We start from the raw sequence: 111,601 nt of genomic DNA on the forward strand, positions 1-111,601 counted from the left end.
ATTGCATGGAACTCTGTTTACTGGTATGAATAAACTAAATCCTTACACATTAGTAGTTGTTATTCAAACATTTCTCTCTCTCTCTCTCTCTCTCTCTCTCTCTCTCTCTCTCTCTCTCTCTCTCTCTCAATAAATTTCGAGATACTTTTATAACAACGCGATTATCCAATAAATATCATCAAATAGAAGACATGATAGATCCTCAATCTCCTGGCGACTTCATACACCAGTGTGTCGGTCATTGTACATGGCTGTCGTTGGTCCCTCTGATCAGATCGTCCAAATGTTTGTTTGTAAACGTGAAACAAATGATAACAGCGTGTCCCCTCCCAGGCTTACTCTGGGTCATCATGTTGCTTGTATATTGGAAACAGACACTGAATTCCAAACTAGATCAGAAAAACGTCTACACGAATAAGAAAATATAGCCTGGTGTTTATTTTTCTCCGAGTGTCCAACCCACAATGACAGGCATTTTGAGCCTCTGACGTAGCGACAGGCAGCTGTCATTGTCAGCCCCGTGGGTCCAGGTGAGAGTGGTGTCCATCAGGCTGAGATTCTAGAGGTATGTGACAAATAGTTCATATAGCAGATGTAACATTTTGATCTATTTTTTATATACTATTGTGTTTTCAATATGGAGTTTTTTAGAATTTTTTTTTTGTTTTTTTTTTTTGTTTTTTTTTTTTGTTTTTTTGTTTTTTTTTTTAGCAACAATACAGTTTAAGCACGTTCAATAATAATTCTATGTTTACGAGAAATTGGTTTGAAAATCTTGAAAATGACCGACATGGTGTTAATAATTAATTAACCTTGTTAAGAAAACGTAAGTCACGTGTTACATAACACGTGCTAGTGACATAAAAATAAGGTCTACTTTAATTAATGTTGATATCCCCGAACCATATATGCTTTAGAAGGCCTCCCGTTTCTGAAGATAAACACACAATTTCGTTTCAACTTCCACATTAGCAGGAAGGCTATGTCCGAGAAAAACGAGGCGATATAACTCCGTTCTAAATACGGTTGCTAAGCATTATTGAAATGTGATTATATTCGACCTCGCTATTGATTGAAATAAGATTTTAGGAATAACTTCACCAGTTAAGTGAGTAAATTATCTGAATGTCAACACCCGCCATTGTTACAGAGCACGTGGAATTATTGTAATCTAGTTTATGAACCTATAAACAAAACTCGGAGTTCAAAACAACTTTAAAGGCATTTGAGGCTATCTAGCGGCAAGTCAGTTCTTATAAAGGACACTGATATTTTGAAATTTCTCTGACTTAAATATACTATCGAATTCAGTCGATCCGATGGCACAGCAAAGAATGAAATTCATGTTACAGTATTCCGTTATTTAGGCATGCCTAGCCTATACCGGTTTTTCACTATCACAGACCATGAGGTTTTGTATCTTACATCGTGTTTAATTTCCTTAGAATAAACATTCGATTTGGTTTTACAGTATATTCAATACTAATAACTGATGTAAGCTTTAATTAGGACCTCGCTATAGATTGAAATAAGATTTTAGGTTCATAAAGCAGACTTATGTTTAATGTTTGAATTATGTAATTTCTAACATTATCGTTTCGGTCCTTCAGCACAAATTCTCACACCATTCCCACCCACCGTTGTGCCATGACTGTCTGCGGAGTTCCCCTGTGACATATCTTCTGTGACATTTTGTCGATACACAGATCTTCACACCCATGTACGACACTGATATTGACCAGACTGGAATGTGGACAGGGTATATATTGGTAGGATGAGACCACTGGCCAAATATTTGTACAGGATTATTTGTGGGTCCGGTTTATCAAATGCACGGTTTACCTATCGGACAAAATACCGCCTGTATCAAACCATGTCTCTCTGACACGTGGAGGTAACCGTTTATAATCATCGAAACTTGTATTTGTCCCGAAACACAAAATGGCCAAGAAAATATATCAATTATTTAACAGTGATAGAAAGTTCCCTGTAACTTGAGCTCAGATATTTATCAGTATTCATGAAATAAATGCAGATTTAGACGTATTGTCTTGTTATGATATTCACCTTAATCGAATTTGGATTACATTTATTGATTTTCTAGATTATTTTAGAAATTACGCGAAATTTTACTAGTTACTGTTTGTACCAGCCCTCTTAAAAGCTTCACTTTTTTTAAACAGGGAATTGCATAGATTTGATGAGATATATTTTAAGGTTATATATATACATGTATATATATATTTTTTTTGTATCGTGTTTGAACCTAGGTTTCCATCTCATTATACGTAACTTTCAAAAATAAACAGCGAATACTGACATATACAGGAAACCGCGATTCTTGCTCAAAATCGATATAACGAGGTCAGAATATTACCAAAATATAGATTTTCAACTAAAAAATTCAAGTAATGTTAGACCAGGTGTTTCAGGTGATGAGCGTTTTCTGCTACATCGACGACGCCTGACATATCCAAATCTCGGTTAAGTCATTCTCTCAACACGAGAACCAAGATATGATAGATGAATGTCCTGGCATATTAACATGATTCGAACGCACCCGAGGAAACAGAATATTTTCAATTAAGTCATTATGTCGACCATAATAATGGTTTCCTAAGGTTTTCATCAACCGCCATCTTTGTGTTGTAATTCCATTCCGTCATTAGTCGGCGTCTTTCATAGAAATCATGGCAATGGGATACAAGTCCTTGAATATCGAATTTAAACGGGGCATGTAACCCGGTGGTATGGGAAGCAGGGATGTTGCTATCTAGAAATGGAAAATTAACAATTTCGAAAATGAAATCCCAACGCTTATCATATAGCCTACTTATAAGCTGTTCCTCATGGTTACGTTGTGTGTTGAAGTTGTTTAGAGATATATCCGACTGGCATTACATCATTATATGAGCACAAAATGAAAACAAAAACAAGCCGGCCAAAAGATGGCCATAGATTTTCCGAAGAGTTTGTCGCCAAAATAACTCAACAAAGATGTGTTGGTAACCTACCCGGACCCACTTAGGTCTTACAGTCCTATGGTAATACTGACATGTCTTAACCATGTCAATTCCAGGAAACAGCCAGCTTCTTGATTTAGTTTCATTGAAACATTCGTTTGAGGGACCACTTGACAGATATTATTAGTTATGTGTCTAGTTTTTTTTCTTTATAATCATTATATCTTGTATCTTGTCTGGCTATTGGAACTATTCGGCCCATGGAAACACGTGGTCATCGTATGATAACTTTCTGTTAAAACATTAGATCTTTAATGTTAAAAACTGGTTTTATTTTTGTTTTGTTGTATTCTATTTTTTTTTTCTTTATTTGTTTGTTTGTTTCCTTTTGGGTTTTTTTTTTTTGGGGGGGGGGGGGGGGGGGGTTGTGTTTTGTTGTTATTTTTTTTCCCTCGCCAAGTGGGAAACGGTAATTTTCTTTTGTAACACCATGACTTCATGAATGTAAGTGGTTAGAAGATTATTAGCATGTAAAAACTAAATGACGGGGAAATATATTTTAAGATAAAAAGAGGCTAGGTCATTGTTTTAGAAATATTTAATTAAAGGTCTTATCAAAGCAAACAGCTGTTCTATTTTCCACGTATTGAGACGGTTTGATGTTCGGAATTTGAGTTACAAATCTTGCCGTGACAATCACTTCCCGTGAGCAGTGAGTAAGTTACGTTATAATATCACAGGAAGTCTTCCATTGCATGATATAAAACTCCAGTTCCGAATAGTGTGGAAAAAATATATAAAACATATGTATGAAGCAATCCAAAATTTTAACTCGATCGAAACAGATGCCAATGGCATAACAATACCAGCTGAAATATTTAACTAGAATCGGAAGGAGGTCTGGCAATCCGGAAGGATGAGCGTCTTATGTTTTATCGGCTACATCTACCATACACATTTAGGTCAAATAAACGTCATGTCAAGTTTTACCTGTGTAGTGATGGAGTAGAAGAGCCGACATTCCAGGCTTCAGAATCGTCTCAATAATATCAAACAAAAACATATCTCAAAACAAGATGGCGACCCCCATTGTGGTCTTGATTGTTAGTGGTCGACATCTATCGTGAAAATTGTGATTTTAGGAAAATTATCCTAAATAAGATGGGTTTTTTTCGTTGAAACTACATACTTTAGTTGTTCATCTAGTCATCTAGATTTCCGCGAATTCTCATTTACGCTGATTATTGACGGGATGTGTCTTTTGTTTTTGTTTTTGTTTTTTTGTTGTTGTTTTTTTTTTAAAGAAATCTAATCATGTAGTTTAAAATTTCTTATTCTTAAAATCATATTCTTCACAGTGCAACTGTATATATAACTAAATGGTGTCAGAAGTATTTTGTACGGAATGAATGTAAGATTTTTGGGTAGGTTTAAGAATATGTTTTATTTATTATACATGATCAACTTACTCCTCAACAAAAAACAGTAAAATTTTATCTTTCTCTCCTTCTCAACTCTACAAGTCTTAAATAAACATAGGCAAGTTAGTTTACAGAACCGAGCTGTTAACCGCTACGGTATGGATACATCCATATCGTAAAGGCTTGAGATAGTCGAAGGTTGTTCTGCGTTATTTTACCTCCAATTAGAGGAGAGTGAAGTGTTCTTAGGAAAAGGGGTTGAATGGTGACTTCATTGAATTACTTTGTCGATTGAAGGGGAGGATATCTTGTTTAATACAAGGGCTGCAACCATTCAGAATTTAGTTTTTGAAGTTTAAATTAATTTTAGTAAAATATTTGTTCTGTTTTGTAAATATAAAATGGTTATCGCTGAGCCAGTGACCTCGTAGTTTTAAAACCAATATTAACCACTTAGCATCTCAATTTACGAATAATCTCTTGAATTCCGCTTCTCAACATGTTTACTCAGTAAAAAGTCGTCTAGGTATATTCTGGAGGGCGAGTTTAAATTGTCAGTGGCGATGCCTGTACCAAGTGCCTGAACGAAAACAGGTGCGCGATTAAATTCATTTTCATATGATGCACATATCACTTTAGCATTATAGACGGAAATCACACTCAGTGCCAACCGAAATTTATTCAATTAAAGCAAGCACCTGTTAGAAAACCAAAACAATACATCTGTTTTACGCTCAGTTCATACGATGTATTGACACAGTAGCTCGCTACAATTCTAGTGTTTTGATTAACATCAAAAGTGAAGCGGTAAAGCTTTATTGACCTCATAAGAGGGCCGACTTAATTAAAAATGAGTACCTTTGATTCTGTAAGTCTATCTTTCTATACAATGATATTGATAAGCAGATGTTCATTTGAACTGTTTGTAGTTACAACTCTATGTTCCAGGCCTACATGCCGTTTATCAGTAAAACTATCAGAGTAATTGATGTTATTTTGATATCCAGGTTAATTAAACGACATACGTATTTGATAACGCATTCAAACTGGGACAGTAAATCTCCCCTTTTTAACAATATCAGATTACCAAATACATTTCTTTTTAAAAATCTGTGCATTATTTACTTTAAAATGCAGGTAAAATATCACCTGAAAATATATCGTTTATAAATTTGTCCTCAAGTACATCTGGTGACAAAGATTTGGACAGTAAACCCCCTTTTTAACAATATCAGATTACCAAATACATTTCTTTTTACAAATCTGTGCATTATATACTTTAAAATGCAGGTAAAATATCACATGAAAATACATCGTTTATAAATTTGTCCTCAAGTACATCTGATGACAAAGTGTACAAATTGGTTGGAATGTTAGGAGACCACACATTGAGGTTTGGGAGGGAGAGAGAGTGTGTAACTTAACTTAACCGTATTGTGTCCAATCATGACAAAAAAACTAACGTCAACTTTACAAAACAAACATTCCTTCATCTTTTGATTTAACTTAGTGAATGAATGCGACAATAGTCGCCTGAATTGTTGGTAATTACTGCAGACCCTACCATTGGTAGGCCAAACGTATCTGTGATGTCACTGGAAAGACTTGTGGGACAAAGCTGGGGTAAATTATAGGTTTCGGGTCTCGATAACTACCCCTCACCGACCTGATAGCTAGTTAACACTGACGGGGGTGGGCTGGGTATTAAGCCAAGGAGAGCCACTCAGATACCTACTATTATTTACTTACCTTCGCCTGTAAGTTTATTACTCGGGATCCCTTACACAGTTTTCACAGCTGCCGTGAGGAATTCCACAGATTTCTTACCTATGCTTACCTAAGTTATGTTTAACCTGGTCGCGCCTAATTCTGATATCATTTTTATTTCAACATATTTCAATTATAAGCTGGAGATTATTATCTTTATTTATTTTTATTAATTTTTTTTTTCCTTTTTCAGTTTGAAATATGCTTGAAATGTATATCAAATAAAAATAAATCTACCGTTCGTGGATAGATTTCATTGGACCAAAAAGGCATTTTCGGAAAATTTGGGATAAGGTATTCTTCATATCAAGCATTGTCACGGAGATTGTGTCCTCACTATTGGTGATGTATTGGTCTGGATAAAAATAGATACAGGTTTAATTCTTGGTTCCAAACATTGGCATCGGTCCAGAATATACCGATGGAGTAAATGTTTCTGAAAGGTTATCAAATGTACAAGTTTAAACAGACGAAATTAAATTATTGGACATGCCCACTTCCTCCTCTATGTAAACATACTATGCCTATATCTTGGTGTCCCTTCTGTGTTGAGTTCTTCTGAATCCCGGCTTCAATGAGGAGCTACTGATGGGAACAACTTATCAGACGAAAAATAAACTCTTGACAATTTCTCCTGTGCATACAAAATTAAGCCGGAGATGAAATGTTAAGCAGTCTTTGATAGAAAGCTGCGTTCATAGATAATCCAAATTTATCTTCATTTCTCTACCCAAATGCTGGCTCAAATACCCACCATTTTTTCACAATGGAGCAACTAATTCACAATAAAACAGCAAACATATTTTTTATTAATTTTTTTCCGGAAAAAGGGGCGAATGTAATGGAAGGAATATAACCCTGTAAAATACTGGGAAATTAAGGTAAGAGGGACCGACTACAGTTCGGATTTTTATTTGGGGGGACAACTTTATTTCGTCTTTTTATTTTCATTTCAAATCTTTAGTTTTAGTTTTAAAATCTGCTTACAAAGACATACCAATAGAAAGATAAAGCAAATCAACGGTTCAGAGTATTGCTGAAATTTCCTTTAATCACGATGTTGACTCGTTGGTTAAGAATGCACCATGTTTGGGCTAGGTGCAATGACGACATCATCAAACGGTGTTGTGATTGTGCAGTTGACATTGGGTGACAAACCGACCCTTTTTACAAATTAATTATGCAAAAGGCAATCCCTTTCTTAACGTCACATTTGCTGGTAAATGGCTCATTAGGAAAGCACCCCGGGGTCAGGGAGAAATATATTAAGTCATTTAATTAGATGTTAGTCCACGTCAGGACAGCTAAGATTTCCAAGGGATCCCACGAGCTCACCCTTCTCATACTTAACAGTGATTTAGTACTAGGAAGGGAGTGATATCGGCACTATTACTGTGCTTTAACGCGAACCATTCCATTACCCTTGTATGAAGATGAGAAGATATACTAAGTGGTTACTTCGCGTATCAAAATGGTTTAAAGAATTAGTTGTTTCTGGTTGGATTTTCCCATAATTATATGATTTGCCATCTTACCAGGCCTTGCCACATCAAAGGGTTACAGAGTATTGATCCGAAAGACCCGACAAAAGAATAGGCCAAGATACGCACGAGGTACCATCTTAACGATCGCCATCTTTGATTGTATCCAAATCTCGTGTTACAACGCGATAAATCAGAATCAATCTACGGGCGGAAGGGCCTCGCTCCTCATTGGTTCGGGATAGAGCCTTTTGTCAAAGAGCACCATGGGTCGCAACAGGTCCTTCAGGGAAAGTAATTATTTTCTCAAAAAAATCTAAATTGAATATCTTATTCATGCAGTTTTGAAATACAAATCAATATCCTGATTTATTTGTTTATTTTTAAAATCATATCTATGGCTTGTAAAAATCCTACATTTAATATTTTGTAACTGTTTCGGTAAGAATTTACGTTTAAAAATTAAATTTTCGTTGTTAGAATTAAAAGGGGAAACATTGTTAGTCGTTAATATTGCTTATATATAAGTATATATACAAATATAAGATTTCAATATTTAAAATTTTTTCGAGATAATAATATTTGTTTTTCATTTGTTTTACATTCAATACGGAATATTAGCATTTGTCCATTAAGTAAAACATAATTTTCTATACAGCCTTATTTGAAATCAATTTTCTAAAAGATGTCTATGAAATAAAGAGCAAGTTGTTCCCAATCACAGCGTCAGACACGACAGACACTTAAAGGCGATACCTAGTTCAGGTGATAGTCAAACATACAGGAGACTTTGTTTATATACACACCCTCACCAGTGTCTTATGTCGGGAAGGAAGCAAGTAAGACAAAGAACACATTGTACTTCTGAAACTGATGCCAAGATAAGATAGTTCAACTGAAAGATCAGATTAAATTCATCCCGGCACCATATCTAGTCATACTTCCTCCCTACATACCGTGTACTTGGAAGTCGGAGCCTGATTCTATCAGCCGTGGTACGAAAGTTTAAACATGTAAGGTCAATTCCAGGTCAGTCGTCAGAGAGCGAACACCGACATGGAAATGTTATTGATTTTGTCTTTGTTTTAATATGATGTAAACGTATTACATCAATATTGCCTTATTAACACCAATTAAACGTATCTTTTCAAATCCTTCTTTCAGCATCCCCTTCATATCAGATATGTTGGAGTTTTTGTGTTCGTCCTGTGTTCAATGAGGTCGAGACACATCTTGTGTACTTCATTAAAGTGCTATGTTATTTTGTAACCTAGTTTCTGATTTATTTACAGAACATTCATCAAGGGAACAGTAATCTTAATGTTAGGTAGTTGATAATGAGCATTTATAATAAATTAGCAATTTTAATAGTAAGAACAATATAAGGTATATCTGTACATATTAATCGGAAATCTTTGTTTGCCTTGTAATTGTTTTATCTGAAGATTTTTGCCGTATTGTTTAATGATGTCTTTAAAACTTAACACAAAATATATCTTTTTCTTCAAATCGCCTCTTATAAGTATTTGAATTTTTAAAAAAGATAGATTTCCAGCCATTGTGTCAATACACCCTTCCGCCATAGTCCATAACTTTCTACTTAATCTGAATCTCTTTGAAAAAGTGTTTATTCCTCCGAAAGTATCTTTGTGTATTTATTTGTACGTTGAGGAGAATTAGATTTCTGATTTATATGTTTCTATGGCGGCCAAACCTGCCTATTATGACTGTCGATATATCTATGTATTAGCAGACATGTACTGTAACTATGGATGTAATTAATGCATTCCTGTTTTCGAATTATATTTTTGCTTTGTCAAATTTAGAAAGCAGCTTGTTAATTAACCTTGGTTTGTAGTGTTTCGCTGCAATATATTGTTTCACTGTAGAAGAATATTTCACTGTAATTCAATATTTTACGTGCTACAATATTTCACTTTTACACATTGTTTCACTGTTCAATAATGTTTCACTATACAACAATGTTTCACGGTACATCAATGTTTCACTGAAATACAGTGTGATACAATGTTTCAGTTTAATACGATGTTTTACTGTAATAAAATGTTTCACATAAATACAATGTTCCACTGTGCTACAATGTTTCACTGACATAAGTTTTACTGTGATAAAATGTTTCAGTTTAATATAATGTTTCAATGTGATACAGTGTTTCACTGTAGTACAATGTTTCACTGTAGTACAATGTTTCACTGTAATACAATGTTTCACTGTAGTACAATGTTTCTCTGTAGTACAATGTTTCACTGTATTACAATGTTTCAATGCAATACAGTTTTTCAATGTAATATAATGTGTCAATGAAATACAATGTGTCAATATAATACATTGTTTCAATGTGATATAATGTTCATTGCAGCATGAACCATAAGAGAATGTATCTATCACATTGTTCTTATGAACCACTGCTGGAGTCCGTGTATCTCCTTTATCTGGGACTAAGTTCACGTGTCAACTTGTCAATATGTACACAATTACCTGCTTCATTAATTAAAGTACAATTTTCCACACCTTGACATCTCCCACAATTACGGCGAGATAGTGTGATACATTCAACTTTTCTGGAATAATTTTATCAGGGTAAGTTTCCTATGACGATTAGATGAGATCTTTGTTTTTACATTTTTACGGTATTTTCACAGTATACCAGAATACCCTACTATATGAGCGATATTAATATAATCAATTCAACAAACACTTCTGGCGAAATCTCACGTCCTAGCATTAGTATACAATGATAAGTGTCTAAACATCCGGATTATATCTTGTCAATAACTAACATCAAAAGTATTGGGGTAGGCTAACCACTGGTATCGGGTGATCTGAATAAACATTACACGTGTATTATGTCATACCTATGTTTATTCGAAGTCTGTTGAACAACCTTGCACTTCAGCATTGCAATCAAATCCGTCTTTGTGTATTTTTTGTGATTGTGTAAAAACACATTGCCGCGAATTACAGCGACAAGATGATAAAGTTTTTACACGTGTCCTGTTTGAAGGGCCGCGGTTCTTAATCCTTTATTGTCAGCGTCTGGTGTAACTAGCGATTCAATGGCGTCTGCGTATTACGCCAGGATGATGGGGAAAACCTATTCTCAAGGTTGTCGGATTGGGGGTATTCCGTACAGCACGTATATAATGCTGACATTCAGCAAAGAATATCACCGTTTAGATAACTGTCTGATGGCTTAGCTTCTTTTATTTGACTGAACAAGATCCCAAAATAATATCCTTATCATAATTGAAATATAATTTATTGTACATCATTCATTGTAAACAAGATATACTAAACTAAATCACGGTAATTGTTAACTGACCTTGACTGTTTGTGATAAGAATATGAAGGTCGTCAACTGTAGCAGAGGTCAGGCTGACATATAAATGATGACTGGTCTATTGTTAATATATTCAAAAATCAGAAAACCCAGACATAATGTGGAAAACTCTGTGATAGTTTTTGTACATGCCATCACTCTTAAGTCATTTTTTATTGGCACTGGTGTTTCCTTCTGGTGAGGACGATATTATCAATCTAATTTTATAGGGTTTGATTTACTTCGGTTTAAAAGAGCATTCTCTATCATTCAGCATCATTATTAGGGGTAGGCTGTATACATATATATTATATATAATAGTATTAACAGAGATGCTGTTGTTGTTGTTGCGTAGGATGTTACGAGAAGAAAAAAAGAGAAAAAGTCATAGCTATCATACCAGTAAAATATCCTAACAGTATTCAACGCATATAAAGGATCCCGAGGCTAAATCCAGTGCTAAGTAATATATATTTACAATAGGGGATACAGAAGCCGCCTATTGATAATAAAACATGACTTTGGCATTCTATAGGTATTTTTAGAAAGATGTTCAATGTTCAAAATGTGTTATTACCTAATGGCAACACGGTGCAAAAAAACGATGTAAAATATATAAAATTAGCAATTATAATGCTGTTTCCTATTTCTGTATTTGCTGATAAAGACTTCATTTAGCAGATAATTGCGTTATTTTGACCTTACACCAATAACTCTCGATAAAATGTCATTCTGGGGACATTTTTTACACTTCATAGAAAAACATAACAAATATTTTTTTATCTATAAAGAACACACAAGAGGATTTCCATTTAAGCGTAAATAATCAAGCGTCATTATGACCTATTCATGACGAACATCTAGTACTGTAAAAGGTTTGTAAGGAATGGTAAATTGTTATGATACGCTTCCAGTGCTGTCTCTCTGGAGCTCATTAGATAGCCTACCTCTCGGTACAGAATTTACAAGATTACTCATTCACAGGGGCGGGTTAATAGGACCAAGCCACATTAATAATTTTCCATTAACCCTAATTAGGAGTAAAAATGGACGTAAATCGTCTTGTACTAATTATTATCTCCTCGCAAACCTCTATGTATTTTACATCGTCATTGGTTATGAGACTATCTTGATTCTTCTACCTACGTTGTCCAACATGTCGCATTTGATTCGACATTCAATGACTTAATCACGATCTCCTTGACAGATACCTACTAACGACAGAAGCAGTGACGACAAAAGATATTGAATGATACAAGCCAATAAAGACCATAGGAACCTTTTCTAGTTGCCATTATGGTCTCATTTGGATATATTCAAATTCCCTGTGAGATATGAAGTTATACCTGCTTAGTTATTCTTGATATTCCTACTGGTTCCTTTGTCCCCGGCCTAGTTCTTATCTTGAGAATGTTACTTTATCCGGATTTGACCTAGTTTTTATTTCGGTGCCGTCGATGAAGCATCAGGAGTTTACCCTTCCGGAACGCATGGCCTTATCATCCTTTCACGTTTTCAGGGTCTCAACACAAATATATAGTTTGTCCTCATTATGGCAAACTGCAGTGACTGTAATATTGGTTTCTTGCCTCACTCGTGTTATGTTCATGATCTACATAAATTATAGACAACCTTATTCCTCAAAAGGACCTGATTTCGCGATGGAGTTTGGTGAGGGCTAATCACGTTTTAGAAAAATTTTAAGACAACGTTCATCTTTCTAGTCCACCTGGATTAGGCCATGGTTTTCTGTAGCGCATAACAAATGTTTTCTATTCCATTCGCAATGGCGTTTTCTCTTCTCTGCGGTTTGTTTTTGTGAGAATTTATGTTAATTTTAGATTTATTTCTGTAAATGATTCTAGCATTCTTGTGGGTCCTTTTCCTGTGGATATGTCTTCTGTTTCTATAGGGGTTTAGGATCGACTTCCCCGTTATCTGTTACAATTTTTCGACACCAACATTTGATGTCCTTTTTGTGAAAGTCCAATCTGTGTGGAAAAGTAAACCAGGTCATTCATGTAGGGGTTAAAAATACGTATACATCGGGTCACAGGTACAAGACTGTAATAGCGTCACTCAAGCGTCACTCAAGCGTCAGTAAACGGTACTATGTTTATATCATAATTATTTTCAAAACAGCTAAACATGTGTTTTAGGTAAGGTAGATTTGGATGGTATACTGCAACACCTAAACCTGTTGGCAGTATTAGATGTATATTATATATCATGTATTGTGATACTCTACATCATCAACGTCAGGGAATATACATCACAGAGACATCTCCGTTGTGTTATTAAGGAAAAGCTCGTGAATTCATTAACATGATACATTTAAGTGTTTATCGTTAATCATATTTTTCTAATTAGATAATATATGAAGAGTATCTGGATGTTGTTCGATTACGAGAGAATTTATATATCTGAAATGCAGAATCGAGGAGGAGGATTTTAATTGTTGACATTAAATATGAATTGAAACAGCGACTGAATACGTCTTACTTTGACTGGGAAAATCTTAATGTGACAAACACAACTCTTACTGTGACTTAGCCATGTCTTAATGTGACTAACATAATTCTTACGTTGATTTTGATTGGGCAAATCTTAATAAGACTAACACAATTTTAACGGTGACCTGTACAAATCTTAATGAGATTAAGATCATGCTTAATGATGTTATGACAATATCTTACTGTGAATTTGGCAAATCTTAATGTGTCTAACACAAATTTTACTGTGACTTAGGTAAATCTGTATGTTACTTAGACAATTATTACTGTGACTTTGGCAAATCTTTATATTACCAAGACAATTATTACTGTGCCAAACTTTGTGATACTAGGCAAATTCTTTCTGTGACTTGGACCTGAATTACCACAGGAATACATATATGAATGTGACAATTTACAGTCATATTTATCATGAATTACTCAACGTGTTCTTGGTATGAGTTATTGACTAAGCTAGCTCTGACAGCGAGATTGATAGGAGATTGATATACTAATGTAGGTAATACTCCATGATCCATCCCGCCATCTTTACATCATTACAAGTTAGCTATCAAAGCAAAACTCCTCTTTCGCGTGATAGATAGAACATAATTCAAACCATATTATTTTAATAAATAAAAGAACTGCAATCAAGGGCAATAGCTAGGCACATCTTTACCGCTTGGTGTTAATTAGATTAGTTCGGGGGGCAGAGGAAACTGACTCACTTATCATGATTCAGATTAAACTGATGAAGATTTGGCCATATACTAGATTTATACGGAGAAATGTAAGAGACACATTGCTATTGAGATAAAGCATACTGACGTTTGGCAGTCTTTTGTATACAAAGCTATTAGGGTTGGTGGTAAAGCTATGTGTGTACGATATCAATTGTAACGGGACAAACTACTGTGATAGCGTACCTCTCCTTTGATTCTCAATTGGTTGTTTAGCTTAGATTCCGTGGTGTCGGTCGATAGGGCTTTCAATTTACGTTCACAGTCGGCTGAATGAAGGAGAAATGTATATACGATCTCGTGTCTGCTAAGTGCATGATACAGAGGTAAAACGGACTGGTAAGTCACCGCGCTAACAATGACAGACATCACACTTTTCTACGGCACTGACCACACCCCCCAAACTACCCATCCTCGAACACAAAACGTGGGTGTTACTACGCTTACTGAGCCGTCCTTGTTACAAACTATGACAAACAGATTTAAAAACCGATTTGGAGGGGCATAGCTTCACGTGCTAGTCCCGGACAAGGCCAGATATTGGTGAACTATACCAAGGAAATACTCTCAGCGATGTAGCTTGGCAAATACTTGCATTTACATTTCAAACAAATTGGATAAGATATATGGGGCTTTAATATCAAGAATAGAAGAAAAACGGAGTTTGTTGGAGCACTTACCATAGCTGATTGAACAGAGGACTGAACGCAAGTGATATATATACAGGATTAACAGAACCTAGAGACAGCGGAGTTTTTTTAAATACATTCCACTTGGAACGTACTCAGCAGAGTTTGGCTACGACGTAAGAAAATGAAATAAATCTCCTAGACACGTATTGTTTAATTTGTAAAATTTAGATTGTGTAATACACTTGTTACATGCTTCATGAAGTTCCTATTATAACGGCCAAGTATCGTGTGTGTCTGACCGTTCACACGCATAGGTAAGTAATAGTGATATATAATAAGTTGTTTGTTTACGAGAATTGGTTTCAGCGTTTTCAATGATTTACCCGCACGCCATGCTGACCGCTTGTAATATTTATCTGATTTAGTGAGTTTATATTATTTTATATAGTATTGAATTACAGTATATCGAAATGATGTAATGAATTAGGCCGGTGTGACGAATCTGACTCTACAGTTTAATGTTCGGGGTCACAAGGAAGCATGAGTGTGTAAATAAATTCAAACCTATCAATCTGACTACGTAACCACGAGGTTACGTAACCCGTATACAAACCATACTTATATAACACATTCTGTTATTGGCTTCACTTGTAAATGCCTTTACATGTTTTTTGTTTATTTTATTTCATTCGTGATATTTTATGTTTAATAAGAAATAAAAAGAAGTGTTAGATTTAATCTACTTTAATATTTATTTTTCCAGATGCGGGAGAGAATGACTTTGGCGAAAATTGATACGAATGTGGAAAGTGTTATCGATATAAAGTTATGTGACCAGTCTATACTACCGAATTATTCAGAGCAACACTTTGTATACTGTCAAATCTGAAAAGGAAGACAAAGAGTTTGTGTGACGAGTCCAGGAACCGTTGGACATAGTGTGACTGACCCAATATCATCGATGACCCCACGTGTGGTGGGTTTGTGAACACGCGGTATATATCATCTGTGATATGATGGAGGTAATAAACTCAGACACGTGTAACAGGTGTAAAACAATGCATTGTAGAACAATAGAACGGCGGACAGGTGATCTGTGTGGGGGAGTGACTCGATCTGTGTATCATTCCAGTACGGGGAGGACACTTACTCTTATCCTGCTAATATTCATACAATATTCATGGTAAGTGTCTTTATAATTCATACAATATTCATGGTAAGTGTCTTTATAATTCATACAATATTCATGGTAAGTGTCTTTATAATTCATACAATATTCATGGTAAGTGTCTTTATAATTCATACAATATTCATGGTAAGTGTCTTTATAATTCATACAATATTCCTGGTCAGTGTCTTAATAATTCATACAATATTCCTGGTGTCTTTGTAATTCATACAATATTCCTGGTGTCTTTATAATTCATACAATATTCATGGTAAGTGTCTTTATAATTCATACAATATTCATGGTAAGTGTCTTAATAATTCATACAATATTCCTGGTAAGTGTCTTAATAATTCATACAATATTCATGGTAAATGTCTTAATAATTCATACAATATTCCTGGTGTCTTTATAATTCATACAATATTCCTGGTAAGTGTCTTTATAATTCATACAATATTCCTGGTAAGTGTCTTTATAATTCATACAATATTCCTGGTGTCTTTATAATTCATACAATATTCATGGTAAATGTCTTTGTAATTCATACAATATTACTACAATATTCCTGGAAAGTGTCTTTATAATTCTTAAAATATTACGGGTAAATGTCTTCATTGTTCATTCAATATTACTACGAAGTGTCTTTATAAATCATACAATATTACTGGTAAGTGTCTTTTTAATTGACAAAATAGTCCTGGTAAGCGTCTTTATAATCCATACAATATCCCGGGAAAGTGTCTTAATAATTGATAAGATAGATATTTGAATTATGCATTTGATATTTCTGGTAAGTATGAAAGTGTATTAAATATCCACGCAGTCTTTTGTGTTCAGTGATTTTCATGATTACATTGTATATCACATTCATTAAATGTTATGGAGTATATCGAGATTAATTCATATTACCGGTGAGCATCGTAAGCATGTCTTCCATAGTCCATCACTAGTCCATCACTAGTCCATCACGTTGGCTGATATCAATGACATATATGTTGGCACATCCAACATACTAATTGGAAACTTCACAGCATCTGTGTATGGTTAAGAACGGTATATTTTGTTTTTTTTTGGGGGGGGGGGGGGGGTAAGATTACATATGACGCTTAGTGCTTAGTGAGGATTTTTGGAGGGGTCGACGTGGTGGTAGGGGGGTTGAGTGATTAACATGACAATGACATGACTACAGACGTGAAAGTGGGGGCGACATGACCAGACATGAAAGTTAGATTGGTTGGGGCGTCTTGACCAGATATGATAGTTAGGTTGGTTAGGGCGACATGACCAGACATGATATTTAGTTATTTGCGGCGACATGACTACATACATGATAGTTAGGTTGGTTGGGGCGACATGACCAGAAATGATAGTTAGGTCGTTTGGGGCGACTTGACCAGATATGATAGTTAGGTTGGTTAGGGCGACATGACCAGACATGATATTTAGTTATTTGCGGCGACATGACTACATACATGATAGTTAGGTTGGTTGGGGCGACATGACCAGAAATGATAGTTAGGTCGTTTGGGGCGACTTGACCAGATATGATAGTTAGGTTGGTTAGGGCGACATGACTACAGAAATGATAGTAAGGATGGTTGGGGCGACATGACCAGACATTATAGTTAGGTTGGTTGGGGCGACATGACCAGACATTATAGTTAGGTTGGTTGGGGCGACATGACCAGAAATGATAGTTAGGTTGGTTGGGGCGACATGACTATATAAATGATAGTTAGGTTGGTTCGGGCGACATGACGATTATTTCAGTAATGTGTTTCATTAAAAACCCAGGATACTTATTTGATAAAAGTACAGTATTTTATTAAATTGGATTTGTTAGGATGTGAAAAGGGAAGTAGTCACCTGCTCGACAACGTGGATTTTCTCTGGCTTCTCTGGGTTTTCTTCCTCGCGCCCTTCCATCCAGGTCAAAAAGAATGCTTTGTTTAAGTTGATATATAATTCATTATAAAATAACAAAAACTTCGTTTAAATCATTGTTGTTTGATACTTATTGTTACAGAAGTCCCTGAAAATTAATGTTCTATTGGCCGCATCAAAGAGAACATGGATGTTAAAGATTCCACGAATGTTCTAGAAAAAGATTAATAATTTTGGTGTATATTACGTGACATGGCTTTAGGTATATACGTAGATTTTATAAAAAAAAATTGGGCCTGTTATTGGGGAATGTCTGTGTCAGCCTCTTAGTGGTAGGTATAGTGAATTGTCTTCGGAAATATATCTTCTACAGGTTTGTATATTGTGTGTGTGAAAATGACAAATGGCCTCTTCTATACTTACTAAACGTGGGTGATGAGATTTCCACAACAGTCGCAAGAATAAAATGAAAACATTCCACAGTGATAAGTTTCACAAAGATAGACCTAGTTTGGAATAACTGCCAATTATACAAATATCGCGTAACATTTCGGAGACCATTAAGTCCCGCCCAAGACATGTATAATACTGACACGTACATTGCCTCACCAAGCCCTGGTGCCACGGGAGTATTTGTAATTTGAAATGACACCAGCACATCTCGTGGATTCTAAAATAGAAATGTAATAGTGTGTATATACCAGTAAGAACGAGATGTAACAATTAAAGAAAGCTTACAATCATCTGTAGAGCTATTATTACATCTAGACTCGAGTGAGGATGAACATGCCGTCTTGGAATGGGTTTGTTGTGTGGGGGTTACTATGTGTAAAGTTTATAAGATTAACTTACTTGGTTCCCTGTTACAATACTGATTACGCTTTATAGGTACATGCACCACATGTGGTGCAAGAGAGTCGATCAGAAATATTTGACGTGTAATGTTAATTATCCACAATTTTTTCCCTCTGTGTGTGTTGCGTTTCTTACTTCCGGTTGTTATAAGACCCACAATCCATTTTTTGTTGTTGTTTTGCTTCCCCATTATCCGTTAGTTTCGTATTCCCGTTGTGTTCGAATTTATATGTTTTTGTTAATATTTGGATATTACTCAAGATAACTAGTTCTATTTAGAGATATAAAAATGTAAAGTTTACTTTAGTTTACAATAATTGCAAAACAAGTTATATTAACTTATATCAATCACACTTGTTGGCCCTGATGAAAGCGCGCGATATACTTATATAACATTTGACTACCTATAATAAAGAAAACAAGAAAGATACCTTCTGTCACACCATGTGAATTGCTGTGTGTTTTTTCTGAAAAATCTCTGATACATGTAGGTTAAAAATAACATGTATGCATTCTCGCTCTAAATTAGACATCTTACGGCGTGTTTAAAGTCTTGTTCGGTTTTATTTCATCAGGTCTTCCTTCAGGCTGTTCATTCTCCCCTAAATCCTTGATTAGACGTACATATGTTTGATGTACAATACAGGTATGGACTATCTCGTATGACGGATTGCCCTCGCACCTGTAGCTTCCTAATTTCAGACGATTCATGTCGCATTGCTGTTTGTACATACTGCTGGATCATTTCTTTGAAATAACATTGAAGATTCGTTTTGCTTGAGGTCATGTTACGACTTTTATTCCAAGTTATCACAACTCTTAAGATAACAGATGAAGAAAGTCTGTGTTTAAAACATTCCAAATCCACTTATTTTGAACAGAGGATTGTGGAAAGACACAAATAGTACAGTACAGGCCTGACAGAATATGAAGGACGGTAAACCTTGTATTGTAGACTTAAACACTTATATTCACCAAAATAATAATGTATCTTCATTTAAATGTGGATCACGTTTTTATCAAAGGCCTAAAAAGAGTCTTTTATTAAGTTGATTACCTCAAAAATTTCTGGGGGGGGGGGGGGGGGGGGGGGGAGGGGGTTCTTCTTCTTTTTTCTGTTTGTAATATTTTTTTTTTTTTTCTATTTTTTTTTCGTCACGTAAGATCGTTACATCTTTATTATAACTTTATTCACAGAAATGAAATGAAATCAACCATTTCTAGAAACTTAGAAACGGGGATACATTGAAGTATATAGTAGATGTAGTCAATAGTATATATGATAGCCCAGAAGAAGGTGGGATCGTAACGTCCTGGACGACCTCGCCTATCCTCGGGAACAACTGTTTGTGTGAGGAGGGATATTAACACATATGCTGTGAATATAAAATGATAATAGAGATAATAGGCTACTCACCATGAACCTTATGACCAGAGTATCAACGATATATCGCAACATACCGCCCACACGCTGTCAGCACCGAAAGGTACGGGCGCTTAGATTTTCAATTATACGGAAAATATTAAAAATTGAAATTGATATTATTCATATTTTGTAATTCATCCCTTACTTTATCATAGATAAACGCCATTTAAGAGTGACCTGTCTTCCTTTATTTTTGACTTCCGGTTTTGCCGAACTTTGATCAATGAAGGGATAAATAAGATGCTGTGATGTCGTCTAAACAAGTATATATGTCTAGATAAAATTGACCTTTTTATCAATATGGCGACAGGGACATGAATAACAGTCTATGTGATGAAAATGATGTGGAGTTATATAAACGAAAACCGGAAAACCGGAGTCCTACAATAGTCTGAGTGGGTCTTCGTCACTTTAAGATACACCCAGCTGTGAAAAGAGCGATAAAATCTACAAATTTTCTCATTTTCAACAAAGCCGTCTCCGTGTGGTTTAGCTTATAATTGATAATAGAATGCTAACAAGTATGTAATTGTATTATATTATAAATTGTAAAAACAATTTAGATATCATTCATACATTAAGAGTAAATATCTCATAATAATATTATCTTTTTTGGCACAAATGCCATTTGAGGAAAAAAAACAATGTAAAACGCGACCCATTGTGGAAAATGTATCCCAATAATGTCAAATTCAAGGTACAGCATGTGTAAGACCGAATATTGTAAACCTGCCTCTAAATATTAAGGTAATGTTCCACCTTATGTTACTGTAAACTTTCCCATAGGAATATCTTGACATCCTTATGTTGGAGCAATGATATACCTCTAATAGATATATTGACTATTTGGTATATTGAACTGTGGATTTTCAGAAGAATTTAAATGATAAATTAACAACATAATTGTGAGTAGGAAGCTGACATATTGGGAGACAAACGACATAATTATAAAGTTTTAGGACAACAAACATAAAATGAACTGAAATAAACTAATACCTTAACAGCAGAACCACAAAGAGCAGAAAGAACAAGTCCCAGTGTCCCGATACCTTCTATGTTTTGATTTTGTTTTATTGCTTGTTTTTGTTTGTTTTGTTGTTTGTTTGTTTGTTGTTGTTGTTTTTTTTTTTGTTTTTTTTTTTTTTTGGGGGGGGGGGGGGTGTTTTTTTTTGGGGTGTGGGTGTGGGGGGGGGGGGGGGTGGAATTTTTAGTACTCAAGTAAGAATTTTAAAATAGACTTAATGTAGATGTAGTGGTGCCGACCGACAATTGTGAATACCTACTTTTCTTTGGGGTTTAGTAGGGTAAATGTAATACAACAAATGTAGAGATCTGTCCCTTAGAATACACTAGTCTGGTTGTGTGGATGGCAATGGGTAAGTGATTATCAAAACACCCCGGTTTTAATCTAATCAAGGTAAGTAATATCAATCGAATTGGAGGGAGCCCGGCCATTACAGTGATGGGATTAGTGTTACTGGGCTATTAAACACCCCATTTACTCCTCGCCTGGCCTCTAGATAGGACAAGAGGGTGGCCAGAGTGGGTGGCCTTTGATGAAAAATCATTTCGATGACTCCCTCAGGTGTGACTAACGGACACATGTGACAATAGGTTCATAAACAGAGAGACAGATCCCCCCAAACAACAAGTAAACACTCGTAAACAAGGGCGACGATCAAAACCGGCGATCATCATATCCCGATCTCATCTTGTCTATCTAACAAATTACACTATCAAGCTATAGAAATCGGCAAAACTTAATTATCTCCTATTTGTAAAATCTACGATTTAGGTATCGTGTCACCTGCACAGGTGAGTGTGGGTGTTATATGGGGTTCTTAACACTATATCGGCCAGCCATACAATGCCTGATACTCGGTACAAACCAGTATTCCCTACTGTCCGTCAATGATGATACAGGTCACGGATCACTGACTAAGGGTACCCGAATCTTTACCAGATAGATATGTGCTTCGTACCCTTCAGCTTGACAAAGCATGACATCAACATAACGATTTTTTTATTTAGATTAATTTCAGATCCGGCCTATATTCAGCATAATTTATGACGAGTATTATACATCAATTGACATGTAGATTAGTTTTTAGTTTTCTACTTTTATAATTTGTACTATAAGTTGTTTATATTTACTTTTTGTTAAACTAATTAAGCTTAATGTCTATAACCGTTGTAGACAGCCTATCGTTATCTAAATCATAGCTACAATGATTACTTAGATTCTTGGTTGTATTACTCATAGTAGATCTTAGGTTCCTACGTAAGTTTATAACTCTCAGGAATAAACCTTGGATTGGATATCACCATGATTCTATTATCAAATTTTCAAATATTTCAAACGCGAACATCCTAGAAAGATGCATTTTGTGTAATAAGCCAAGAACAATGGTGTAAATTGTCGCTAGTGGAAATGTAGTAACAGGTTGCGAAAAGTGATATAAAAATTTTGGTTACCTATTGGTAATTAATGACTGGTTTAGTCATGCGGTTAATGCATATCTATTTTAATATATTTACTTTCCTCACTTTTCTTGATTTCCATACTCTTTTTGTTCCTTGCATCAATGACGAAACAGATGTATGATGAATTTAAACTTGTCTACATTTCCCCCAATCCTTATATGAAGGTGTTTTCGTTGACGTGTGTCTCTTTGTGTAACAACCTTATATATCTAATGTGGTTAGATTATGACGAAAACAGCAATCAAATTAGAAGCAATGCCATTTTTTATACAACATATTTCGCATTGAGCATCTTTTCCTTGCACAATTCCAATCTTAGAATATCTTTAATGAACATTCAGTTTTTTTCATGTATTTCAAATTAATCTTTTTAAGTACTTGTTTCGTCAACGAAATCTCAGTTAATTAAATGACGTCATCAGTGACGCAAACAAAATTTATGTTTAGATAAAACCAAATTTTTATGTGGTATTCGATTCTTCGGCCTTGGTACTGTTTGTAGTATCGCTGACCACCAAAACCACGTGACTGACCATACTTGACCAACAGGAAATGAGTAACAGAGTTTATTGTCATGGTACAATATCATGTTAAACATTAGTATTGGTACATTAAAACCGGTAAACCCACGTATTTCGTTCCAACAAAGGTTCTTTTAAGCATATGTATCATTCAAATCAATATAAAGCCAGAAATATAGCTTCCATTTAACAAGTAGTTGGTGTTTAAATTGTGGGTAAATTTGTCAGGGACAGAATAGTTACACGATATCATTTTACCTGTGATAAATATCTTATCTATAGGAACGGTTAATAGGTGGTACATGTACACTCTATCCAACGTAAGTAAGGTATAGACTGGTCATATCACACGTAAGTAAGTAAGTAAGTAAAGGTAAGTTAGGTATGATATAAGTACATCAGACTCTTACACAATATCACGTGGAAAATGGATAAAATAAATCGTAATGTCGAAATGTTTCCCCAACTCCAATCCCCAAATAAGTAGAGGATATATTCTGTTTGTATTTTGACTATAAATAACATCATTCATCATAATACTTATGAATGGATACCCTACAACCGGACTTGGTCGTGTCGTGCTGACTCGGGTTTTCTAGACAAATCTTTCATCTACAATTGAAGACATGAATTTAACCGCAAATTACTGGATTCACAAGTTCGCCCAGTATCGGATTCCACAGCAAACGCATCTTAAGGGGTTGGGCAAACACATCCTTTAGGAAATGATTTTTTCCTTAACAGAAAATCGGTTGTTCAAACAAAACAGCAGAATCTTTATATTTAATTTACATTTAATTGATTTGAAATAGAATTGTACATATTTTGAAGGGTTCTTTTAGATACCGCCTAATTAAACATTACATTGACTTTAAAGCCGTTCTGTTTACTTTGGATTTAAGGAGTCAAATCCAGCATTTTAGAGCATCTCATTCAGTGTCCTAAATCAGAGTCCTCGCGAGTGTTCAGTCTGAACTGAGCACATCAATAGGCTTGTTTAAATATCAGATGTTTGTACGGAGAAAACGGAAATCCCACTCAAGCTGGTTACGATTGGTTAGACCAGTCCCTGTTCCCTTATTGGAAATCTCAATCAGTTGTGACACAATCGCGAAATACAGTTGTGCCATTTCGTGTGGTCAAGGTCTGTTTCAACATTGTGAGGTTAAGATCTGTCACCACTTCGCGTGGTTAAGATATGTCGCCACTTTGGGTGGTTAAGGTCCCCACTTTGGGTGGTTAAGGTCTGTCTCCACTTTGGGTGGTTAAGGTCTGTCACCACTTTGGGTGGTTAAGGTCTGTCTCCACTTTGGGTGGTTAAGGTCCGTCACCACTTTGGGTGGTTAAGGTCTGTCACCACTTTGGGTGGTTAAGGTCCGTCACCACTTTGGGTGGTTAAGGTCTGTCCCCACTTTGGGTGGTTAAGGTCCCCACTTTGGGTGGTTAAGGTCCGTCACCACTTTGGGTGGTTAAGGTCCCCACTTTGGGTGGTTAAGATCTGTCACCACTTTGGGTGGTTAAGATCTGTCACCACTTTGGGTGGTTAAGGTCCGTCACCACTTTGGGTGGTTAAAGTCTGTCACCACTTTGGGTAGTTAAGATCTGTCACCACTTTGGGTAGTTAAGATCTGTCACCACTTTGGGTGGTTAAGGTCTGTCACCACTTTGGGTGGTTAAGGTCCGTCACCACTTTGGATGGTTAAGGTCTGTCACTACTTTGGGTGGTTAAGGTCCGTCACCACTTTGGGTTGTTAAGGTCCGTCACCACTTTGGGTAGTTAAGATCTGTCACCACTTTGGGTGGTTAAGGTCCGTCACCACTTTGGGTAGTTAAGGTCCGTCACCACTTTGGGTTGTTAAGGTCCGTCACCACTTTGGGTGGTTAAGGTCCGTCACCACTTTGGGTAGTTAAGGTCCGTCACCACTTTGGGTGGTTAAGGTCCGTCACCACTTTGGGTAGTTAAGGTCTGTCACCACTTTGGGTGGTTAAGGTCCGTCACCACTTTAAGTGGTTAAGGTCCGTCACCACTTTGGGTGGTTAAGGTCTGTCACCACTTTGGTGTGGTGTCGAAGAATAAGATTCAGATTGTTAATATTTGATGCAGTCCATATCGACCGTTACCTAAACTTGGAACACCGATCGTTCGTTACATAACAAGCACGTCGTTTGTTTACATATCGTCTGGTAATGTTGATAGATATTAAGTAGGTATATTATAGGTATATCAGTTGTATTTTAAATAATCAATAATTTCTTATTATGCAAGAAAACGGAGTAACGATTGAACTCTTGCTTTTTTAATAAAAACTTTTTTTCATATTTAATTCGTTAAAATATATTTGGCTCTTCTTAAAGGTACGTTATTAAATAAAAACAATGAAAGGGTTTTCAATATAGATTGAATATTTATCTACAACCGCAAATTTTGAAAAGCTAACAAGATGGGCAGCAATTTATAGTCGATGGCTTGGTTTACTGATAATACAGGTTTCGTTTTAGCCACGAAACAATTAATACTATACACAAATGCTACTGTTAAAATACATATGTATATATTACCGTGTAAGGTTAGGTATATATGTAATAATCCTCGACTCGTATACCTATTTCTCTATAGTTCCCACATCAATATGTTAACGACACACAGTATGTATCAATGTCGTATCAAGTCAAAACCATGGATTTACGTCTCTATCGCACGACTTTTGTGTAACTAATTACTGTATGGGGACCGTGTACACAGATAAAGTCTAGAGCTACTATGCTATAAGTTACCTGGCATTTCCATTATGGAAGAATAGTCAGATTATCAGGTATTTTCGTGACTGATTATTTGTCGCTAACGGCTAGTACATGGAATCCAATAGTCATGTTGGATTTAACATTGATAACTATGAATTGTCAATCTGAAGAAACTAGAAATCCTTTGTTACAAATATTTATCTTAAATATCTGGTATTATAGATATACAGTTGAGTTATGTTTAAAACTTAAAAGATTAATAAAACGTTACAGAGTCTATCTCATACTTTTCCTTTCTTAGTATTTAAACACATAGCATCTATGATATTTCCTTAATAAAACATCGTCCGCTAAATGAAAAAAGCATGAACATTTCTTTTGTCTTGAATATTACGCGGGAAATTCTATCATTGTATGATGAAAATTAGTAGATAATTATTAGTTATTAAAAGTGCAATACTAATCAGCTGGCAGAAAACAATCGTCATTACCTTCTTAATTATGAATGTGATAGTGCAAACAAAATAACGTAAGAATTTTTTAATTCGTTTATTGAACTTTGGAGTCGTTTCCAAGAAAACTGGACATATATTATTCACATTGATACCTGGACTCAAGGACTTAAATAGCATATTTAAGAATACATTTATCCCCTGACTGTTCGTCTTTCAGTATATATATATAACATAGTAATACAAATGACGAAGGAAGACAACTTTTTGACTCGTGCCCTGACCGGGCCTCGAACTCACGATCTACGGCACCCAATCGCCTAGCCAGAAATACCCGCAGCCGTATTGGATTTTCCCCCTTTCTTCATTTCTTCAAATAGCTCATTCTTCAATATTGATGTTTATTTATTCCTAGAATGATGTCCTATAACATCTTTCCACAGGGGGATGAGTAACGACATCCTACGGTTGAATCTTCCCCCAGAGCCTAACCTTGACCCTAACACAGTATGTAAAACCTACCCAGCCCTGACGTCACATCAGTACGAACACTGTTTTCAGCACCCGGATGTGACGGCATCAGCCATTCAGGGAATTCAGGTAGCCATTCACGAATGTCAGCACCAGCTGAAGGACCACCGCTGGAATTGCTCCACGCTGGAAAAGAAAAATAAAAATCCTCATGCGAGCCCAATTCTTGGAAAAGGTATTTTTTCTATCCATTTCTTTTGAAATTTACGTTATGTTATTTTTCATGCTTTATAATTTTCGTTTTTCCATGAATATTCTCAGTTTACGATTTGTTACAATGCTTCTACAAGTCGTGCACTAGTGAAATAGATTACATCACCATCAGTTTCGATGGAACCCTGTTGAAATACGGTTACCAACAGAACGATTTTCAGTTTAAAATGCTATTGCAACACGTATATAAACACTTCTATTCTGTTTTTGCATTTGAAAATTTTGTTAAGTTTCAATGTTAACGCTTTTTATTTATTCATTTATCAAATTTTCATCAGTCAATCTGAATTTGGACATATCTCGTTGATTCTCGTATAAGCTTTCTTTAAAGGTGACACCGAAATAAATGTTGGTATCATCAATGGGATACACGGTTCCTAACTTACCATTATCAACATTTTTCGTGGCCAGTTTCTCGTATGGCTTAAGCCAAGCTACCTAAATATTTCCTATTTTTCGAACTTTTGGTCTTTCAATCTTAATGAGCCGTAAAGAACAGGCCAAATAGGAAACATAATGGATATTACATTGTTATATCAGAATGTCAGTTCTGAAAAGCAGTAATGGCCATTTGTGAATCTGACAAATTCCTTATCCCTACGGATAATGCCTAGCGTTTTGTTTTGGTAAACGATGGTTTTTTGCATTAAGTGACTTGTGATATTGACGGCCAATTGAGTTGGCATTCAATACCACTTGTTTCTTTGACATTCTATGATAATTCTGCATCGATGTGGTGTCCTAATATTCAAATACGATACACAAATTTGAACTATATTTATAGTTGAGATTATGTCAGAAATACTAAAATAACTACACGTTTTAAAAACCAATCCTACCAGCATTTCCCTCCTGTCTCCAAGGCGGAATGTGTCGCTTTAAAGGGTACATTAAGTATTTCTTTAGCGTAGTCAACGTGTATTCTCACTTAAATAATGTAAGAAAGTATTAGGTTATTCTCTGGAAATTATGATACAGCTTATATTTGTAGACAAAAACGTTTCTTTAAGTAGGTTATTTATATATAGGTAATTTGTACAACTATTATATATATAGTATTGTACAGTATGTTATTTATCTGTGGGTAATATGTATCATTAATGATACATATAATTGGTATGGATCTAGTAGTACCGGTGACGTATTTTAATCGCTGTATAACTCGTCTTTCTATTCGTCAGTTGTAAATACTAAATACTAAATTATACGAAATAATGTAATACTCAACAATTCAGTTATTTATTGGGTAAAAACAAAACTTTAAGTCTGTATGTATAAAAAGAAATAGTTGTAAATTACACGATATTTGAAAATTCAATTATTTGTTGGGTAAAAACAAAACTTTAAGTATGTACGTATAAAAAGAAGTAGTTGTAAATTACACGATATTTGTTTAGCAGGAGGCTGTTGATATAATCTTCATTATACACTTAAGCGTTTAGCGACCGTAGTAAATAAACTCTCAATTTACGACAGTGACAACTCCATTTTGAAACTTATACCCAAGTCCGGATTGTGTAGAACAGAGAAGAAATCAACACCGAACTACCATGTAATTTCAAATGTCTAAATCGGAAAGTGCCGACCAAAAACATTCCGAGGGTATGACAAAATACTATGATTTGGTAACAACCCTCCTACTTTAACAGGGATGTATAGGGGCCACTAGGGGCCAGAAGGGGTACCTGTCTAGACTTGGGTAATTGTCCGAAAATTTACACGGACGAATGAATATTTTTGGAATTAAGATTCCGAAATATACAGCCGAATACCTATCCAATGAGTATATGGTAAAGCTATGTAGTGAGTGTAATATTACAAGCACGTGTATCAATTCTGCATATAATTTAGAATAATGTCAGAGGTATTTTATATATTCTAGTTTATGAAAACTTTAACCTGATTTAGTTCTAGCTAATGGGTCATGGATGACTGGTTTTATTTTTCTGTTTACAGTTGAAGTACAATTAGGATGTAAAGTGAAAGATTGTAAATAAAAGCAATAAACATTAGACGTTATAAAAGTGTATTTAAACGAGTGTGATACCTTTGGATATGTCAGGCCCCCTCACCTATCCTCAATGTTCCCTGAACTCTGTGGATCTAGTGTCTATTGTGTATAATTGTATTCTGAATGACGGCAACGTATCAACTCCACATTGCTAATCATTAACCTAATGTTTATCAAAATAGAAAAGCGCTGGTTGTCACACCTGTAAGAGGTTTCCTTTGATGTTACCGATCTACAGGTAATATAACGTACAGTCAATTTATTGGTAAACCACAAGTATCTAGGAGGGATAAAGCGCCCAGCATTGATCATTTAGTAAATAGAAATACCCTGTTGATATCTTCAATTGGGGGCTGAAAACTAAACACAGGGTCAAAGCGATCCAGTGCCAACATTTTTCGACAGGAACTTTATTGTATAAAAATCTCATTTGCTTAAATTGTCAATTATCTGAAGACATTGTGTACTTACGCTTTACATTAGCTAACTGAATATGTTTAAATAGTCCTTCACGGTTTGTGAGATTTGTACTGTAGTCAATTCGACATTATGATGGGCATGATTGAGGAATGTTTGAGTTCTTTAATATAATGACCATTTGATTCATTCATTTTTGTAATATATTTACATTTTCTTTGTCATTTTGTTAACATATTTACATTTTCTTTAATATCAATGCCGTGTTTTCTCATACAATTAATATAAAAACAAAATGTTTAGTGTACAGCATAGCTTAAGCTAACTTTACACTAGGTTGTCGAGCTCATGTAAAGTTAGCATAGACGTGCTAAATATATACATGGTACAGTGCAAATCACTTACGTATCAAATGAGCCTAACTTGAATAACCTAGCACAGAGTGGCCGTTGACATTGAACAAATATTGAAGGTTCGATAAGAACCCTCAAACGAGCTTGGATGTTACTGGTAGAATGAGAAAAATGTTTTTGATATTTTAACAAATTGTCATTGTACCCCCTTCTACAAACATTTGCATAGAAAAGAGAAAAGTGCGAAACGTTGAAGAAGCTATTAAACTGCCCTGATAGGCCAGGCCTTACATTCCAAACCTATTACATGGCCATTGTCTGGTAACGATTGGACATTAGGTCAAATTCTCTGTCACTCAAATCAGCTACCGACAGACATTCATTAACAAAAACCACAGTATCTATCATGTTTGGTTTATAGACGATTATATTAATCACTAATACCCATCTCCAATATGTGTAGATAGGAATGCAGATTTTTGGGTTTTGTTTGTTCTAATCAAACGGGATCTGATACCCAATAATATATATGTATCGATAGAAGGCGAGTGGTTTTCTCCATTAATCTTGATAACATTTATAAAAATAATAAAAACAAATTAATTTTGATTTAATTAATTTCATTAATTAATTAATTAGAATAAACAAATAAAGACTGCAGTCACAGGATCAGTCAAACCTGTGTTTGTTGATTCAAATTTGGTATTACTTACTGCTGTATGATGAATTTTCGAGGTTGAAGAATATGTAGAGTAACTTGGTAGAAATATTGACTGATGTGTCAAGGGATTCAGAGTACAGACCAACCTAAAATTAAAGCTATCACATTTATTATAAAAAAAATATAACGAAATGTTAGCAACAAATTTTACCTTTTAAAGGCATTTCAACATAGATTACATTAGGTCGAAAAAACAACTTTCCTGGTTTAAACAGAAATGTTTCGCTAATTGCATAGAAGGACAGTCTCTGGTTCGGGTTTTTACTAGAAATACAGATGTATACCACCATGAAATTTATTTTTCACAACATAAATATAATAAACCATATCCTCAGTAGAGCTGTATTAATTAATACAATTAACCAATCAGTTAATCAATATTTTATCATAATGTCACGCATCATTAAAGATTCATAAAATATCATACAGAGAGTTTATAAAAGATGCCCAGTCAATAACTGCTTACTGTAAACGTGATTATTTTCGCGGGGGGTTTAATTTCGCAATTTTAATATCTAAACTATACGCGTGGGAGTATTTTTTAGATCGATCCATTTTCGTTTGCAGTTCAAGATTACGCAAATTGATATCATAATAATACGCGTGGGGAAAATTTTCGCGAACAAAAGGAGTCCACGTAATTAGGGTAAATTCCCCCCTCGCATAAATTTCAACGTTTACAGTATTAGACACGTCCAGCTATTTGTAGGTACCTCATGTGTAAAAGGAAGTGAAGACTTAGAATAGATACAATTTCCTCAAAATTCGTAAAATATGAAAACTTATAGAAAAGAAATATTTCTTCATCACATTAAGTTAAATCAATATTGCAACCCATTATGATTTATAATACAAATAAACATGTGCTCAGGCCTCAGACGTAGTCTACATCGCGTGCACTCCATACGTGATACCGCAGACCACGTGGTTACCGAATCCGCCTGATGTGAGCTAGAGTTTCTCTGTTCTAAACATGTTGTAACTAAATGTGATGTTAAAAACTGTTAATTGCCGCTAAACACCTCATTCGATACCGTCTAGTGAACAATTAGAAACACTAAAACCTGCTAGTCATTATATATATACTGGCACTGTTTGATCTGGGCGTGACCGGCAAGTACACATTGAATCTAGAAAACCTAGGTTCATTTGAACCTAATTAATGGCCGAAAATCGATAGCAGATGCTATCAAAAGTGTCAAAAATATAGGCTTAAATATAAGATGTTAGCAGAAGATTAGATTTTGGGTGGCTCGAAGGCTAGGATACGGTAAACGACGATTTTACCTAAAATAGCTTCAGAGAATAATGTTATTGAAGTTTCAGGGGAAGATGGCCTTAGGTCGCATATCTTAGTTACAGTAATGGAGAGTTTTATCTTCAATGGTGGGGAAGGTATTTGGGTGTTTGACCCCCAGATTTATAGTAATGGCGAGTTTCATCTTAAAAGGTGGCGAAGTTTTTTGGGTGTTTGACCCCCAGATTTATAGTAATGGCGAGTTTCATCTTAAAAGGTGGCGAAGTGTTTTGGGTGTTTGACCCCCAGATTTATAGTAATGGCGAGTTTTATCTTCAATGGTGGGGCAGGTTTTGGGGTGCCTTGCTAGAAATCATGACATTGACGAGTTTTACCGAAAAGTTTTAAAGATTCCGATAAAACGTTTTAGTTTTTCGGTTGGTTTGAGGGTTAGTAATATTGAGACACACTGTTCACCCTGTTGTAGATAAGTAAATTTAGATAAGTTAATTATTCGGTCTGTTTATCCACTGAATATGTAACGTATGTGCAGAACATCATATTCAACTGTTTAATGTTGGATTTATACATTGCATTATATAATTCATAAACCTGATATTAACATTTTAAACTGATACATGCACTGTTACAATGTATCACACGGGCACCAGCTAAATCCAAGTGTTATCACAAAAAAGAAATATAAGGGAAGGCCTGCAATTGATCATAAACTCTTAACCTTTCACATTTTTCATTACAAAAATTTCACGCAGACATTATGTTTAAATCTATATGTTTCGATACATTCGATAAATAGGAATTGTGTTAATTTTTCTAGGTGCGACCATAAGTCAAACATAGTGAATGATAACGTTGTACTTCAGTCAGAATGCAATCGTCAAAACGCCACAGCTCGTCACACAGATCTGGGATTGTTGTACACAAAGTCCTTTACAAATCTCCTAGTATGTATCGCATAGAATTATCGGAATATTTGTTTCGCCACTTCAAATGAATACAGTTCCAAGGCCTATTGATGAAAATGTTATGAATGAAAATTTATTTAGTTTTTTTTTTTTGTAAAAAAAAAAAGACATAAAAACCGATAAGTGTTTAAAGGTAATAATGAGGCTATGAATACAATATACTAAAATAGAAAAATATCTTTTTAAATGTCTGAATTGGGGGCAAAGAACGTCTAAACAATTTCCTTTGATAAGCCTACCTTAATTCTGCTCATTTCAAATAAATTGGGATTTCTTTGAATCGGTCGAGACATTGAAGAGGTGTGCAGCGTTAAGTTATGAGCTAGAGACTCCATGATGGGTATCTCGTTGTTCTTTGACTATCTATATACACGTACAGCGGGTAGTACGTAATCACATATACATGTTACCCTAATTTTGATCCTTGACCCTTGGCGATCTCCGGGAGATTCGAGGAGATACTGTCGAGATGAAATATGATTACCGTTATAACGGGTTAACATAGAACTCGTCAGCCAATCAGTGGCCTTTGATGCAATACGGCACGGAGCTGTGATCCAAAACCGTTGATTTTATCAATATGATTATCTAGTATTAAACAGTTCTTCAATATATTAATTATCTGTTTAATAGTATTTCATTAAGCATTGCCCATTTATCATAGATTGATTCGAAACGACAGGTTTTTAACTACATATGTACCATCGGCATGGCGGTCCTTCGAAAAAAATGCATGTTTCAAATTTTTAACCTGCATTTTACCTGTAAAAAATGCAAGGAAAATCCGTAGCTTGCGTAATTTGCACCTGCAAATGTCAAAGGTCATGTCTGAAACGCAATGACTGCTATCGTAATTTTGGAAGTGTGTCATAAGCCAGATGGCGATCACTGCAGTGTAAAACTTCACAGGCTTCAACCTTCCAAATATATAACTATATTATTAGCACGTCAAAGGTACCCAATGTGAATTTGGACATATATTAATCAGTAATAAGATTTAAAATTTATTAGTGCTATCTTTTTATCACGTGACCTATTCCTCATAAATTAAGCTATAGGAAGTGCGTATGGTCCGTTTGACTGACGGATTGATAGAATACTGAGCTATTTTTGGATTATGAAATATGTCACGTTAAACATTAATTATTGGTGTACTTTTGACGTACACAAATTACGCCATGCTGCTACATTTTGCTGTTGACGACTTCACTCAAAGACATCTTTTGCATTTCAATAGATTTTCAACGAAACTCAAAATAAATATTAGTTAAGTAGGATGCCAACATAATCCATAGCATCAAATAACATTGATTTCTCGTTAGATTTTTGCCTAGCTAAGTGAGTTTTATAACATATCAGGCCTACCTCTATAAGTCCCATTACACGTTAGACCAACCTCTGTCCCATTACACGTTAGACCTACCTCTGTCTCATTACACGTTAGACCTACCTCTGTCTCATTACACGTTAGACCTACCTCTGTCCCATTACACGTTAGACCTACCTCTGTCCCATTACACGTTAGACCTACCTCTGTCTCATTACACGTTAGACCTACCTCTGTCTCATTACACGTTAGACCTACCTCTGTCTCATTACACGTTAGACCTACCTCTGTCCCATTACACGTTAGACCAACCTCTGTCCCATTACACGTTAGACCTACCTCTGTCTCATTACACGTTAGACCTACCTCTGTCTCATTACACGTTAGACCTACCTCTGTCTCATTACACGTTAGACCTACCTCTGTCTCATTACACGTTAGCCCTACCTGTCTCATTACACGTTAGACCTACCTCTGTCCCATTACACGTTAGACCTACCTCTGTCTCATTACACGTTAGACCTACCTCTGTCGCATTACACGTTAGACCTACCTCTGTCTCATTACACGTTAGACCTACCTCTGTCTCATTACACGTTAGACCCACCTCTGTCTCATTACACGTTAGACCCACCCACCTCTGTCTCATTACACGTTAGACCCACCTCTGTCTCATTACACGTTAGACCTACCTCTGTCTCATTACACGTTAGACCTACCTCTGTCTCATTACACGTTAGACCTACCTCTGTCTCATTACACGTTAGACCTACCTCTGTCTCATTACACGTTAGACCTACCTCTGTCTCATTACACGTTAGACCTACCTCTGTCTCATTACACGTTAGACCTACCGCTGTCTCATTACACGTTAGACCTACCTCTGTCTCATTACACGTTAGACCTACCTCTGTCTCATTACACGTTAGACCTACCTCTGTCTCATTACACGTTAGACCTACCTCTGTCTCATTACACGTTAGACCTACCGCTGTCTCATTACACGTTAGACCTACCTCTGTCTCATTACACGTTAGACCTACCTCTGTCTCATTACACGCTAAACCCACCTCTGTTTCATTACACGTTAGACCTACCTCTGTCCCATTACACGTTAGACCCACCTCTGTCCCATAACACGTTAGACCTACCTCTGTCCCATTACACGTTAGACCCACCTCTGTCCCATAACACGTTAGACCTACCTCTGTCTCATTACAAGTTAGACCTACCTCTGTCTCATTACACGTTAGACCTACGTCTGTCTCATTACACGTTAGACCTACCTCTGTCTCATTACACGTTAGACCCACCTCTGTCTCATTACACGTTAGACCTACATCTGTCCCATTACACGTTAGACCCACCTCTGTCTCATTACACGTTAGACCTACATCTGTCCCATTACACGTTAGACCTACCTCTGTCCCATTACACGTTAGACCTACCTCTGTCTCATTACACGTTAGACCCACCTCTGTCCCATTACACGTTAGACCCACCTCTGTCTCATTACACGTTAGACCTACCTCTGTCTCATTACACGTTAGACCTACCTCTGTCTCATTACACGTCAGACCTACCTCTGTCTCATTACACGTTAGACATACCTCTGTCTCATTACACGTTAGATCTACCTCTGTCTCATTACACGTTAGACCCACCTCTATAAGTCTCATTACACGTTAGACCTACCTCTGTCTCATTACACGTTAGACCTACCTCTGTCTCATTACACGTTAGACCTACCTCTGTCTCATTACACGTTAGACCTACCTCTGTCTCATTACACGTTATACCTACCTCTGTCTCATTACACGTTAGACCTACCTCTGTCTCATTACACGTTAGACCTACCTCTGTCTCATTACACGTTAGACCGACCTCTGTAAGTCTCATTACACGTTAGACCTACCTCTGTCTCATTACACGTTAGACCTACCTCTGTCCCATTACACGTTAGACCTACCCTTTAAGTCTCATTACACGTTAGACCCACCTCTGTCTCATTACACGTTAGACCTACCTCTATCTCATTACACGTTAGACCTACCTCTGTCTCATTACACGTTAGACCCACCTCTGTCTCATTACACGTTAGACCCACCTCTGTCTCATTACACGTTAGACCTACCTCTGTCTCATTACACGTTAGACCTACCTCTGTCCCATTACACGTTAGACCTACCTCTGTCTCATTACACGTTAGACCTACCTCTGTCCCATTACACGTAAGACCTACCTCTGTCTCATTACACGTTAGACCTACCTCTGTCTCATTACACGTTAGACCTACCTTTGTAAGTCTCATTACACGTTAGACCTACCTCTGTCTCATTACACGTTAGACCTACCTCTGTCTCATTACACGTTAGACCTACCTCTGTCTCATTACACGTTAGACCTACCTCTGTCTCATTACACGTTAGACCTACCTCTGTCTCATTACACGTTAGACCTACCTCTGTCTCATTACACGTTAGACCTACCTCTGTCTCATTACACGTTAGACCTACCTCTGTCTCATTACACGTTAGACCTACCTCTGTCTCATTACACGTTAGACCTACCTCTGTCTCATTACACGTTAGACCTACCTCTGTCTCATTACACGTTAGACCTACCTCTGTCTCATTACACGTTATACCTACCTCTGTCTCATTACACGTTAGACCTACCTCTGTCTCATTACACGTTAGACCTACCTCTGTCTCATTACACGTTAGACCCACCTCTGTCTCATTACACGTTAGACCTACCTCTGTCTCATTACACGTTAGACCTACCTCTGTCTCATTACACGTTAGACCTACCTCTGTCTCATTACACGTTAGACCCACCTCTGTCTCATTACACGTTAGACCCACCTCTGTCTCATTACACGTTAGACCTACCTCTGTCTCATTACACGTTAGACCTACCTCTGTCTCATTACACGTTAGACCTACCTCTGTCTCATTACACGTTAGACCTACCTCTGTCTCATTACACGTTAGACCTACCTCTGTCTCATTACACGTTAGACCCACCTCTGTCTCATTACACGTTAGACCTACCTCTGTCTCATTACACGTTAGACCTACCTCTGTAAGTCTCATTACACGTTAGACCCACCTCTGTCCCATTACACGTTAGACCTACCTCTGTCCCATTACACGTTAGACCTACCTCTGTCTCATTACACGTTAGACCTAGCTCTGTCTCATTACACGTTAGACCTACCTCTGTCTCATTACACGTTAGACCTACCTCTGTCTCATTACACGTTAGACCCACCTCTGTAAGTCCCATTACACGTTAGACCTACCTCTGTCTCATTACACGTTAGACCTACCTCTGTCTCATTACACGTTAGACCCACCTCTGTCTCATTACACGTTAGACCTACCTCTGTCTCATTACACGTTAGACCTACCTCTGTCCCATTGTCTCATTACACGTTAGACCCTACCTCTGTCTCATTACACGTTAGACCCACCTCTGTATCATTTACACGTTAGGACCTAACTCTGTCTCATTACACGTTAGACCTACCTCTAGTCTCATTACACGTTAGACCCACCTCTGTCTCATTACACGTTAGACCTACCTCTGTCTCATTACAACGTTTAGACCTACCTCTGTCTCATTACACGTTAGACCTACCTCTGTCTCATTACACGTAGACCTACCTCTGTCTCATTAACACGTTTAGACCGACACTCTGTCTCATTACACGTTAGACCCACCTCTGTCTCATTACACGTTAGACTTACCTTCTGTCGCATTACACGTTAGACCTACCTCTGTCTCATTACACGTTAGGACCCTACCTCTGTCTCATTTACACGTTAGGACCCTACCTCTGTCTCATTCCACTGTTAGACTACCTCTGTCTCATTACACGTTAGACCTACCTCTGTCTCATTACACGTTAGACCACCTCTGTCTCATTACACGTTAGACCTACCTCTGTCTCATTACACGTTAGACCTACCTCTGTCTCATTACACGTTAGACCCACCCTCTGTCTCATTACACGTTAGACCCTACCTCTGTCTCATTACACGTTAGACCTACCTCTGTCTCATTACACGTTAGACCTACCTCTGTCTCATTACACGTTAGACCTACCTCTGTCTCATTACACGTTAGACCTACCTCTGTCTCATTACACGTTAGACATACCTCTGTCTCATTACACGTTAGACCTACCTCTGTCCCATTACACGTTAGACCTACCTCTGTCTCATTACACGTTAGACCTACCTCTGTCTCATTACACGTTAGACCAACCTCTGTCTCATTACACGTTAGACCTTACCTCTGTCTCATTACACGTTAGACCTACCTCTGTCTCATTACACGTTAGACCCACCTCTGTCTCATTACACGTTAGACATACCTCTGTCTCATTACACGTTAGACCCACCTCTGTCTCATTACACGTTAGACATACCTCTGTCTCATTACACGTTAGACCTACCTCTGTCTCATTACACGTTAGACCTACCTCTGTCTCATTACACGTTAGACCTACCTCTGTCTCATTACACGTTAGACCTACCTCTGTCCTCATTACACGTTAGACCTACCTCTGTCTCATTACACGTTAGACCCTACCTCTGTCTCATTACACGTTAGACCTACCTCTGTCTCATTACACGTTAGACCCTACCTCTGTCTCATTACACGTTAGACCTACCTCTGTCTCATTACACGTTAGACCTACCTCTGTCTCATTACACGTTAGACCTACCTCTGTCTCATTACACGTTAGACCTACCTCTGTCTCATTACACGTTAGACCTACCTCTGTCTCATTACACGTTAGACCTACCTCTGTCTCATTACACGTTAGACCTACCTCTGTCTCATTACACGTTAGACCTACCTCTGTCTCATTACACGTTAGACCTACCTCTGTCTCATTACACGTTAGACCTACCTCTGTCTCATTACACGTTAGACCTACCTCTGTCTCATTACACGTTAGACCCTACCTCTGTCTCATTACACGTTAGACCTACCTCTGTCTCATTACACGTTAGACCTACCTCTGTCTCATTACACGTTAGACCTACCTCTGTCTCATTACACGTTAGACCTACCTCTGTCTCATTACACGTTAGACCTACCTCTAGTCTCATTACACGTTAGACCTACCTCTGTCTCATTACACGTTAGACCTACCTCTGTCTCATTACACGTTAGACCTACCTCTGTCTCATTACACGTTAGACCTACCTCTGTCTCATTACACGTTAGACCTACCTCTGTCTCATTACACGTTAGACCTACCTCTGTCCTCATTACACGTTAGACCTACCTCTGTCTCATTACACGTTAGACCTACCTCTGTCCATTACACGTTAGACCTACCTCTGTCTCATTACACGTTAGACCTACCTCTGTCTCATTACACGTTAGACCTACCTCTGTCTCATTACACGTTAGACCTACCTCTGTCTCATTACACGTTAGACCTACCTCTGTCTCATTACACGTTAGACCTACCTCTGTCTCATTACACGTTAGACCTACCTCTGTCTCATTACACTTTGACTACCTCGTTCATTTCATTAGACCACCTCTTCCCATTTCACGTAGACCACCTGCTCTTTCACGTTAAAAACCTTGTTCATTACACGTTAGACCCACCTCTGTCCATTTCACGTTGACCTACCTCTGTCTCATTCCCCTTGACCTACCCCGTTCCCTTCACGTAGAAATACCCCTTCCATTAAAATTAGCCACCTCTGCTCATTTACACGTTTGACCACCCCCTTGTTTCAATACCGTTAGACCACCCTGTCTCATTACCTTGCCTACCTCTTCTCATACACGTTTTGACACCCCTGTTCATTTCACTTTTGACCTACCTTTTCTACACGTTAGACCACCTCTCTATTACCGTTAGACCACCCTGTTTCATTTCAAATTGACCTCCCCCGTTCTTCAGTTAGCCTACCCCGTCCCTTACCTTAGGGCCCACTTGTCTCATTACAGTTAGACTACCTTTCCCTTACCGTTAGACCTACCCCCTTTTCTCATTTAGTTACACGTTAGACCTACCTCTGTCTCATTACACGTTAGACCTACCTCTGTCTCATTACACGTTAGACCTACCTCTGTCTCATTACACGTTAGACCTACCTCTGTCTCATTACACGTTAGACCTAGCTCTGTCTCATTACACGTTAGACCTACCTCTGTCTCATTACACGTTAGACCTACCTCTGTCTCATTACACGTTAGACCTACCTCTGGTCTCATTACACGTTAGACCTACCTCTGTCTCATTACACGTTAGACCTACCTCTGTCTCATTACACGTTAGACCTACCTCTGTCTCATTACACGTTAGACCTACCTCTGTCTCATTACACGTTAGACCTACCTCTGTCTCATTACACGTTAGACCTACCTCTGTCTCATTACACGTTAGACCTACCTCTGTCTCATTACACGTTAGACCTACCTCTGTCTCATTACACGTTAGACCTACCTCTGTCTCATTACACGTTAGACCTACCTCTGTCTCATTACACGTTAGACCTACCTCTGTCTCATTACACGTTAGACCTACCTCTGTCTCATTACACGTTAGACCTACCTCTGTCTCATTACACGTTAGACCTACCTCTGTCTCATTACACGTTAGACCTACCTCTGTCCCATTACACGTTAGACCTACCTCTGTCTCATTACACGTTAGACCTACCTCTGTCTCATTACACGTTAGACCTACCTCTGTCTCATTACACGTTAGACCTACCTCTGTCTCATTACACGTTAGACCTACCTCTGTCTCATTACACGTTAGACCTACCTCTGTCTCATTACACGTTAGACCTACCTCTGTCTCATTACACGGTTAGACCTACCTCTGTCTCATTACACGTTAGACCTACCTCTGTAAGTCTCATTACACGTTAGACCTACCTCTGTCTCATTACACGTTAGACCTACCTCTGTCTCATTACACGTTAGACCTACCTCTGTCTCATTACACGTTAGACCTACCTCTGTCTCATTACACGTTAGACCTACCTCTGTCTCATTACACGTTAGACCTACCTCTGTCTCATTACACGTTAGACCTACCTCTGTCTCATTACACGTTAGACCTACCTCTGTCTCATTACACGTTAGACCTACCTCTGTCTCATTACACGTTAGACCCACCTCTGTCTCATTACACGTTAGACCTACCTCTGTCTCATTACACGTTAGACCTACCTCTGTCTCATTACACGTTAGACCTACCTCTGTCTCATTACACGTTAGACCTACCTCTGTCTCATTACACGTTAGACCCACCTCTGTCTCATTACACGTTAGACCTACCTCTGTCTCATTACACGTTAGACCTACCTCTGTCTCATTACACGTTAGACCTACCTCTGTCTCATTACACGTTAGACCTACCTCTGTCTCATTACACGTTAGACCTACCTCTGTCTCATTACACGTTAGACCTACCTCTGTCTCATTACACGTTAGACCTACCTCTGTCTCATTACACGTTAGACATACCTCTGTCTCATTACACGTTAGACCTACCTCTGTCTCATTACACGTTAGACCTACCTCTGTCTCATTACACGTTAGACCTACCTCTGTCTCATTACACGTTAGACTTACCCTCTGTCTCATTACACGTTAGACCTACCTCTGTCTCATTACACGTTAGACCTACCTCTGTCTCATTACACGTTAGACCTACCTCTGTCTCATTACACGTTAGACCTACCCTCTGTCTCATTACACGTTAGACCCTACCTCTGTCTCATTACACGTTAGACCCTACCTCTGTCTCATTACACGTTAGACCTACCTCTGTCTCATTACACGTTAGACCTACCTCTGTCTCATTACACGTTAGACCTACCTCTGTCTCATTACACGTTAGACCTACCTCTGTCTCATTACACGTTAGACCTACCTCTGTCTCATTACACGTTAGACCTACCTCTGTCTCATTACACGTTAGACCTACCTCTGTCTCATTACACGTTAGACCTACCTCTGTCTCATTACACGTTAGACCTACCTCTGTCTCATTACACGTTAGACCTACCTCTGTCTCATTACACGTTAGACCTACCTCTGTCTCATTACACGTTAGACCTACCTCTGTCTCATTACACGTTAGACCTACCTCTGTCTCATTACACGTTAGACCTACCTCTGTCTCATTACACGTTAGACCTACCTCTGTCTCATTACACGTTAGACCTACCTCTGTCTCATTACACGTTAGACCTACCTCTGTCTCATTACACGTTAGACCTACCTCTGTCTCATTACACGTTAGACCTACCTCTGTCTCATTACACGTTAGACCTACCTCTGTCTCATTACACGTTAGACCTACCTCTGTCTCATTACACGTTAGACCTACCTCTGTCTCATTACACGTTAGACCTACCTCTGTCTCATTACACGTTAGACCTACCTCTGTCTCATTACACGTTAGACCTACCTCTGTCTCATTACACGTTAGACCTACCTCTGTCTCATTACACGTTAGACCTACCTCTGTCTCATTACACGTTAGACCCACCTCTGTCTCATTACACGTTAGACCTACCTCTGTCTCATTACACGTTAGACCTACCTCTGTCTCATTACACGTTAGACCTACCTCTGTCTCATTACACGTTAGACCTACCTCTGTCTCATTACACGTTAGACCTACCTCTGTCTCATTACACGTTAGACCTACCTCTGTCTCATTACACGTTAGACATACCTCTGTCTCATTACACGTTAGACCTACCTCTGTCTCATTACACGTTAGACCTACCTCTGTCTCATTACACGTTAGACCTACCTCTGTCTCATTACACGTTAGACCTACCTCTGTCTCATTACACGTTAGACCTACCTCTGTCTCATTACACGTTAGACCTACCTCTGTCTCATTACACGTTAGACCTACCTCTGTCTCATTACACGTTAGACCTACCTCTGTCTCATTACACGTTAGACCTACCTCTGTCTCATTACACGTTAGACCTACCTCTGTCTCATTACACGTTAGACCTACCTCTGTCCCATTACACGTTAGACCCACCTCTGTCTCATTACACGTTAGACCCACCTCTGTAAGTCTCATTACACGTTAGACCTACCTCTGTCTCATTACACGTTAGACCTACCTCTGTCTCATTACACGTTAGACCTACCTCTGTCTCATTACACGTTATATCTACCTCTGTCTCATTACACGTTAGACCTACCTCTGTCCCATTACACGTTAGACATACCTCTGTCTCATTACACGTTAGACCTACCTCTGTCTCATTACACGTTAGACCTACCTCTGTAAGTCTCATTACACGTTAGACTACCTCTGTCTAATTACACGTTAGACTACCTCTGTCTAATTACACGTTAGACCTACCTCTGTCTCATTACACGTTAGACCTACCTCTGTCTCATTACACGTTAGACCTACCTCTGTCTCATTACACGTTAGACCTACCTCTGTAAGTCTCATTACACGTTAGACCTACCTCTGTCTCATTACACGTTAGACCTACCTCTGTCTCATTACACGTTAGACCTACCTCTGTCTCATTACACGTTAGACCTACCTCTGTCCCATTACACGTTAGACCTACCTCTGTCTCATTACACGTTAGACCTACCTCTGTAAGTCTCATTACACGTTAGACCTACCTCTGTCTCATTACACGTTAGACCTACCTCTGTCTCATTACACGTTAGACCCACCTTTGTCTCATTACACGTTAGATATACCTCTGTCTCATTACACGTTAGACCTACCTCTGTCTCATTACACGTTAGACCTACCTCTGTCTCATTACACGTTAGACCTACCTCTGTCTCAATTACACGTTAGACATACCTCTGTCTCATTACACGTTAGACCTACCTCTGTCTCATTACACGTTAGACCTACCTCTGTCTCATTACACGTTAGACCTACCTCTGTCTCATTACACGTTAGACCTACCTCTGTCTCATTACACGTTAGACCTACCTCTGTCTCATTACACGTTAGACCTACCTCTGTCTCATTACACGTTAGACCTACCTCTGTCTCATTACACGTTAGACCTACCTCTGTCTCATTACACGTTAGACCTACCTCTGTCTCATTACACGTTAGACCTACCTCTGTCTCATTACACGTTAGACCCACCTCTGTCTCATTACACGTTAGACCTACCTCTGTCTCATTACACGTTAGACATACCTCTGTCTCATTACACGTTAGACCTACCTCTGTAAGTCTCATTACACTTTAGGCCTACCTGAGTTATAATAGCATACGCATTCTGCTTGCATCTATTAATTTGGAAAACTATGAGAATTGAAATATTGATGTGTCCTTTGCTTAATATACATTTCATTTTCATCCATTTCCCTATTTTTACGCCCTCTGTTTTGAGCACATTTATGTTTTAGCCATTTTCTAATTTATTATGTTTTTACGAGGCAACGTACCCTCCATGTTGATTCTCTTTCCTAATACATTTAGTTACATATTCGTGAAGTGTTTTATCTTGTCAGTCGTTTGGAATATTAATTTCAGTACGTCCTTTTTTTTCCCTCGAGATATCTGCAAGTACGCGGTTTTCACATATAAAAGTTGGGACGAAACACATATGACCAGTCCTTTTTCGGTTACGTCACTCGAAAGTAGAGTCGTCATAAATTTTCATTAATTTTTGAAATTAGAATATAACATTACACTTTTTCCTCCTACAGGTTTCCGGGAGTCGGCGTTTGCGTATGCTATCCTGGCTGCGGGAGTGACCCACCAGGTGGCGAAGGCGTGCAGTATGGGGAAACTGCGGTCCTGTGGCTGTGACATGAGTCAGCACGGCAAGGTCAAGGACAAATGGGAGTGGGGCGGGTGTAGTCACAACGTCGAGTTCGGAGAAAAATTCTCGGCAAAATTTTTGGATGTGAAGGAGAGGGCAAAAGACATCCACGCTAAAATAAATTTACACAACAACAGAGCCGGTCGTCTGGTAAGTGTATATATAACAGTAAATGATTATACTTTCCTCTTAGCTGTGGTTGTATCAAGTTAGGACTATAAAAATATATATAACACATTCCCCTTTCGAAGATATTTAATAGAAATCTCGGCTTCCCAAGATATATCGTTTTATCATAATGGTTAATAGAGAAACCTACCGAGGCCAACTCTGAACCACAGAGGTACCAATAACTAGCATCCATCACCTTAAATGTTTACACGTGTCGAATCACAAGTGCCTTGTTATTCGTTAAAGTAAGAACGACATAGGTCGTTGTTAAATAATATCCAAGTGGAAACAACATTGGAATCTCAAGAGGCACTATCCCGATCAACTGTTCCTGACGGGATCATAGAAATATTCAGATTGCCCTAGACTAAAAATACAACAACACCAGAATCGTAAAGTTTAAAATCAAACCTCAATTTACATTTAATGAGTGTATAAGCTAAGGACCACATTGTCTATGCGCTGTGCGTGAGCCACCGCCAGACCTAAAGCTAGGCAGTTTCCAGAACAGTCGTTAGAGGGGCATGCGGAATGTGTTTAAAGTTTCTCTTCGTCTCTTCATCAATGAAAACTCAAGAGGTTGAAGAAACAGACTGTTGCAGAAAATTGAGCTAATTATACGGCCAATAAATCGCATGCCTGGCACGCGCGGTATCTATGGTGATAGCACGGTCACGCGCCGGAAAACTACAACAAACATGGCGACCGTAAACGCGGCAGCTCATGCTGTGAATGAAAGTGTTCTTTCAATCTTTCTGCTTTCTGATATTTCCTTTTTCTCTTTCATAAAAATCTGCGTTTTCTTTTATATCTTAAAGTCTACATGTGAAACCATAAACAATGCGGTACAGTAGGGTTTGTAAGTGACGTATTTGTTTTAGATTTTCCCCTTGGTATCTACCGCCATCATCAGAGTGTTTACAGCAGTGCAGATTCCAAAGTGTAGACGATTACAGGAGATCAGATCTCAATGTCGAGTCCCACACCGACCTAAGTAATAGTGTATGTAAAATTGTGTAGAAACCACCAACGTTGAAGAAGTAAATTTGGCGAAAGTTCGTAGTTCCCCGAGTTCTACGCAGTTTATCGGGTAAAATAGTGGTTTAAGTTGCTAACATTCTCAAATTATCGCCCATTCGTCTGTTCTGCCATAGACGAACAAATATACCATGTATTGCCGTCAACATGTCGCGAGACTTCAAAAGAAAATCCATAGACTTGTTTAAGTCATATACTTCAAAGTGGCTTAATGCCGTTTTGAAAATATATGACATTTCAAAAACATTGTTAAATGTAGTAAACAAAACCTTGCGGCTTTAATAACATCGACAGTGTACTGGAGTCTACCACACATCATATTAAAACAGGTACGGGAGGGGGGCGAGAGGGGGCCTAATTTAATTAAGTATGGTTTGGTTTAGTATTGTTTAACGTCCTATCGACAGGTAAGGTCATTCAAGGACGGCCTACCCCTTGTGCCGACTTTATAGTGCTACCTCACTGAAGTATACTGCCGAAGACATTCAGCAGGACACCCTATGTCATCACGTCATAACGAGTGAACCAGTTGTCCTATTACCTCTTAAAATGTGCGCTAAACAGGAGTAGCAACTACCATTTTATAGAGTCTGTTATGCTTGGCAAGGGGACAGGACCCTACGTCTCCCTCACAAGGGCGAACGCTCAACTAAAGGCCAAAGGTGAGACTGTGTCAAGGGAGACATCAGGAAGAATCAAATTGCTAGAAAGAAGAGAAATGATAATATTCCAAATTAAATCGCACCTTAGAGTCATGCGAGGGATGTGGACAGAAAGTAAAAATCGTACAAATCTTACGCCCAAACGGGAGAGGTTGACAACCATGTGACAACGAGTGTTACGTCACCGTGATAACAGACAGCGAGGAATTTCTGTGACAGTGGTAAACACATGGTATCGGAAATGATTTGGCATCGACAAGGAGGCCGCGGTGGCCGAGTGGTAAAGGTGTCCGACACTTTATCACTAGCCCTCCACCCCCGCGGTGGCCGAGTGGTTAAGGTGTCCCGACACTTTATCACTAGCCCTCTATCCCCGCGGTGGCCGAGTGGTTAAGGTGTCCCGACACTTTATCACTAGCCCTCTATCCCCGCGGTGGCCGAGTGGTTAAGGTGTCCCGACACTTTATCACTAGCCCTCCACCCCCGCGGTGGCCGAGTGGTTAAGGTGTCCCGACACTTTATCACTAGCCCTCCACCCCCGCGGTGGCCGAGTGGTTAAGGTGTCCCGACACTTTATCACTAGCCCTCTATCCCCGCGGTGGTCGAGTGGTTAAGGTGTCCCGATACTTTATCACTAGCCCTCTACCTCTGGGTTGCGAGTTCGAAACCTACGTGGGGCAGTTGCCAGGTACTGACCGTAGGCCGGTGGTTTTTCTCCGGGTACTCCGGCTTTCCTCCACCTCCAAACCTGGCACGTCCTTAAATGACCCTGGCTGTTAATATGTTAGATGACAGGTGGATGTGAGAAGCCGCAAATATAGGGAAAACGATGGATATTAGGATATTGAGGTCTGCGACATGAACGAGACTCTGAAAAGATATATAATTCTTACTTTTCTTTTCTTTTTTAGATTATTTTGTCTAAATCAGCTCGTTTATCAACTATTTACATTAGTAGTTGCTTGGAACCATCCGGATACCAGTCACGGCGTTGGTTCGGAGAGTGTAATGTCCCGTTTTAACGTTATAATTACCCCACTGGTTTACTTATCAAAACTTGTTTTTGGAACCTTTAAGACCTTTGTATAAACGGTTCCGCAAAAAACGGCCAACGTAGTCTGTGTAGGAAAGCGCGGTGTAACCTAATCACCTTACCTAAATCTCGTCTGCCGGTCTTTGATTCCGGATTTTATGAGGTTCTCCTGTCCGAAGTGTGTGAACGCTGTTGGTTGTTACCGGCATCAAAGAGCACAAACCTTCTCAAGGTTTTAAGCTACAATTGCAGTCATTATATGTTACACAACCCGATGAACATTGTAGACGCATAATATATCTACTTTGATCACCGCAAAGATTATTTTCAACTCTGTAAATATAGCTGTGTCGACCGTGGAAGTCTGAACTATATGGTGAAAACAGGAATGTTCACTACAGACAGGGTTGTCTGAAAGTACAAAAAAAACTGTAAGTGTATATACTAAATCTAAGATTACACCAAAGTACACAAAAACTGGATCTTACATGAAGTACTCCCTGGATTACATGAATGTGTGCTAAAACCAAAGCTATATATAAAATATACTAAACCCAAAGATATATAAAATACACTAAACTAAAGTCATATAAAATATACTAAAACCAGAGTATATAAAATACACTAAACCAAAGTTATATAAAGTACGCTAAACGTAAGTTATATAAAATACACTACAACCAAAGTTATATAAAATTCACTAAAACCAAAGTTATATAAAATACATCAAACCAAAGTCATGTAAAATACACTTAATCAAGAGTTATATCAAATTCATTAAACCAAAGTCATGTAAAATAAACTAAAACCAAAGTTATATAAAATATAATAAAACCAAAGTTATATGAAATACACTAAACCAAAGTTATATGAAATACACTTAAACCAAATTGATATAAAACACACTAAACAAAGTTAGATAAAATACACTAACACAAACTTGATCTTTTGATAACATGTTGATGTGACCATTTACGTCATGCTGACGTCAGTTCCTGATCATGTTGATGTGACCATTTACGTCATGCTGACGTCATTTCCTGATCATGTTGGTGTGACCGCTTACGTCATGCTGACGTCAGATTATTGTATGATGTCGGTGTGACGTGACAAAATCTTTCCGTAACATCTCTAGAGTACGATTGACGCCTGCTTTTCTCGAATGTTTCAGTCTGTTATAAGGAACGTCCGCCGGAAGTGCAAATGTCACGGCATGTCAGGAAGTTGTGAGATTCAGACATGTTGGAAATCTACGCCAGACTTCCGGGAGGTTGGGATCCGCTTGAAGAAGAAGTATGACGCCGCGAGAAAGGTAAAGGTAAAGAGGATGATATTATTCTAACTTCTCCTCATTTCCTTCGGGGGGTGGGGCGTTAGGAGTATGCCTGTGTTCAGAATCATGTATCTTTTTAACGTTCGTCAAAATAAAACTAATTTTAATTTCGGTTTTACTGTACAATGTACGAAATATTAGAGGAGTAAGGGAGATAACTCCGACAAAACTCCTACAGGCAACTCTCATTGTGTATGTACTATGTATGGCTGCGTCTTTCATTTATTCGTTATCATTTTGCTGATAACACCTTGTTATCATTCTTTACTTGTCATTATCTGCTATAAAGTGCTTATCATTTTTCAAACTGCATATACTGTAGTCGATTATTGAAATATATATTCTATATTTTCAGGTAAATATTCTTAATGCGGCCGCAGCGAGGTATCGTCGAATACGCAGAAACACTCGAAAATCTGATCTCATATTCTACGAGAGGTCCCCAAATTATTGTGACGTCAACCCGCGCGTCGACTCAATTGGAACTTCCGGTCGACTTTGTAATAAAACCAGTTCCGGTGTGAATAATTGTCAGACACTGTGTTGTGGGCGTGGCTACAACACTCTCCGAGTCAAGCGTACGGAGAGGTGTGACTGTAAATTTCACTGGTGTTGTTACGTCGTGTGTAAAGCATGTTCCTACAACGAATGGGTGACGGTCTGTAAATGAAACACGTGACTCTGACTTTTGTATACCTAACGAGATTTTTGTTTACAAATGTGGAATTTCTTCATCCATCGCAATAACATGTGTCATAACGTTGTAATGTGACAAAACTGATGACGAACGTCCGTGGAGGAGATGGCTTTGTCTTACGTCACAGGAGTATGTGTTATATGAAAAGTTATCTGCCTTACGTCACAGGATCAGGTGTTATATATAACGTTACCTGTATTACGTCACAGGAGTATGTGTTATATATAACGTTACCTGTATTACGTCACAGTAGTATGTGTTATATAAAACGCTACCTGTCTTACGTCACAGGATCAGGTGTTATATACAAGTTACCTGTCTTTCGTCACAGGATCATGTTTATATGCCTTACGTCACGGGATTGTGTGTTAAATAAAAAGTGAACTGCCTTCCGTCTCAGGACTATATATGTGTAATATATATAAAGCAGCTGTCTGACGTCATGGGATTATGTGTTATACATTGTATATAAAAGCACCTGCCGGATGCGAAATCCAATGTACCAAAAAACCAGTGAAACACCACTGGACCAAGTATACTATAGTTGGATGACAACATGCTTGAATGTATGTGACGTCACTAATCTACTTCACATTCATCACCAATAATATCATGTAATGGGAGGGAAAAGGACACACCCACTTTGAGTGGTTTTTGGACGTCGTTACCATCTGTCTGACATAGACATTGCAGCATTAACTACCAATGTCAAGGACATTGATTATCAATGACATGGACATCAACTACCAGTGTTAAGGAAATGAACTACTGATGTCAAGGACATTAACTACCAATATCAAGGTCATTAACTACCAATGTCAAGGTCATTAACTACCAATATCAAGGACATTGATTACCAATGGCATGGACATCAACTACCAATGACAAGGAAATGAACTACTGATGCCAAGGTCATTATCTACCAATGTCAAGGTCATTAACTACCAATGGCAAGGTCATTAACTACCAATGGCAAGGACATCAACTACCAATGTAAAGGTCATTAACTACCGATGGCAAGGACATCAACTACCAATGGCAAGGTCATTAACTACCAATGCCAAGGACATTAATTAACAATGTCAAGGACATCAACTACCAATGTCAAGGTCATTAATTACCAATGTCAAGGACATCAATAAACAATGTCAAGTACACCAATCAATAATGCAAAAGACGAATATGTGAATATCCGATAGCATTAGGTAAAATACTTCATGTACCTTGACTTGGACAAGCAGTTATTGTCCCAAATACAGACTAAGTGACTTCCATTACGTGCACGCGACACAAAGATGTCAATACTACGTCACGTGATAAGAACTGATCATTCCAGGAAGTTAGTCTAAACATGGGAGATAACTCTTAATTATAGTCAAAAGACAATTTATACCAATACAGCATGACAAGATTGTACATTTTAATGTCTATTTAATTTTATAATAAGTATATTGTTTGTCTTCTTGATGTGTTACTGACGTTTTATCGGAAATGTAATTATGTATCGTCATGGAGTGAAATGATCCAGCCATCCTACTGTATGTTTATTCGTTTGAGAAATGTTTTGTTGAAGTTTCATTGTGTCTCTTTAGTCTGTGCCACAGAGTCAGGATACAGTGTCGTTGTGTGGTATAGTGCCTCTGACTAGGACGACAAGACATTTTAATGTTATCACTAACACATACTGTCCATGTGCATTGTCCCCTAGACTAGCACCCTGTCTCTAGAATATTGAAATTACAAATAAAATTGACCTTTATGATTTTAATCTCTAGGATATGTCTGATTCTAGATTCCTAATTTTCAAACTAAGGGGAGATAATCTAGTATTCGAATTTAGCTGAGTAATTTTTAACAAAAAAACTTAGGGGCTGGTGGTCAGTCTACTCGTCCCATTGAAGTATCATATAAGAAGGACTACCGATTTTGGCGTATGTTGTATAAATGTTATGTCCAACTGTAAAAAATGTAAATTATGATCGGACTCAATCATTTGCTGTTATCTGATTGGACGATACCGGCTTCAATTTCTGTGATGTACCTAAAACTAGATTCTTTTTTATAATTTTCAAGTCAATCTATTCATTTCACAGAACATTACGACTCTGACATATTTTGATTCGTAAATGAATTGTCATAAAATCAATGAATCGTTAGACGCCGTCTGAATTTATGATGTCTGTCAGACTGTTGTCAATTTTCCTTACCTTTATGATCAAGCAAAGGGGAGAACCGAATCAAATCTTCTTATCTATATTACTGTGGTCAACCAGTTAGTTAGAGAGTTCTAGTTTGTGTAACCCTGGTAAATACTAGCAGCAATATACGGCTCGGTTAGACAGACCTTCTCTTTAGCTCGATCGGTTGAGCATAAGACTAGTAAGCCAGGGGTCCCGGGTTCGATCCCTAGCGGAGGCGGTGGTTTAAATTTATATAATTCCTGCGCTCTGTTACATTTGTAAAGTGAACTCTCTACTATTGAAGGAAGGGAAGCAACTCCAAGAGAAAAAATAAAGAGACAAAGGGAGAGTACTCTAAATCGTTATTTATTAAAAGACCAGCGACTCATCATCCCGTGCGTGTTAGAAGTCCATATACATTCGCTCAAAGATATATGTCTCAATTCAGTACAAATATCACATTGCTGGAGTTAGGTCCTAGGTTTAAGGGCGATGTTTTTTTGTCAAAAGTCAACTAGTCGAGTCTTCAGTATATGACATCATGTTTGCCAAAAAGTACAACTAAACGCGTACTTCTCGAACCCACTTTATATCATGTATACACAGTATTGCGACGGACATTGTGGTTTTGTAACAAAATTCTAGATACCGAAGTTCTTACGTTTTGTAAATATATTTTGTTGTTGAATTCCGTCTCTGTACTATTCTAGACTGACTTGAATGTTTCACAATTATTGCACCTTATACGTATACCTGAAATATTGTTTGATACAGGATGTTGATCACTGTGTTTTTTGAAAGATGCTTGAATGATTAAAAATTGTCTTTTTCCCCGTTGTTGATAGATTTATTTGTTGTTGTGTGTGTGTGTGTTTTCTTTGTTTTGTTTTTGTTTTTGTTTTTTTTTGGGGGGGGGGGGGGGGGGGTTCTTAAGTATCTTTCAGAAACGATAAAAATGGTATTAAGAAGCCTAACACAATATAAAAAGATGCATCTTAATTATTCGAACTCCGAACCCTCAGTTTGCTAAGCGGTGGTTCTACAATATGAATGCGGACTTAAGCAAAGTACATGTATGGAGTTTATTTAGTCAGTCTTGTAAATGCTAGATTAAAATAATTTATCAACTAAGTTGTTTTTCAATTTGTGGTCGAGTGGTTAATGTGTCCCGACACTTTATCAATAGCCCTCGTGAGTTCGAAACCTATTAGGGTCAGTTGCCAGGTACTGACCATAGGCCGGTGGTTTTTCTCCGGGTACTCCGGCTTTCCTCTACCTCCTAAACCTGGCATATCCTCAAATGACCCTGGCTGTTAAATGGGACGTTAAACAAAATAAACCAAACCAAAACCTGTTTAATTTAATAAGGAAGTTTGTAGGCCGAGAAAAAAACGTTTTTCCTGGTACGGAAATATTCACAAAAATAATTCTTACTCATAATCGATGAAACGGGAGCAAATACAAACAAGAAATATGTATTTGTATGGAGACCCTTGGAAAAGTACAAGGTAAAATGAAACCAGGGGTTCCGAAAGAGTAAGCGTTTTCTGGTACATCGACGACACCCGTCACACAAATCAGAGTTAAGTCACATTCTCAAACTGAGAACTTGGGTGATGACAACGGAACCAACAGGGATATCAGAATATCCGTCTGGCTTACTACCGCAAAAGGAAATCAGTTACTTATCTTACTACAAAGTTACTCTACAGAAGAAACTGATAGCATCTAGAGCAAATTATTGGTGATTGTAAGAAGCTACATGTCGAAACAAACATTTTGGTATATTACATGACATTTTTTGTGCAAATCTTAAGGTATTTATTCGTGTTTGAAATTCAACACTATTCTATAAAGCAAATGGAATTGTTCGGGAAAGTACAGTCGGTGGGGAAATATCACCTTAAATCTCGGGCTGTCGCTGTATGCGACCACGAGACAAGACGACAAAATGACAATACGACAACACGACATTATCGTTTACAACCACCATAACGCAATGTAAACATATTACAATCCTTGTCTTCACAGGACTCGTCCGTCTACTTTAGATATGTAATTTCATCATAACAGTCACGCCATGTATACTTAATAATCATCCCTCCATGTAGATATCGCGTTACCGTTATGATATAAATACAAATCATCAACACAATACGTGTATCAGCAACTTTCAATACAAATCAAGAGTAAGATATACACAGCTCAGTTAAAACAGGAACCAAAAACACCATACAGCAGTTTCGTCCTTCGAGGACTCGTCAGTGATGTTAGGGACATCATACAGCTGTTTCATCATTCTAGGTCTCGTCAGTGATGTTAGGGACATCGTACAGCTGTTTCGTCCTTCTAGGACTCGTCAGTGATGTTAGGGACATCATACAACTGTTACATCCTCCTAGGACTCGTCAGTGATGTTAGGGACATTATGCAGCTGTTTCGTCCTTCTAGGACTCGTCATTGATGATAAGGACCTCAAGATTTGATACGTAAGAGGCCATATTCTTGCATCTGAATACCTAGAGGCTATGTTACCATGATAGGACATCACATCAAGGTCAGATCAAAGACCATTTCGAGTTATGGGGTTAATGAGGGTTAGAATTCGTAATTGGCCCTGATTGAAACAATAGGCCAGAGATGACAAGTAGATCACGATGACACAATGATAGCCACCAGAATGCCAAAATTGGCACCAATCCTTCAATGATAACATAAATATGAAAAGTTCTGCATTGTTGCAGTTCTTCCTAATATCGATAGCTGTTAGGGGAGTTACTTCTCTCTGTAAGAGTGACCTCCCCTATCACAGGTACCCGCCTCGTCTGTCGCCACACATAATGCACCATACACACGTGGCCAAAATAAAAACAATTTTTCACTTCCTCTTCTTAGGCCTATTAACAAAGTCTCACTGAACACATTTAATTGATATTGTCGGAATGTGTTATTTTCGAAAGTTTTTTGGTTATAGTAATTTGATCGTACGTTTGACAACCAAGATCGCTGTGAGTTGTGTTACTAACTGGGTATAACGAAGGGAGTAACAACGATACAGCTCTAATCCAACGGTAGATTTTTTAAGTCGGAGACATTTGTCGCTCCTCGGATATGTGTAGGGTCTGTACTAATTCCAATCGGAACTCCTCGTCATTTTCGTCGAAACTAGATAAGGCGATGTGTTCCGATTGTACTAATTCGTGCCAAACGACTCGATGCAATGGATGTGACTGTTAACTGTATGCCTTCGGGAAGCGAACTGTGCAACTACGCATTTTAACCTGTGATCAAATCTGATGCAGTAGCACCATTCGTTTAAGGACAGGAAAAGCGATTGAGCAAACATTTTGGAAAACAATTCAAGCATTTTATTAAAATGTCCTTCTTTTCCCATTTGGTATTCTTGGTCAAACTGGGGAGAACCTAGAGGATCTATTAGGTTAAATATACATAGGTTACTAATACTACTAATAGCATTTTAGGGATATGCATGGGGCCGCGATAGCTCAGTCGGTCAGAGCGTTGGCCCACGTAACCTCAGGTGAAGATATATGGTACGAAGTCCATCGCTCTATATTTACCATTGTATGGCACTGCCACTATATAACCCTACCAATTCAGTTGCGAGTTCACCAACTTATGACTGCCAACTGAAATTTGAATTTGAAAATTTCAAAAAAAAAACCGCACGACAAATAAAAAATCGCAGATGGTAAATATAAGCATTGAACGGCTTTCAGTTGGCATTCATAGTCAATATGAATGCCAACTGAAAGCCGTTCAATGCTTAAAAAGCCGTGACGGTTTGTATTTCTCAGGAAGTTGAGAAACTATCCGGTCTGCTGGTTGTGCCCTTTTGGAAAGACACTTTACCGTTATTGCCCTGGATGCCATCCGACGGGTCTCCCGAAAATTGTTCAGTGAGGTAGCCACCAGCTACTACAAGGAGACAAAAATGTTTTAGTGATATATGCTACACCAGGTCATTTTTTCAGGTCAAATTTAGCTCAAGACATTTTGTCCATGTGTGACGTTTTTTTATGTTGGCATATGGATCCATCGTGTGCGAGAATGATGACGTCACACCAATCAAATTCCATGTGAGGTGTCAGAGAAGGCCGATATACGTGAAGATTCTAGGCGTTGTTTGAAATACTTTTCGGTGAAATATTATTTTGTTGGCGATGCTGCAGCACTCTATATCATATAAATTGTAAAATAGTTCTGGATTAACACGAAAGTAACTAAAATGCTCTCAGATCGGTCCTCGGAAATGTCCACCACAATTGGCTAGCCACAGCTACATACCTGTGAAATAGAAGTAGCGGAAGATCTTGCTGTTAAAGTGGAAATTTACGCGGGGGGGGGGGGGGGGGGGGGGGGGGGGGATTAACCCTACACGGAGTCCTTCTGATCGCGAAAATTTCCCCCATGCGTATTATTTTGATATCGATTTGCATAATCTCGAACTACAAACGAAGGTGGATCGATCGCGAATATTACCGCAACGCGTATAGTTTACATATCTAAATCGCGAAATTAACAACCCGCGAAAATAACCACGCTTACAGTATCATAGTGTGGACAGTTCTCTCTTAGTATCAGCCTTCAAGGGGCCGCGGTGGCCGAGTAGTTAGGTGTCCCGACACTTTAACACTAGCCCTCCACCTCTGGGTTGCGAGTTCGAAACCTAAGTGGGGCAGTTGCCAGGTACTGACTGTAGGCCGGTGGTTCCACCTCCAAACCTGACACGTCCTTAAATGACCCTGGCTGTTAATAGGATGTTAAGCAAAAACAAACCAAAAACAAACCAAAATCTGCCTTCACGTTTAAGTTTCAATTGCTGTATAAAGAAATGTATTTATTGTTTAAAAGCTTTTTTTCCTCGTCCAGTGTGAATATATGGCTATTAACCGAGGTCATGGATTAGCGTGTAAACTGACATGGAGACATCTATGCGTGCTAAGTAGGCTCCGATTGAAGCTTACTGGACATGGTATTAATGCTACAATATAGATTGTCTGGAGGTGGCAGAGATCTCCATCGACACGGTGATCAATACGTTCGTGATGTTCTGACATCAAAACTAAAGGCATTAAATCAAAGACATAGAATCAAAAACCGCTCTCGCTGATTTTCATTATTTAAACGATATCGACATGCCTTGATTTCTGAGTGTTATTCGTTAAAATAGATACGTTTATATCTCAATGATTTTCTGTGTGTTTTAAAATCACTTCCCATGGCGAAATAGGTATTGTACAAAAGAGTATGAATTAATGATACGGTGGACATAAAATAAAATCTATCATACAGCTGTTTTATCTTTCTAAGTCTCGTCAGTGATGCTAGGGGCAATCTATGTTGAGGTAGCCAACATGTATTTATGTAGTGGAAATTGGTCGATTATTAAACTTCAGGGATCTCTGTGCCTGATCAATACACTCGATACAGATCGTGTCTCATATCTCAGGTCACAAACCCCAAGGTTTTTCCTTGTTCAGATTGGATAAGAAATGGTCACGTGCAGGTATATTATATCATATTAACACTATGTTGTTTCTAAATTCAGAACAAATCAGGAGAGTACTTGTATGAACCTCGGAGTACAACACACACTACACGTTTATATTTAACTTATAAACAACCCAAAAATAATTACGATGATATATTTTCCCAAGAGGCTGCTTTGTGACATTCTAATAAAGGCATTCATTTGTTATAATGTTTTCATTTTTGGACTTTTTCTTTTAAGAAACTCAACAAATTTGATTATAAGACTTTTTGCTCTATTGTCTAATTTTAAGATAATTATATTCACATCAGGCATTATCAAATTACTGGTAATTATATACAAATGTTATATAAAATTAAGACCCTTTGATTTCGGTTAATATTGTGTTATATCAACCCGGTAGAAAAATACTGACATCGAGCATCACGCTTAAATAATATTTTTCTGCCAGTTTGTTATAACACAATATCACCATCACCAAAGGTCAATACAATTGGTTTTTGTTTTCAAATATATTCGTAGACATAAATCTATGTCAAATTTTGAACACTATGAACTATTCTATAACGATTTGGAGAGGGCAATTAAGGGCATGGATGATATGTGTTTTCGATTATAGTAAATCATGTTGACGTTGTAAAGAAATAAAACTAGCACTCGGCGTGGTCGAGCTTTTGTATCTCGGCGTGGTCAAGCCATTTGCAATTTATTCTAGAACTAGTCTTCATATTTTAACAAACGTTAAAAAAATTTCACATTGGTAACCCAATGGTAGCGTCGTTCAAAAATATAAGTGAGAGTTCGAGCTTGTACATTGAAGTATAGTTATAGGGGCCGCGGTGGCCGAGTGGTTAACGTGTCCCGACACTTTATCACTAGCCCTCCTCCTCTGGGTTGCGAGTTCGAAACCCAAGTGGGACAGTTGCCAGGTACTGACCGTAGGCCGGTGGTTTTTCTCCGGGTACTCCGGCTTTCCTCCACCTCCAAAACCTGGCACGTCCTTAAATGACCCTGGCTGTTAATAGGACGTTAAACAAACCTACATGTATATTTTCGAAGGGTGATAATATCATTATCATAGCCAATAAACATCTGATTTGTACACTATTATATATCCCGATATTCAGTATTAATGAACTTGTTCCGGGTAACTGCTCCATAAAAATTGATGTATATAATTACCATAACATCAATATGTTTTATGGATTCATGACGGAAGTCCTCACCTAACCATAACTAATGTATCAAACTTCAATAAACAGCAAGTCTAGAGCCGATATAGAACGACAAACATCTCTAAAGACACACGATATCGAGAAGAGGGGATCTGGAGTCAACACGACTATATCACGAGGGGCTCCGTAGTCAATAAGAGGGGTTCCGGAGTCAATAGGACTACGTCACGAGGGTTTTCCGGAGTCATAACACAAGGAGCTCCGGAGTCAGCAAGACTGTGAACGAGGGGTTCCAGAGTCAACGGGACTACGTTACGACTACGCCGTACAACATCCGACTATCGACTACCCGTACTGAGCCTCGTCTCAAGAATAGGTTGGCGACAGATTAATCAAAGGGAAAAAATTACGAATAATGTTTGTGGTTCATAGATTAAAGAAAATATTATTACTACTTAATAGTGCTAGAAAGTGAACTAAGATAGTACCAATCCCCTAAGATTCCAATACTCAGACGTGGCCTGCGGTCATCCATTATTATGTTGTCATAATATAGATATGTTTATTTTCAACCCACGCATATCAAATACGTAGATCAGTTTAAATCAATGGATGTTTTTTATGTTAACACACACTACATACAATCATAAGCTGCAGGTGTTTCGAGGCCAAGTCATGGTACGATGATATAAGGTTATAAAAGGTTTACATGTAAGTATTGTGTGTAACCTGATTTCTCAGCATATAAGTAGTGATGGGCCGTGTGGCTTAAAGTTTTAAAAATGAATGAATGAATGAATGAATGAATGAATGAATGAATGAATGAATGAATGAATGAATAATAGAATGAATGAATGAACGAGTCATAACAAATTGCCTCCACTCGTCATGTGTTACGATGTTATATATCATTTTTTTAAGAAAATGTGTCATTGACCCGAATGTTTGAATTTCCTGTGGTAATTGTACCGCGTTGAATATTATTTTCATGTTATTCCATTCAAATTATTGCTGTCAAAATCATATATATTATCTTTGTTGAAAGAAATACCTCGTACACTAGGCACCTACTTGTAAGGGAAAGGAAAAAAGGGGAAACAACTCAAATTTCAAATGCGGCACCGCAAACCTGAATGCTTGTACATGGTATGTAACCGTTATACAGAGACGAAATTAAAAGAAAAAAAAAATTTCTTTCATTTTTTTTTTTTTTCCATTTCAACAATTTTATGATATTTTAACACCAAAATCGAACATATGGTGATCATATCTATAAAATGCGAAACTGCGGCGATTTCAATTTTGACACTCGGTTACCATGGATGTAAAGCAAAGAACGACGCAGTGTCCATGTTTTAAGACAATCATGCATGTAACTTTTTGTTGAAAATATCTGTTTGTTTTTTATAAGTTATTCTAATGTTAATGCAAATATTTTGTAATCTCCGAGTCGAAACTCACTTATCTTACGGAGAAATCAATTTGAAAGCTTTACTTATAATCGGATATAAATGAGTTATGTGATAAATAGAACATTGCACTCGTGACTATGTTATATGATAATTATTAAACTCGTTCAATAAATTCCAAATGACGTAGTCACCCATGTAAGATCCTTTCTGTCTTTATGTTAGAATATGCAATTCCAAACTGTATATCAATTGAATTGATATAATTAATTGAACATTTCCGTTAGACTGAGGTTAGTAAGTGCTCGTTATTAAATTCCATATAGAATGCGCTACATATTACCGCGTTTAAAATCTATGAAATATTTTAATAGAATGTACTTATTAACCGCTAAATCAATTAATGCTGTTTACTGTAATGCAACCTGTGTTTTCAAAGGTTATATAATCCGAATCGAACAGGATGATTAGCTTATTTACATTCCCACGCCTAACCGTAAAAGAAAAATAGTTTCAATAGAAAATAAACTACATATAAAAATCTCTAAAAGACTCATTAATGGTAACGGTGTGTGCTCTCTCTCCCGTGACGGAAGTTTTTCATGCTTTTTTTCTCTCCTGCAACGAAGGCTTTCAAATAATGACCACAGAAACAGCTATCATAAAATCAAAAACTAACAAAAAATATATCTATATCTGTGTAAGCCTTGTCAAAAAGTGTCATAACACACTTATGATGATTGTAATCAAAATTAATTATATTGGCGTTATTGTGTGTCAAATCTAATTAATTTCAAAACTGAGTATGCGACCGACGTGGAAAGCGGGTCTCTATCAGATAATTGGAGGAACTGCAGAAACACGTGTGTAATACCTAAACCCCTTAAGATCCCGAAATCATGATGTCGCTGGCTGACTGTGTTGTCAATATTGACTTTTGTATTGTTTATATCAATCATACGTCAACACTTATACTCATTCCAGTTTAAAGCGCTTTGTCCCAAAACAGAATTTATGTTGAAAAATTAATTTAAATGCTAGCAGAAAAGACACACAAGTAATTACCATTCAAATCAGAATGAGTTAGAAACAAATAAATATTACCGGTAAATCACTCAGAGTTCGAAACACAGCCAAAGATAACACATCACCAGTCTCGTTAGAATACTTCTACATCAACTGTAATGATGACCGAGAAATCATTAATACCATTATATTACTATTTAATACGGGGTTTATGAAATATATATTTGCCGGTACAGATTTACAGATGTAATGGAATAAAAGTAATGATTTATTTACGACCTCGTACACACAACACCAAAGTGTACATTGTACGTTGTTGCTAACTGGTCATTGGTTGTGGTATACCAAAGTCTATTACTGGTCGTTTGTCTGATGAGGGTGACAGTGTAGTCTTTGAAACGTCATACTCAAATCCTACACTGGTTGTGGTATACCAAAGTCTATTACTGGTCGTTTGTCTGATGAGGGTGACAGTGTAGTCTTTGAAACGTCATACTCAAATCATACTCTGGTTGAGATATACCAAAGTCTATTACTGGTCATTTGTCTGATGAGGGTGACAGTGTAGTCACCGAAACGTCACGCGCAAATCATACACTGGTGAACTTGTGATATACCAAAGTCTATTACTGGTCATTTGTCTGATGAAGGTGAAAGGGTAGTCTTTGAAACGTCATACTCAAATCCTACACTGGTTGTGATATACCAAAGTCTATTACTGGTCGTTTGTCTGATGAGGGTGACAGTGTAGTCACCGAAACGTCACGCGCAAATCATACACAGGTTGTGATATACCAAAGTCTATTACTGGTCGTTTGTCTGATGAGGGTGACAGTGTAGTCACCGAAACGTCACACTCAAATCATACACTGGTGAACTTGTGAAATACCAAAGTCTATTACTGGTCGTTTGTCTGATGAGGGTGACAGTGTAGTCTTTGAAACGTCATACTCAAATCCTACACTGGTTGTGATATACCAAAGTCTATTACTGGCCATTTGTCTGATGAGGGTGACAGTGTAGTCACCGAAACGTCACACTCAAATCATACACTGGCTATGTTTCCTGATAGACTTGTATTTTGTTGTGATACCCCTTCATTGAAACGTTATGGCGTTCATTCAACTACAGAATTAATAACAGATTTATACAAAACTTACAGGACAGAAACTATGTCATTTTCGCGTTGTTTATCACTATATTTAACTCAGTTGACAAAATATACCGAATAGCTATCCTGCTGATCCGCACTCGTGAAGAATATATGCTTAATACATGTGATACCAAACGCTATAATACCATGCATCTGTCGTGCATGTTATCTCAGATTTTAAATAGTGAATGGTTCAGTAATGCTGTCAATATGCAATTGAAGAAACGAACTATAATATAACCAGTGTTGAGCGAAACCAGTCTGTTTTTATTGGTAATCTGTATATATAAATCGATGAGGCGTGAATCACAGCAATGCTGGTGTAAGTCTTTCGGATTATCCTCGGGTTGGCTATTTTGAAGAGAGAAAAAAACCCGAGGAGTTCCGGATGGGTGTAAGTAACAATCGAGAACTCGTCAGCGGCCCCAGCCGCTGTCTAACGTATCGAACAATTTTAGCATTTGTGATTTGACGCGAGTTTGGAAGTCATCCACTGACAAAGTTAACCTGATTGGACGACGTTGTTTCTAAATACATTGTACATAAGGTTGTGACACTGGTGAATCTTATTGTCTTTAATATATCGTGCAGACTCCCATGGCTACCCAAAAAAGTCGAAAACGTAAGTATCACATTTTGATACAAATGATAACTCATTTCACGACCACAAATTTCTGATTTGTAAATCTGTGTTTCTGTATTGAATATATTTTTATCCTGTACGTCAACTACACGATTTTGTTCATGGATTTAATGCTACACTTAGTATTGCTCTATGTGCTGAATTTGTAGTAAACTTGTCTGTGTGTGTTAGTTTTTGTTGATTTTGTCCTTGTACATTGACGGTTTAATCAGTTTTATCCTTTTGCGTTAAAGCTTTGATAATTTTTGTCGTTTTAATTTTGTGTTTAAACTGTGGTAATTTGTGTCCTATGCTCTGACGTTGTGGAAAACTTCGTTACTTAAATCTGTCGTAAATTTGGACATGTTAATACTGAAGTTAATTCACTCCCTCTGCCATTAACATTTAGGTACATATTTGTTCCTTTTTTACTTTACTATCATATGATAAACACCTCTGATTAAAAGTTTTGTATGCAATCAAATATTTCATGTATAAGTTTCATCGACGCTCCTTGATTAAACATTTTCAAGAGGGAATCATTACAGAATTTTAGTGGGAATCTTAGTTAAGGACTTGAATTCTGTAATACTTTCCTTTGGATAATTTCAAGTTTCCTATTAATTATATCGCAAGAGAATGTTAGAACACATTTAAAACAATATAAATGAGATATGTTTGGTAAATTATCCCTTTGTAGAACGCATACTTCGTTTTATAATGTTCCTTGGTCATGCAGAACTGGTGATTTGGAGTACAGTTAAAGTTGTACTGTCGCTATCTATCAGAAAAAAAATACTTCTGTTAATGTTGAAGTTTTAAATATAGTTAATGCTATAAATGTACTTTTATTCAAAAGATTTAACCTTCAAAAGACTTAAGATTTATGTCAAGTATCAGAATGTTAAACTAGTTTCCGACAGATAATTAATTCACCGAAGACATGGTTGAAGCCATGTTTAGTTTAAACAATATTTTATTCAAATACACTTATGCACTATACCACAATACAATAACATCTATCAGCAGAAATGTAAATATATGTATATATCTATTTCTAGTAATACGCACCCAACGAACATCTGTTTGTTAGGATCCAGTACCTGTATTGTACCATACCGTCGTCATTACTTACTAGACCCTTAATGTACAAAGATAGATATATATAAACTTAGCAACACAAATGACAAAGGAAGACAACTTTTTGATTCGTGCCCTGACCGGGCCTCGAACTCACGATCTACGGCACCCAACCGCCTAGCCAGAAATACCCGCAGCTCATACCGCTGCGCCATATCGGCGTTAGATATTTATATAAGATAGATATATGTATGTATAAATATATTGATTCCTCTCCAAAGCCTTTACATCATTACCATGAATTTTCGAATTAACGATATGTCCCGAGAGCAGAGTCCGACGAATGGGGACAATGATCGTGTATTGACCTGTAGCTTTCACATTTTCTAAGGAATATTCATTTGGGACATCGCATTGTTTTTCCGCCATATTAATGATGTACACGAGTATTGAGTAAATATTTTAACCATGTTTGTCCGTAATCCTGTAAGCTTAATGGCCCGTTAAATGTGATACAAAATGTATTTTTCTATTTTGTATGTTGCTCTCCGAAGTCATACCAGTGACGATAGAAACATAGACAAAAACAGACAAACATGCAACATTGCGCAACCAGTCGTCAGTGACATGCGTTTATATTAGCGTTATAGTGGTTTGTTTTTATGTTAAGATCACCGAGACTCGGTCCCTTGGTTAAATGTTTAATGTTCCTATAAACACAGATGACGTAGGAATAATCTGATGTTTTGATTGCAATTACGAATACACATATAAATAAACATCAAAGAAAAGCATTTATTGAAATATATCCACGATCCATAATAAGTAATTAATATTTATATTGTGGGTGTTATCGCGCCTCCGAACGCCAACATGTCGTAGACAATGCCTCAGAGCATGTGTTACATACATCTGTAAGATAGCTGAATTTCGTCCGGATCGAGGAAAATAGACTTTTAATTTCTTTTTTATTTAAAATCTTAGATACTTTTTATGTTCTATGTGTGGTATTACAACTGTTTATATATAAGAATATATACATATACACGTGTGTAACATAGTAACACAAATGACGAAGGAAGACAACCTTTTTGACTCGCCTAGCCAGAAATACCCGCAGCTTATACCGCTGCGCCACATCGGCGTTCGTTTCAATGGCACAGTGATGGTCGGCCCGATAATCTAATTAAAATCTAGATGGCCATTCTCACTACGTTACATGAACATCTAACAACATCCCATAAGGGGTCACGTCAGGGTGACCTTTTGGATTAGCCAATTAAATGACTACTTCCAGAATCTTGGAAGTGAATTTTACGTGTCCGAATTAGCATGACTATCTAGAGCTGCATAGCTTGTATAATCTGTCAATTCCTTTCAAGTCATTTCGTCCCACAAAGCATTTAGCTATATACGTTGTGCCGAAATGGTTTGCTTCAGATGCAATTTGTGATGAAATGTTTTGTTTCGACGACATCGCCAAATAGATAATTCGCCCTGAAAGTGAAATATACACATATCGAAGGTCATCAGAACGTTGCAAAACAAAGGAAATCTATGATGGGGCCGAACATGGCCCTTATTGCACCTTATCCTTTGTCTCATATTTTATTTGATAAAGACTTCTTTGACACCCACTAGGGTGTGATAACCTTTGTGACCCCTAGAGTACAGGGGACAGACAAAAGCACCGTCCCAGTATATAATCGTTACTATACTGTCTATAACCCAACCCTTTCCAGGGACCCTTTCACAAGAAAACTTTGTGACACCTTTATAACGACACAACGCCCCTTATTTGAAAGCTCAGCAGGGTTATTCCCTTGGTGTAATGGTATTTTGTGCCCAAACATCGGCTCTTTTGACAATTATACTTTTCCTCAGTTCATTAGCTCCCAATAACGACCCCCACTAATGGACTTCATTAGGGCTTTTGTGTGAAACTCACATGAATTATTGTTCAAAGAAGTATCTTATGGAAATGAATTCTGTTGATGAAAAAGTCGATAACATCATATGATTGTGTAAACTTTCCAGTGGTGTCATTAAGTAATACGCTAAGTGGTTCATATATGTGTTAATACATTTATTGAATATATATATATCATACTTTTAGCTTTCGACAAATAAACCTTTATAACCGTATTTCGTTACCATTAATGCGTTGCACAAGTACCAGTTACGACTATTTTGGCCTTCAACCTTGTAAACAAACTTCGATAACGATGACCATAGCGTGCCTAAATGAAGTAATGGTACCATCACACATCTGTCTGTCCGGGGGATACGGAGTAATGGTACCATCACACATCTGTCTGTCTGGGGATACGGAGTAATGGTACCATCACACATCTGTCTGTCTGGGGGATACGGAGTAATGGTACCATCACACATCTGTCTGTCTGGGGGATACGGAGTAATGGTACCATCACACATCTGTCTGGGGGATACGGAGTAATGGTACCATCACACATCTGTCTGTCTGGGGGATACGGAGTAATGGTACCATCACACATCTGTCTGTCTGGGGGATACGGAGTAATGGTACCATCACACATCTGTCTGTCTGGGGGATACGGAGTAATGGTACCATCACACATCTGTCTGTCTGGGGGATACGGAGTAATGGTACCATCACACATCTGTCTGTCTGGGGGATACGGAGTAATGGTACCATCACACATCTGTCTGTCTGGGGGATACGGAGTAATGGTACCATCACACATCTGTCTGTCTGGGGGATACGGAGTAATGGTACCATCACACATCTGTCTGTCTGGGGGATACGGAGTAATGGTACCATCACACATCTGTCTGTCTGGGGGATACGGAGTAATGGTACCATCACACATCTGTCTGTCTGGGGGATACGGAGTAATGGTACCATCACACATCTGTCTGTCTGGGGGATACGGAGTAATGGTACCATCACACATCCTTCTGTCTGGGGGATACGGAGTAATGGTACCATCACACATCTGTCTGTCTGGGGGATACGGAGTAATGGTACCATCACACATCTGTCTGTCTGGGGGATACGGAGTAATGGTACCATCACACATCTGTCTGTCTGGGGGATACGGAGTAATGGTACCATCACACATCTGTCTGTCTGGGGGATACGGAGTAATGGTACCATCACACATCTGTCTGTCTGGGGGATACGGAGTAATGGTACCATCACACATCTGTCTGTCTGGGGGATACGGAGTAATGGTACCATCACACATCTGTCTGTCTGGGGGATACGGAGTAATGGTACCATCACACATCTGTCTGTCTGGGGGATACGGAGTAATGGTACCATCACACATCTGTCTGTCTGGGGGATACGGAGTAATGGTACCATCACACATCTGTCTGTCTGGGGGATACGGAGTAATGGTACCATCACACATCTGTCTGTCTGGGGGATACGGAGTAATGGTACCATCACACATCTGTCTGTCTGGGGGATACGGAGTAATGGTACCATCACACATCTGTCTGTCTGGGGGATACGGAGTAATGGTACCATCACACATCTGTCTGTCTGGGGGATACGGAGTAATGGTACCATCACACATCTGTCTGTCTGGGGGATACGGAGTAATGGTACCATCACACATCTGTCTGTCTGGGGGATACGGAGTAATGGTACCATCACACATCTGTCTGTCTGGGGGATACGGAGTAATGGTACCATCACACATCTGTCTGTCTGGGGGATACGGAGTAATGGTACCATCACACATCTGTCTGTCTGGGGATACGGAGTAATGGTACCATCACACATCTGTCTGTCTGGGGATACGGAGTAATGGTACCTCACACATTTTCTGGGGAACGGAGTAAAGTATGTACCATCCCACTCTGTGGGAGATACCGAGAGTAATGGAGCTAAAAGGTCTGGAAGAGCATACAAACTCTGTCTGTCTGGGGGATCGGAGTAATGGTACCATCACATCTGTCTGTCTGGGGATACGGAGTAATGGTACCATCACACATCTGTCTGTCTGGGGATACGGAGTAATGGTACCATCACACATCTGTCTGTCTGGGGATACGGAGTAATGGTACCATCACACATCTGTCTGTCTGGGGGATACGGAGTAATGGTACCATCACACATATGTCTGTCTGGGGATACGGAGTAAGTAATGGTACCATCACACATCTGTCTGTCTGGGGTACTTGACTTTGCCCCGGGGGGGGGGGGTTTAAAACCCCAAAAAAATTTTTTTTTGGGGGGGGGAAAAAAAAAACCCCCTTTTTTTTTCCCCCGGGGGGGGGGCCCAAAACCCTCCTTTTTGGGGGGGGGGAAAAAATTCCCCCCCCGGGGGGGAAAAAAGGGGGGCAAAATTTTTTGGGTTTGGGGATTTAAAATTTCCCCCGGGGGGTTTTTTTTAAAAAAAAATTTTTTTTTGGTTGGGGCCCCAAAATTTCCCCCGGGGGGAAGGGGGTCCCCAAAAAATTTTTTTTCCCCCCTTTTAAAAGGGGGTTTTTGGGGGTTTGGGGGGGAAATTTTTCCTTTTTTTCCGGGGGAAAAAAAACCCCCGGGGGGGGGGGAAAAAAAAAACCCCCGGGGGGGGGGATAAAAAAAATTTTTTTTCTGGGGTTTGGGGGGGCCCCAAAAAACCCCCTTTTCCCCGGGGGTTTTGGGGGGGGCCCCAAAACCCCCCCGGGGGGGCCCCAAAAGGGGGTTTTTTTTGGTTTTAAAAAAGGGGGCGGGGCCCCAAAAACCCCCCCGGGGGGGGGGCCCCAAAAAATTTAAAATTTTTTGGGGGGCCCCGGGGGGGGAAAAAAAAGGGGGGGGGGGCCCAAAAATTTCCTTTTTTTTTGGGGGGGGGTTAATTTTTTTAAAAAAAAAGGGGGGGGGAAAAAACCCCTCCCCGGGGTTTTTTTTGGGGAAAAAAAGGGGGGGGGGGGGGGGTAAAACCTTCCCTTTGGGGCCGGGAAAAGGGGGGAAAAAATTTTTTGGGGGGAAAGGGGGTTTTTTAAAACCCCCCTTTTTGGGGGCCCGGGGGAAGGAAAAAACCCCCCGGGGGGGGTTGGGGCCCAAATTGGTTTTAAAAGGGGGGGGGAAAAAATTTTTTTTTTTGGGGGAAAAAAAAACCTCCCCGGGGGGGGGTAAAAAAAAAAATTTTGGGGGGGGGGAAGGGGGGAAATTTTCCCCCGGGGGTTTCCCAAAATTTTTTGGGGGGGGGGGGGAAAAAATTTTTTTTTGGGGGGGTTTTTTAAAAAATTTGGGGGCCCCCCCCAAAAATGGGGGCCCCCCCCCGGGGGGGTTTTTTTTAAAAATTTTTTAAAAATTTTGGGGGGGCCCAAAAAAACCCTTTTTTTTAAAAAAAAAAAATTTTGGGGGGGGGGAATTTCCCCCCCTTTTTTTTGGGGGGGGGAAAAGGGGGGCCCCCCCCCCCCCGGGGGGGGGGCCCCCCCGGGGGGGGAAAAAAAAAAAATTTTTTTTTTGGGGGGGGGGCCAAAATTTTTTCTGGGGTTGGGGGGGAAGGGAAAAAACCCCCTTTCCCGGGGGGGGGGGTTTTTTTTTTTTTGGGGGGGGGTTCCCCAAAAAAAGGGGGGGGGGGGGGGAAAAAACCCCCTTTTTTTTTGGGGGGGGGGTAAACCAAACCTTTTGGGGGGGGGGTAAAAAACCTTTCCCCTTTTTTTTGGGGGGGGGGGGGGAAATTTTTTTGGGGGGGGGTTTTAAAATTTTTTTTTGGGGGGAAAAAAAGGGAAAATTTTCCCCCCCGGGGGCCGGGGAAGGCCCCAAAAAAAGGGGGGGGGAAGGGCCCCCAAAACCCCGGGGGGGGGGGGAAAAAACCCCCTTTTTGGGGGGGGGGGCCCCCCCTTTTTTTTGGGGGTTCGGATTAAACCCCAAAAAAATTTCCCGGCTGGGGGATACGGATTTAAATTTCCCAAAATTTTTTTGGGGGGGGGGGAAAGGGCCCCCCTTTTGGCTGGGGGGGGAAAAAAATTTTTAAAAACCCCCTTTTTGTCCGGGGGGAAAGGGGAAAGGCCCCCCCCTTTTTTTTTGGGGTACGGAGGAAAGGGACCAAACAATTTTGGGGGGGAATTAAAAAATTTTTTTTGGGGGGGGGGGAAAAAAAAATTCCCCAAAAGGGGGGGGGGAAATAAGGCCCTAAAACAAGGGGCCGGGGGGGGGGTTTTCCCCCTTTGGGGGGGAAAAGGGAAAAGGTACCCCCCCCGGGGGGAAAAGGGGGAAAAAAAAAAAACCCCCGGGGGGGGAAATTTTCCCCCCCTTTTTTTGGGGGGGGGGTTGGGGTTTCCCCCCCGGGCCTTGGGGGGGGGGGGAAAAAAATTTAAAAAACCCCGGGGGGGGGGGCCCAATTTCCCCCCCACCTTTCTGGGGGGGGGAAAAGGTACCTCCCAAAAAATTTTTTGGGGGGGGAAAAATTTCCCCACAAATTTTTTGGGGGGGGGGGGAAACCCCCAAAATTTTTTTGGGGGGGGGAAAAGGGAAAAAACCCCCCTTTGGGGCCCAATTGGGGGGGGAAAAAATTTTTCCCCGGGGTTGGGGAAAAAGGGGGGTTTTAAAAAGGTTGGGGGTTTTTTTGGGACCCAAAAATTTTTAAAAAATTTGGGGGGGGATTAATTTTTAAAAAGGGGGGGGTAAAAAAACCTTTTTCCCCGGGGGGGGGAAAAAAAAAAATTTTTTTTTTGGGGGGGTTTTAAAAAAAAGGGGGGGGGGGGGGGAAGGAAAAACCCCCCCGGGGGGGGAAGGAAAAAAATTTCCCCGGGGCCGGGGGGGGGGGGGGGAAAGGGAATTTTCCAAACCCCCGGGGGGGGGGGGGGAAAAAAAATTTTTTTCCCCCGGGGAAGGGAAATTTCCCCCGGGGGGGGGAAGGGGGTTTTTTTTTGGGGGGGAAAAGGGGAAATTCCCCCCCTTTTTGGGGGGGAAAAAGGAGTAAGGCCTTCCCCACATTTTTTTCCCCCCCCCCCCGGGGGGGCCCAAAAAACCCCCCGGGGGGGGGGGGGAAAAAAAAAGGGGGGGGGGAAAGGAAAAAACCTTTCCCCGGGGGGGGAAAGGGAAAACCCCCCCCTTTTGGGGTTTGGGGGAACGGGGCCCCCCCCTTTTTTGGGGGGGGTAAGGGGTTTTCCAAAATTTTTTGGGGGGGGAAGGGGCCCCCTTTTTGGGGGGGGTAAAAAAAAATTTTTTTTGGGGGGGGGGAAAAAAAATTTTCCCCCAACCCCCTTTTGGGGGGGGGGGCCCAAATTTTTTTTTGGGTTAAAAAAAACCCCCCCCCCGGGGGGGGGGGGAAAAAAAACCCCCCAAATTTTTTTTTGGGGGGGGGGGGGGGGGGGGCCCCCCCCGGGGGGGGGGGGGGGGAAAAAAAAAAATTTTTTGGGGGGGGGGGGTTTTGGTACCAACCCCCCCGGGTTTTCTGGGGGATACGGGGGGCCCCCCCTTTTTTGGGGGGGGGGGGAAAAACCCCCCCTTTTTTGGGGGGGAAAAAATTTCCCCCTTTTTGGTTGGGGGGGAGGAAGGATTTTCCCCCCCCCCCTTTTTTTGGGGGAAAGGGGGAAAAAAAAAAACGGGGATTTTGTTTCCCAAAAAATTTTTTTGGGGGGGGAAGAAAGGGGGAAAAAACCTTTTTAAAAAAAAAAAAAAATTTCCCCAAAAACCCCCCCCTTTAAAAATTTTTTAAAAAATTTTTTTCCCAATTTAAAAACTTTTTTTTCCCCGGAAAAGGGGGGTTTTTTTAAAAAAAAACCAAAAAAATTTTTGTTTTTTTGGGGGGGGTTTTTTTTTTGGAAAATTTTTTTTGTTTTTTTAAAAAAATTTTTTTTTTTAAAAAATTTTAAAAAAAAAAACCAAAAAAAACCAAAAACCTTTTTTTTTTAAAAAAAATTTTTTAAAAAAATTTTCCCCTTTTTTTACCCCTTTTTTTAAAAAAAAAAAACCCCCCAAAAAAAAAAACCCTTTTTTTTTTTTTTTTTTTGGGGGTTTTTTTTTTTTTTTTTTCCCCCCGGTTTTTTTTTCCCCCCCCCCCGGGGGTTTTTGGGAAAACCAAATTTTAAGGGGTCTTTTTAAAAAAATTTTTAAATTTTTAAAAATTTTTTTGGGGGAAAAATTTTTTTTGGGGGGGGGAAATTTGGGGGGGCCGGCCCCTTTGGGCCTTTAAAATTTTTCCCTTTTTTTCCCCCCGGCCTTTTTTCCCCTTTAAAAACCCCAAAAAACCAAAAACCCCCCTTTTTTTTCCCCCCCCCGGGGGCCCTTTTCCCCCTGGGGAGGGTATGGTACCATACACATCTGTCTGTCTGGGGGGATTACGAGGTAATGGTACCATCACACATCTGTCTGTCTGGGGGATACGGTAGTAATGGTACCATCACACATCTGTCGTCGGGGGATACGATAATGGTACCATCACACATCTGTCTGTCTGGGGGATACGGAGTAATGGTACCATCACACATCTGTCTGTCTGGGGGATACGGAGTAATGGTACCATCACACATCTGTCTGTCTGGGGGATACGGAGTAATGGTACCATCACACATCTGTCTGTCTGTCTGGGGGATACGGAGTAATGGTACCATCACACATCTGTCTGTCTGGGGGATACGGAGTAATGGTACCATCACACATATGTCAGGGAGGTCATGGATCATCTGTTTACTTACAGAATATATTGATGTTTGTTTCAGATATTTATTATAAAACCAATAATTACAAGCATACAAGCAACAAATAACAAACCCTTAACACAACATATATCAAATGCTTATTCTCTTAGAATTTCCATTCTACCTAATAATATCAATTCCAGTTGATCATCGTGCTATACCAAGTATGGTCTTTTTTTAACTGTCACAAAAAAGAAACAACAGAGAGAAAATCTAATTTGAATTGTTGCGAGTTTGATGAGTTCATTGAGATATTTTCTGAGTGAATATACATATTTTGATGTGTTTTATGAGTTCAGTAAGATAAATTCATTAATCAGATAAACTTTCCAGCATTTTTATAGGGTTGACTCAACTAAGGGAAAGAATTCCATTAGTTTAATGAGTTCGGTGGCAAAAGTACGTTATCAAAATAAATGTTGTTGCAAGTTTTATGACTTTGGTAAGATACTTAATTTATATACCCTGCAGGTAGGGCGTAAGAATTGTACCTGCTGCCCCCATTGCATGATCGTAGGAGGCGACTAAATTTGGGATCTTATCCTTTCTCTTCTTTCTGAACATTTTTTCTTCTTCTTCCTAATGTCTCCCTTGACAATGCCTCACTTTTGGCCTTTAGTTGAGCGTTCGCCCCTGTGAGGAAGGCTTTGGGTTCTGTTCCCTAGCCGAGACATACCAGAGTCTTTAAAAATGGTAGTTGCTGATCCTGCTTAGCGCTCAGCATATTTGGAGTGGGACGACTGGTTCGCCCGTTGTCGGTGTGGTGGGACCGGGTGGGGTGTCCTGCTGGGTGTCTTCGGCAATTTGCTTCAGTGAGATAGCACTGTAAATCGGCAAAAGTTCCGGCCTATCACAAGGAGACTTAACACGAACATACCACAGCCTCACAAAACACACATACGCACTCACCACACGCATGCATGTCGCACGCACGGGAGGCCGTCCTTAAATGACCTTGGCTGTTAATAGGACGTTAAACAAAATAAACCAAACCAAACCAAATACTTACTTTATTACGATAAATGCTGATAAACGTTCTATGACATTGGTAAAATATATGCTTTATTCAGATCAATGCTGCCATATGTTTTATGGTTTCGATAAGATATACATTGTATACATGTACGTGTACTTCAATAAGATCAATGCTGCAATAAGTTTTATAATATTGGTAAAATATTTAGCTTGTCAAGACCAATACTGCCGTAAGTTTTATGATTTCGATAACCTGCTGAATTCAATTAAGTTGGTCTCTTAACTACCCCTCAAAATTTCCATTTGAGAAATGTGGATCCTAACCAAGAGACAATCGTCGGTCACGACAACTGTTTTGGACACAAGACATGATTTTATACCAGTGTAACAATATGATTATGCTATTTTAGATATTTTGATATTTACAGATGTGGTGGTCTTCACAAGTGGTGGGACAGATCGGTGTATTCTTTGCCTACTGGCATTGGTATTGATGTGTCACGACACAGACCAATATACCTTGGGAACAATGACCTCATGGACAATAGGACAAACCATTATCGGGAATAGCATCCGGACAATTCAGGTCCGAACCAAGGTCAGTTTATTGTACTAAGGAAACAATGCTGTTGTCGTAATAATGTTTACATATGTGCTATTGTTGTTGGAACACAAAAGACAATAAAAACACAGGTGATGACTTCAAGCAAAATTTTGATACAAACACATAAATTATGTGTAAAATATGTAGTTTTTTTTACCTTAGGATTAAATATGTCTCCTATTAATAGCATACTAGACATAGGCTGAATGTTGTTGTTTTTTTCGTTTGTTAATTAAATATAATGTTCGTGTAAAAAGTTTTCGATTAATTAATTCATTACAGTTTACACAGAATATATTTTTTTCCACAATAATACACTAATACACTATCACAAAGAAAATATTCTGACACTTTTTTTCGGTGAAAGTATTAATTCATCAAGAGTTTTTTAAGAACTAAAAAATCATTTTCACATTTAAGATAAAGATATACATGTTGTACATGTATATCCTGTCCGACATGTCGAAATGCACACTCAGTTTAAATATATTACGAAAAACGAGAAACGAGACTACGGCAACTAAGATAGAAAAAAACTCTTCCCAAAGTTAGAGATTTATCAAAAAGCAAAAATTAACAAAAGATGGAATTAGTTAATTAGCTAAAGGTCTCAAATTTTGTCAAACTCCATCTAAATGCAAGAATGAAGAACTTATGGCAGATATTCTAAAATTCGGTAGAAGACTTAGGCTCTGTGGTAAATGTAATGAAGTAGGAGAAAGCTGTATGGTTGAAACAGATGCATTAATTTATAACAAATCAGAATATAAAACCCCTAAATGTTTAGATAAATAATAAAAAGATGTTATTGATAGTTTGAAAAGATTTACTTTGGAAATAGCGATCCACAGAAAAATAAAAGTAATTTATCTTACAAACAGAAATGTGCCATTGATTCTTTGAAAAATGACCCTTCTATCATAATCAAAGAAGCAAATAAAAGTAATGCAGTAGTTGTGATGGATAAAGATTTATATTGTGAACATATACATAGTATGCTGAATGATACTGATTTTTACACAGCAACAAGTGATGATTTTGATACTGAAACTCATAAAATTATTAACAATCTTATACAAACATATGACGCATGCTTACATGATAAAGAAAATGATTACATGTTAACTTTGGACATTAAACTGTTTTGTTGTTTTGTTTGTTTGTTGCTTTTTTTCTTCTTTTTTTTTCTTTTTTTCTTTGTTTTGGATTTTGTTGGTTTTTTTTTTTCTTTTTCTTTTCTTTTTTTTTCTTTTTTGCTTTTTTTTTTGTGTTTTGTTTTTTGTTTTTTGTTTTTGTTGTTTTTTTCTTCTATGGTCTACCTATAATTCATAAAAAGTTCCATCATAGAGGATCAGAATAATATATACGTAGAAATTGAAATCTTACGGATTTAAAATTTAGACCTGTAGTTGGTGGATCTAATAGCGCCACTCAACGCTTAAGTCATTTTAGACCTTATATTGAAACCATTTTGATTTTCTTGGTGGTTTACCTCGACAGACTCAGTGTAAGTATAAACGTGTTACTTTTAATGTAGTAAGTCTCTACACTAACATTCCACATGATCTAGGTATAGAAGCTGTTAAATATTGGTTGAACAAAAAAAAAAAAGAAAAAAATATTTATTCCCGCTTAAGTAATGATTTTATACTTTAGAAATTGTTTTGAAACGCAATGCTTTTTATTTTGATCAAAGTTTTTTTCCCAACAGATCAAAGGTACTGCAATGAGAACTAAAGTAGTTCCCACAAATGCGACTTTAGTCTTAGGATATTTAGAAGAAACCTTTTATCTGAAAATTGAATCTAAGTTTGGGAATACTTTAACTGAATTTGTCAAAACTAACTTTTTAAGGTTCCTTGATGATTGTTTTATCATATGGCCTCCTGAGAAGGATGTACATGAATTTCGTCATATGATGAATACTCTTCATCCATCAATTTGTTATACAATGAAGTGTAGTGATATTTCTATACCATTTTTAGATGTTTTAATTCAGATAGATAATGCAGGAAATATTACAACTGGCTTTTATTGTAAAACCACTGACCTTGACCTCAAGTTCAAAGGTCAAATAAGTGAAAATTTTACCCAGGCCATAACTTCTTCTGCACCGTTGAAGATATCTTGACATATAGTCACATTTGACCTTAATCTCGGTATCAAAGGTCAAAGTGCATATTTTTCAATCATTGTTTTTATCCGGCAATGATATCTAAACTCTTAAAATATTCAAATGACTGTTGCTGTATACCCTTATCACCCTACTGATAAAGTGCAGTTTGACCTTGAACCACAGATCAAAGGTCAATTTAGAGCAAAAAAATCAAAGCATAGTAAGTGAAAAGGGAAGACGTGTCGTTTTTTCACTTTTTTTTTCACACACACAAAAAAAGAAAATAATCTATAGTTGTTTTCGCTTACACTACGACGTCATACACATCAAGGGAGAACGTCTAAAGTTGAAGGGGTACGAAAGCAGCCCAGCCTTAATGCGTTTATCCTTTGATGACCGTGAATTTCCACACGGAATCAATGAAAGCAAATCCTTGCGACCTTTTGATACTTTATATCATTGTTCCAACTTATCGGATTAATGGTTCTTGGTTATTGGAAGGCAGATTAATCCTGGCATCAAATATTGAGTTTATAAAACTGAGAATCACGATATCCGATGGATAGCAGTCAGACATTGTGGAATGTCTTTACCATTTATGCTGAACACTTCGTAATAGTCGTTCCTCTGTTGGCTGACTGACATACCCCCACAAACTGTGTCCCTCTGTTAGCTGACTGACATACCCAACAAACTGTGTCCCTCTGTTGACTGACTGACATACCCAACAAACTGTGTCCCTCTGTTGACTGACTGACAAACCCAACAAACTGTGTCCCTCTGTTGACTGACTGACATACCCAACAAACTGTGTCCCTCTGTTGACTGACTGACATACCCAACAAACTATGTCCCTCTGTTAGCTGACTGACAAACCCCACAAACTGTGTCCCTCTGTTGACTGACTGACATACCCAACAAACTGTGTCCCTCTGTTGACTGACTGACGTACCAACAAACCGTGTCCCTCTGTTGACTGACTGACATACCAACTAACTGTGTCCCTCTGTTGACTGACTGACATACCCACCAAACTGTGTCCCTCTGTTGACTGACTGACATACCCAACAAACTGTGTCCCTCTGTTGGCTGACTGACATACCCAACAAACTGTGTCCCTCTGTTGGCTGACTGACGTACCAACAAACCGTGTCCCTCTGTTGACTGACTGACATACCAACAAACTGTGTCCCTCTGTTGACTGACTGACATACCCAACAAACTGTGTCCCTCTGTTGACTGACTGACATACCCCACAAACTGTGTCCCTCTGTTGGCTGACTGACATACCAACAAACTGTGTCCCTCTGTTGACTGACTGACATACCAACAAACTGTGTCCCTCTGTTGACTGACTGACATACCCAACTTACTGTGTCCCTCTGTTGACTGACTGACATACCCAACTTACTGTGTCCCTCTGTTGACTGACATACCCCACAAACTGTGTCCCACTGTTGACTGACTGACATACCCAACAAACTGTGTCCCTCTGTTGACTGACTGACATACCCAACAAACTGTACCCCTCTGTTGGCTGACTGACGTATCCCACAAACTGTGTCCCTCTGTTGACTGACTGACATACCCCACAAACTGTGTCCCTCTGTTGGCTGACTGACATACCAACAAACTGTGTCCCTCTGTTGACTGACTTACATACCCCACAAACTGTGTCCCTCTGATGACAGACTGACATACACAACAAACTGTGTCCCTCTGTTGACTGACTGACATACCCAACAAACTGTGTCCCTCTGTTGACTGACTGACATACCCAACAAACTGTGTCCCTCTGTTGACTGACTGACATACTAACAAACTGTGTCCCTCTGTTGACTGACTGACATACCCCACAAACTGTGTCCCTCTGTTGACTGACTGACATACCCAACAAACTGTGTCCCTCTGTTGACTGACTGACATACTAACAAACTGTGTCCCTCTGTTGACTGACTGACATACCCCACAAACTGTGTCCCTCTGTTGACTGACTGACAGACCCAACACACTGTGTCCCTCTGTTGACTGACTGACATACCCCACAAACTGTGTCCCTCTGATGACAGACTGACATACCACAACAAACTGTGTCCCTCTGTTGACTGACTGACATACCACAACAAACTGTGTCCCTCTGTTGGCTGACTGATGTACCCACAAACTGTGTCCCTCTGTTGACTGACTGACATACCAACAAACTGTGTCCCTCTGTTGGCTGACTGAAATACCCAACAAACTGTGTCCCTCTGTTGACTGACTGACAGACCCAATAAACTGTGTCCCTCTGTTGACTGACTGACATACCCCACAAACTGTGTCCCTCTGTTGACTGACTGGTATACCCCACAAACTGTGTCCCTCTGTTGACTGACTGACATACCCAACAAACTGTGTCCCTCTGTTGACTGACTGGTATACCCCACAAACTGTGTCCCTCTGTTGGCTGACTGACATACCCCACAAACTGTGTCCCTCTGTTGACTGACTGACATACCCCACAAACTGTGTCTCTCTGTTGACTGACTGACATACCCAACAAACTGTGTCCCTCTGTTGACTGACTGACATACACAACAAACTGTGTCCCTCTGTTGGCTGACTGACATACCCAATAAACTGTGTCCCTCTGTTGACTGACTGACATACCCCACAAACTGTGTCCCTCTGTTGACTGACTGGTATACCCCACAAACTGTGTCCCTCTGTTGACTGACTGACATACCCAATAAACTGTGTCCCTCTGTTGACTGACTGACATACCCCACAAACTGTGTCCCTCTGTTGACTGACTGGTATACCCCACAAACTGTGTCCCTCTGTTGACTGACTGACATACCCAACAAACTGTGTCACTCTGTTGACTGACTGACATACCCCACAAACTGTGTCCCTCTGTTGACTGACTGGTATACCCCACAAACTGTGTCCCTCTGTTGGCTGACTGACATACCAACAAACTGTGTCCCTCTGTTGGCTGACTGACATACCCAACAGACTGTGTCCCTCTGTTGGCTGACTGGTATACCCCACAAACTGTGTCCCACTGTTGACTGACTGACATACCCCACAAACTGTGTCCCTCTGCTGACTGACTGACATACCCAACAGGCTGTGTCCCTCTGTTGGCTGACTGACATACTAACAAACTGTGTCCCTCTGTTGACTGACTGACATACCCAACAAACTGTGTCCCTCTGTTGACTGACTGACATACTAACAAACTGTGTCCCTCTGTTGACTGACTGACATACTAACAAACTGTGTCCCTCTGTTGGCTAACTGACATACCCAACAAACTGTGTCCCTCTGTTGGCTGACTGACATACCCAACAAACTGTGTCCCTCTGTTGACTGACTGACATACTAACAAACTGTGTCCCTCTGTTGACTGACTGACATACTAACAAACTGTGTCCCTCTGTTGACTGACTGACATACCAACAGACTGTGTCCCTCTGTTGACTGACTGACAAACCCAACAAACTGTGTCCCTCTGTTGACTGACTGACATACCCAACAAACTGTGTCCCTCTGTTGACTGACTGACATACCCCACAAACTGTGTCCCTCTGTTAGCTGACTGACATACCCAACAGACTGTGTCCCTCTGTTAGCTGACATACATACACAACAAACTGTGTCCCTCTGTTGACTGACTGACATACACAACAAACTGTGTCCCTCTGTTAGCTGACTGACATACCCAACAAACTGTGTCCCTCTGTTTACTGACTGACATACCCCACAAACTGTGTCCCTCTGTTAGCTGACTGACATACCCAACAAACTGTGTCCCTCTGTTGACTGACTGACATACCCCACAAACTGTGTCCCTCTGTTGACTGACTGACATACCCAACAGACTGTGTCCCTCTGTTGACTGACTGACATACCAACAAACTGTGTCCCTCTGTTGACTGACTGACATACACAACAAACTGTGTCCCTCTGTTGACTGACTGACATACCCCACAAACTGTGTCCCTCTGTTAGCTGACTGACAAACCTAACAAACTGTGTCCCTCTGTTGACTGACATACCCAACAAACTGTGTCCCTCTGTTGGCTGACTGACATACCCAACAGACTGTGTCCCTCTGTTGACTGACTGACATACCCAACAAACTGTGTCCCTCTGTTGACTGACTGACATACCAACAAACTGTGTCCCTCTGTTGACTGGCTGACATACCCCACAAACTGTGTCCCTCTGTTAGCTGACTGACAAACCTAACAAACTGTGTCCCTCTGTTGGCTGACTGATATACCTAACAAACTGTGTCCATCTGTTGGCTGACTGACACCCAACAAACTGTGTCCCTCTGTTGACTGACTGACATACCCAACAAACTGTGTCCCTCTGTTGACTGACTGACATACCCCACAAACTGTGTCCCTCTGTTAGCTGACTGACAAACCTAACAAACTGTGTCCCTCTGTTGACTGACATACCCAACAAACTGTGTCCCTCTGTTGACTGACAGACATACCCAACAAACTGTGTCCCTCTGTTGACTGACTGGTATACCCAACAAACTGTGTCCCTCTGTTGACTGACTGACATACCAACAAACTGTGTCCCTCTGTTAGCTGACTGACATACCCAACAAACTGTGTCCCTCTGTTGACTGACTGACATACCCAACACACTGTGTCCCTCTGTTGGCTGACTGATATACCTAACAAACTGTGTCCATCTGTTGGCTGACTGACACCCAACAAACTGTGTCCCTCTGTTGGCTGACTGACACCCAACAAACTGTGTCCCTCTGTTGACTGACTGACATACCCAACAAACTGTGTCCCTCTGTTGACTGACTGACATACCAACAAACTGTGTCCCTCTGTTGACTGACTGACATACCCAACTTACTGTGTCCCTCTGTTGGCTGACTGACATACCCAACAAACTGTGTCCATCTGTTGACTGACTGACATACCCAACAAACTGTGTCCCTCTGTTGACTGACTGACATACCCAACACACTGTGTCCCTCTGTTGGCTGACTGACATACCCCACAAACTGTGTCCCTCTGTTGGCTGACTGACATACCCAACAAACTGTGTCCCTCTGTTGACTGGCTGACATACCCTACAAACTGTGTCCCTCTGTTGACTGACTGACATACCAACAAACTGTGTCCCTCTGTTAGCTGACTGACATACCCAACAAACTGTGTCCCTCTGTTGACTGGCTGACATACCCTACAAACTGTGTCCCTCTGTTGACTGACATACCCAACAAACTGTGTCCCTCTGTTGACTGACAGACATACCCAACAAACTGTGTCCCTCTGTTGACTGACAGACATACCCAACAAACTGTGTCCCTCTGTTGACTGACTGACATACCCCACAAACTGTGTCCCTCTGTTGACTGACTGACATACCAACAAACTGTGTCCCTCTGTTAGCTGACTAACATACCCAACAAACTGTGTCCCTCTGTTGGCTGACTGACATACCCAACAAACTGTGTCCCTCTGTTGACTGACTGACATACCCCACAAACTGTGTCCCTCTGTTAGCTGACTGACAAACCTAACAAACTGTGTCCCTCTGTTGACTGACATACCCAACAAACTGTGTCCCTCTGTTGACTGACAGACATACCCAACAAACTGTGTCCCTCTGTTGACTGACTGGTATACCCAACAAACTGTGTCCCTCTGTTGACTGACTGACATACCAACAAACTGTGTCCCTCTGTTAGCTGACTGACATACCCAACAAACTGTGTCCCTCTGTTGACTGACTGACATACCCAACACACTGTGTCCCTCTGTTGGCTGACTGATATACCTAACAAACTGTGTCCATCTGTTGGCTGACTGACACCCAACAAACTGTGTCCCTCTGTTGGCTGACTGACACCCAACAAACTGTGTCCCTCTGTTGACTGACTGACATACCCAACAAACTGTGTCCCTCTGTTGACTGACTGACATACCAACAAACTGTGTCCCTCTGTTGACTGACTGACATACCCAACTTACTGTGTCCCTCTGTTGGCTGACTGACATACCCAACAAACTGTGTCCATCTGTTGACTGACTGACATACCCAACAAACTGTGTCCCTCTGTTGACTGACTGACATACCCAACACACTGTGTCCCTCTGTTGGCTGACTGACATACCCCACAAACTGTGTCCCTCTGTTGGCTGACTGACATACCCAACAAACTGTGTCCCTCTGTTGACTGGCTGACATACCCTACAAACTGTGTCCCTCTGTTGACTGACTGACATACCAACAAACTGTGTCCCTCTGTTAGCTGACTGACATACCCAACAAACTGTGTCCCTCTGTTGACTGGCTGACATACCCTACAAACTGTGTCCCTCTGTTGACTGACATACCCAACAAACTGTGTCCCTCTGTTGACTGACAGACATACCCAACAAACTGTGTCCCTCTGTTGACTGACAGACATACCCAACAAACTGTGTCCCTCTGTTGACTGACTGACATACCCCACAAACTGTGTCCCTCTGTTGACTGACTGACATACCAACAAACTGTGTCCCTCTGTTAGCTGACTAACATACCCAACAAACTGTGTCCCTCTGTTGGCTGACTGACATACCCAACAAACTGTGTCCCTCTGTTGACTGACTGACATACCCAACAAACTGTGTCCCTCTGTTAGCTGACAGACATACCCAACAAACTGTGTCCCTCTGTTGACTGACTGGCATACCCACCTAACTGTGTCCCTCTGTTGACTGACTGACATACCCAACAGACTGTGTCACTCTGTTGGCTGACTGGCATACCAACAAACTGTGTCCCTCTGTTGGCTGACTGACATACCCCACAAACTGTGTCTCTCTGTTGACTGACGGACATACCCAACAAACTGTGTCCCTCTGTTGGCTGACTGACATACCCACAAACTGTGTCCCTCTGTTGGCTGACTGACATACACAACAAACTGTGTCCCTCTGTTGGCTGACTGACATACCCACAAACTGTGTCCATCTGTTGACTGACTGACATACTCACAAACTGTGTCCCTCTGTTGACTGACTGACAAACCCAACAAACTGTGTCCCTCTGTTGGCTGACTGACATACCCAACAAACTGTGTCCATCTGTTGACTGACTGACATACCCAACAAACTGTGTCCCTCTGTTGGCTGACTGACATACCCAACAAACTGTGTCCATCTGTTGACTGACTGACATACCCAACAAACTGTGTCCCTCTGTTGGCTGACTGACATACACAACAAACTGTGTCCCTCTGTTGACTGACCTACCCAACAGACTGTGTCCCTCTGTTGACTGACTGACATACCGAACAAACTGTGTCCCTCTGTTGACTGACTGGCATACCCACCAAACTGTGTCCATCTGTTGGTTGACTGACATACCCAACAAACTGTGCCCTCTGTTGGCTGACTGACATACCCAACTTACTGTGTCCCTCTGTTGACTGACTGACATACCCAACAAACTGTGCCCTCTGTTGGCTGACTGACATACCCAACAAACTGTGTCCCTCTGTTGGCTGACTGACATACCCAACAAACTGTGTCCCTCTGTTGACTGACTGACATACCACAACAAACTGTGTCCCTCTGTTGACTGACTGACATACCCAACTTACTGTGTCCCTCTGTTGACTGACTGACATACCCAACAAACTGTGTCCCTCTGTTGGCTGACTGACATACCCCACAAACTGTGTCCCTCTGTTGACTGGCTGACATACCCAACAAACTGTGTCCCTCTGTTGACTGACTGACATACCCAACAAACTGTGTCCCTCTGTTGGCTGACTGACATACCCAACAAACTGTGTCCCTCTGTTGACTGACTGACATACCCCACAAACTGTGTCCCTCTGTTGACTGACTGACATACCCCACAAACTGTGTCCCTCTGTTGACTGACTGGTATACCCCACAAACTGTGTCCCTCTGTTGGCTGACTGACATACCCAACAAACTGTGTCCCTCTGTTGGCTGACTGACATACCCAACAAACTGTGTCCCTCTGTTGACTGACTGACATACCCAACAAACTGTGTCCCTCTGTTGACTGACTGACATACCCAACAAACTGTGTCCCTCTGTTGACTGACTGGTATACCCCACAAACTGTGTCCCTCTGTTGGCTGACTGACATACCCAACAAACTGTGTCCCTCTGTTGACTGACTGACATACCCCACAAACTGTGTCCCTCTGTTGACTGACTGGTATACCCCACAAACTGTGTCCCTCTGTTGGCTGACTGACATACCCAACAAACTGTGTCCCTCTGTTGGCTGACTGACATACCCAACAAACTGTGTCCCTCTGTTGACTGACTGACATACCCAACAAACTGTGTCCCTCTGTTGACTGACTGACATACCCCACAAACTGTGTCCCTCTGTTGGCTGACTGACATACCCAACAAACTGTGTCCCTCTGTTGGCTGACTGACATACCCAACAAACTGTGTCCCTCTGTTGACTGACTGACATACCCCACAAACTGTGTCCCTCTGTTGGCTGACTGACATACCCAACAAACTGTGTCCCTCTGTTGACTGACTGACATACCCAACAAACTGTGTCCCTCTGTTGGCTGACTGACATACCAACAAACTGTGTCCCTCTGTTGACTGACTGACATACCCACCAAACTGTGTCCCTCTGTTGGCTGACTGGTATACCCCACAAACTGTGTCCCTCTGTTGGCTGACTGGTATACCCAACAAACTGTGTCCCTCTGTTGACTGACTGACATACCAACAAACTGTGTCCCTCTGTAGGCTGACTGACAAACCACAACAAACTTTGTCCCTCTGTTGGCTGACTGACAAACCAACAAACTGTGTCCCTCTGTTGACTGCTTGACATACACAACAAACTGTGTCCCTCTGTTGACTGACTGACATACCCAACAGACTGTGTCCCTCTGTTGACTGACTGACATACCCAACAAACTGTGTCCCTCTGTTGGCTGACTGACATACCCAACAAACTGTGTCTCCCTGTTGGCTGACTGACATACCCAACAAACTGTGTCCCTCGGCTGACTGACTGACATACCCAACAAACTGTGTCCCTCGGCTGACTGACTGACATACCCAACAAACTGTGTCCCTCTGTTGGCTGACTGACATACCACAACAAACTGTGTCCCTCTGTTGGCTGACAGGCAAATCCCACAAACTGTGTCCCTCTGTTGGCTGACTGATATACCTAACAAACTGTGTCCCTCTGTTGGCTGACTGACATACCCAACAAACTGTGTCCCTCTGTTGACTGACTGACATACCAACTTACTGTGTCCCTCTGTTGGCTGACTGACATACCACAACAAACTGTGTCCCTCTGTTGGCTGACAGGCAAATCCCACAAACTGTGTCCCTCTGTTGGCTGACTGGTATACTCAACAAACTGTGTCCCTCTGTTGGCTGACTGATATACCCAACAAACTGTGTCCCTCTGTTGACTGACTGGCATACCCTCCAAACTGTGTCCCTCTGTTGGCTGACTGGCATACCCACAAACTGTGTCCCTCTGTTGGCTGACTGGCATACCCACAAACTGTGTCCCTCTGTTGACTGACTGACATACCCCACAAACTGTGTCCCTCTGTTGACTGACTGACATACCCCACAAACTGTGTCCCTCTGTTGACTGACTGACATACCCCACAAACTGTGTCCCTCTGTTGACTGACTGACATACCCCACAAACTGTGTCCCTCTGTTGACTGCCTGACATACCCCCAACAAACTGTGTCCCTCTGTTGACTGACTGACATACCCAACAAACTGTGTCCCTCTGTTGACTGACTGACATACCCAACAAACTGTGTCCCTCTGTTGACTGACTGACAAACCCAACAAACTGTGTCCCTCTGTTGGCTGACTGACATACCCAACAAACTGTGTCCCTCTGTTGACTGACTGACGTACCCAACAAACTGTGTCCCTCTGTTGACTGACTGACATACCCAACAAACTGTGTCCCTCTGTAGGCTGACTGACACACCACAACAAACTGTGTCCCTCTGTTGACTGACTGACATACCCACCAAACTGTGTCCCTCTGTTGGCTGACTGGTATACCCCACAAACTGTGTCCCTCTGTTGGCTGACTGGTATACCCAACAAACTGTGTCCCTCTGTTGACTGACTGACATACCAACAAACTGTGTCCCTCTGTAGGCTGACTGACAAACCACAACAAACTTTGTCCCTCTGTTGGCTGACTGACATACCTAACAAACTGTGTCCCTCTGTTGGCTGACAGACAAATCCCACAAACTGTGTCCCTCTGTTGGCTGACTGATATACCTAACAAACTGTGTCCCTCTGTTGACTGACTGACAAACCAACAAACTGTGTCCCTCTGTTGGCTGACTGACATACCCAACAGACTGTGTCCCTCTGTTGACTGACTGACATACCCAACAAACTGTGTCCCTCTGTTGACTGCCTGACATACCCAACAAACTATGTCCCTCTGTTGGCTGACTGACATACCCAACAAACTGTGTCCCTCTGTTGACTGACAGACACCCCACAAACTGTGTCCCTCTGTTGGCTGACTGGCATACCCACAAACTGTGTCCCTCTGTTGACTGCCTGACATACCCAACAAACTGTGTCCCTCTGTTGACTGACTGACATACCCCACAAACTGTGTCCCTCTGTTGACTGACTGACATACCCCACAAACTGTGTCCCTCTGTTGACTGACTGACATACCCCACAAACTGTGTCCCTCTGTTGACTGACTGACATACCCAACAAACTGTGTCCCTCTGTTGACTGACTGACATACCCAACAAACTGTGTCCCTCTGTTGGCTGACTGACATACCCAACAAACTGTGTCCCTCTGTTGGCTGACTGACAAACCAACAAACTGTGTCCCTCTGTTGACTGACTGACAAACCAACAAACTGTGTCCCTCTGTTGACTGCCTGACATACCCCACAAACTGTGTCCCTCTGTTGACTGACTGACATACCAACAGACTGTGTCCCTCTGTTGGCTGACTGACATACCAACAAACTGTGTCCCTCTGTTGGCTGACTGACATACCCAACAAACTGTGTCCCTCTGTTGGCTGACTGACATACCAACAAACTGTGTCCCTCTGTTGGCTGACTGACATACCCAACAAACCGTGTCCCTCTGTTGACTGACTGACATACCCAACAAACTGTGTCCCTCTGTTGACTGGTTGACATACCCAACAAACTGTGTCCCTCTGTTGACTGAACGACATACACAACAAACTGTGTCCCTCTGTTGACTGACTGACATACCAACAAACTGTGTCCCTCTGTTGGCTGACTGACATACCCAACAAACTGTGTCCCTCTGTTGGCTGACTGACATACCCACTAACTGTGTCCCTCTGTTGACTGGTTGACATACCCAACAAACTGTGTCCCTCTGTTGACTGACTGACATACCCAACAAACTGTGTCCCTCTGTTGACTGACTGACATATCCAACAAACTGTGTCCCTCTGTTGACTGACTGACATACCAACAAACTGTGTCCCTCTGTTGACTGACTGACATACCCCACAAACTGTGTCCCTCTGTTGACTGACTGACATACCCAAACAAACTGTGTCCCTCTGTTGACTGACTGACATACCAACAAACTGTGTCCCTCTGTTGACTGACTGACATACCCCACAAACTGTGTCCCTCTGTTGACTGACTGACATACCCCACAAACTGTGTCCCTCTGTTGGCTGACTGACATACCCAACAAACTGTGTCCCTCTGTTGACTGACTGACATACCAACAAACTGTGTCCCTCTGTTGGCTGACTGACATACCTAACAAACTGTGTCCCTCTGTTGGCTGACAGGCAAATCCCACAAACTGTGTCCCTCTGTTGACTGACTGACATACACAACAAACTGTGTCCCTCTGTTGGCTGACTGACATACCAACAAGCTGTGTCCCTCTGTTGGCTGACTGACATACCCCACAAACTGTGTCCCTCTGTTGGCTGACTGACAAACCCAACAAACTGTGTCTCTCTGTTAGGTGACTGACATACCCAACAAACTGTGTCCCTCTGTTGGCTGACTGACATACCCAACAAACTGTGTCCCTCTGTTGGCTGACTGACATACCCAACAAACTGTGTCCCTCTGTTGACTGACTGACCTACCCAACAAACTGTGTCCCTCTGTTAGGTGACTGACATACCCCACAGACTGTGTCCCTCTGTTGGCTGACAGACAAACTCTACAAACTGTGTCCCTCTGTTGACTGACTGACAAACTCTACAAACTGTGTCCCTCTGTTGACTGACTGACATACCAACAAACTGTGTCCCTCTGTTGGCTGACTGACATACCCAACAAACTGTGTCCCTCTGTTGGCTGACTGACATACCAACAAACTGTGTCCCTCTGTTGACTGACTGACATACCAACAAACTGTGTCCCTCTGTTGACTGACTGACATACCCAACAAACTGTGTCCCTCTGTTGACTGACTGACATACCCCACAAACTGTGTCCCTCTGTTGACTGACTGGTATACCCCACAAACTGTGTCCCTCTGTTGGCTGACTGACATACCCCACAAACTGTGTCCCTCTGTTGACTGACTGACATACCCCACAAACTGTGTCCCTCTGTTGGCTGACTGACATACCCCACAAACTGTGTCCCTCTGTTGACTGACTGACATACCCAACAAACTGTGTTCCTCTGTTGACTGACTGACAAACATAACAAACTGTGTCCCTCTGTTGGCTGACAGGCAAATCCCACAAACTGTGTCCCTCTGTTGGCTGACTGACATACCTAACAAACTGTGTCCCTCTGTTGGCTGACAGGCAAATCCCACAAACTGTGTCCCTCTGTTGACTGACTGACATACACAACAAACTGTGTCCCTCTGTTGGCTGACTGACATACCAACAAGCTGTGTCCCTCTGTTGGCTGACTGACATACCCACAAACTGTGTCCCTCTGTTGGCTGACTGACAAACCCAACAAACTGTGTCTCTCTGTTAGGTGACTGACATACCCAACAAACTGTGTCCCTCTGTTGGCTGACTGACATACCCAACAAACTGTGTCCCTCTGTTGGCTGACTGACATACCCAACAAACTGTGTCCCTCTGTTGACTGACTGACCTACCCAACAAACTGTGTCCCTCTGTTAGGTGACTGACATACCCCACAGACTGTGTCCCTCTGTTGGCTGACAGACAAACTCTACAAACTGTGTCCCTCTGTTGACTGACTGACAAACTCTACAAACTGTGTCCCTCTGTTGGCTGACTGACATACCCAACAAACTGTGTCCCTCTGTTGACTGACTGACATACCCCACAAACTGTGTCCTTCTGTTGGAAGACACTGTTTCTGATTTCATACGAGGCTGATTATATTGAAGAGCTTAACACAACATATTAGAAACATTTGTATGACTTCTCATTTCATTTATAGGTATAAAGACTGTGTGTTATCTTTAAATAGCAAAACGAAAACAATTTTTTCAATTTCTCAGTTATCAATTTTCCATTTCTATATAGAAACATTCCTGCTTGCTTCACCTACATACGATATTTACAAGTCCCAGCTATTTCGATATTCAAGTGGTTGTTCCCATTATCACGATTATCGTGACAGATGTCGATAATAACTGAGAAATTAACAACATAAGGTTTTTAGAGATGCAGGTTAATGATGACAATAAGAAATTTTTATATTCGATAATAAGATCTCATTTGTAAATATTCCAGTCCCTTATGTGATATGAAGTCAGACGTGTTGTATGTCTGGTGGTTCCCTTGTAACCGCCATAGTTAATATTTCGAGAATGTGACGTAACCCAGATTTGACCTAGATTTGTATGGTGGTGTCGCTGTGACCTAGATTTGTATGGTGGTGTCGCTGTGACCTAGATTTGTATGGTGGGTGTTGCTGTGACCTAGATTTGTATGGCGGGTGTCGTCGATGAAGCAGAAGACGCTTACTCTATCGGAGCGCCTGGTCTTAATGTCCTTGTACTGTCTCAATGTTCTCAATGGTCACTATGATCTCCGTGCAGACTTGTATTTTTCTTCGTATGTAACCATCGGTTTATCGATTTTGGTTTGAAATCATGGTTGCCTTCTTTTATCGGTATTTGCTATTGTTTGTGTCTTCTAGATTTGTAGGCGGTTGCCGAGTGGTTAAGGTGTCCCGACACTTTATCACTAGCCCTTCACCTCTGGGTCGCGATTTCGAAACCCACGTGGAGCAGTTGCCTGGTACTGACCGAAGGCCGGTGGTTTTTCTCCGGGTACTTCGGCTTTCCTCCACCTCCAAAACCAGGCACGTCCTTAAATGACACTGGCTGTTAATAGGACATTAAAACAAATAAACTAAACTACCAGATTTTCGTTAAGATGGTTGCCATCTAGACTATCGAAAAATAAAATCTTTTTAGAGATATGAATATATACTGAATGTGCCGAAAGTCTCAAGAAGGAACAAACTACCACATTTGGTATTATAATCTGTTAAAATTGAGAGTAAATTATTATGTCAAAATCCGAGGAGAAGGTAAATATTTACAAACATAGATCAACAGCCATTAACATGTCATCAAACAAAACAATAATCCCCGTGACTCTCTCCTGTATACCGTTTATGTACCTACATTAAGGAGATCAGTATTACTAGTGTCTGTCGGTAAAATACACCAGCACGTGAAGAGTAAATTATTGATACAGTGTTAATCAATGAATCGTCAGCCACAAATCTATACATCCTGTCGATAATCAATGATTTGTAAAGTCATCCCACAGTGGAGAGGTTTGACATCTTATCACCGGTACAGTATCAGGCTAACGACCGGAGATATTGCTCTAGATCCAGGAAGATTTGTCTTTCATTTCCAATTGACTTGCATTTTTACGGTGGCTGATTTGTGCCATTTCGTCTTTCGGGGCGAAAAGACGAAAATCAAATATCTCGTCCTTTCCTTTACAAAACTTAAATTTTCGCCCCGAAAAGACGAAACATCATAAATAAATGCACGCAAATAAGCGACTTTACTTCTCGTCTTTTCGGGTTCATTATTTTCGTCTTTTCGAATTTTCGCCTCGAAAAGACGAAAATTAACAAAACTTAATTTTCGTCTTCTTCCTTTCGACCCAAAAGAGGAAATTAAAGTTTTGTTAATTTTCGTCTTTTCGCCCTAAAAGACGGAAGGACGAAATGGCACAAAACAGCCACCGTATATTTCAGAGAAATTATTGGCAGTGCTATCGTGCCATAGTCTCTATATTAACAGGTACTATCACCAGACTCCAAATACACAAGAAAATCTAAAGCATTTTTCTCGATATTATTATTATTGTTTGGCAATATAAAGTCACGCGCAGGAAATATAAAATCGCTTGTAAAGAGGGTTAAATCCAACAGAAATGGTGGAATCAGTTGATCATTTAGAGTTACAATATATTCTATAGCACAACTATCATTCAATATAACGGTTCTGTGAGATTGAGGACTAAACAGGGCTGGTTAAATTGTAAGTGGTCATGTAATATGACAAAATTGATTCTAACAAATCATACAAAAAAATTGTTTTGCTTGACAATTATATACAACGGATATTGTCCTTTTCACTTGTACATTAAAAGTCTAGTTGCGTTTATTTTTGGTATCCAAATTGATTGCCCCAATCAAATCCTGATGTCATCCGTTCACTACAAAATACACATGTTCGATTCAGAATCGTAAGACCACAATCAATTCCCTGTTACCCCCTGTGGTAAATACATCTAGTTTCCATAAAACAGCGGATATTGATGTCATTAGTAAAATTGAAAAACGAAACGCAAATGTGTGTTGCTGGTTTTAGAGAAGGTAAGTGTGTTTTTGTTCTAGAAATGGCTGAATCGTGAATACTGTACATTCTGACGTGGAATGTACTTCCGGAGGAACTTTGACCAGGACCCAGTGTGGTGTTGGGTATGGAAACAGCCTCTATTATAATTAAGATACCAATTCAATACATACCCCACGCTAATAATTATAACCATGTGACTCTGTGGTAGCATTGCATGTTTTGTTGTTATCACAGCCAAAAGCAATTAATGCCGATTGATTTGTTATCAACATAATTCCATTACAACTGGATGTCATATGTCGATAGTCTACAATACATTAAATACAGGGCCATTTATATAACAAATATCAGTAATTATTAACCCGATAAAAACTAAGCGATGATAGAAAAATTTTGACCAATCAGAATGCTTCTTTCTATTCGTCGCATTGAAAACCGTCAAATTTTCTGTTCGGGATAAAACAAAGCGAAGGAATAATAATTGGTTAGTTTGATGGACTTCTGTAATGTACATTACAGTTTTTAACAAAATACTAAAATACTAATTTCACAACAGTTTTGTAAACCTGAACACCAGAAAACAACCGAAAGAACTGAAGTTACCGTATTGTATTCAAAGTCAACGAGTATGCTTCTTATTCCCGCGCTTTTCGACGCATAGATTGTTCTCTCTCTCTGTTTTTCGTCTTTAACAATGAAAAGGATAAAAAAAAATTATAAGGTTTCCTTTAAAAAAAAAACAACAAAAAAACCCCAAAAACCCCGAATATTTCACTCGTATGACAGATTGCAACAATATTCCGACACACCCGTGAAATACATGTTACATTTGTGTTCAACACGAAGCCAAGCAGGATTCTTTCTATATCTTCTTTATACACTACTCGATAGCGATATCATCTTAAATAAAGCATACATACAGTTCTGTAGATCCAGCAATATGATGGCTTCCAGAGCATAATCTCGAGGTGAAAGTCGTCCTAATTGACAAGCTGGGATTTTGAGTGATGAATCTTATATACACAAAATGATTTCGTATTTATTTCATGGCGAATAATTTACGCGATCGAATATATTAAAATCGTGCAACATATTCCAGATGGGCATGGTGCAGACATTCTCTTTGCACAAAAGCCTTGTTTAAACACACATACATGCATGTACATCACCGTTAACACAATCAGCAATATTATCAGTAAACAAAAGTATGCTTATGTCACAGACAAATATTATTCACACAAACATTGAATGGCTTCGGGCGTAATAAAGAACAAGTGATTCAAAGAACTTAATAAATATAAGTTTGAAAATCTGTTTTTCAGCACGAGTGTGCATTGCATTGTGTAGTGGATATCTCCTGTCAAGCTGTGGCCGTATACTGCAAGTCTTCTCAGCAGACCGGATCTTTTGATTGTGAACTCAACTACGCGAGTTACATTATAGCGAACAACTCGGACATGTGTTATTCCTTAGTGCAATCCAGGGACGAGTTCGTCAATGGTGTAAACGTTCAAGATCTTTCGACAACAACGGTGCCGCTAGCCGTGACAACAGCAGCAGCCCCGACAACTGTGATAGCTTCAGTCTCGTCACCCACTGCAACGTCCCAGGTACTTCTACGAGCATAGCTACAGTCCGTAGGCATTGTTTTGTCCATTTACAGTTACAGACACGGGTAAAATTGTCGTAATGGATGTAAGTTTATCAGGAAACATATATCCTCAAGCGAAATGGAACGTGGATATTTATTTTAGTTGATCTTTCCACTGCATGAGAAGGAGGTCAATGTAAAGTTGATTTACCCTTACTTGAATACAGCGCGATCTGATTGCCTGGTTTAGCGCGATTGGATTGTCTGGAACAGCGCGATTTGATGAGTTTATTAAGCGCGATTTGATTAGGTTATTTAGCGCGATTTTATTAGTTTATTTAGCGCGATTTGATTGGCTTATTTAGCGCGATTTGATTGGTTTATTTAGCGCGATTTGATTGGCTTATTCAGCGCGATTTGATGAGTTTATTAAGCGCAATTTGATTGGTTTATTTAAAGCGATTTGATTTAGTTTATTTAGCGCGATTTGATTAGCTTATTTAGCGCGATTTGATTAGTTTAGAGCGATTTGATTAGTATATTTAGCGCGATTTGATTGGCTTATTTAGCGCGATTTGATTGGCTTATTTAGCGCGATTTGATGAGTTTATTTAGCGCGATTTGATTAGTTTATTTAGCGCGATTTGATTGGCTTATTTAGCGCGATTTGATGAGTTTATTTAGCGCAATTTGATTAGTTTATTTTCCGCGATTTGATTAGTTTATTTAGCGCGATTTGATTGGCTTATTTAGCGCGATTTGATTAGTTTATTTAGCGCGATTTGATTGGCTTATTTAAAGCGATTTGATTTAGTTTTATTTAGCGCGATTTGATTAGCTTATTTAGCGCGATTTGATTAGTTTATTTAGAGCGATTTGATTAGTTTATTTAGCGCGATTTGATTGGCTTATTTAGCGCGATTTGGTTTATTTAGCGCAATTTGATGAGTTTATTTAGCGCGATTTGATTAGTTTATTTAGCGCGATTTGATTGGCTTATTTAGCGCGATTTGATTAGTTTATTTAGCGCGATTTGATTGGCTTCTTTAGAGCGATTTGATTAGTTTATTTAGCGCGATTTGATTGGCCTATTTAGCGCGATTTGATTAGTTTATTTAGCGCGATTTGATTAGCTTATTTAGCGCGATTTGATTGTCTGGTAAAACGCGATCCGATTGCTTGGTTGTGCGCAATTGGATTGTATGGTACCTTACAATTTGAATGAACATGAGAAATTGAAATCATTTGGTATTAAAATAAAAACCACAAATCAATTCAAAACAATTGAAGGACATGATTTTGTAAATCAAGTTTTTTTAAAGGGCGGATGGGGGCGTTTAAGGATATATCAAATATCATAAATTGAAATGAAATTCCATGTATAACTACCTTTTGCTGTTCACGTGATTTCAAAATGATATCATTACAGGTAAGAGGAGGGATCGGAAACCTTATCAATATGTGTTCCTCTTCGTCAGCGATAGATATAGCCCTGATCATGGACGACGGGGTCTACATATATGACGACTTACCATCCCTCGAGACGGGCGCATGCGCGGGGCCGCTTGCACTATCGACAGTTTTCTCTGGATACAGCGGCGCAAAGTCACTGCCAGCAATATCGAATATTATATGTCTGATGGTCCATCAGAATAATGAAATCGACATGTTTGACAGTAAGTATTTAAAACGACATCTATTGAAATCATTCTGGACAGCAATACAAATATTCTCATACCAAAACTATAGTTAACGAAATAAATTCCGGTAAATACCAAAACCATAATTAAAAAAATCATTCCGGTAGATACCAAAACATTAATTAACAAAACTAATCCCGGTAAAATTCAAAACCATAAAAAAATTAATCTCGGTAAATACCAAAACCATAATTAGCAATAAACGAAAATGACTTGATGGCAATTCCCTTCTTATCAATTTGACTTTTTATTTTTTTATTGTCAGCGCTTTTGAGAGATGGGCACGCAACGCGCTTTTTACAAGAAAAGATATATATTCGCATGCGTGTTTATAGTTGTGCAATGTAGAACATATACTTGAGTCCATTCTCTGAAATTAATACCAATCATGACCCCATTTTTAGCCCACCATCTCATATGTAGGTTGCCCTTGGTCCCTAGTTACAATGTATGCATATTTCATTTTGGGACCAGTCAGAAAACAACATGGCCGACAGGCAGTCATCTTGGATTTTGACAATTAAAGTTTATTATCGCTATTTCTCAGAAAGTACTAAAGGGATCTTTCTGAAGTTTCATATGTAGGTTGTTGACCTTGGACCCTAGTTACAATGTATGCATATTTCATGTTGGGGCCAATCGGAAAACAACATGATCGACAAGCAGCCATCTTAGATTTTGACAATTGAAGTTTGTTATCACTATTTCTCAGAGAGTACAGAAGGGATCCTCCTGAAATTTCATATGTAGGTTCCTCTTAGTCCCTCGTATTGCATTTTGGGACCAATCTGAAAACAACATGGCCGACAGACAGCCATTATCGCTAAATCTCAAATTTAATATATAGGTTCCCTTTGTACTGACCGTAGGCCGGTGGTTTTTTCTCCAGGTACTCCGGCTTTCCTCAACCTCCTAAACATGGCACACCCTTGCTGTTTATAGGACGTTAAACAAACTAAACCAAACCAATTTGTTTGAAAACACTGAGGGATGTTTCTCAATTTACACAGATTAGTAAGAGGAAGAGAAAATAGAGAGAAGATCAATCTGACATGGAATCTATAAAGATCATTCAATGGTGGACGCCAAGATCCCTCTGGGATTTCTTGTTTTTCTTCGTTTCGGCAAATACCTCAAATACACCAAACACCGTTGCCAGTTCCCGGTACTCTTCCTAATTACTCCGTCCCCATTTTTTTGCAATTTCGTGGCATTGACATAGAAAACAGATATAACTATTATGGAGGCATCGACCAAGCCATATATATGTGATCTTGGGTTGCCATTAATACATGTGTGCAAGTAGAATTTTAGGTTGTTTGGGAGTATGTGTAGTCCGAGAGATTTCCATCAACCTTAGTAACAGGTTGACATGCCTTAACAGTTCGGCCATATTCGATTGCCACTTTTGCAATTGGTGGATTTGTGGCCCGTTTATTGATAAGATATACCACCTACCCTTTCCATGCATTGACTGAATCAGAATATGGCGAGTTTCCTTAAAAATTGTAGAGTCCGACCAAATTCTTCATTCTTTAAGATTTAATCAATCTGATAGCGTTGAGAGTCGGAATAGTCTTTTCACTAAATCTTTTCAATACAACGACCAGGGTAAAACGCTTCAAAATGTTGCAGTGTCCGTCTGACATTCATTTTTACCTTGACACTGCTTCACACATTTGACTTGTGTGTTCTATAATAGAAGTCAACAACGTGTGTTGGAATAAGTTAACATCAACCATATTCAATGAAACAACTGTGTTAACACTTTCAAACGGCTTTTGGCTAACTGAAATGAATACAATGGACATGTGAGTTTGGTCAGGTCCAAACGTGTTATCTGTGAAATTACGATAATGAACCAATTGAAGAACTGAATATCGACTTGCTCAAAAATAAGGGAAATCCTGTTTGTGATACAATTCCAACAAAAAAAACGTGTAAAATATTGTCAACTGATAAAATTGCACAAGAGTTTTAGCGCTACTGTACTTACAGTACTTTGATTATATTATTTGTTCATAAATTGGTCAGATTCAGTCCAAAACACTTTCTATTGATTTTGTCCTCTTTCTTCTACAGTAGCATTTGTCTTGATTGATTCTCCCCAATAAACATTCGTCGGCTACGTGTCTGACTTATATACACGTGATTCCTGATTACTCAGTGGTATCTCAAATTCTCAATTTCTTTATTGACTGTAGGCCATACGGCCCATAAGTACATATTATAAACAAAACAATACATGATAATGGCATAGAACAGCATTGCTACAGTACAAATACAAAGTGGAGTACGGATTAAAGATATATAGATCGGATTTTGTTTGCTTCAAATATAAATTTGCCGAAACGACTTAATTCTTTGATATTTTGTACACTTAATAACTGTATTAATTTGAACATTGAAGGCTTTTGCCAATAGTATTTCTTAATGAGGCGTCTTCTTAAATTGGTATACTTATTACATATTAATACAAAATGGTATTCATCTTCTATCTCAGTCGTTGATTTACAAATTAAACAGTGTCTCAAATTTCGATCAATATTGTTAAAGCGGCCAGTTTCGATTGCTAAGGAATGCGCAGACATGCGTAGTTTTGATAAAGATATTCTGAATTTCATAGGTATATACTTAGTTAAATAAAACTGAATAGAAAAATTATCCACAATATGTTTATATAAAACACATTTCGGGGACTTTTCCAATGCATCTCTCAAATACTGTTGGGCTTGGTCAAAAATTCTTTGTCGTATACAAGGTAAAATAGTTTCAGAGTTATTTGGTGATTGACAGAACCATATTTCGCCGAAACCTAGAGAGCATAATAAGTCCTTTACACCGTGTACCCAATTAAAACATAAACCAGTGTTTTTACTTAATAAAAAATCATATGCAGTATTCAAAATACAGTTTTTTGTGTCGAGTAGTTTGAACCAATATTTAATAATTCTATATCTTCGTGTATATTCTAAGGAAAAACGACCAAGTTCCCAGTAAACTGTTACATTTTTTGTTGATTTTTTAACCTTGAGTAATTTCTTACAAAAAAGAACATGTACATTTTCAATATCTGGTCCTTTGGTCGAGCCCCACACTTCACAAGCATAAAACAGAATACTACTTACATAAGTATCAAACAAACTCAACATGGTTTTACAGTTTAAACTCATATTTGAACATTTAGAAAATAAAGCAAACATGGCTTTACGTCCTTGGTCCGCCATTTTTTTTTTTGCAAATTCGTTAATTTATTGTTGTATCTAAGGTTTACACCAAGGTAAGAAAATTCGTCAACACTATCAACTTTTTTCCCGTGGTAAGTCCACGATTCATTATTTCGAATTTTACCGCCTTTGCGGAAAACCACAACTTTTGTTTTTTCACTATTCACAGTTAATTTCCATTGTGTGCAATAATCGTCCAGGTTATCTAGTAGGTTCTGTAGACCTTCGACAGATTCCGAAAACAGGACTAAATCATCAGCATATAACATAAGAAATAAACTTAACTCTTCAAAATCATATTTGCTGTTGCATTTAGAGATGAAAAAAGACTCAAAATCATTAACGTACATAGAGAAAAGTATTGGAGACAAAATTTCGCCTTGTAATAAGCCGTATTGTTTTCAAAAAATTCAGACAAGTATCCTTTGAATTTTACACAGGATTTAACATTACTATAAATTGATTTAATAACATGTAAAAGCTTGCCTCTGACTCCTAATTTTGACAGTTTATACCACAGGTTTATTCTGTCTACAGTATCAAACGCTTTACGAAAATCAACAAAACAACAATACAAGCGTTTATTTTCACTAAAAGTTTTTGTTATAATTGAATTTAGAGCAAAAATCGCATCTAACGTACTGAGACCACTGCGAAATCCAAACTGAGCATCCGTGATAACATCATATGATTCAGACCACTTCAGAAGTCTCGTATTTAAAATAGACGTGAATAATTTACCAAGACAACTCAACAGGCTAATGCCTCTAAAATTATTAGGGTTTGTTTTTACACCTTTTTTATAGACCGGAGTTATAATAGCGACGGACCAGTCAGTAGGGAAGCATCCGGAGTCCAAAATTTTATTAAATAATGTACATAAGGCAGGCAGTAATAAATTTTTACCAACTAAAAAACATTCATTTAAAATTCCATCAACTCCATGTGATTTGCCCCGATTCAAATTACGAATAGCTTTATTTATTTCATCAATAGTAATAGGGCAGTCTAATTCTTCAAACAATGGCACAGAACTTTCATTTGGATCGTTTTCAAAAATATTCGCAGAACAAGTTTCATCTCTTGCCTCAGCAGCCAGACCTTTAAAATGATTATACAAAACACTCATACTCATTTCGGGACCAGATGCTTTAGAAGTTGAAAATTTCTTGAACTGTTTCGGACTAAATTTCCTCATGTATTCCAACATGTCCCCTTCAAATCTAATATAGTTTTTCTTTTTAATGACTTCTGACGACTTATACAACCTTTTTTTATCAATAAGATTTTTGTGATTTTCTGTACATTTACATTTGTTAAATATATTCAAAGCGTTTTTGTAACTATAAAATAAACGTTTTAAATCAGAGTCAAACCAAGGTTTGTCCTCGTTGATGTGTGTGCCTCTAGACACATTTTGTCTTGTCACGCCTCGTTGCACCCTCGGTATTTCGATTCGAATTAACACGGGCGATACAAGGATTCATAGCACAGTTTAACTCCTTAGTAAAGCGGTCAAAACATGTATCGATATATTGCTGTGTTACCTCACCGGTCAGTGTAACGGACGCCTTAATGTTTTCGATATTATTTGCTAAAGTATTCAAAAAGAGTTCGCTATGGTCGTCATTCCAGTTAAAAGTTGTCATCTCGGTACACACTTGCGGAGTACTGTGCTCATCCAATGAGAATCAAGTAAACATTTGCAAATGCAAGGGGGCGTGGTCAGACAACACATTGAAATTACACACTATAAAGTGTTTAATAACATTAAAAAGAATCGGTTTTAATAACAAATAGTCAATTACACTCCAACCATTATGACCACAATATGTAAAATCATTAGAAAAACCATCCACATCCCTGCCGTTAAATATGCGTATACCTGTTGTTTTGCAAAAATCGATTAATCGATTCCCAAAATGGTTGACAGTGATGTCAGGATTAACTCGGGTTCTATATTCATCGTCAGGGATGTAGTCAAAAACATTTGAGAGTCTCCTCTCTAAACTTATATGAATCTTATCTGTTCCCGCTGTAACTAAACCGCATAAATAACTTTCAAATTTGACCTATGACCTATTGCGATCTCCTTTTGCCCTGTGTCGTCCGTTCATTTAAGGTCACAGAGGTCAAATATGCTAAAAAAATCTTTTATCGACTTTTTCTTGATAATCAAAAGGCCCAGAGATTCAATATTAGGCCTGTAGGATGCTGGGATAAAGGGCAACAAAGTTTCTTCAAATGGGTGACATTGACCTTCATTCAAGGTCACAGGGGTCAAATATGCTAAAATATATCAAAACTCAGGTGACCATAAAGGCCCATGGGCCTCTTATTTTCCAAACATTACCAATGTCGTATTTGTTCTAGATTCCCAGGTGTGGCGCTGGCAGGTACAAAGTACTACTTTGTGGAGCCAGAGTGCACAGTCCTTTCCGAAATCCATAGCAACTCATTTGAGCGTAACCAACACAAATATTCCACCAAGCAACTCGGACTGGTGCGTAAACCGAGACAGAAATGGGACGGCAAGACCGGTTCTTCTACAACAATGATTTGTTGTATTTTTACAGCACTCAGACCCCTTTGACAGATAATTTCGCGCCGTCCACGACAGGAAAAACTAACAATGGCTACAACCTGAATCCCTGGACGAAATTACCCGCGGAGCCACTTGCAGCAGTATTTCCTCTGACCGCCGATAGCGATGACTTTCTAATGATCGGCCAAAGCAGAACGTTGTATCGTTATCAGATGAATCACGCAAGCAACCAACAACGACCCACCCATCAGTCAAGATCAGATAGGAACTTTGGTTATATAAGGACATATATACCACCAGATAGCTGGACAATAACATTGGTTACAAACGATCTTAATGCGTATCATTAGGTATGGTCCCTTAATTCTCATTGACAGCAACATGGTCAGTGGATGCCAGTATTTTCAGCTGTTTTGAAAAAAAACCACCATGTCAATAAATGTGTTTATGACGTCATAATCATCATGACGCCGCAATGCCCGAATCCGATTTTCCTGTTATCAAGATAAATATACATTGTATTGCAATTTCACATTTTGAAAACAAATTTAATGAAAAAATTAAGGACATTAGATTCGGTTAATATGGTGTTATACTGACCTGGTGAAATCTAAATATATTGACCTCATCAAAGATCCTACATTGTATGATAGCGTACGGACATCTTGGCAATATTGTTTGGTATACAGCAATTCGGATATCAGAATTTACCTAGTAACCATGTAGCGCTGTTTTCTGTTGTATACAAGCATATGATGAATATCAACTTTTATGAGTCAAGACGATTAATCTACGATAAACGGTTTACCCTATTCTGGTGATCGAAAAAGACATTGTTCTTTTCTTATAGGATACGAATTTCAAATGTTTTCACTTGTGTCATATCAGTGATTGTCATAGCCTTAATTTGAGGGTGTGACTTGGAGGTAACATTTTGGTATTGGTTAGATCTACAAAATATAAAAAGACCATGAGTTTCTCGTAAATTTTATTGTTTTTTGTTTGTTTGTTTGTTTTTTTTACTTATTTATTTTTGTTTATTTATTTATTTATTTTCTGTGCTTGCTCACTTTAAGATCGTATATGTACGATGTTACCATGTGTAGTCATTTGTCTGATCATTCGTTCAATGGTATCTCATGTATTTCATAATCAATAGTAATGTCCATAATAAAAACATTTTGATGAATACAATGGCCTTTATTTATGTCTTAATTTGTTGGTTCACGCAAAAATGACCGAAAGGAGATATTTGATAATTGTTTTCAAAGAAAAGCAATCAGTATTACACACACTGAGACGTGACTGCAATCATGTCTCCTGAATATTAAGTATGTATCAATGAGAATCCTGCAGGGAATGCTTCAAATATCCTGAAGAACGACAGCTATTTTTACCCAAAGCAAACATATCAAAAACGGGAATTGATTCACATCAGACAATGTGGTCATGAGCAAGAGTCGTCCTCGCTCAAGTCACTTCTTAAGGAAAAATTAGTTTTCCAAAAATCTACAAGCCAATTAATCAGAATAGGATGAATCCGCCCGTTACCTTAAATGTGGGTCAATGGTTGGGTTTTATTCGGAAACTTTGTTGAGCTTTGTTAAATTCTATGCCACTAGCATAATGTAGATCGGACATCAGAACTTGTGTGAGTCTTTTAGCAAAGTCATGGAGTCCCTGTAACATGAAGACCAAATTCATTTCTTTTCACAAACTGTCTAAGACGCTACACCACGGCCTTCGAACAAGTTAGCTAATCAAATGACCAAAGGCCCGAGAAACATCAGGCTTTGAGATGGTGAACAACAATCTAGAATTGGATGTTATGGCCGATTTTAGACACTAGAATTGGATGTTATGGCCGATTTTAGACACTAGAATTGGATGTTATGGCCGATTTTAGACACTAGAATTGGATGTTATGGCCGATTTCTATGTCTAAAATCTGGTATGAGGTCCATAGGAAAGTCCTATTCAGCCACACACATCTATATTTTTAAATAATCCAGTTTTCAACTTAATTGTTAAATAGGGTATTTTTTCAGGATTTGGTTTTTATTTTCTGTTACAATTATCTTTCCACGTGCATTAGAATAGTTAAATATATAAGAACAAATTACAGTGTGTTACAAATTAATCCATGAATTGTGCTCATGTTAATGAAATCCTGCATAACTTGACATCAAATGGGGAGTCCGATTCTTGGAGTATACAGTGTATGCTTGAAATAAGCAATTTTGACATGTTTTCACACGTTTTCATAATTTCTGTAACATTGGTGTCAGATTGAAAGGTTGAAGCACCATAAGATAATTGAAGACCAACAATATCTGGAAGCACTTCCATATACGAGAAGAAACCTAGATCGCTATCATAAGTAGGCAATCGGGAGGAATTCTGTAGTACTTCAGTATTAGAAAGCAAATTGGAGGATGACAAGAATGTTCTTCAGACTCTCAGGATTCAAAATTTGGTTTGTTTTTGTTTAACGTCCTATTAACAGACAGGGTCATTTAAGGACGTGCCAGGTTTTGGAGGTGGCCTACGGTCAGTACCTGGCAACTGCCCCACGTAGGTTTCGAACTCGCAACCCAGTGGTGGAGGGCTAGTGATAAAGTGTCGGGACACCTTAACCACTCGGCCACCGCGGCCCCTCTGGGATTCAAAACCTTAGGTCGTTAAAAGTATATAGCCTGGTTTTTATGTACATTAATTTGGGGAGATGTGACGATGTACATGATTTTAGCATTCCTAAAAACATCAGTTGCACGTCTGCCCATGGTACCAACTATTCAGATTAAACAACGAATGACTGTGTTTAGTGTAATACATGCCATATCGATATTGTGATTATTTAACGGATTTTCGAGTAAGGAAGATTTGCATCACATTACCTTCGATTTTTACTAAATATAAAGCAATCAATGAATTTGGAAGTTATATATATATATTTATCTGAATCAGAGAATCTATATGGAAATAGAAAAGACAATCTTTAACTCTTCAGCGAAACCAAGGGTTCCACGACGTCAATAAAACACTTACGATCCCAGCTTTGTGATTTATTAAACATGACGTTAGACAGGTAGGGGTTTATAATCACGTTACCATAGATACGGGGTTTTTATTATCACGTTACCATAGATACGGGGTCTATAATCGTGTTACCATCGATACGGGGTTTATAATCAGGTAACCATAGATACGGGATTTTATAATCACATTACCATAGCTACGGGATTTTATAATCACGTTACCATAGATACGAGGTTTTATAATCGTGTTACCATAGATACGGGGTTTTATAATCGTGTTACCATAGATACGGGGTTGATAATCACGTTACCATAGATACGGGGGTTTATAATCACGTTACCATAGATACGGGGTTTTATAATCGTGTTACCATAGATACGTGGGTTTATAATCAGGTTACCATAGATACGGGATTTTATAATCACATTACCATAGATACGGGGTTTATAATCATGTTACCATAGATACGGGTTTTATAATCACATTACCATAGATACGGGATTTTATAATCACGTTACCATAGATACGAGGTTTTATTATCACGTTACCATAGATACGGGGTTTTATAATCGTGTTACCATAGATACGGGGTTTATAATCGTGTTACCATAGATACGGGGATTTATAATCGTGTTACCACAGATACGGGGGTTTATAATCACGTTACCATAGATACGGGGGTTTATAATCACGTTACCATATATACGGGGTTTATAATCGTTACCATAGATATGGGGTTTATAATCGTGTTACCATAGATACGGGGTTATAAAATCACGTTACCATAGATACGGGGTTTATAATCACGTTACCATAGATACGGGGTTTATAATCGTGTTACCATAGATACAGGGTTATAAAATCACGTTACCATAGATACGGGGTTTATATTCACGTAACCATAGATACGGGGTTTATAATCACGTTACCATAGATACGGGGTTTATAATCGTGTTACCATAGATACGGGGTTATAAAATCACGTTACCATAGATACGGGGTTTTATAATCACGTTACCATAGATACGGGGTTATAAAATCACGTTACCATAGATACGGGGTTTTATAATCACGTTACCATAGATACGGGGTTTATAATCGTGTTACCATAGATACGGGGTTATAAAATCACATTACCATAGATACGGGGTTTATAATCGTGTTACCATAGATACGGGGGTTTATAATCACGTTACCATAGATACGGGGTTTATAATCACGTTACCATAGATACGGGGTTATAAAATCACGTTACCATAGATACGGGGTTTATAATCGTGTTACCATAGATACGGGGTTTATAATCGTGTTACCATAGATACGGGGTTATAAAATCACGTTACCATAGAAACGGGGGTTTATAATCACGTTACCATAGATACGGGGTTATAAAATCACGTTACCATAGATACGGGGTTTTATAATCACGTTACCATAGATACGGGTTTATAATCGTGTTACCATAGATACGGAGTTTATAATCGTGTTACCATAGATACGGGGTTATAAAATCACATTACCATAGATACGGGGTTTATAATCGTGTTACCATAGAAACGGAGGTTTATAATCACGTTACCATAGATACGGGGTTTATAATCACGTTACCATAGATACGGGGTTTTTATTATCACGTTACCATAGATACGGGGTCTATAACCGTGTTACCATAGATACGGGGGTTTATAATCAGGTAACCATAGATACGGGATTTTATAATCACGTTACCATAGATACAGGATTTTATAATCACGTTACCATAGATACGAGGTTTTATAATCGTGTTACCATAGATACGGGGTTTTATAATCGTGTTACCATAGATACGGGGTTGATAATCACGTTACCATAGATACGGGGGTTTATAATCACGTTACCATAGATACGGGGTTTTATAATCGTGTTACCATAGATACGGGGGTTTATAATCAGGTTACCATAGATACGGGATTTTATAATCACATTACCATAGATACGGGGTTTATAATCATGTTACCATAGATACGGGTTTTATAATCACATTACCATAGATACGGGATTTTATAATCACGTTACCATAGATACGAGGTTTTATTATCACGTTACCATAGATACGGGGTTTTATAATCGTGTTACCATAGATACGGGGGTTTATAATCGTGTTACCACAGATACGGGGGTTTATAATCACGTTACCATAGATACGGGGGTTTATAATCACGTTACCATATATACGGGGTTTATAATCGTTACCATAGATATGGGGTTTATAATCGTGTTACCATAGATACGGGGTTATAAAATCACGTTACCATAGATACGGGGTTTATAATCACGTTACCATAGATACGGGGTTTATAATCGTGTTACCATAGATACAGGGTTATAAAATCACGTTACCATAGATACGGGGTTTATAATCACGTAACCATAGATACGGGGTTTATAATCACGTTACCATAGATACGGGGTTTTTAATCGTGTTACCATAGATACGGGGTTATAAAATCACGTTACCATAGATACGGGGATTTATAATCACGTTACCATAGATACGGGGTTATAAAATCACGTTACCATAGATACGGGGTTTTATAATCACGTTACCATAGATACGGGGTTTATAATCGTGTTACCATAGATACGGGGTTATAAAATCACATTACCATAGATACGGGGTTTATAATCGTGTTACCATAGATACGGGGGTTTATAATCACGTTACCATAGATACGGGGTTTATAATCACGTTACCATAGATACGGGGTTATAAAATCACGTTACCATAGATACGGGGTTTATAATCGTGTTACCATAGATACGGGGTTTATAATCGTGTTACCATAGATACGGGGTTATAAAATCATGTTACCATAGATACGGGGGTTTATAATCACGTTACCATAGATACGGGGTTATAAAATCACATTACCATAGATACGGGGTTTATAATCGTGTTACCATAGAAACGGGGGTTTATAATCACGTTACCATAGATACGGGGTTATAAAATCACATTACCATAGATACGGGGTTTTATAATCACGTTACCATAGATACGGGGTTTTATAATCACGTTACCATAGATACGGGATTTTCAATAAAGTTACCATAATCAAAGTACTGAAAGTCCTGTAGGAGGCGTTAGTCAGATGTAAAAGGAGATACACTGTATTTGAAATAAAGCAAGAATACAAATTAAACTGATATCAACATGACTAAACATTTCCACTTAAGTGTGTCAAACCAACCGGACATAATGGTTTTCAGTCCTGATGAATGTAATGGTTTAGACTGTTCCGATATACATAATGGTTTTAACCATCTTAAAGTTTCAAACCTACTTCTAAAAGTAGTTAAACATTTCTTATTTCAATCAAACCTTTACTTAAGAAGTCAAACATTTTAAATTTTTTCAAATCAACTTCTACTTAGGTACATGTCATTAACATTCATACTTTAAACCATCTTTTATATTTAAGTAGTTCAAAATTTGCATTTATGTGTTTAAAACAAACTTATATTTTATAGGCCTGGGTATTAGAAATGTCGAAACAATATGATATGCATTTCGATAAGTTATAACAATACACGATATGTATTGAAAATACAGGGAGTGTCTGCTACTTTTTTTGTTGAAAGTGTGCAATGTCTTTCAATATCTTGTAAACAAAATTGTTTATTCCTTTCTATTTTGATCTTAGAATAATATCAAAATTAGATTGACGGCTTTTAAAAGTTATTACACTTTTTTTCAACAAAGACCTCATTTGTTAAGGACAATTATTTTAAAATTAGATATCAATTCCATCTATTTTAATAGATCCAATGTCAATATTAACAATAAAATGTGATTTGTGATTTGTTGCTTTTTAATTTACCACCAAGATGTAGATAATAGCCTAGTAGCTATAGGTACTGTATATAAATATACAGCGTTTTACATGCAAAATATTGAAGAAAACTTTCATATTTGATATCAATTCAATATGATTGTATAAGTCCCTTGGGGTGGGGAAAGAACCCTGGGCCTATTTTTACATCAGGATTGTGTTCATCTCTTGGTAAATTTGGCTTAATTGGCATAAATAACTTCTTCTCTGAAACTAAGCAATCGATATAGCTCATACTTGACTGGTAGCATCATTTTGGGTAGGGATTCAAAATTGTAAAAATGGTGGGGTTGACCCCTGGGGGGCAGGGTCAAAAGGGGTCAATTGGTTTCTCTGAAACTAAGTTATGGATATAACTCACATTGGTGTGGTAGCAATCCCTATGGGGTTGTACCCAAAGTCAATTTCATTTCATGGATTAATTGCACAATTTGGTATAAAACCTACATTTGCATGGTAGCATGGTTATGGGGTGGGTATTCAAAATTGTACGAATGTTGGGGTTAACCTCCCGGGGGAGGGGCCGCGGTGGCCGAGTGGTTAAGGTGTCCCGACACTTTATCACTAGCCCTCCACCTCTGGGTTGCGAGTTCGAAACCTACGTGGGGCAGTTGCCAGGTACTGACCGTAGGCCGGTGGTTTTTCTCCGGGTACTCCGGCTTTCCTCCACCTCCAAACCTGGCACGTCCTTAAATGACCCTGGCTGTTAATAGGACGTTAAACCAAAACAAACAAACAAACAAACCTCCCGGGGGCTGAAGGATGGGACCAAAATAGGTCAATTTCGCTAAATTGACATTTTTAGAATAACAATAAACCAATGTACATGTACCCATATAAAATGCTTATGATATATTGACATAGAAATACCAGCGACAAATTAACTTAAGCATCATTCTTGTTCCAGATCTCATAAAACCAGGTGAGCGATACAGGCCCTCTGGGCCTCTTGTTTTATCTGTGAAACCATTCAGATCCCAACTCCATAATCTTGCTGGACACCCCTTTTGAGCCAACAATTGAATTGCAATTGATGGATAATTTTTAATTTTGGCAAGAAAGCATTCTTTAAAGGGCATGTCTGCATCATTTTTAATAATTTGCCCTTGAAACTTCGCACGCACCTTCATAAGAGCCTGTTCTTTAAAATGTGAATGAAGATCATGGTCAGAGAGATAAACTCAATATTTGTAGCCAGTCACACATGTTACATGTATCTGTTTGCCAAATATCCAGCCTTCATGTGTATGTGCAGTTTTGGGTAATTTTTTCATTTTGGTAGGAATTTCTTTTTAAAAGTGCCATATCTGCGTCATTTTGATTATTTGACCTTGATACATTGCACACACCTTTAAAGGGGCCGATTCTTTAAAATGTGACCCAAATTAATAATTTTGAAAGAACTTTGAATTTTTTTCATCATTTGACCCCCGTGACCTTGAATGAAGGTCAAGGTCAAATATAAGTATAACATTTGTAGCCAGCCATACGTTATCGATGCGCCAAACATCAAGCCTTCATGTGTATATAGATAAAAGAGCAGAAACCTTTATTCTGCAATTTTGGATTATTTTTTAATTTTGGCTGGAGAAAATAGCTTTATGATTCTTTTCCAAGTGCCATATCTTTCTGCCTTATTTTTATCTGATGACAATAAAATATGCACATTCTGTTTCAGTGGACTATGTTCTTTCATATGAAATGAAAAAAATAATCAATTTGAGATTTTTATTTTTGACATTCGAACCCATAACAAGTCGTTGGCCTTGACATTCTCTGACAATATGTCATTGAGAAAAGTTTGCCCTAACCACGTGCTAACCAATTTTCAATGAAAATGAAACAAACTATGCTAAAATATGTGTGATGAGTTTCCTATATAAACTATAGTAAAATGTATCCTCTCCCCAGGGAGAATGCAACACATAGGGGGCCATGAAATTAACAATTTTGATAAAACAGCTTAAGAACCTTTTGTACACCATTCTGCGATATCTTGGTCTTAAGAAGAAGACCGACGCATGACGACAGATCAAATTATAATGGTGTATATTATGAGCTGAATGTCAAAGGATTGTAAACTCTGTACAAATTGTATTATATTATCAGACAGTCAGCCTAAATGTATGTTTCATATCTACCATATTAGAAGTTTGAGGTTTTGTACAATATATATATATACTTAATTTTTACACATACATTAAATGAGTTAGCTACTTTCATAAATTAAGATGTTTTTTCTAGAGTTTACTAGGCCGGATGAAATATGATCATGAGCAATCAGTATGGTCAATATGAGATTTGATAAAATGCCTCTCGTAGGTCAACCACTCATGATCACTCAACTTCTTTTTGTAGGAGTCAATATTATATGTACGAGAATTAAACTCTCGCGATGTCTGTTGCACACAAGTACAAAGAAATACATTATCACTTAAGCCGAAAAAATTCACACTTAAGTAGCAATAACACATAATAGTCGAAAACCCAATATATGTTATCAGTGATAAGAAACAGTACTTATAAGCATTTTTGGCAATTTATCCTGAAACAGCTATAGCCTTCCATATTTGACATCCCACAGATTGTTGCTTGTATATATATATAGTTTTAAAGGTCAACATTGGAAAAAACCTAAATGGTTATACATGAATTCATAATAAATAGAATTATTGACAAACAAGTTTCATTTATTTTCACACTTTCTGGAGACCAATAAGGAGATTGATGATTATTTTAAGGGATATGTTCGCGACATGAAAATCAAACATTTTTAATTAAATTTCAAAAGCAAATATAGATTTATTTTGAAAGTTATGAGGAATATTGATATTTGAGAAAGTCTTATATTATATGGATTTGATATCGATTGCCAATAGATATACATGTATTTATCACTTTACATGAAAACAACCAAAAAGTTATATTACATGAAAACAACAAAAAGTTGTACTAATAGGTTAAAATGCAATTGGTATACATTTTGTTAATCTACAATTACTTTGTATTGTTTAAATATTCTATGTAATACAAACATTTCACAGCTTGGTGCATACAAATGTATAGATATATTACATGAAAACATTTGAAAAGGTTGAATCGTGAGCTGAATAATATATAAATAAGACAATCTGGTTCATTAATAATTTAGCATTTTCATATATATTACGAGCGCGAGTAGCTAATGCAGTAAACCTTATCACAGAAATCCAGATTCTGTATATTGTCTCTGTCGGGGAAAGTACAGCACAAATGACCACCACGACAGATATGTGCCAGTTTTCTTAGTTTTAAAAAATAAACGATCGAATTCCATCACGCCATCACGTAGGTCTACCAATTCATGGATTTGAAACAC

The 111,601-nt window shown here is 39.0% G+C and overlaps 2 protein-coding genes across 5 annotated transcripts; both read left to right on the forward strand.

The window, feature by feature from the left end:
- Positions 1-402: 402 nt before the first annotated feature.
- On the forward strand, positions 403-52,959 carry LOC117317723 (protein Wnt-10a-like). Of its 4 annotated transcripts, none has more exons than XM_033872624.1 (6): positions 403-565; positions 15,600-16,019; positions 26,815-27,077; positions 44,893-45,158; positions 49,084-49,230; positions 49,601-52,959. In XM_033872624.1, exons 2-6 carry the CDS (start codon positions 15,850-15,852, stop codon positions 49,913-49,915), a joined length of 1,161 nt encoding a protein of 386 aa, XP_033728515.1. In that variant the 5' UTR covers positions 403-565; positions 15,600-15,849; the 3' UTR covers positions 49,916-52,959. The 4 variants fall into 4 exon arrangements, with proteins under 4 accessions (XP_033728515.1, XP_033728513.1, XP_033728516.1 ...); XM_033872622.1 differs by lacking the exon at positions 403-565 and adding an exon at positions 14,401-15,150; XM_033872625.1 differs by lacking the exon at positions 403-565 and adding an exon at positions 14,401-15,150 and having other exon boundaries at positions 49,084-49,224.
- A 9,876-nt stretch (positions 52,960-62,835) lies between these two features.
- Positions 62,836-95,615, forward strand: LOC117317725. The gene is made up of 4 exons (XM_033872626.1): positions 62,836-63,022; positions 74,134-74,303; positions 93,592-93,879; positions 95,290-95,615. Exons 1-4 carry the CDS (start codon positions 62,998-63,000, stop codon positions 95,611-95,613), a joined length of 807 nt encoding a protein of 268 aa, XP_033728517.1. The 5' UTR covers positions 62,836-62,997; the 3' UTR covers positions 95,614-95,615.
- The last annotated feature ends 15,986 nt before the right edge of the window (positions 95,616-111,601 follow it).

The sequence above is a fragment of the Pecten maximus genome, chromosome 19 (genome assembly GCF_902652985.1).
Source record: "Pecten maximus chromosome 19, xPecMax1.1, whole genome shotgun sequence".
Classification (NCBI taxonomy): Eukaryota; Metazoa; Mollusca; class Bivalvia; order Pectinida; family Pectinidae; genus Pecten; species Pecten maximus.

What these genes read in the sequence shown, in the direction of transcription:
- LOC117317723 (XM_033872624.1), top strand. Translation starts at nt 15,850, where the DNA reads ATGATGGAGGTAATAAACTCAGACACGTGTAACAGGTGTAAAACAATG. An exon ending in GAGCCCAATTCTTGGAAAAG is followed by an intron (nt 27,078 to 44,892) that starts GTATTTTTTCTA and finishes TTCCTCCTACAG; the next exon opens with GTTTCCGGGAGTCGGCGTTT. An exon ending in ACGCCGCGAGAAAGGTAAAG is followed by an intron (nt 49,231 to 49,600) that starts GTAAAGAGGATG and finishes CTATATTTTCAG; the next exon opens with GTAAATATTCTTAATGCGGC.
- LOC117317725 (XM_033872626.1), top strand. Translation starts at nt 62,998, where the DNA reads ATGGCTACCCAAAAAAGTCGAAAAC. An exon ending in CAATTCAGGTCCGAACCAAG is followed by an intron (nt 74,304 to 93,591) that starts GTCAGTTTATTG and finishes TCTGTTTTTCAG; the next exon opens with CACGAGTGTGCATTGCATTG. An exon ending in CACCCACTGCAACGTCCCAG is followed by an intron (nt 93,880 to 95,289) that starts GTACTTCTACGA and finishes ATATCATTACAG; the next exon opens with GTAAGAGGAGGGATCGGAAA.